This window comes from Harpia harpyja, chromosome 8 (genome assembly GCF_026419915.1).
Source record: "Harpia harpyja isolate bHarHar1 chromosome 8, bHarHar1 primary haplotype, whole genome shotgun sequence".
Lineage (NCBI taxonomy): Eukaryota > Metazoa > Chordata > Aves > Accipitriformes > Accipitridae > Harpia > Harpia harpyja.
Window position 1 is genome coordinate 52,088,390 of NC_068947.1, and position 135,168 is coordinate 52,223,557.

At 52.8% G+C, this 135,168-nt stretch overlaps 10 protein-coding genes across 12 annotated transcripts in view; 9 read left to right on the forward strand and 1 right to left on the reverse strand.

Annotated features, from left to right (window-relative positions):
• LAG3 (lymphocyte activating 3) overlaps nucleotides 1–3,960 on the forward strand; it is a 6,075-nt gene extending 2,115 nt beyond the window's left edge. Inside the window, exons 6-8 of the mRNA XM_052794871.1 lie at nucleotides 248–538; nucleotides 814–929; nucleotides 3,379–3,960. Of these exons, the coding sequence (XP_052650831.1) occupies nucleotides 248–538; nucleotides 814–929; nucleotides 3,379–3,489 (518 nt within the window). The 3' untranslated portion in view covers nucleotides 3,490–3,960. The remainder of the gene's footprint in view (nucleotides 1–247; nucleotides 539–813; nucleotides 930–3,378) is intronic.
• A 9,227-nt stretch (nucleotides 3,961–13,187) lies between these two features.
• Nucleotides 13,188–26,794, forward strand: CD4 (CD4 molecule). The gene is made up of 10 exons (XM_052795110.1): nucleotides 13,188–13,413; nucleotides 20,768–20,899; nucleotides 22,598–22,744; nucleotides 22,830–22,973; nucleotides 23,214–23,489; nucleotides 23,938–24,294; nucleotides 24,414–24,656; nucleotides 24,745–24,863; nucleotides 25,103–25,170; nucleotides 26,453–26,794. The coding sequence occupies exons 2-10, from the start codon at nucleotides 20,839–20,841 to the stop codon at nucleotides 26,466–26,468; spliced, it is 1,431 nt and encodes a 476-aa protein (XP_052651070.1). The 5' UTR covers nucleotides 13,188–13,413; nucleotides 20,768–20,838; the 3' UTR covers nucleotides 26,469–26,794.
• Nucleotides 26,795–34,964: 8,170 nt separating this feature from the next.
• On the forward strand, nucleotides 34,965–41,461 carry GPR162 (G protein-coupled receptor 162). The gene is made up of 5 exons (XM_052794955.1): nucleotides 34,965–35,142; nucleotides 36,880–38,670; nucleotides 39,499–39,688; nucleotides 40,259–40,410; nucleotides 40,577–41,461. Exons 2-5 carry the CDS (start codon nucleotides 37,831–37,833, stop codon nucleotides 41,102–41,104), a joined length of 1,710 nt encoding a protein of 569 aa, XP_052650915.1. The 5' UTR covers nucleotides 34,965–35,142; nucleotides 36,880–37,830; the 3' UTR covers nucleotides 41,105–41,461.
• A 1,114-nt stretch (nucleotides 41,462–42,575) lies between these two features.
• On the forward strand, nucleotides 42,576–53,697 carry P3H3 (prolyl 3-hydroxylase 3). The gene is made up of 15 exons (XM_052794977.1): nucleotides 42,576–43,035; nucleotides 43,291–43,443; nucleotides 44,140–44,332; nucleotides 44,461–44,592; nucleotides 45,506–45,639; nucleotides 45,930–46,019; nucleotides 46,366–46,418; nucleotides 46,632–46,690; nucleotides 47,870–47,994; nucleotides 48,119–48,214; nucleotides 49,202–49,352; nucleotides 49,524–49,641; nucleotides 52,065–52,140; nucleotides 52,562–52,702; nucleotides 52,999–53,697. The coding sequence occupies exons 1-15, from the start codon at nucleotides 42,619–42,621 to the stop codon at nucleotides 53,209–53,211; spliced, it is 2,151 nt and encodes a 716-aa protein (XP_052650937.1). The 5' UTR covers nucleotides 42,576–42,618; the 3' UTR covers nucleotides 53,212–53,697.
• Nucleotides 53,698–55,333: 1,636 nt separating this feature from the next.
• On the forward strand, nucleotides 55,334–66,263 carry GNB3 (G protein subunit beta 3). The gene is made up of 10 exons (XM_052794990.1): nucleotides 55,334–55,513; nucleotides 60,383–60,484; nucleotides 61,050–61,088; nucleotides 61,260–61,366; nucleotides 61,482–61,545; nucleotides 61,662–61,824; nucleotides 61,926–61,992; nucleotides 62,918–63,119; nucleotides 64,276–64,492; nucleotides 65,331–66,263. Exons 2-10 carry the CDS (start codon nucleotides 60,428–60,430, stop codon nucleotides 65,435–65,437), a joined length of 1,023 nt encoding a protein of 340 aa, XP_052650950.1. The 5' UTR covers nucleotides 55,334–55,513; nucleotides 60,383–60,427; the 3' UTR covers nucleotides 65,438–66,263.
• Nucleotides 66,264–67,006: 743 nt separating this feature from the next.
• On the reverse strand, nucleotides 67,007–69,634 carry CDCA3 (cell division cycle associated 3). Its single transcript, XM_052794996.1, has 5 exons — nucleotides 69,473–69,634; nucleotides 69,267–69,396; nucleotides 68,960–69,184; nucleotides 67,789–67,910; nucleotides 67,007–67,415 (listed from the first exon to the last, which is right to left on the reverse strand). The coding sequence occupies exons 1-5, from the start codon at nucleotides 69,575–69,577 to the stop codon at nucleotides 67,275–67,277; spliced, it is 723 nt and encodes a 240-aa protein (XP_052650956.1). The 5' UTR covers nucleotides 69,578–69,634; the 3' UTR covers nucleotides 67,007–67,274.
• A 333-nt stretch (nucleotides 69,635–69,967) lies between these two features.
• On the forward strand, nucleotides 69,968–85,257 carry USP5 (ubiquitin specific peptidase 5). 2 transcript variants are annotated; one of them, XM_052794973.1, is made up of 20 exons: nucleotides 69,968–70,140; nucleotides 71,617–71,742; nucleotides 72,035–72,101; nucleotides 75,017–75,150; nucleotides 75,457–75,602; nucleotides 75,906–76,090; nucleotides 76,669–76,763; nucleotides 77,277–77,470; nucleotides 77,633–77,704; nucleotides 79,024–79,105; nucleotides 79,323–79,448; nucleotides 79,888–80,041; nucleotides 80,458–80,632; nucleotides 81,996–82,084; nucleotides 82,293–82,484; nucleotides 83,037–83,180; nucleotides 83,339–83,484; nucleotides 83,571–83,724; nucleotides 84,366–84,450; nucleotides 84,623–85,257. In XM_052794973.1, exons 1-20 carry the CDS (start codon nucleotides 70,033–70,035, stop codon nucleotides 84,714–84,716), a joined length of 2,568 nt encoding a protein of 855 aa, XP_052650933.1. In that variant the 5' UTR covers nucleotides 69,968–70,032; the 3' UTR covers nucleotides 84,717–85,257. The 2 variants fall into 2 exon arrangements, with proteins under 2 accessions (XP_052650933.1, XP_052650934.1); XM_052794974.1 differs by having other exon boundaries at nucleotides 82,293–82,415.
• Nucleotides 85,258–85,371: 114 nt separating this feature from the next.
• TPI1 (triosephosphate isomerase 1) lies at nucleotides 85,372–88,417 on the forward strand. The gene is made up of 7 exons (XM_052794994.1): nucleotides 85,372–85,595; nucleotides 86,456–86,579; nucleotides 86,667–86,751; nucleotides 86,883–87,015; nucleotides 87,236–87,321; nucleotides 87,485–87,572; nucleotides 87,839–88,417. Exons 1-7 carry the CDS (start codon nucleotides 85,484–85,486, stop codon nucleotides 87,955–87,957), a joined length of 747 nt encoding a protein of 248 aa, XP_052650954.1. The 5' UTR covers nucleotides 85,372–85,483; the 3' UTR covers nucleotides 87,958–88,417.
• A 4,534-nt stretch (nucleotides 88,418–92,951) lies between these two features.
• Nucleotides 92,952–99,643, forward strand: LRRC23 (leucine rich repeat containing 23). The gene is given in 9 exon segments (XM_052794095.1): nucleotides 92,952–93,046; nucleotides 93,387–93,534; nucleotides 93,611–93,723; nucleotides 94,622–94,889; nucleotides 94,891–94,939; nucleotides 94,942–95,099; nucleotides 98,047–98,183; nucleotides 98,775–98,997; nucleotides 99,280–99,643. Coding segments are annotated over 9 exon segments (1,230 nt in total). The 3' UTR covers nucleotides 99,319–99,643.
• Nucleotides 99,644–99,836: 193 nt separating this feature from the next.
• ENO2 (enolase 2) lies at nucleotides 99,837–109,517 on the forward strand. Of its 2 annotated transcripts, none has more exons than XM_052794989.1 (12): nucleotides 99,837–99,985; nucleotides 103,086–103,177; nucleotides 103,909–104,004; nucleotides 104,290–104,348; nucleotides 105,368–105,437; nucleotides 105,596–105,729; nucleotides 106,439–106,661; nucleotides 107,120–107,317; nucleotides 107,446–107,647; nucleotides 107,857–107,965; nucleotides 108,096–108,154; nucleotides 108,560–109,517. In XM_052794989.1, exons 2-12 carry the CDS (start codon nucleotides 103,093–103,095, stop codon nucleotides 108,627–108,629), a joined length of 1,305 nt encoding a protein of 434 aa, XP_052650949.1. In that variant the 5' UTR covers nucleotides 99,837–99,985; nucleotides 103,086–103,092; the 3' UTR covers nucleotides 108,630–109,517. The 2 variants fall into 2 exon arrangements, with proteins under 2 accessions (XP_052650949.1, XP_052650948.1); XM_052794988.1 differs by lacking the exon at nucleotides 99,837–99,985 and adding an exon at nucleotides 101,124–101,254.
• Nucleotides 109,518–135,168: the final 25,651 nt, after the last annotated feature.

Sequence of the window (135,168 nt, forward strand, 5' to 3'; positions counted from 1 at the left end):
TTCTGCTCATAGGTTTCCACCCCAGGGTGGGAAACAAGGTCTCTATTCAGGGCATTACACTGCACTGGACTCTGCTGAAAGCAGGAGTTTTCCTGGGTAACTTGATTATTCTTCTTAAGACTGAGGAAGACAAAATAAACTAGAGGAAGTAGTAAAGGAGGGGTGTAACAGAAGAAGGAGGGATGAGGAAGAGATGTGGACCTGCCTGTAGTCTTTCCTGAAAGTATTTTTTTTTCCTTTGCTGCAGTTACTCCAAGCATCCAAGGACCGGTTTCTGAGGGGTCTCGCTTGCTGCTCATCTGCCGCCTCACACACCCCCGGGGACATGAACGTTTCCAGTGGAAGCACCTCGACTCAGCCCCCACTAACAGCAAGCTGGCTGTGGCCACCTCCCGTAACCTGGAGGGCCACAGACCCCAGACGGGCCCTACCTTGGAAATACCCCAAGTGTCACAAAAGGATACGGGCACGTGGGAATGCAGTGTATATGGCCCAGAAGGCAAACTGGGAGCAGTGGAGTACGGGCTGCAGATCACAGGTACTGTCCCCCATGGATCTGTAACCGATCCCTTCTTCTCTCCCTATTCACTTCCCTGGTGCCCCTTCCTCTCCCAGCCTCACCCTGTCCTTCTTCCCTTTGACCGCTTGGATCCCATCTTGTTGTCATGCTGTCTTAGCTCTCATCAGTTCCTCCTGTTGCTCCTTCCAGTTCCCTGCACCCTTTTCCAGTCTGCCCATCTTTGTGCAGTCCCAGCCTTGCCCCAGTGCAAAATCAGCCTTACCTTCCTTCCTAACTGTGGTTCCTCCTCACAGGTGCCCAGGTCTCCAGCCCTCCCACCATCTTCAGTGGGCAGGTTACTTTTGGGCTCACACTCACCCTCTTCCTCCTGCTTACAGCCTGTGTTCTGGCTCTGGCCCTACAAAAAAGGGTAAGTGTCCATCACCCCATTTCTGTTAGTTTTCCTGTACATCAGCCCTTATTTGACCTTCCCCTGGGTACCCTAGAGACAGCAGTGAAATGTCTTGGGGACACAGCAGCCAGAGGAAGAATGGGGCTTGGGCAGCCTGCTGAGGGTCTCATGGACATGTAGTGAAAGCTGTATCCTGGGCAGCGGCAGGTCTGGCTAACCATGGCACTCGTCTGGCGGCAGGTCAGACACTTCAGAGGAGGGGTAAAACCTCCTAGGAGACAATCACAGACCAGCCTTGAAAAGCTTCTTGTTTATTCTCCCAGAGATCAAGCCATGCTGTAATAGACGAGGGTTAATTTCCAGGCTTTTGTAGGTGCCCTCTCTCTTATTCCTTATCGGGATGGTTTGATGTAACAGAGTCTCCTGTTTCATACAAATGCCTGCTGGTCCCCAGACGCTGATCTCGATGCAGGTCTGTTGTTGCTGGCTCAGCCCTCACACCTCGGCTGTCGGCTTCCAGCAACTTACTGCCTGTCGTTTCCTCAACTTGTTCCAGTATCTCGTCTTCTGAAAATTCTGCCTTGCCTTTATGATCCCAAAGACCAGGCGAGGACTGATCCCTCCCCAGCACGCCACTGGAAAAAACCGTGCAAACAAGTCAGACTGTTTCTCTGCAGTTTTCATACTGTTTCTCTGCAAATTCATTACATGGCAAATTCTTCCTTCAGGGTTTCCCTTTGCTGACAAGGGACACCTTTCGTTAGTAGCTGTGATGTAGTTGCCTTCTACTTAGCTTCTCAGAAAGGGCCCAGAGTGAAAATCCCCTTCCAGTGAAGAAGGGGTCAGTGGCTCAGGGAGACCTCAGATTGGGAGAGCTTGCCCTGGCAAAAGAGCTGAGTGCCTTGAACCTGCCTTGAGCTGAAGACAAGGGATGTGACAGCATTGATGCAAATTCTTAGCAAATCCCGGTGGCTGGAGGCTGAAGACAGGCAGCATCAGAACAGAAGCAAGATGGGCATTTTTAAAAAAAGCACTGCGGGTAGCGCTGGAGCAACTCGTGACTGGTTCTTCATCATCAGTCTGTAATCAGCACTGATGGTAATGGATAATCTGAGGCAGAAATCTACAGTTTCTGGGTGACTTTCTCGACTGTGCAAGTCCAGGACAAGATGATCAGAACCACCCTTTCTGGCCCAAAACCTTGGACAGGAACCCCTTGACAGTGTAACTGTAAAGCCTCAGCTAGCAGGAAATAGGATATGTGGGTGTCCAGCTGTTAGCTTCAGCTCTAATCCAGCCAGGATATTTACCACCTCAAAGCATTTGTATGTGCCCTCATGGCCTTGCTTTGCCAAGTAAGGAAAGCTCCTCTGTTGCAGCACAGGTCCTCCATCCATGGATGGTCCTCATGCCCTTCTCTGCAGAGTCTCCCCGGTGGGCTGAGCCTTTGTGAGAGTGCAGATGAGGTGCCCTGAGCAGAGATATTAGCTCTTCTCTTGTTCTCTCCCTCTCTCTGCTGGCATTCTCTGAGATTACATTTGCTCTTCTTGCATCGGTTGAACACTGGCTGCTCACTGGTATCCCTTGATGGGCTATTGCCCACACGTTAGGAATTCCTGTTCCGATCCCCTGAGCCTTCCAACGTGCGGTTGGTAGTTGCATTTCATTCACGCTGTCATTCAGTTTACTGCTCCATTCTCCTAAAATATCTGGGTCTTGGGTGACATTTTCATCCTCTTTCTTCCAAACGAGGCTCCTCAACTTTACCAGCTACAAAACTTGTTAGCACTTTCACACTCTCTGTGTGGACCAAGCATTAATGATTGTGGGACCAACTGATCTTTGAAAACTTGTGCTTACCATTTCTCTGCAGCCTGACAGAAACCTGCCAGCAAAATCCCAGTCCCTTCCTCTTAGCTGAGATCACACCTACCATGCCATTCTTCTACTAATCTCATCTTTCTTGCTGTATTGATTGTCTGTGTGTCACCATATACTTTACCGTTATCAGGAGTCCTGAGATCTACCTCTTTTCCATTGCCTAGAAAGTCACATGTTAAAGCAAGATGTGAAAGTGGTTCTGTCTTTAATTTGTTCTTATCTCGTTTTGGGTGAACCTTCATGCCTTTAATTAGTCTGTCTGAAAAGGTGTAAAATCTGGCATACCATTGAACCTGACAGTGGCCTGACCATTGCCCAGATCATTCTTTGCTCTCTCTTAAGCATGTCCTGTCTTTGTTATTCCTTATGCCCATGACACCACAGAGGATAGCGTTGAGCCAGCCTTCCCCAGAAGATACTGCATGTCTCGGAGAGTGGGACTGGGGCTCTTCCCTGTCTCTAGGGGGGAATGGGAGCCTCATGGCTGCAAGCAGTAGGACCATGTCTTCCATGGCAGGGAGAAGCCCAGACTTGTGCCATTCAGTCTCCCTCCCATGCCTGACATTGCCCCTTTCTTCCCTTTCAGGCACGGTCTCCTGCCTTCCCAGCGCTGGAAGGGATGGTTGCAGTCACTGTGCCGAGGAAGAAGGAGATGGAGGAAAACCAGAAAGAGAAGATCCAGCAAACTGAGTGCTGATGGGAGCAGGGACACCGGGCTCAGTCTGCATGGGAGGATGAAACTCTGTGTGCCATGCTGCAGAGAGATGGGCACCATGCAGACCTCTCAGGAGGGTCTAGGGATGGCATGAACATAGCAGGAGGCCGTGGGAACTCTGTACTTGAAGAGGGGCTGGAAGCTGCGTACCAGGGCAAGACAGGACTCACCGCTGCAGTAAGGCGGCAGGCAGCGCAGACGCTTTGGAGCTGTTGGGAGTATTTGAGCCAGTAGCTATTCCCTGCTTCAGTGCCACTTCTCTCTCCCACCCTTTGCCCCTCCTTCACAGCCTCTCTCACAACCTTTCACTGGTGGGACACTTAGATGCGGGAGATGGCTGGAACCCAGCTCCCCTGCAGCCTGATGGCGTTTTCTCCTCCCTGCCCGCTTTCTTCTCCCTCTCCCTGCTCTGCCCTTCTCTTAAGCTCATTCAGTGGCAGAGGGTACCCCACAGAGGACTGCACATGTTGCACATTTTGAGCATTTTATTTTATTAGAAACTCATTTTAGAACCTAAAATAAATCTGTCTGACAAAAAACCTGCTGGCTTCTGCGTGTGCTTGTAGAGGATTGCGCCCATTGATGGTGCCGGGTGTACCTCTGCCTGTGCGAAGCAACTTCTAAGGACTTTGCTGCCTTCTCTTTCAGTTCTGTTTTACTGAAGTTGCCAGTTAATTGCTGACATTTTCACAGTGGGGAATGGGAAATTAAATGCCACTAGAGAAGAAAGAATCACAGATTCAGTCTCTCCTTTTTGCTGTGCTTCAGAGCCTTGTTTTTTTTCCTCCTGTCTGGCTGTCCCTGTTCATTCCTTCATTTATTCCTTTAGTCCTCACATTTTCCTGATAGATCTTCAACTGATGTTAGGGCTCTCTGTCACTTTCCTCCTGATAAAGATGTACTTAGTAACGTAAGCGTGAGTCCGCCAGGTCCTGTCTCTCAAGACTTCCAAAGTGTTTAGGTTTCATGTAGTCAGAGAATGCTCTTCACCTCCTCTCCAAAGAGCCATGGAGGACTGCGGTATTGCTTTTGAACAGTCATTGCATGCCACCCCAGAAGAAAGCCTCACTAGTAAAGAGAGTCACACAATTTCTCCCATATGTGTCCCCAGGCTGTAGCTGTTCAAGGAGGTGGCGGTACAAAAATTAAGCTCTCAATGTTTAGGATGGAAGATTCTCTTGACTTGAGTAGAGGGCTTCACTAGCAGGCCAGCTTTTCATTATTTCAGTAGGCACATGAAGAGGCCTTCTTGCTGTGTGGCTCTCACCTTCCCCCCACAAGAGGTTCAGGCACACAGGTAATGAATGTACTCTGGGATCCTCAGACTGCAGGTAGTGGAGGACCACCCAAAAAGTCCCAGCTAGCCCACTCTGGGAAGCATGTATGGACTCCACAGCTCTTTAGCTACTCAGCTAGCCATGTATATTATTGAAAATGATACCCATTTCTCAACTGAGTCCTAGAGAAATGCAGCAGAGGTGCAAGGTACGCTTGTCTGCTTCAACTGTCCCACGCAATTTCAGGAAGACATTGAAACAGAACCAACATAAGGCAGGGCAGTCCAGCCTGGTACCAGTCATCTTCCTAGGCAAATGATAATGCTGCAATTTTTTCAGGTTGGAGTGATCTGTCTAGCTCAGTCTCCTCTCTCTGCCAGATGCTTTGGAGATAGAGAAAAGGTGGATTAGCCCCAATGGGGCTAAGGGGCAGTCCAATATTCAGCAGGACCACATCATATTCTCTTCAGTGCCTGACAGCGATTTGCTCTCTCTTCTCATACACAGTGGGATGCTCTCTCCTCCAGTAGGTAATACTTTTAGCATTGTTTGTTACCAGCCTGGATGTTCTCATTGCTCAGGTATGTGCTTGGTCCATCTTTAAATCTTGCTGTTTTCTTGTACTTTCTGACTTCCTCTGGCAATCAGTCCTTGGGTCTGCTTATTCATTGTGTGAAAACTGTTCCTCTTTATCGGTTTTGAATTTGAAGCTTTCTGCTTTCATCATCTGTTTTCTTTTCTCCAGTCACAAAGGCTGGAAGAAGAGGGACTCCCAATCTACCGTCTCTTGGACGGTCATTATTCTACTGCCTTTTATCACATCCCTTTTTCCTTATTTCCCCATCCCCTCCTGGCTCATTGCTTTTCAGGTACAAACCCCAGATTTTGGGGACCTTCTCCCTGACAGTTTTCAGGCCCATCTCTATGCATGGTCAACTCTTCTTGGATCCTTTGTTCTGGAAGAGGAGGCAGCAGCCTGATGGAGAGCAGTGCTGGCTTACATGGAGGCATGGTGCTTTTCTCCACGTTACTTCCATCCTGCCCTTCACAGCTCCCGACCTCTTGTCTGCTCTTCTGACTGTAGTTCCCCACTGAACAACAATGAGCTTGTACCGAGCTGTTCACTGTGTCCTCAGTGGAATGCCTGTTGTGATGCCTGGGGCTCTTGCCTGACCTGGTACAGTTACAGTAAGCCAAAGCCTAGAAGTATTTATGCAGTTTACATTTTCCCTCCAGCTACATGACTTTGGGAACAGTGATGCTGAATTTCATTTGCCTTCCTGTTGCTGATGAGCACAGCTTTCTTACTTGTCTCCAAAGCTCTTGTCATTCTCTAGCCCTCTGACAATTTTAAATAGCTTTGTGCCATCTACATACTTGGCCTTCTTGCTGCTTACTTCCTTGAACACTAGTAACTCATGTCTTAATGCAGATACTTTTGGGCCCCACGGCTGCCTCTGATGACAACTGGCAGTTTAATTCTCCTCCTCCTCCTCCTCCTCCTCCTCCTCCTCGCTTTCCACCCCAGGGCCAGCCTCAGGCGCACAGAAGAGCTGTCCTACTTGCCCCTGTGCAGGGTCAATCCATTGCCCCGGTCAGCCCTGCAGCTCCAAGGGGACAAGGAGAAGGTGCAAGCTGTTCAAGATGTAAAACACAAGCTGAGCACTGGATTATTTACTGTAATACAGTTACTCTTGCTTCATGAATCTCCACCAAGAACTGATGATACTTGGAGCCAGTTTGACCAAAGGCATTCACGCAATTATGTACGGTTACACTGCAAGACCTGGGTATGCAATAGGCACCTCCACAATCGTTATAATACCTGTAGCAGGTCCTGAAAATACTTTCTTTGTAATAGAGAGGACAACGGTGGCTGAGGTGTATAATTTTTGTAGGTTAGGGTGACACCATCTACAAAGGCTACGAGGCTTCAGACATGGTCGTGTATAAATACAAATGCAAATTCCATCAGCTCTGAAGTGCTGAGAATGATATCTGAAGCTTCACAGATGTTGCAGTCTTGCTTTTGTAACCAGCAGAGCACTTCATGCAGATGAGCATTACTGACAAAATACAGGCACCGCCAAAAGTGACAAGCGTGGCCACTGAGCTGCCTTGTTTGACAGACCTCAAGGAAAAATGCTCGAAAGCCAGCCGCCACTAATGCAGAAATAACTGCCTATGGCCACAGGAAGCTTTACCTCCCAAATGCTGCAGGAGAAAGAATGGAGCAACACTAGGAAGTATGAAAATATTTCTGAATCAAAATGGCATAAGGCAAATCAGTAGAGTTAAAGTGGAAGGACCAAGAGCCTGTACAATAAGGCAAACAAATCTGGAAATCTGTCCCAAGTGGAGTCACTAAGTAGGAACAGCAAATAAAACAAATGTCATACGAAGGAAAGAAACCTGATGCTTTTCCACAAGGATAGAGCTACAGGTGCAAAAATCAGATAAATATTTTCAACATACCAGAAGCAGAAAGCTTGAGAAAAACACAGGAAATCCAGTGGATTCCCTTTTGGCAGAGGAAGGCAAAGAAACTGTCATGCATGTAAATTGCTTTGCATTTGACTCCTCCAAAAGGAATGGGAAGAGGTTCTTTAATTCCAAATTAATCTTTTTTTGATAAGAAAGATCAGCACTATCAGAAAAGAAAATCATAACTAGGTCCAGATGTTCTGCATCCAGGACTTCTGAGGGATTTCAAGTAAGAGGCTAAGTAAGTGCTAGCAAAGAGTGTCATCTGACAAGGAAGCAACTAGAAACAACACATCTACCGTGGTCTTGGTACATTCTGCACTGCCTTTTAAAAATAATAAAAAATTAGAACCAGATCTCGAATTATCTAGGACACTAAGGCACACTGAGTTTTGTATCTGCTTGGCAAATTGGTGGGAACAATATCAGCACCAGTTCTGGAGAAAAACCCCAAAACAACTCATGCCTTCCTACTCTGCTTGGATTCCTTCCACGCTTTGATGCAGCAGTGAATAAACCCAAGATATCTGGGGTCCTTCAGTTTGCCTTCCAAAGGTTCCCTCAAACCCAGCTCCTGACAGGAACGCTGCATCTTGTGCCACCCAGTGAGATCCGAGGCACCTGGGACAGTCGTTACAGAGCTGTTGCCTCCATCATGCTCAAGAGCTTCTGCTCCTAGGTTTCCGTCTTGCTGGCCTGCTAGTTCAATGCAACTCACTCCAAAAGCCGTCATACGGTGTAGTCCGAAATGGATGTCACTCCCGCCCGGAGGGACGGGTTTTGGGGGTTTTGGGGTAAGAGGACATGGGCTGCTCTCTGTGCCTGGGAAGAATGGCGGGAGGTGATGCACAAGGGCTGCTCTTGGCAGGACTTATTAGTTCCGGTTCTTATCGACGTTTCTCACGTTCCTCTTCTTTTACAAACACTGGGTGTCTTCCTCTCTCGTCACCGGGTCAGCATCCCCCTTTTTTCACGGAAAACGACGCAGGTTTTCGGACCGAGGAGGAGGCACCCGCCGACTCCCTCACAAGCTTTGGGGGCCGGCAGGAGCTCAGCCGGCACCCTCCGCTCAGGCCCTTCAAAATCTCACACCCGGGGGGACCGCAGGCACCCAGCCCACCCCCCCGCCCCCCAAAAGTGTGTGTCACGTCCCCCACTGCCCCCAGCTCCACAGCCCCAAAACCCCGGCTGCGTGGTGGCAAAGCCTTGGGCCTCATGGCGGCAGCCCTGTGAGGAGGGCACCTGGGCTGAGGGGGTGATGGCGGGCGGGCGGCCGCGGCGGGAAGGGGGGGGACACCCGGCCGGGGCTGGCCGGCCCTTGCTGCCCCTTCTCCTCTCTCCCCCCTCAGCCTGAGGCGGCTGACTCTCCTCGGGCCGGCTTTCTGCCGCCATCTAGTGTCCACGCGGGACGGGGGTTTCCCGCCCAGCCGCCCTTGCGCTGTCGGTGCCATCCGTGACTGGATCCCTTGGGGCTGCGGACACCCGTCGCTCGGCCCTCCGGTGACCGGTTCGTACGCCCGGGTCCTTCCCTCCCTTCGCTTTCACTAGGGAAGTTAAAAGCAAAAATGCTTGCGATGAGTACTCTGAAGCAAAACCTTACGGCGTGTGCTGTTGGATCGCATCCCGAGCCTCAAGCCGCTTCCAGCGCGATATTCCGGACCCTCTGCACGGATTAAACCCCGCCGGCTGTGCGTCATAACAATTTCTCCCCCTTCCTTTTGCCAAGGCTGGGAATAGGCAGATAGTAAGTAATACCCGTCCCGTACAGGTCCTCAAAAACTCCCCCAGCCACCTCCTCTCCTGCCTGTTGCATTTCTGACACGTCTTTAACATCGGCTTGGTTTTGTTTAGGCTGACTTTAGCCCCTGTCACTTTTGGTGACACACTTTTGCAGTTGGTGGTTCTTGGACCATCCCTCTCTCCAGTGCCCCCGAGCAGTCCCCGACGTCCCGGCTCATCTGGCTCGGCTTCCTCCATCAGACTTCACACCTCCTGCCAAAATACAGGGATCCCCTTGCTTGTGAAGAACATCTCTGGAGATTTCCTGATTTTCCACCGTGATCAGCAAATGAACCTTCATGAGATCTGCTTGGAGAGTCCTCTCTTCCCAATTTAACCTTCTGCAGAAAGGTGTTTCCTCCGCAGTACAACCTAGGAGCCTTCCTCCTTTCCAAGGCACACAGCTGTGCTGGGGCAAGTCACCAGGCCTCCTCGCCAGATGGCTGGTTGTTTCTAGCTCTCCATGCCGAGTCTCAGAAATGCCCCTCAACAAGCTCAACAGGTGTCAGCTAGTCTGTTGCAAAGAGAAAGCTCCTGGCCTTTGAAGCCACTGACATTCAGGTGCCTGAAGATACGGTTTTTCATGCTGTGTTCAACACTTGTCCTTCCTTCTCTCCAGTACCACTGAGCGATTGCTAATTTTTTTACATCAGGGTACCCTTTACCCATCAGAGTTCACAGGCACACTCCTAGCCCTCACTGATGTGCCGGGAACTTGGTTTTAAGGAGACCATCTTTGGAGGTTTCTTGACTTTCCACTGGAGTCAGTAAAAGGTCCTTCTCAACACCTGATTTCTGAGATCCTTTTCTCCCTTTTCCGCACTTCCTCAGAGAGACTTCGTGTCCCTGCAGACTGTGACCTCCACCCAGCATAGCCTGGAAGCCTCCTCTCTCCATGGAGGTCCACGAGAATCTGTTACTCGCCAACCCCGATTTGCGAAAATATTGCTGGTGATGGGATTAGAGCAAAGAGAGACAGCGCGGGGTGGGTGGGGAGGAGAGAAAACAGGGAAACATGACAGCCACAAACCTGGCTGGGGGGGAGCGGTGTGTAGTGCTCGGGCTCTTCTTCTCACTCTGCCACAGGGTCAGTGTGTGATGCTGGATAAGCCCCACTTCCCCCACGGGTGCAGTACAGCAACTGTCCCAGCGAGGTGAGAACCAGACTGGCGTGGAATTTAAAAACCGGTTGAATATTTATGAGAAATATTACATTCAGAAGAGAGACTGGCTTGCTAATATTATTCATCCCTTTTGGATTCTGATGTTTAATTAATGCTTGCAAAGTGCTTTGAGATGCTTGGATGAAAGTGATACAAACACGTCACTGCATGCTGTGACCCTCAGTCCCAGAGGTACCTGTTCACCACACAGCTGTAGCAGCTCTGAGAGATGAGGCTCCCTCCTGAATCTCTTCCCTAGGGTCAGAATAGGTCGGGATGGGGGGGAAGCCTGCAGCTTTGTCACCTCAGACCCACAGCCCTGCTTCTCCTTGCAACTCTGCAGCAAGTTCAAGTGCGTTTTGGAAGCTTTACCCCTTCAGGGAATGCTATTTCTGGTAGATATTTGCAATGACATAAACCAACTGTTTAAAAACAAGCCAGTGTTTCTGCATTACAGAATGCTGGGGAGACAAAATGCAAGCTGGAATCCATGCCAACTGAAGCATCAGCTCAATGCCCCGGAGCCCCAAGCCCCGAGACACCAGGGTCTTACAACCCCAATCTGACTTTTCTTAGCTCTGTTTTTCCCAGGATAGCCCCTCTCTGGCAGCTAGGGACCAGAAGGGACATTTCTATTTGCAGGCATGTGAGAGTGTTTTGAAGATACCGATGTGATGCGGCAGGCTCTTGCAGGAGAGCCATGTCTCGGAACAGGGCTTTCACAGGCTCTGGACACTGGCAAAGCAGATGCCCGTCCCATCCCATCCCATCCCATTCCGTCCCGTCCCGTAGCCTGTGTCCCACACTGGGAAGTTCCTGTCTCACACAGGTGGCTCTTTCCTCGTGATGGGACAGCTTCATCTTTCTCCAAAAAGACAACCAATGGACCAGTTGTTGCGCCTGAGGCCTGATCAGTGCTGTTCCTTTCACACCTGGTAGCACATTATGAACCTCGGTGCTGTCTGTCCCTGCTCCTCCATGAGTCTGTCTGTCCCTGCTCCTCCAAAGCCTGGTTGATCTTGCACCCCTGTCCTCCAGACAAAGGGGCAAGTCACTGCCAGGAGGAGAAGAGTGGGTGGCACAGAGATGAAATCTCAGACACGTCTGGGGCTCAGTGGGTTTCCGCCGTCTTGGCTGAGGCTGGGATTCGGAGAGAGAGACACCAAATGTGGGTGGAAAACCACAAAAGCCCCCTCCTCCACCCTACAGAGAAGGGAAACAGCTGAGATTCAGTAGCAGTACAGGTTACCTGAGAGTAACCTTGTATTGGGTTTGCATGGCAAGGTTTTGGTAGTGGAGGGGCTTCTGTGAGATGTGAGCAGGAGCTGACCTCCTGTTAGTCAGAGCTATATTCAGCCAGCCCCAAAACAGACCCACCGCAGGCCAAAGCTGAGCCAATCAGGGATGCCTGTGGTGCCTTTGTGATAACATATTTAAGAAAGGGTAAAAAACACGGCACAGCAGCTGTGAGAGAGGATTGAGAAGACATGAGAGAAACAGCCCTGCAGACACCAAGATCAGTGAAGAAGGAGGGGGAGGAGGTGATCCATCCAGGCACTGGAGCAGAGTGGCCCTCTCCTGCCACCCCTGGAGAAGACCACGGTGATGCAGGTTGTCCCCTGCAGCCCATGGAGGTCCACGTTGGAGCAGATATCCACACCACAGCCCCTGGAGAGTCTGCGCTGGAACAGGGTCCTGGCAGGAGCTGTGGCTCGTGGAGAGAAGCCCACGCTGGAACAGGTTTTCTGGCAGGAGCTGTGGCCCGTGGAGGACCCACACTGGAGCAGTTAGAATTGTCAAATCATAGAACAGCCCAGGTTGGACAGGACCTCGAAAGACCATCTGGTCCAGCCTTTCATGGGAAAATGGCCCTAGATGAGTTTATCTAGCACCCTGTCCAATCACATCTTGAAAGCCTCCAGCAATGGGGATTCTACCACGTCCCTGGGGAGGTTGTTCCAGTGACTGATTGTTCTCACTGTAAAAAATGTCTTTCTTATGTCAAGATGAACATGAAGAACTGCAGCCCATGGGAAGGACCCGCATTGGAGCCCTTTATGAAGAACCCCATGGTGCAGCAGGGGAACAGCATGAGCAGGAAGGAATGGCAGACACCAAGTGCTATGAACTGACCACAGCTCCCACCACCTCTTCCCCTGAAACGCTGAGGGGGGGGAAGGAGGTTCAGAAGAGTCAGGTGTGAAGTTGAGCTTGGGAAGAAAAGGCGGGTGGGGAAAGGTGTTTTTAGTTTTGTTTTTAGTTTTGTTTTTATTTCTCACTATCCTACTCTGTTTTTAATTGGCCATAAATTAAATTAATCTTCCCCAAGTCAAGTCTGTTTTGCCCATGATGGTAACTGGTGAGCCATCTACCTGTCCTTGCCTTGACCCATGAGGTTTTTTTCATCTTATCTTCTTTCTCTGCCTTGCTGAGGAGGGGGAGTGAGAGAGCGGTTGTGTGGGCAGCTGGCGACCAGCCAAGGTCAACCCACCACTGCTATAAAGAAAATATTCTCTCATCTCACCCCAAATCTCAGCCATACTCCAGAGACAGGTGCCCCTAACATATCATCAGGGATCCCCTCTCCCTCCGTTATTATCCCTGTGAAACCCCTGGGGTCAGGTCCGTGGCCCACTCCTCAGAGGTGTCTCCTCTTAGCGGTGATGCAGGAGACAGGCTGGGAAATGGAGGTCGGCTTGCTCTTACAGAGTATCAGAGGCACAGGCTGGGTCCAGATCTGCTCAGCTAACACGATAATTTGCGAGCTTTCTTTGTCAGTAGAGCAGAACCAGTTTCCAACAGTTCGCTTTTAAGTTTCAACCCTGTTACGGCCTCCCATCAGCTGCCATATGGCCAATAGGCTCTCTCTGTTTTACACACTCATTCTCCCCAGGCGCTGCAATATATCACCTTCCGTTATGGTCTCCATTTCTGTTCACACCCAGAGTCGAAATCACGTGCATTTGGAAAATCACCCTCTACCTAGAGAAGTTGGCGGATATCAGCAGAACCTGGACTGGCAGCAAGACCTTGCTGACGCTCCAGCTGGAGAGGAGGAGACATCAAGACCGACGTCTGTTGAGCTGCTTTCTGAACATCAACTTCGTTCTTCTTTTGTTTCAGCTGTAGCTGGGTGAGATCAATTACGGCAGGTGACAAACACAAGGAGACAGAAACACAGAGACAGAGAGGAAGGAAAAGAGGTAAGGAAACTTTCTTTCTTTCTTTGAGAAAAGAGGCCAATCTGTTTTCATTTTTTTTAATGTTACGAACTTTACTATTCCACACAAGTTGCTGTTTCGGCATGGGCGGATTGGTTTTGCCCCACTTAAAGGTCTGATGTAAAACCATCTTGAGCCTTTGACTCAATAATACTTCTGGCTGTGCAATTCACCAAGGCCTTTTAGTTTTAACTAAGAAGTGCTTGTCTCCCCAGATTTTTCCCTGAAATGGGCAAAAAAAAAGGGATCTATGAAAAGCTTAACCCGCCTCAGAGCCTGGGGATCTCACAGATCTTTTAAACCCACATATAGGGAAAAATGTCCGATATGAGGGCCTGTCACTGGTGACCATATATCTCCAAGGGCTGGAAATGCACTGGGGAACAGCCCTCCACCAGCTGCCACTTGCTATTACCTTCTCCACGTGCCCTCTAGGAAGGGGAACTTTATTCTAAAAAAAGCCTGAAAAATAAGAAGATGCCGGTCTCTAGCAAACTAGGGACGTCTGCTTACATCTGTACGTGCTGAGACCAGAGGGGTCTATTCTGCTAATCCAGGCTGACTGGCTCACTGCCTGACACCAGCTGCTGATGCAGCCTGATCCACTAGCTCAGGGCTGAGCGAGCAGGATTTCTTGGCGAAAGAAGGATCTTTTCAATTTAAGGACATCAGAAAAGAGACTTGCCTTCCCCTTCCACAGGCTGCCACACTGTTGAAAAGAGGAGTTTCATTTCTGGTTGAATTTTTCAACTTTCAGGTGGCGTATCCTACTCAACCTTTGTCAGCCACCTCAGATATTCCGCTACATGGTGCATTAAGGTTGAGCACAGGTTACTACTTAATGTTCTCCACTATAAACTGAGCAGTCCTCTTAAAGCCCTGGTGCACATTAGCCTCAAATCGATTTGCAGACTTTCCTTTTATCCTCCCCAGTGTTTCACAAATATGGCTGCCAAAGCTGCCTGCAGTACGACAGGGCTTGCCTCATCTAAATTGAGCATCTGTCCCGCTCCCGCTCATGGTTCTTGGGTGCCCAGGGACGGTGCCCACCCGATCTGCCACAGCCTCGTGTGGCAACCCTGTATTCACCAGGGACAAAATTAAGGAGGGATGCATTTTTGCTCTGAATGGGCAGATATACGCCATTTTGCTGTGCTGACCTCATCAATATGTACATAGACCCTTTTCCAGTCTGGGCTGTGCATCAAGTAAACTGCATGGTAAGATCTCACTGTTCCTATTTTGGCAGTTATGTTAATGATACCTGAACATCATCCCAAGCATGCACATGGCTTGGGAGGGCGATGGAGGGCCTGCCTTCAGCGGTCATCTCAGTGCCTTTGCTAGTCACAGCCTCCAGTGATGAAAGATGGTTTGCGGAGCCAAAAAGAGGAGGGTTAGGAGGAAAGGAATGGGGCTAGGCAGAGGAAGAAAAGCTCCGAAAGCAAGTGCTGAAATGTCTGTGAGGCAAAGGCCAGTCTTGGCTTCCCCTTAGGCTGCCGGAGGGGTTAGAAGCCGTAGGGAGCAGCCCGGGCTGTGGAGACGGAGCTGTTTCTCATGGCCTCCACATGGGTCCAGGCACACGGCTAGGCCAGGGGGACTTTATGGCTGAAGAGAGCTCGGCTGGCGCTGAGACGGTGGCCTCGCTGCCCTGCCTCGTCCTGACGGTGGGACCTGTCTCCGGGGGGATCGGCAGCTTTCACCCGGTGGACCCTGCTCCGGCACATCCCTCTTGCAGCAGCTCCGAAGGGTGGCAGCTGCTCTCAGACGAACGGCCAGATGCGCTCAAGGGGAAACGAAAGCAGTGTTGGCCAGTCTGGAGGGGACAGTGGAGCCCGTGAAATGACCTTCACTGCTATCGTCTCTTTGCTCTCTGCTGGCCGTTTTTGTTGCATTTGGTCTCTAACCCTGCCTGCTGCTCACATATGTTTGCTTTAATGTTAATAAGTAATTTCAGAGAAACCGCTACTCAGTAAAAGAGCTGGATCAGCTTTGCTTTAGATGTTTAAACTGAGAGAGAGGTGATCCTCTGTAACCCAGAGCCCCCAAACCAAGCCCAACTGCTTGATGTGCAGGGACAAGAGGCGGCTGTGTCCCGCAGCTGCCGCCTGGCAGGCACCGCAAGGGGAAATGCAGTGCAGCAGCAGCGGCTGAGGTGTGGAGACCTTGTGGGGCTGGATGGCTGGGAGGGCCCCCCCGACCCAGCAGAGCGAGCTGCTGCCAGATCAAAAGCACAGCCACAAGCAAGAGCGAGAGAAGAAAACAAGAAAACCACACTGCATGAAAGAGGCAGAGGAACGCATTGAGAGAGGGAGATGGCCTACTCTGCATCGGTAGCGGTTGCTGAGTTTTTTTGTTTTGTTTTTTTTTTAATTTCGGTTTCCTCCTGTGTCATGCCAGTGCCAGCCTGGGGGAGAGCTCTCTGCAGCCATTGCCTGCTGGGGCTCGGTACTGGAAGGAGCGAGGGCCTGCCAGCCCCTCTCCCAAGCAGATGTTCTCCAGGCCAGACTTGGTCCTGTGGGCATTATTCCCCGGAGCAAGACCACTCACTACCTCAGCTCTCCTTTTCCTATCCCTCAGGCAGGCAGGGATTATTAAAATAAGTCAAGAAGGAAATTAAACCAGTTTAATAAGAGAGGGGAGTTAAAATGAAATGGAAATCAATGTTCACTTGTGTTTTGGGTTTGTGTGGTGGGGTTTTGGTAGCAGGGGAGGGGCTGTAGGGCCGGCTCCTGTGAGAAGCTGCTAGAAGCTTCCCCGGCTCCAAGTCGGACCCGCCTCCGGCCAACGCCGAGCTCATCAGCAGTGGTGGCAGCGCCTCTGGGAGAACAGATTTGAGAAGGGGAACCTGCAGCCGGGTTTGGGAATTGGGATGTGAGAGAAACCCCTCTGCAGATACCGAGGTCAGTGAAGGAGGAGGGGGAGGAGGTGTGCCGGAGGAGGCTGATGCCCCGGCAGCCCGTGGTGAGACGGCAGGCTGTCCCCCCCAGCCCATGGAGGTTAACAGTGGGGTAGATGCCCACCTGCAGCCCGGGGAGGAGCCCACGCTGGAGCAGGGGGATGCCCCCGAAGATGGCTGTGACTCCATGGGAAAGCCCATGCTGGAGCAGTTTGTGCCTGAAGGACTGCAGCCCACAGAAAGAACCCATGCTGGAGCAGTTCATGAAGAACTGCAGCCTGTGGGAAGGACCCATGCCGGAGAAGATTGTGGAGGGCTGTCTTCCGTGGGAGGGACCCCACGCTGCAGCAGGGGGAGAGTATGAGGAAGAAAGAGCGACGGAGAGAATGTGTGACAGACTGACCGCAACCCCCATTGCCCATCCCTCTGCACTGCTGGTGGGGAGGAGGTAGAGAATTCGGGGGTAAAGTTGAGCCTGGGAAGAAAGGAGGCATGGGGGGAAGTTGTTTTAAGATTTGGTTTTACTTCTCATTATCCTGTTTTGATTTGATTGGTAATGAATTAAATTGATTTGAGAAGTAAAACCAAACCTTAGAACACCTTCCCCCCACCCCTCCCTCCTTCCCGGCTCAGCTCCACTCCCGGTTCTCTCTACCTCCTCCCTCCAGTGGCACAGGGGGACAGGGAACGGGGATTGGGGTCAGTTCATTACACCTTGTCTCTGCTGCTCCTTCCTCCTCAGGGGGAGGACTCCTCACTTGTCCCCTGCTCCTGCGTGGGGTCCCTCCCATGGGAGACAGCCCTTCATGAACTTCTCCAACGTGGGTCCTTTCCGCGGGCTGCAGTCCTTCAGGCACAAACTGCTCCAGCACAGGCTTTCCCACGGAGTTCCGGCCATCTTCGGGGGCATCCCCCTGCTCCAGCGTGGGCTCCTCCCCGGGCTGCAGGTGGGCATCTACCCCACTGTTAACCTCCATGGGCTGGGGGGGACAGCCTGCCGTCTCACCACGGGCTGCCGGGGCATCAGCCTCCTCCGGCACACCTCCTCCCCCTCCTCCTTCACTGACCTCGGTATCTGCAGAGGGGTTTCTCTCACATCCCACTTCCCAAACCCAGCTGCAGGTTCCCCTTCTCAAATCTGTTCTCCCAGAGGCGCTGCCACCACTGCCTCTCCCAGAGGCTTGGCGTTGGCCGGAGGCGGGTCTGACTTGGAGCTGAGGAAGTTTCTAGCAGCTTCTCCCAGGACCCATCCCTGCAGCCCCTCCCTCGCTACCAAAAAAACCCCGCCACACAAACCCAAAACAACTTGGGAGGGAGCCCTGCTCCTCCATTGCTAGACATGCTAATAAATCAAGTATGCCTGGACTGTTTCTGGCACAGAGGCCAACTGGCATGAGATGGTCTGGGTTATTAAACTCACTTAACCTCCAGAATGAACTGGCTACATGCCAGCTGCCTAATGGGAGCGGTCCCTGGCCCATGCTAACACCTAAATGCATCCCAGGAGTTGCTCAGGAGAGTGAGAGTTGTCCTGGGCCAAAAATGTGTCAGGAAATGTTCTAGCAATTTAACAGGACTGATGAGTGTGTTCCAGTGCCTGGGAACATTCCCTGACACCACTTAATTTATGAGTACCGCCATAAGATACAGCTGGGCCGGCTGTAAGGAGGCTGTGGGTCTGCTGCAGGCATGTGCTAATGAGAGCAGCTTGCTCAGTTAACATAGCAGAGCCTTGCTTACCAAGATCCGTAAACTCCAGAGTAGCATTGCCTGTGATCTGGCCTGGAGGGATACAGAAGGAGATAGAAAGACAGGGGAAAAATAGGAAGTGGCATGCACGAGAAGTAGAGATAAACAGGGAGAGAGAGAATGAGCGTGAAAGAAATGCTAGCTGAAGGCAACCCATTTTCCCCACTGACTTGTAACATGTAGGTGGTAAACATCATATTGTAGAGATCTGCCACAGAAATACAAAGATTAGTGTGAATGAAGTAGGAATGCAGAACGTGTGAAACCATGAGAAGAAACAGAAAAACAAAGATGCATCAATCTGCATCTACCAAGCTGCGCAAGGTCAGCAGTTCATGAGTCCCACAGTGCTCTGGTTGTGTGGTTTTGCTCAATAACCAGATAGCAAGAAGGTGAAGAACAAACTGAAGCTGTAAGATGACAGGAAAATAGAGATTCCCAGCCAAAACAAAATGATGGTGTGTGACTCAGCGATTTCATTAATTTTTACCTGTTCATTACCTTCAGGTTTTATATGAAGTTTAATGACTTAAATTATTTGAAACCCAGCGCTGACCCTGTTAATTCATAGATATCACTTTAGATTGGGGGCTAACTTTTCCTGCTGGTCCCACTGGGACAGGTGACACGAGTGTTCACAGTGGGGACGAGGTTTCTTCTGTCACCTCAGGAATGGATCTTACTCAGGGCCCTATGCCAGTTCTCGGTTATGGATGTTTCTTCTGAGTGAGACATACAGAGACGCCTTGTTGTTGCCCCTTTCTTTATTCTGTAGCGTAGCCCAGCAAACTGCTTGCTCACTGCTGCTGCATCTTGTTAGGAGTGATCTCCAATGACACGCACTGGCTCCTTTGTTTTACTGTTTTCGCACAAACCAGCTCATGCAAATATTCCCTGGGGCTCGGATGGGTTTTTTGCTTTGCACGAGGCAAGCCACAAATCTTCTCTGACTGCGCCTTTGCCATCTATTTCTCTTCTGATGGTGCACATGGCTGCTGCCTTGCTCTTGCACCTGTATTTTTCATATGTGCATGTGTGTACACCTGTCTAGCTGCCGGATTGTAGGTCATGCTGACCTGATCTCCCTGTAAATGTAGTGTGGATGTTTTCATCTACTCTTTGATAGTTTTGTATGCTCTGATCATTTACATTAATTTCAATATTAAATTATACTCTAATAGAATATATTATACTAAATATTGCACATAATACATATAAATATTGTATAAAATTATTCTTGCATCTCTTTTTAGTTCAATCCCATTATGACCCCAGCCTTCAGTCTGTCACGCTCTTGGCACAGGGAGTGCCTGCTTTTAGAGAAGGGAGGTCGTCTCACTGTTTTTACTCGCTCCCCAAACCAGTTAACCTGCTTGGCTTCCTTTTTGTGATATATGCCTTGGTTTAGGGATAGAGAGGTTGGTAGTCTCCTCGCACCAGCAGCCATGGTCCCCTTCACCTTGCCAGCCCACCCAGCTGCAGCTGATACCAGCACTTCGTCACTGCTACAGTCAGATACTTCATCTAATTTGATAACTCACCTTAACACGATAGTTAGCGCCCAGTTCCCACTTATGGTGTTGTTACCATCAACGCAACTTGTTCTTTTGGACCTCATTCCTCCCTTCTCCCCAGACTTTTTGTTGAATAGTCCTAAGAATTCAAGCAAGTCTTTCCAACAATGTCAGACTTGGTGGTTATTGAGATTTTCAAGGTAAGAAATAAGTAGGCAAAAAACAAACTAAAGAAAAATATTAATAACAGCATAAAGATGGCCTTAATCATAGAATCACAAAATCACACAGAAATATTTAGATGGCAAGGGACCTCCAGAGGTCTCCAGTCCAACCTCCTGCTCACAGCTGGGTTGACTGTAAAACTACAACACATTGCTCAGGGCCTTGTCCAGGGAACATCTAAACATCTCCAAGGGCGGGGACTGCTTGGCATCTCTTGGCATCTATTCCAATGCTGAACCACCTTCAGCGGCAAGAAATTTTTCCTTCTACCTAGTCAACGGTTCCTTGCTGCAACCTATGTCTGCTCCTCTCCTGTGCACATCTGAGAAGAATGTGGCTCCTTCTTCTAGGTAACATCCTTTAGATAATGGGAGACTGAAATTAGATCCCACCTTGGCTCTCCTCTCCCTAACAAACCCATCTTTCTGTCTCTCCCTGTATATGCTCCAACCTCCTCACCATCCCAGTAGCCCTCCATTGGACTCTGCCCAGTTTGTTGGCATCCGTCTTGTGTTGGGGGCCCAAAACTCAATCCTGTATCCTAGATGAGACCTCAGGTGTGCCAAATAGAGGGAAATAATCACTTCCCTCAGTCTGCTGGCTGTGCTCTTGCTAACGCAGCCCTGTATGTGTTCAGCCTTAATCGCTGCAAGAGTGATGATAACCCACCATAGAGAAGTAAAAAGGCACAGCAATCTTGGCAATATAAACACCTGCAGTCCAATGAATGCCAGAAACCTAGGGATGAGTAAAATGAAATGTTTAATACCAAACTCTAGAGGGAACACTGCAGCTGGATTCTTTGCTGAAACACAGGGCTCTGGTGAGCTTACCAATGAGTTTCCACTTCGCTGCACTGAAGGATGGTGGGTGCTCACTGGGAACATGGGGCCCCATCCACCGAGGTCTGAAAATCAACCAGTATTAACAGAGCATTTGCATCTTCCAGGATAGCATCCCTTGGCAGCGACGGCATTTCCAGCCCTGCAGTCTGCCGCAGGGAGGAGCGTTCCCGCAGCGATGGAGTCATGCGGCACAGTGGTGAGCACCACACTTGCCGTCTTCTCGGTTCTGCATCTGGGTGAGTCCTCGGCTCAGCGAACCCTCCCGGTTCTTACAGCCTTTCCACAAGCCTCAAAACATTTGGGGTGTTTTTAGGGTCCTCCTGATTTGCCATACAACATACCTCACACGGTTTAGAGCGGGCTCATTCCAGCCATGAAGCTGTGACAGCTGCCTTCTTACCTTGTCTGGCCTACCCCTGCACTGCCCAACAGCTCTCTGTGGGGCCATGCAGTGGAGATTAGACCAGGGGCTAGAAGCTGAGAGGCTCCCTACATCCATGTCCTGTTATTTCAGAGGCAGCATGGACAGCTCAAGCTTTGGGACTCAGGTTGTTCCCAGTCTGCCTGCTGAGCCTACTGGCCGAAACCAGAGGGTGTGGAGCATCACCAGGTTTGGGGAGCCATCCTGTAGAGATGCAGGAGTGGGGTTCCTCTAGAGCCAGGGTGCACACCAAGCACAAAGTGGAAAATAGCACCTTCCACACTGCCTCCATCTGCCTGGGCAAAACCATGTGTTTCTCATCACAGATTTGCCCTTACAAATGTGATGCTACCAGCTTGCTTAGTTTGATTGCTAATGTTGTAAGGTTTGGTGGACTTTTTAGCGCTCATTTTCCAAGAAAGGAGGGCAACTGAATAAGGCCAAGCCTGCATTTCTCAGATACTCAGCTTTGATTCCTCTGGTTGCAGAAGAAAGATTGGAAATCTTTTAGGCACCCTAGAACCAAAAGCAAAGCAAAAGATTTATAATTTCACAGTTTAAGACAAAATCATCATTTTCTGTGGTCCAATGTGTGATTATTGAAAATCTGTGTTGGCAATGTTGCAGACTACCTATGCTCTTGGGGGAATACGTAACTTGTGGAAAACCCTCCATTAAATTCATGTAAACTTTTTATTTTGCACTTCTGTGGCGCTCTAGTACTAGGGTCACCTGGGGGATCTGCAGGTTAGGCAGCTCTGAGAAGTTACCAAGAGTGTGGTAGGAGACCACAACCCCCTTATTCCCAATTGTACCTCTGGCAACTCCATCTCCTTCTTATGGTCTCCTGCAGAAATCCTCTTTATAGTGAAGGAAAGGAAGTGGTTCTTCCAAGAAACCACTCCTAATGTTTCTTCAACATTATACATCCTACTTGTTTTACTGTCACATAGCCCTCATCCCAAGAACAGGAACCTGACATTAGGCCAGCCTTCTTTCTTTCTTTTTTACTTTACCCTTTCATTTTCCTGGGCTTTCAGTCATGCTCCATGCAAAAATTGGAAGAAGGGGTGAGCAAATTTTCCTCAAATCTTGCTGGGAAGTGAAGGAGGGCTGGCATATGCTGTCCTGCCTTTGCTACCAGTACGACAACTAAATCTTGTCCAGTGGAAAAAGGTTGTTTCAGTAAAACTGTTGACATCTCAAAATTATGAATGATGTTGAATCCACCACAACCACTGGTATTTTCCCTATTTCTGAATGTATGTGAAACAGAATAGCCATTAGCCAGGCAAAGAGCCTAAAGTGGAGGGGAGGGAAGCTGTGGAGCTGAAAAGGCATTGATTGATTGATGAGACAAAGGAGTGAAAAATTCAGAAATTGAGGATAATCTTCCCAGTATCCAGGGAAGGGAGGAGAAATATCTGTGTCTTTCTGGAGGGATGGGGAATATTCACTGAGCTACCCTTCAGAAAGTGAATCTATGCCTTTTTTGGTGGGTATTGACTTTCAGGTCTGATGGCTCAGCAAAACAAACCAGAGATTGGGATCGCAGGACAGGAGGTGATCCTGAAATGCAGAGGCATACCTCATGACAAACGTGTGACCTGGAAGTACGATAAGGCTGTTATAAGGTCGTTTGAAGATAAACATTTGAGAGGTAAGGCTTCCAATTCATCACCCCTTCTCCCCAGTATATGGCTGAGAAACCTCTTCCCTCCTAACCAAGCTTATTTTTTCAAAAGGCAAAGCTGCCATGACCGATCGATCTGAAATCAACTCCAACAGTAAACACCTGAGGGTGTTGGACTTAAGGCTCTCCGATGCCGGCACCTACATCTGTGAATCTGGCTCTCACAGAGTCAGTATCTCACTGCATGTCTTTAAATGTGAGTGATTAGAGGGCTTTTATCCATGAGAAGCGGAGGGGTGAGTGGAGCGTAGAGCTCGGAGAGACATCTCTGCTGGGATTCTTTATCCAGCTGCCATTTCTTCTGGCCTGGGCTATCATAGTTCATTTCTCCTCCATCTCCAGGGCATAAAGTCTCCGTATTCTCTTTGCTGTGACACATGTCGCTCTCTCGCAGGAAAAGGAGTTGACTTCCTGGCTGCACTTTTTCTTTTTACAGTGACGATCTCTTCAGATGGGCACTTCCTGTCAAATGAAGTCCCTGAGCTGACTTTAATGCAAAATTCATCCCATACTCTACCAGATCTCAACATCACATTGTTTAACAATAACAATAACATAGTAAGACCAACAATCTCAGAAAAGAAGACCCATCAAAAATACACACTGAAGTTAAAGCAACTGGAGGCTACGGACAGCGGGACCTGGATGTGTCATGTCCAATCAGCCTCTCCATTGATTAATCAGAACATCTCCTTTGATGTGAAGGTATTAGGTATGTGACAACAAAAATGCAACTCACACACTGCCTCGGGAACCATTGCTCCCTCCAGCTCATGAGCTGAGTTTTTACTTTGCAGCATCCCAAGCGATGGTGCTCCAGGGTCGATTTCCCAGGGCTTCCAACACTGCAGCTTGGGCATTGCTCTGCTGCCTGAGCTCTATTCCACACTTGCTCCCACTTTCCTCTCCCGGCTTGGTGAGGAGAGGATCCTCCTCTCCTTGGGGTCTGTTCTTCTCAGCTCTGGTGAGCTTGGGAGCTTTGGCTCTTTAAACCTATTCTCAGACCCTAACTGTTTATCCTTCCTGGGGTATCTCATGGCTTTTCTCCAAGTCCTCTTTCAACTGAGCACAGCGTGCATCTCTCCAGATCAAGGGTGGACACAGGGAAGTGTAGCCATGGATCTCCCTGCCTCTGTATTCCTTGTCTCTTCTGAATTCAGGTTTTCAGAATACAGATTTGGAAAGAAAGTATGCAACTGCTGATAGCACTGTCATCTTGTCATGGCATCTGAACTTCCGGAAAATAAAATGGAAAGAAGGTTTCACAGGACAACTGAATTGGAAACAACAGGAAAGTGCAACCGCTCATGAGCTACTTGATTTCAACGTCACAGCACGAGGAGAGCAGCATGAGACCAAAAAAAGCAGCCGCTTTCAGTTTGAGATAAGAAAACCTGAAAGTACCATAGAACTGAAACTCCCCAAAGTCCATTTCAACCACTCTGGGCAGTACCAGTGCCAGCTGGCATACAATAGAAGATATGTGCAGAGCAAGATAGAGCTGATGGTGATGAAAGGTGAGAGAAGGAGAAGTGGGTCAAAAGATGAGGAGCTGCAGAAACCGGGAAGCCACAAGAGTGTGGGTGGACCCATCTTCCCATCCCCTCACTCACATGTCCTTTTCTTACCTTTACAGTCTCAGCTAACCCTGCTGGGCCACTCCCCAGAGGGGCCGAGATGACCCTGACCTGCCAGGTCTCTAGTCCACTCCCATCCAATGCCCACTTGCGCTGGGAACGTGTGAATGGGACTCAGATGGACATCAAGAAGTCAAAGCAGAATGCAGTAAAAGTGGAGGTGAACGTCAGTGCTGCAGGGCTGTGGAACTGTCACCTCATAGAAGAAAATGACAAGAAGATCAGCCTTAATTACCACGTGGGTATGGAAATTAGCATCACATCCCTGCCTCCATCCAAAAGCCTTAAAATTCTCTTTGTTTCTGTGTCTGAATACTTTTCTCCTTCCAGAGGAAGCTCCTGTTTGGATTAGCTATGTGGTAATTGGCGCAAGTATTGGAGGCAGTGTATTGGTGTTTGGCCTTGCATGTCTGTGTGTCATCAGTGGTATAAGCTGGCAGCGGAGAAGGGTGAGTGCCCTGGTCCCTGTGAAAGGTGAAGAGATGACAGTCTCCCCAAACCATAGGAGGAGTTTGATTTTCTGTTTGGGTGTGGGGCAGAACAGATAAAGGGTCAATCCTTAGACTCAAAGCAAATGGTTAGAGATGGACAGTCTGCAAATGTCAGACAGTACTTTACTACCACTTCAGAGAAAAGCATTTGAAGCATAAAAATATCTAATCGTTACTTATTCCTTCTCTCCTGGCAGCAACGGGCAAAAAGGATGGCACGAGCAAGACAATACTTGCTGGAAAACAAGACATGTCAGTGTCAACAGTAAGTGGCAATGAGAGCACCCACAGTGGGCAAAGACTCTGGTTTCAAGACCGGGGAGATGGGTGGTCGAGTGGGGAGAAATGGAGCTTGAGCCTGCTTGGTGCTACAGTACAGCTGCATTTCAGCATTTTCAGCTCTTACTCATATTAAGTCATGCTTAAGAGTTATGAGCCATGTTTAATGAATTTCCTGTTATGCCCCAAACCCATGGTAGCACTGTGCTGGGAAACTTCTGAGCAGAGAGGTTTCACTTGAATTACCTTGACTTTGAGAGATGTTAGCCAAACCCAAGCAGGAGCTCCAGAGTCCTTTGGTAGGTTCCACACTGGATCTGGGACCTGGGTATCAAGGTTGTGAAGGTGGAAGGCACACAACCAAGCTCAAGGATGAAACCCGAATTTTAAAAATCCATGATGTTCATAATGTAATTCCAGCTCTACTAGCACAGTGCTGGACTGCAATCTGTGAAAATTGCCAATAACTTCCTTGGAGCAAGGAAAGAAAAGAGAAAATCACAGAACACTGTGAACCATGCCGTCTCCCAAAGGCCTTCGGTGATATGAAATACACCATCATGTCCTGGCCCTTTTCATGGGAGCACGGATTTCTCAGCAGAGAAGCTGCCCTTTTCCAGGTCTTTAAGCTTATATGGTATCAGGCATCAGAAGCAGCTGTGGAGAAACGCTGATGGCTATTCTGTCACTGCAATTGGAGAGCTAAGGACAGTATAAATGATTGCACGAACAAGTTCAATGAATGTATAGGTGCAGAACTGGCCTTCTGCTTAATTTTCACTGGTGACAGTGGCAAACTGTGATAGTTTCACCAATTTTTTTTCACTGTCACTGAGAATTCAGTGAGATGTTTATTGGCAAATACTGCTTCATAGCTGGGATGTATATGTGGTGAAGAGTTGGTTAGCATAACAAGTGTCAAAGAATTCACCTCGTTTTCACCTACTTTTTATCAAGGTTAAAAAATAATCCCCATAAGGATAGGACAAAGCCCACACAGCTACATCAAAAACTAGATAAATCTGTGCAATGCAAGTGCTGATACAGTTGTTCTTTAACTCTCTTTGCCCAGGAAGCAGCTCAGCGTAACTGAAACCTAAACCGCAGCCATGTGGATGCACAAGTAACCGTTTGCATCCTCAGCTACAGAGGCAGGCAGGCATTCTCTACACTACGCAAAAATTGGGAGGTTGGCTGGCTTCGAGGTATCTGAGTGAAGCCTTTCACCTCTACAATACTGGTACTCACATAATACTTTTCTCTTGCAGCCGGTTGAATAAGTAGTATTGCAGCACTGGAGTCAGAAGGACTGATGAAGTCTCTTCCTGTACCTACACACCTGCCAGCCCGTAGTGCTCTGTGAATCCATCTCCCTTTCTCCTGTTTTGATACAATTCTTTATTCCTTCATCATTCCCCCAGTCTAATGCCATGGAGGGATGTTGTCTGGCTAGTTGATGGACAAGGCAAGAAACCCTAAAGGATTATGACTGATCCCCAGTTCTACAATGAGAGACACTGAACAGAAGATATATATACATATACATATATATGCTTGTATTTTGCTCATGCACTTAAATCGACCTGCTTGTGAAACCAGCTTTATGCGCTTATTTTATCTGCCTGAGCTACAATAAATTACTTCAGGGTTGGGGGTTTTTTTTGCAAGCTGGACAAAATTTTTTCTGAGGCACTCCTGTCTGGTTCAGATTCACATTTCTCCCTTTCCTGCTAGGATGTGGAATCCTGATTCTTACTATCTCCCACCTCCCTGGCTGCCACAAGCCTTCCTTAACGCACCAGCCCTCTGCTCTCTGTGAAACCTGTCCGTCCTCGTTCGCCTTTCCTGGGCAGTCAAGCCCTCCAGTACCCCCCAGACCCATTCCTCAGCCTGTGGTCTTCACCTCTCCCACAACAAACCCATGCACAAGTGAAAACACTACAAGCAGTGGGATAATTCAGGACTAATTTTGTCGGGAAGGCAGTTCAGGAGAGCTTCTGGAAATCAGAGCCTGAAGAAGTTGTGAATGTTGATCTAAAAGGGAAGTTTGGGAAGGGGGTGACAAAGTCATTTCCTAGGAGAACAAACCAGCCTTGGGCTGAACAAGCCCACAGAGTGCGGAGAAGAGATGCTTCTGAGAAAGCCACCGAAAACGGTTCTCACCAAAACGATTCTTTGTTGGCTCAAGGAGGTGGGAAGAGGGAGTGAAAAGCCCAGGAAACTTAGGATGGAAGTAAAAGCGTGTTGCAGAGATGCCAGAATGTCCTGAAAGAAAAATACTGTTAAAATATGTACACAGAAGCCTTGTATATAGAGAAGTTATTCTACCATCTGCTAGCGGCGGGTCAAAAAGGCCTTGAGTTCCTACAGCTGTCACTGGCTGCAGTCCAGGTTTGTTCGCCTGTGCTGGGCTTGCTGGGGAAAGGCAGAGAGGGGCAGAGACCCCCCCCAGGGCACCCAGTTACTGGAGGAGGGGGCTTCTCTGTAGCAGTCACGCCAGCATCACGCCGTTACTGACAGAGAAAAGACAGGTAGCAACAACGGCAGAGACAACACCTGCGAGCCGGGGGAAATCGTCCTCCCCACAACCCCATCTCTCCCCTGGAGCGGGGACGCAGCCCCAGGCAGCTGTGGCAGCAGGTGTGGGCCACCACCGGTGTCACGCCTGCTCCTTCACCATCATCCTCACACAAACAGGAGTGACGAAGGCCCGCGCTAGCGCCGTTTTCCTTCCCGCAGCTTGGGCTTGCGCGCACAAAACTACATTAACTTCGGAAAAGCCTTGGTCCATATCCCGCTGCATGGAGTTGCTCCTGTCCTGTCCCTGAACTGCCAGCGTACCTTGGGAGCCGGTTGAGGCCCAACTGTCTGCTAAACAACAGATCATCAGGGCTTAAGGAAAAGTCAGTTTTGGGAGCTGTACGAGGGAAAATGAGTGCAGGGTCAGTGGTGATCGATGTAATGATCATGACAAAGTGCTTGGCATAGTCCCCTCAACCAAAACCAACCCCTGCTCCTGCAGTCCAGACCCTTCTCCTTAAATAACTGCTTGAGTACCCAAGTCTGCTCCTCTTCCCACTCACATGGGTGTCCAGAGCAGAGGGATTATCCTGCACCACCTGATCCCCAGGTGGGACAAAGCAGCATGCTGGTGAGAGTCCATCATGAGCTCCTCTGACGCTGCAGCCATCTCCAGCAGTTCAGATGCTCACCTGAGGCTCTGGCAGCTGAACCAACCCCCTCTGTACCTAAAAATGCAAGCCTTGACTTTTTCAACGAGACGATCAGCCTGATAAAAAAAGACTAAGCTAATAGGGCCCACCTGGCCTCCAGCACAGGGTCCATCAAACCTGGCCTGTTGGGGATGAAATGCATGGGTAGCAAAGAATGCCCGCACCGGTGGCTCGGAGAGCACGGAGGTGTCTGTGCTGCCTGACAGCGTTGCCCGCAGCTCTCGAAGCCAGGAGGCAGCAGGCCAGCCCCAGCACAGCCCTGATCTCACGCTAGCAGGCAGCAGTGCAGTCTCCAAGCCAGGATGGTCCTCTCGCTGGGCGAGGAGTGGTACCGCGTGGACGCGTGACCCTCAGCTCAGCAACCCCGGTTCTGCTCTCTTCCAAGGGCTGGAAGAGGCGCACTGAGTCCCCACAGGCGACCGAAGGCTGTGTCCCCATTCGCAGCTGGGACCAACCTGCAAAGCGCGGTCAGGCTCACACCCTCGCCATCGATGCAGAAGGTCCCTCCACCCGTTTCCAGGTGGCCCGGCTGGCGTTACAGCGGACATGATGGTGCCACTGGGATGCCTCTAAGTGCATGGCTGCATCCACAGATGCACAGCTTCCAGTTCTCCCATCTGGATGGGCGTAACAAAAATGCTAAGTGTTGTTCCTCAACACTGCACATTTCCTCAGTAAGTCTCATGATTTCAGCAGTCGTGACCCTGCCCTACTCTACTTGAAACTCACCTGCAGGCACAAACCACTCTAGGCTCCGATCTCATAAATCTCTTTTTTTGGCAGCTCTCCTGTCTGTAACTTTTCACATGGCGACCTTCTTTGTTCCCTAGATGCGCAGACTGCCCTGACTGAGAGAGAAGTCATCCACAGAGCGAGTCCTAGATGGGCTTTGCTTTCCATCTGAGTGTAATACTGAAAGCTTCAGTGTGGGCTTCAAGGCAGTACGAAGGTGGAGGTTCAGCCCAGATAAGAACAAGCTTGCACAAAACGTAAGCGTGGATGTAGATGTACCTGATGAGTCCCCAGCTGGAATGGACTGCAGTAACATCTTGCCCAGGCCTGGGCTGCGGTAATACAACAGCACACTCCCTTTCTGAGACAACACACTGTCTTCACAGCCCATGCAGCAGGTAACGCTGTGGCAACAGCGCTCCTACGAGGCACTGAAGACAGAGATGAAAAGCCGGGTGTCCCTATCAGATCACTTTTGTGTGGTCCCTTCCTTGTAGCACACCAGGGCTGTACAGGCTGTGTTGCACGTATCCTGGTTTTCCTTCTCAGGAGGCATTGAGGACTTCTCCCTTTGCTAGGTGTCACGAGGGCGTAGCTACACTATGCGAGGGCATAATTCCTCTGCACGACGCAAACCACAGCGATGTACAACTCTACAAAGCAGCAAACAGAATGACAGACATATTTTATCGTGTGGTGACAGCTCGTCAGAGTAACCCTAAAATGACGGCAGGACTCAGAAGGGCATACATGGCAATACTTACAAAATGACAACGGCAGCAAGAGCTCCGTGCAGTGATGTGGAAACATCACAGAAAGCAAGAGTTTAGAAAAAAACTGAGAAGTGCTGGTTTTCCCTAACATGTTGGTTTTTCTGGTACTACTGTTCCCTATGTTTCTGGTCTGCAGAAGGGAAAAAGCACATGCTTCAGTCCTTTGGACCCACCTCCAATGCACGGTCCCCTGTCAGGACCCACAGACCTGCTTGCTCCCGCGGAGGAAGGGACTTGGACACAGCTGAGAATATACTGCCCTGTCCGGTTCTGCTGAACTAGAAACACATGGGCTGAAATAATCCCGGCCCACAGCCCTACTTCCCCCAGCCCCTCCTGCTTCCCAGTTTATTTCTGCTCTTTGAATGCAACGCGCGGCGGTGATTCGGTGGATGCTGTCAGCCCGGATCTGCCGAGGCAGTCCATGTGACTCATGCTCCCCGCAGGCTCTGCAGCGGAGCACTCACACCCCTCAGCCTTCAGAGCCAAATGACCCCGTGTGTTTCTCTGCGTGTTCCCAAGGTCTAGAAGGGAGGAAGCTGTGCACTTCAGCCTCTTCTAATTTCCTTTTGTCTCAGGGGAAGTAAAAAGAACAGTTTTCGGCATCCATTTGAGGGGCTCATCAGCCTAATGCAGCTGCAGAGAGCGAGTAGCTTCCATCCACCCTTCTCGGAGGTGAGGGTAGAGCAGGAATGCCAGACCCCTGCAGATGCTCAGCTCTGGACTGGTTCCTTTCTGAGAGTATTCCCAAGTGTGTGTTTACTAGGAGGGACCCCGGGGTTCGTTAGTGCACCCACATCCAAGCGACACCTCCAAACCACAGCGGGCTGCCTTTGCCTCATGCCTGCCAGCATTCTTCCCCAGCACGCCCCTTGAAGGAGTCTTTGGCTCTCCTCCTGTTCATTTTCCAGCCAGCTTGGCCAAGCCTTAGAGGTGCTTCCAGATTTGGAGAATTAGAGAATAGCAGAACAAGAGGTGGTGGCAGAGACTGCCTCGTGGGCAAGGAATCAAAAGGGAAGAGAGGAGAAGCCCCAGCTCCGCAATGCTTTCGGCAGGAGCTGGCTGGCGTTACAGTGGCTGTTTCAGGCTCTGGTGCCGACAAGTCCCTCTTCTGAGCTTCTCTGTGTGCTGTGTGGAGGTGAGGGCCTGGAGATGAACAGCACTAACAGTGACACCGGCTCTGTGAGGACCACGGCTCCGGAGGGGCCACCACACCAGCTGGAATGACGAGGGGAGCCAGAGAGCTTCTGCAGCACGGGCCTGCTGCATCCAGCATGTCAGCGGCGCTCCTGAAATCCCAGCCTATTTTTTAATTAAGAAAAGATTGTTCTGGTTTGAGAAACCTCAGGCCTACCTAGACAAGCTAGGGGAACAGGTGGTAAAATGAAAATTGCAATTCTGTGATACAAATCCAAAGAAAAGAAATCATTTCAGCTCCTTCCAGATATCGTAGGTTCCCAGATTAATGATTCAAGAGCTCATAATTATCCTTTCTGTGTATGAGAACAAACAAGTAAGTGTTCGGTAATTTTGGAAAGTGGCGTAATTAAATTCTGAAATGACATTTTTACATCCTTCACAGACTGGCACTCGCTGCGCTGGGATATCAGTGAGGCCGCCAGGGCAGGAGGGATGAAAAAAGTGTCAGTAACATAGAGAAGAGAAGAACACGCAAAGCATTACATCGGGCGGGTAGGGGGAAGCAGGAGGATACATACCCCTCTGCCAAATAGCATGCAGCGTCATAACAACCATGTATTTGACAAGCCTACCCTGGTACTTCCTTTTCTCAAGGAAAATATCATATACAAATATTTATGTATGTGACAGAGGAAAAAAGTAGTTTAAAAGGTGCCCAGCTGTGTAAGGAAAAACATTCAGCTGTAAACAAGCATCCACAAGTTCAAATCCTAGTATTTACATTGCAAGCCCTTAATATTTCTGCGTAGCTCATGATGAGCATTAGTTGTCTGTCCCCTGATGTGAGCTATTATCGCTTGCCCATTTTGCAGACGAATTATCCGAGAAACCTCACTAAATCTTTCCGTACAGTGCTAGAAATAGAATCTAAGGTTTGGATATGACAAATCTACATTGCAGTCACTGTCTTTTCTGAAGGAATATGCTAACGTATCTGCTTGGCTGGATTCTTATTAGCCATTAAACACACCCTGCTCAGAGAGCCAGGAAAGATGCCAGGAAACCTGCTTGCAAGCACACCAGCGTAGCCTCACAAGAGGTTGTGTAAGCCATGTTGGGGCTCTGAGGATGGGTTTAATTGCATCCATGATCTGCGAGAAACACGTGTGAAACCGCTCATGGTCACTAGCAAAGTCCTGAGTAAGAGCTGCAAACCATCAAAGCCCTGTGAAGTGAATTTGGCTATTCTGTTAACGCTTTCCTTTTAGGATTCTGGTGTTTATTTCTTGGTTAATGAGCTCTGCTCCTTTAAGAATCCAGGGCACCTCTGGGAAGAGCATTTCCCTGGACCTGCAGAGCCGCTGTCCAGAAATAACTGATCTTCACGCAACAAACTTTTCCAGAAAACATTTCTTACCCTGACATTGTAACAGTGGTGTTTCTTTGCGCCTGGATGCCCTAGGATATTTTAGTGAGCCACTGAGCCTTTAGACAGCAAGATCACTGGTGAGAGTCCAGCCTGGCTCTGTAGGAATTAAAAACTGCTCCCAGCTCTGTGAGCCCTTCTAAGGGATGAGTCTGGGGGGGGAGTCTCACTTCTAGCCTGGGCTTCTTAGATCCACAGGGAACGCTGTACCGTGGGGCTTCAGGATCTCCAGATCCAAGCATTGGCACTCCTTGGCATGTGCATTGTCAGTGTGCAGCACATATACAGTTGCGACCCACCTCCTACCAAAACCACGTGTCTGGAAATCCTAGGCAAATAAAGAGAGTCTTTGAAATCCATTTAGATGAGATGGATGGACGGACGAGCATCTACTTAGAAGCATGACAGCCCTAGGGTGAAAGCTCTTCTTCCTCCCCCAGAGCTCGTTCTGCCTCGCAGTAAATCTTCAATTTTGTGCTTTCACTCAAACTAAGAACCCAGCCACATCTGCAAACGCAAGAAGCCTCCTCGCGATAGGAGGACCTGTCCCCATCCAGCTCTGCTCACCAGTCTCTGTCAGGTGTAGCCCAAGCCATGAAGAGATGCTGGGCTGCAGGACGTCCCTACCTGAGCGGAGCTGAGGCAGGCAGGCAGCGTGGAAATTGCCGGAAGCTTCTTTTGCTGTTTCCCTGAGATAACAAGAGGATTTATTCACCCACGCAGGCAGGCTAACAACTCACACTAAGGAGACTCAACTTCTGAATCAGAAGAGGATGGTAACGTGGAAGTTATCACATTAAGTAATTCATACAAATGACACAATTGGAGCTGCACAAATGTTTACATTTGTGGATATAGACCTTCTCACTTCAAGGCGTAAACCTCCCGCAAATGATAGAAGTTGTAAAGAAATGACGGGGGGGGGGGGGCCGTAACCGTGCCTTCTCACATCTCTGGCTCCTGCTGTTGCTGGACTGGCCACTGAGATGAACCTCGGGGCTGTTCCACCGCGGCAGTTCCTGCATGCCAAAGAATAGCCAGAGCACGGCAGCATCGCTGCCACCCACCATCCTCAAAAATCTCTCTTATCACCTACCTGACACAAAGCTGGATCTATTCTAGTGGTTCCTGATTCTACTCACTGTCTCTAAAACAATGGCTAGCGCAATGCAAACAGGTCTTGTCTCAGAGATGATCTCTTTTATACCTCTGGAACTGCCTTCGCTGCTGCCCCTGGGCCTGAGAACCAGCAGTACCTCCAGCTTTCTTACTCAGGAATCACTCCTCCTGCTGACCATACAAACCTCAGATGAAATTCCTTGGTATCCAAGGCACTTGGGATCACCTCAACCAGTATTTAGAATGGTGTATGAAATCTGCCCTGGCAGAGGGGGTGATAAAGCTGAGCAGACCCTGGCTCCGTAGGGTCAGGTCCACTTTAGCAAACAGGGTGATGCAGCAGGAGCAGGTCTACAGAGGAAAACAGCCGATGCTGAGGACTTAGTGGCCATGCTGTAACTGTCTGGGGGCTTACTTCAGACTAACCCTAGCCCAAAGCAAAGCTGAATTCTCACTGTCCTCAGAGCACATCTGCTGCACATCTCGCAGGTCCTTTCACCTAAATTGTTCATGTTCGCCTGATCCAAACTGAGGTGCTAATGCAGCTGCACCCTAACCGTCCAGAAACGCGGACTCCCATCCCGCCCCCGTTCTGATGGAGGAAAGGAGCGTAGAGACATCTGTTCCTAAAAGGAACAGAGACAGGGATGGTGTTGGTGCCTTCACTTCAGCAGCAAGACAGTAACAGGCAAATGAGACGTCTGTCGTCTTGTGAAGACCTTCTAGCCAGGCTTGCCCTCACTGAGGTGACACAGCTGGAGGGGGAGCTTTACCCCTCTGACACAACCAACCCATTCCTCCGAGCGCTACTCCCGCTCCCTCTCCTTCCTTCTCTTCCCCTTTCCCTGCCTGCAGGACCACGCTGCTGGCTGCGCGATGGAAGAGGCCACCCCAGCAGCCGAGCGAACCGCATCGGCTCTGCTCCCACGGCTCACCCCGGGCAGCAGACGCCCCGGGCAGCCCGCTCTCCCAGCACCCCCGCAGGCCCCTCTGTCAGCCCTAGCTCTTCGCCTTTCGCCCGTCCTCCCGACATCTCACACGGCCTGGCTGCCTCCTCATAACCCTCCTTCTTCGGGAAGGGGAGCCCGCCACCTTCTCATCCCTCCACTCCTCTTCCTGGGGGCGGCCACGCTCGCCCCGTGGGGCAGCGGGGACTGCTACGAGGGGGAACCGCCCGGGCCCCGCCAGCACCTCCTCCCCTTCGGCTGGGCCCTGGCCAAGGACCGGCACCGGGGCCGGGGCCGGGGCCGGGGCGGCGGCTCCCTCGCCCGCCCGCCCGTCCGTCCGTCCCGCCCCCTGGCTGCCCGGCCCGGCGGTGCTCCCGCCGCCGCCGTCCCCCGCCGGCGCTCCCCGCCCCTCTCCCCTCGCCGTCGCCCCGCCTGGCGGATGGCCGGAGCGCGGGGGCCGGGGCGGCTGCTCTTAACGGCGTCCGCCGCGGCGGGCCGGCACCCGGCCACCGGTCACAACCGGGCACAGGCGAGCGCACGGCCGCGCGGGGCGCCCGTCGCCATGGCAGCGCTTAGCTCCGGCGAGAGGTAAGATGGGTCCCTACGGCCCCCGCCGCCGCCGCCGCCGCCATCGGCCCCCGCCGCCGCCGCCGCCGCCGCCGGCCCCCGCTCCGCTCCGCTCCGCTGCGCGCAGGGCGGCGCCGCCGCCGCCGGGCACGGCCGCGCCCCGGGGCGCCCCGCGGCCCCCGCCGGCCGCAGCGCTTCGTGCCGCCGCCGCCGCCGGACCCCCCTCTCCCTCCCGGCCCCGGCGGGAGCCGCGGCCGTGGCCCGGGCGGCAGCACCGCATCTCGGCCCCGGGCCGGCCGGCCGCATCCCCCGGCCCCCCGGGTTTCTCCGCTCTTCCTTGCAATTATTCTGGGTCATCTTCCCCTCAGACACCCCCCCCCACACACACCCCACGCCCTTGCCTTCCCCTGAGTCACCAGCCCCGGGAATCTCTCCTCTTCGGTGGGATGAAGCGGGGAGCGGGGTGGGGGGCTCCGGCCGGGGAGCGGGGCCGGGTGAGGATGGGTTTTCCCCGACCTGGCCATCCTGCATCAGCTCCGGGGCTCTCCGGGCGTCTCCGGGAGCGGGAGAGCCGCAGCTCGGAGCAGAATTGGGCCCCGAAGGCAGCAGAGGCGGGAGGGTTCCTGCCTCATCCAGGGAACAGCGTGGGCCACCAGAACGAGCCGGGTGGGAAGGGCGGCAGAAGGAGATGCTGCAAGGAAATTCGTTCCCCTGGGATTATCAGGGCCGGCTAGCTCCGTAACCGTCTCCAGAGGCCACAGGCCTAGCTGCAAGAGCGATGGCACTGGGGGGAAAAAAAGATGAACCGGGGCAGAACGGGGGCATCGCCAATCCAGTCGTGGCAAACTGCTCCAAGCAGGGAGCAAAGGTGGAAAAGCCTCAGGTGGTTACAGGGAGGGTGAGAAAACACAGAGAAGCAGAAGGAAGGCGAGGGGTGGGAACTGAGCCGCTAGCTCAGGCTGGGGGGGCACGGAGCTATCCACAGAAAGATTAAGTTTGCATCTGCTCCGGTCAAGGCACGGAGCGGGCCTATACCTTCCTGGAATATACTGGGCGTCCCCTATAGACGAACAGAGGAGAGGGGGTCTGAGCTGGTAGCACCAGGGGTCACTGGCAAAGGCGAGTAGGCTCAGGACTAGGTCAGCAGTCTGGTTCGCTGGGTTTGTAACCGTGGGGTGTCTGGACACCAGAGCTGCTCGAGCCGAAACGTGCTAGGTGGGCGAGGCGCGTGGCCGAAAGACTTGTGCTTCAAGGCTGCGGGATGGCAGGGTATTGCTGGAGCGGTGGCACGCACCCGTGGATGGGACGGGACGAGACGAGAGCGGCAGGTTAAAATCCAGAGCACTGGCGGAGAAAAGCTGAGGTCCAAAGACCGGCGGAGCTGTGGGAGCTGTACGGCAGGAACGAGGGGTGTCGGAGCGGGCGCGTGGGGACGGCATGACCCGAATGGCAGGGAGCGATGCGGATCAGGCCTTCCATCACAGAAACGGCGTTAGTAATGCTTTGGGTGGGGAGCGTCAGACTGGAAGGGCAGGGAGCACAGGGTGTCTCGGCAGCACTCGAAGGAGTTGCTGCGGGCCAGAGTCCGGCCTGAGGTGTGCAGGGACTGGTGCAAATCTGGCTCTTCTCTTCCCTGAAAGAGGCAGGGAGTGCTCGGCACAGCCTAAATCATGGCAAGGTGTTTGTGTGGGCAAGGAGAGAGAGAGATCTGGGGGGATAGAATGATCTTAAATTACTTCTCTTTTCTCTCTTCTACAGTGAACCTCATGCCCTGAGTCTCCAAGGGAACCTTTGAAAAGGATCTTCCCCTCCTCGCCGTCTCCTTATTGTTTGCCAGCTCTGCCCTGCGCTGCGCAGGGAAGCCTGAAAGAGCAGGCTGAGCCCTGGAGGACAGCAAAAAGGACAATGTACTGAGGGTGCCGTGAGGTCTTGGATAGGGAACCCTCTGAATCTTGTTCCTCACCCTTCACACTCCGCTGATGGCTCTCTGACAGCCTTGGCAGGAACCTCGACCTTGCCACAAGCGTGGCGTTTGGTGAGAGGGGGATTACACATGGTGTATGTGCCGCCCTCACCGTTTCCGCGGGACCTTTGTCCTGCCTTCCATCATCTCTGAAACTCTTGGCTAGCTCCTCATTCACTAGGACGCTGGGCAGCAGGCTTTTGCTACTACCAAACTGTTTGGAGTGCCCAGCAGTCCCTGTTTGCATGCAGCCTTCGCCAGTCCCCAGCAGAAGGGGGTCCCTGAGACAGAAGGTGCCTGGTGGGCACATGAAGTAAGGAGAGCTTTTTCTTTGGGGGAAGAGTGGAGGAGGGGGATGAAATAGATGGGGAGGAAAAAAAAAAGTGAGCCCAAGCGAGTGAGGGAAGAAGCACTGGCAAGTGTTCATGAGAAAGAGAGAGAAAGAAGGTGGAAGAAAGAAAAAGAAGGAGAACAAGGGAAAAAACAGGTGAACAAGTTAGAACAAGGGAAAGAAATATAAGCAAACAGAAGGGAGAGGGAGGACTGGAAGTGAGACAGAGCTGACGGCTGTTCCGCCTGGCACCTGGTGGCAATGCCTTGAGGAACCCCTCCAGCGTGCGCACACCTCGCTTCGCAGCAGCAGCGGCAGATGAGGAGGGACGTGGGCCCCCCAGTGCGGAGTCCCACCCACCCTCTTACCGAATCCCAGCGGCAGGGACAGGGTGCAGCCTAGCAGGGGTGGCAGCATGGGGGACTCTGATGCAGAGTCCACCTTGCACAACAACTCACTGTGGTGGCTGGCATGTGGGATGTTAGCCCTGTTGGCCAACTCTTGGATCATACTCAGCATCACGGCCAAGCAACAGAAACACAAGCCCCTGGAGCTGCTGCTGTGCTTCCTCGCCGGGACCCACATCCTTATGGCAGCAGTACCCCTCACCACCTACGCCGTGGTGCAGCTGCGGCGTGAGTCCTCCGACTACGACTGGAACGAAAGCATCTGCAAGGTCTTTGTCTCCACATACTACACCCTGGCGCTGGCCACCTGCTTCACGGTGGCCTCCCTTTCCTACCACCGCATGTGGATGGTGAGATGGCCGGTCAACTACCGGCTGAGCAACGCCAAGAAGCAGGCTCTGCACGCGGTCATGGGTATCTGGATGGTGTCATTCATCCTCTCCACCCTGCCCTCCATCGGCTGGCACAACAACGGCGAGCGCTACTATGCCCGCGGCTGCCAGTTCATTGTCAGCAAGATAGGGCTGGGCTTCGGTGTCTGCTTTAGCCTCCTGCTGCTCGGAGGAATCGTCATGGGCTTGGTGTGCGTGGGTATCACTTTCTACCAGACCCTGTGGGCACACAGAAGACGCCGGCGGTGCCGCCATCAGAGGGCGGAGGAAGCGTCATCCTGCTCTTCATCAGCACACACCACTTTCAACGTGCCGGCCATCGTCGTGGAGGATGTACGAGGCAAAAGGAGGTCTTCACTGGATGGCTCTGAGTCAGCCAAGACCTCCTTGCAGATGACCAACCTCATCAGCGCTATTGTCTTCCTGTATGACACGCTCACCGGGGTGCCTATCTTGGTAAGCAGCGAGCCCTCCCTTTCCCTTCAGAGTCTGCAGTTAAACTAGATTTCCGTTTCTCTCGAGTTTTAGAGAAGAAACTCTGTCTTCCGTCCACCAGCCACGGAGTTGCCGCATCTGAATCTGCGTTATTCCGAGGGCCAGTTTTAAAAAGATTGCAGTAATTCTCCCATCCTTCCGCAGCAGCATTTTAAGACAAGTCTAAGCCTGGGGAATACACACCACACAGCTAAAACCACTGTGAAGTTCTAAAAGTGGCTAAGAGGAGAGGAAATTATTCTGCAAACTTACTGGGGGATCCACCTCTGTAAAAACAAGGAGATTCCTGTTTCTCCAGTTTGCTTCTGGAGAACAGATACACCAGCTTTAAAAGCTGTTGCAGACAGTTTTATTTTTCCTTCTGCTTGTATGGTCGTAGTCAGCATTCAGGTCTTGGCTGGCTGGTTGATTCTCTGCAAAACTGGAGAGCTGGGGAAGTTCTCAAAGGGAGCCATTAAGAGAGCAGAAGCTTACTCGCAGCTTTTTTTTTTTTTTTCCAGTGGCCGCGTCCTTTGTTAGCACCTATTTAGCTCCAGCTCATAATGAGCACGGGGAAGAAGGGGTACTAACACCAGGTCTCACGTTAGAGATATGACAGCTCAATATATGGTTCAGCAAGCCTGGGGTAACACCCCAGGAACAGTTTTTCAGCGGGGCACGGTGTAATTACTTGACGAACCCTTTACAGACAGATTACGTTCTACTACAGACCTGACTCCCGTTACCTCTCTCCCTTGGTCCCCACTTCTGTCTTCTTTCTCGGCATTGTTTCTCTCTCTTACCTCAAAGGTTGTGAGCTTTTTTAGCCTGCGCTATGATACGGCCCCCACCTGGATGGTCCTGGCTGTGCTCTGGTGCTCCATGGTGCAGACCCTGCTGCTCCCCTCCTTCATCTGGTCCTGCGAGCGCTACCGAGCAGATCTCCGCACCGTGTGGGAGCAGTGTGTGGCTATCATGTCTGAGGAAGACGGAGATGATGGTAAGCTCCTCACCACCCCACAGTCACCTTTCTTCACTAATGCCCTCCCCAAGAGACTACAGAGGAAGGAGGGGTCTGTCTTGGGGAAAGGACCCGACGGCACTAGGAGCAGTGTTGTGGGTGGCTAGGTGGGATTCACGTTGTAGCTTGGAGTTAGCACCCATGAGAAAATTTATTCCGGAGAAGGCTCTGCCGCTCACTTGCTGCCTTAGGACTCACTAGCATCCCGCAAAAATTAGTGCAACACCCCTCACAGTAGATGCAAGAGCAGCGATGACGTGTACAGCTGCCAAACCACAGCGAAAGTGGCACGCCGGGCCTCAGCCCGACTCGCTGATCCAAAGGTCCAAGTTCTGGCAGCGAGCGATTCAAAAGCGAGACAGAAGAAACAGGGCGGTCTCTGGGTGCTTCAGTGCTGCCGCAAGCAGAAAGATGAGGTCCCTGTTCAGGGGTGATCCCCGAGGGCAGCAAGTAGGGCAGCAGAAGTCAGACAAGCGTTAGGATGGTGCCCTGTTAACGCTCCTCTTCTGGCTGAAAAGCGTTGACTGCCGTTCTCCTCTCTGCCAACAGATGGTGTGTGTGATGATTATGGCGATGGCAGGATCTGCAAAGTGAGATTTGACGCGAACGGCGCTGCAGCTGTGAAGCGGGACTCCCGGGACATCAAGCTGCTACCCATGCACCACATGTTGTTGCCCCAGGACAAGGTGCACTACCTGCAGGTGAGCCGAGAGCTAGCAGGGGCAGCCCCACAACCCACTTCTTTCTCTGTCAGTCTCCCACGCCTTTGTGTCGTCTCGACTCTCTTCTCCGAGAAAGTCTCAGCGACTCCCCTCCCGTTCTGTCTCTTCAAGTCTTCCATCACCTGCCTCCTTCTCTGTTTTCCAGGTCCCTATCTCCCGGAGAATGTCACATGATGAGACTAACATCTTCTCCGCCCACCGCTCCGCTCCATCCTTCCTACACAAGTGGTCTTCATCTGACGACATCCGCATTTCCACCCCCCGCAAGGCTGGAGGCCCTGGCTTCTTGCCTCCTCAGCTGCACGACTACCAGCACCGCCGGCGGCCCCCAGAAGATGAGCTGACGACCCTACGGCAGTTTTTGGAAGGGGGGCTGATGCCCCGGGGCTCCAGCTCCAGCGCCTGCTTCTTCCGAGATGAGATCACCACGTTCATCGACGAGACGCCACAACCCACCCCAGCCTGCAGCCCACGGCACTCCCGTCTCCCGCTCGCATCACGCCGCGACCGCCGCCTCTCCCTCGGCAGCAGAGAGGAGGAGAACGCCGACCGGCCGCGGCGCTGCTCCTTGGCTGGCAACGAAGCCTGGCACCTGCAGGACGGCGAGCAGGCGCCGGGTGAAAGGACCCTTGAGGCCTGCGAGGCACAGACCTTCCAGGATCCCAAACTATGAGAGACAGCGTCAAAAACATGCAGTGCCATCACAATTTTTAAATAAAACTTCAAGTGTTCCCTTTATCCCGGGACCCGATCACTAATTTGCATTCTCATCTTTCTCGCCAGCAGGCAGGAAACACGGCACCCCACGCTGGTGGGGGAAAAAGAAGTGGGACAGACCTGCAGAAGGGAGCGGACAGCCAGACGGACAGCCTGTGCCTGCTCTCAGGATACAAACACACCCACCGCTGCCACCGCCACTTGGCACCCTCGCCCATCCCGTCCCTTTGTGAACTCCACCCTCCCATCCGCTCTGCCCTAAGAGACGAGGCAGGTGCAGAATGGTATTAAAATTCTATATTTGGAGTGTCAATCGTGTGTCTGTTTTTTAAATAATATATTAGTAATAATTTTGTTTCCATAGAAACAAAATGACTGGCCCAATGTTTAATGAAGCTTCACAGGCTTCTGGAAGGGAAACGCGGAACGCGCGAGGCTCCTTTCCTCCCTCTCCATCCCTTTCTTGTCAGCGCATCTGGAAGGCAGCAGATGCTTAGCAGCCCAGGGAAGGGAACGAAGCCCGTAGAGGAGTTGTCATGGGAGACTGGGTGAAAAGTTTTCCTGTCCATTTCAGGGGAGACTTGGGCTGCCTACAGCTAAGCAGGAGCGGCCTCTGTGCTTTCTAATACTGCTCGGCAAAAGGTATTGCTTTGGGGCAACCCCAGGCTCGAAAACCATTAAATTCTCTCCAAAAAGACCCTGACCCGTAACATCTCATTTTGTGGGTGCAGACTGTTGATTCCAGCGCAGACTTCACGTGAAACACGGCGGCCCAAACTTCTCACCCGAGCAGGAAAGCCGACAGAGCCTGCCGGGGGAAGGTCCCCGTCTGCCCACGCCGCCAGAGCTGTGAGCGGTGAGGTCTGGAGCCGGCTCTTGCCCCGCACGAAACTCTCGGAAGAGCGGCGCGGAGGTGGCGTGTGGGAGATGGACCTTCTCCTGCCCGGTGCCGGCTGCGGTCCCAGCCGTGGGCGAGGGTTCGGCTGCACCGGAGGGGCCGTGGGAGACGGGCAGCCCCTGCCCTCCAAAGCGCTTCTCCCCGCGACGGGGCTCGGTCTGCGAAGCGTCGAAAGCGTGCCTCGTCCCCGGCGCGGATTCCGAGAGATTAAACCATAACCTCTGACGACCCGTCCCGTCGGAGGGGTCCGGGTGACCCGTACCAGAGGCAGCGTTCGTGCCGGACCCCCGGACGGAGGAAAGACCACCGCACCCAACGAGGCGCCGGGGCTCTGCCCACCGGCCCGGCCCGGAACCTTGCTCCCGGGGAGGGAACGGGGCCGGGGCCGGCACCGACCGATCCGCCCCTCTCCCCCGGCCGCCCACCGCGGCCCCGGCCCGGCACCGCCCGCCGGCCCGCCCCCCGGGTGGGCCGAGCCCGGGGCCCTCCAGGGCGCCTACCCGCCCCCGACCCCCTTCCTCCTCCTCCTCCTCCTCCTCCTCCTCCTCCTTCTTCTCCCCGGCGGCTCGACCATGGCCTCCCTCCTCCTCCTCCTCCTCCTCCTCGCCGCCGCCGCCACGTCGCCGGGCCGCCTGGTTCCCTACGACCTGCTGTACGCCGACGGAGTGCGGGCTTACTTCTCCCGGGACTGGGGGCGAGCGGCCGAGCTGCTGCAACGCGCCCTCCACAGCTACGCGGGGCTGCGGGCCGCCCGCCGCGCCTGCCGGGCCGCCTGCCGCCGGGAAGCGGCTTTCCTCGGCGGGCCGGGGGGGGCCGGGCCCTGGGAAGCCGCCCTCTTCGGGCGGGTGCTGCAACGGGCCGACTGCCTGCAGCATTGCCTGGGGCTGCGGCTGGGCGTCGCGCCTTCGGCTCACCGCGCCAGCCACGCCATCCGCCGGGACTTCGAGCAGAGGGAGCCCTACAACTACCTGCAAGTGGCCTTCTTCCAGGTGGGCGGCGGCGAGGGGGTCCCCGGGAGGGAGGGAGGGCTGACACACACACACACCCCCCCCCCGGGCAGGCTCCGAGGGGCTTCGGTCTTTCCTCTCCTTGGAGGACCACCGGCCGGCCGGGGACACGGGCCGTCGGGGCGCGGGCGCCGTGTGGGTGAATGCTGGGGTGAGGGGTGGGCCTGAAAAAGAATGGGGGGGGGGGGGGGCCCCGCAGGAGAGTGTGACGGGGGTGTGCCGGCTTTTACTCCGCAGCTGAAGAAGCTGGATCGGGCCGTGTCCGCCGCTCACACCTTCTTCGTCGCTAATCCCCAGCACCTCCAAATGCGGGAGGACATAGAGAAGTACCGGCGTATGTCCGGGGTGAAGTCGGACAACTTCAGGGACCTGGAGGCCACGCCGCACTGGGTGAGGGTTCGACGCGGAGCCGGGCGTCCGCAGCTCTTATCCCCTCCTGGGGACCGGGCTGGGACCCTCATCTGTTCCCACGCAAGGGCTTGAGGCAGGGCTCCCGTACATAGAATGGTTCGGGCTGGAGGGGACCTCGAAAGATCATCCAGCCCCTCTACCGTGGGCAGGGACCTCTTTCGCTACATCAGGCTGCTCAAAGCCCCGTCCAGCCTGGCTTTGAACACTTCCAGTGATGGGGCATCCCCAGCTTCTCCGGGCAACCTGCTCCAGTGTCTCACCGCTCTCATTGTAACAAATGTCTTCCTTATCTTCAATCTAAATCTACCCTCTTTCAGTTTAAAACCCTTACTCCTTGTCCTGTCACCACAGGCCTCGGTCAAAAGTCTCGCTCAGCCTTTCTTATAAGCCCCCTTTCTGTTTGAAAGGCTGCAAGAAAGTCTCCCCGAAGCCTCCTCTCCGGGGTGAAGACAAACCACTGCAAGTGTGACACAGAGACTTTCCGGTGGCAATTACGGCAGGCTGCAGGGCCTTGGAGAAGAATATTTGGCTGAAGTCCATAAGATTTGCTGTCGCCGCGTGGTGGGCTGTGCGTGATCAGGCAGGCCCCTAGATGTCAGCACTACCCTGCGAGCGACTCGGGGCGTCCCTCGGTGACACCCACACTGATGAGGGACCTGGCTCTGTCCCTTGCAGGAAGCATATGAGGCTGGGGTGCAGCACTACGACGCAGATGAGTACCTGCAGGCTGCGGCCAGGCTGGAGGAGTCACTCACAGAGGCTCTGGCGGCACTGGAAGAGTGTCGTGCCCTGTGTGAAGGGCCTTGGGAGGACGAGGACGAGGAGGAGGAGGAGGAAATGCAACCTGGCCTGTACGAAGCCATTGCAGGTAGCGTTAGAGGCACAGGGGGTTGGGTAGGAAGGCCCTGCTGCCCACACTGGACGTGCCCCATTTCCCAGCGCTCCTCTCTGGAAGAGGTGTGAGCTACTGCCTTTCTTGCTCCCCTTCTCTTGCAGCCCATTATATTCAGGTTTTGAAGTGCAGACAGCAGTGCGTCCTTGAAATTGCCACAAAGCCGGGGCGGATTTCTGCCACGGAAGATTTCATACCCTCTCATCTTGATTTGCTGCAGTTTGCCTACGATCAAGGTGAGCAGAGCCACAACCCAGCGGGTTATGCTGTGGCACCCCTAAACTTGCCCTTTGCCTCTGGGCCTGGAGGGCGGCATGTCATGGGGAGAAGCGGCACGCTGACCTGAGCTCTACCTCTCTGTACCCCGTCTGCCCCCCGACTCTTCCCAGAACCTCTTTCCTCTTGCTCAAGCCTGTGGCCGCCTTGGGAGAGGTCCCTCGTGGTCCACTTCAGTCTGCTTGCGCAGCTTCGGTAATGTGTGGCTGTTCCTGCTTCTTTTCCCCAGCGCTCTCCGTTTCAAGTCCTTGCTCCAACGATCTGCTGTGTATTTTATACTCTCCTTTTCAGTACGTGGCTCCAGACCAGGCCCCCGCTTCCTATCTAGAGCATGCGCCTGCATCTCATCTCAACAGTGATGTTCCTTCTGAGTCAGCCCTGCCTGCCCTCGCTGAACTGGTGGCCTGTCGTGACATTGGTCATCCTGTCACCCTGTCACTTTCACACGTCCCTCAGCTCTTCTCTTGGGTACCTCTGCTCCTTCCCACGCTGACCCAACCGTCTCTCTTCTCCTCTGTCAGACCATTGGTAAAACTTGTATCTCGGAGAAGCCTCCAGACCCCTCATCATGTCTGTTGGGTGAGGGAGGTGGGACCGTCTTTCTTCCAAACATACGCTTATTTTTTTCTCCATCTCCTCTGAACAAGCTCCCAATAAGTATTGGAAGTGGCCCATTCTTCACAGGGCTCATTCCCTGTGTTCTCTGCCTATCGTTGGGTAGAGACCCAACTAGGCAGGGATTGAGGTGTACTGGGTGTAAGGCCCTCCTACTGCTGGATCCCAGCCGGGCCGTTGGGTGCTGCTGGCCTATTTGCTGCTAACGGCAAGTCTTTCAGAGACAAACCTGTTTGTTCTGTTCTGTCCTTGCCCAAGTTGGGAACCAGGCACTGGCTGCTGAATGCGCTGCTTCCTACTTGCTCTTCTATCCCACGGATGAGCCAATGTTGGAGAAAATGAAAGAGTATCGCACAGAACTGGGAGAGGACACAGCTTTCACAGCCAGAGAGGTAGTTACAACCCCAGGTCTGTCATTTTTTGGCCCTCCCCTGTCCCATACGACAGGATCATAGTCCGGGAGACAAAAAGGGAAACGTGTTTCACTGCAGATGTGTGCCAAGCCCAGGACTGAAGAAGCTGGAGCCTGAGTTTACCTATAGTCTGTACCAGGCAGGGTCCCTGCAGGACAGAACCGGGCTTTCAAAGTGCACAGCAGTGTGTTGGGGCAGGTTTCTGCCCAGGACAGGGATGGGGTTGTCTTTTGTGGGACGGTCGTTTGACAGCCTTTTTGCTTCCTTAGAGCATTCAACATTATGTGCAGAGATCTTTGATGGAGAAGAAGCTGATTTATTATGCAGTGGAGCACCTAGGAGGAACTTTTAACGACCCTGTAAGTAACAGCATCATCTTAATTTTCCTGCCCTGATTTCACCGAGACAGTTGCCAGAATTCACCTCGGTAGCACGTGATCCAGAAAGGATCAGATGCTGATGAGAAGGACACCCAGGTCCTTATGAGGTGGATCTTTAAGGCCTTTCTGCTGCTCCAGGACTGCAGTTAGTTTGAAATTGCTGCTGTAACCGTAGGCATTAGCCCAGTCTGGCTGCCGTCAGAAGGAGGCCGGAACCATTGGTCTGATATTCACTGGAGAAGCGGGACAAGGAACCGGCTGTTTGACATGATCCGATGTGGGAGAAGTTTGTTGTGTACTGAACCGTCTGCATCTGTTCCTACAGGATCTTTGGACTCCAGATGAGCTGATTCCTGAAAACCTAAAGGAGAAACACAGGTAAGGTTGGCCAAGTTGACGAGGACTGAAATATAAGGGTTGGAAGCAGGGGATGGGGTTGGACTGGCAGAGGTGGTGCGAGGAACAGTAATACCTGCTGAGGAATGGGCAGAACAGGAACGGGAAGGGTGCGAAATGCTACCACAGAGGAGGGTTAGGCGTAGCTCTGTGTACTGACAGCCCTGGTCTCTGTTTTTTCCCCTCGCTCCCGAGAGAGGATCAGGAGAAGCAAAAGCAGGAAACTCTGGATGTGGAAGAGAGGGAGAAGAGGGGTGAGTAAAAGAGCTTGAAGAAGGACTTGGGTGCAGTCAGCCAGGCTTAGCCAGGCTAAGTGCTGTCTTTTCTTCCATCCTCAGACATTTGAATGCTAGCATAGATGCAGACTGACTCGAATGGCTCAGCAAGTCTTCTCACTGTTTCTTTTCTCCCTCTTTGATGCATGTGTAATCTTGCAAAATCTCACTGCGTACATCTCTGGGATGGGAACTCAAAGAGCACTGTGGCTGGAGAAGCTGAGAGCAGTGGTGCCTGAATACGCGACAAGCCTGTGGACATGCAGATCCCTGTTCAGTGTGGCAGGAGTGTCTACACCGAACCTGGTTCAACTCCACCAGCCCAACTTCAAACAACATTTTTCTGAAGGGGACAAGGAGAGAGGGGGGGAAAATGGAAACTGGAAACAGACTATTCGGCTTGGGCAAGTCTTTCCCTGAAAAACACAAGTCCAAGTGGTTTGTGGCTGAACGCTAGAGACTGCAGTGCAGAGTCCCGTGTTCTCGCTGGTCCTCTCTTCTTATGTGTGGACACACAGCCTCTTGCAGGGCTCTGTCCTGGAGTCTTTGCTCGAAGTGACCCCAGGTGGTTCTCTGCTGTGACACACGGGAGAGCAGATCATTCTGAGGCCCTGAGTGCTTTGGCATTGCTGACCACCCAGCGGTCAGAGCCGGCGGGTTAAAAAGGCCAAAGATCAAAAGATGAAATCACCAACTAACACCCATTGCGTCTCTTTGGGGCTGAAGAACGTAGAAGGATTCTCTGGAGATGATTCTGGGATAAGACGTGTGATCGAAAGGGGGGTTGACGGAGGTGTTTACCTGCTTCTTTTCTCCAGAGCCTCGCCCCAGTAGGCTGGACCTGTTCTGCTGCTGCGATCCACAGTGCACTCAACTTTCCCCAGCTCCCTGCTGCTCTCCCAGCAAGCCCCAAGTTTCTGCTGGCTCCTGAAGCACTCGCTGTAGGCCAGCTTCCCCAGCTGATGCTCTGGTTCCCCTGAAGCATGCGAGGGGTGCAGGTGGCCCAGGTCTGCGAGGAATGGGCACTTCTGGGGAACTGTCCTGTCTTCTCGGAGAATGTATAGTGTCTCTCCACTTCCTTACCCAGGCTGGGGGTTGGTGTCCGAGGGCTTCTTCTGCAAAGCTTGCTCATGCCTATCCGTGCTTGCTTCTCGACAGGTCCTTTGCCTTTTGAGGGTATCGCTGTCACGATGGATTCCCGCCGGATGAACGGAACCCAGAGGGTTGTGTTCGACAGGGTGCTGACGGAGTCTGAGTGTAAGGACCTTCTCCGGCTGACGAAGGTGAGGCCTGGGTCTTGTAGGAGCTCCTGTACGCGTACTTTCCTCCTCAGCAGGCAGGGTTTTAGAGTTTCCGTGGAGGAGAGATGGCAGCCTAATGCGTGTCATCTGTATCCCTCTATTCCAGGCAGCAGGAGAAGCAGGAGATGGCTACCGGGCAAGGCGGTCGCCTCACACCCCACACGAAAGATTTGAAGGGTTGACCGTTTTGAGGGCCGTGCAGGTAAGTGGCTCTGCGAGTCTGCCGCCGTCTCGAGTGTCCAGGAGGAGTGTTTGCCACCCGAGCGTTTTTCTCTGTGAAGTGCGCTCTGGATGGGGTCGTGGGTGTGTTATCTTCTTCACAAGCACACGTGCGGTCTCCCCTGACCCTCTTCCTCCACGATGATGTTTAGGTACGTTGTACATGGAGAGCTTGACAAGTGCTTTCCTTCATGTGAGACAGGGTTTCAGGACTGCTGCTTGTCCCTCTGCGGTAGTCTTACAGACATGCTCAGCTTAGAATTGGAGAATAAATGAAGGTGGAAGGAGCCTCTGGAGATCTCTAGTCCGACCCCCTGCTCACAGCATGGCTAATCCCAAAGCTAGATGAGATCCCTCGAGGCTTTGCACAGGCCAGTCCTGAACATCTCCGAGGGTGGAGATTCCCCAGCCCCTCTGGGCACCTGTTTCAGTGGTGTACCGCTCTCAGGAGGATTAAATTTTTCTCTGTACCTAGCCAAAATTTCCCTTGCTGCAGCTTTTGCCTGTTGCTTCTTGACTTTTCGGTGTGTCCCTCTGAGAAGAAACTGTCCCCATCTTCTCTATAACCCCCTTGTAAGTGACAGGAGACTAGTTAGATCCTCCTTTGACCTTCTCTCTCTAGGCTGAAGAAACCCAGCTCTTTCAGCCTCTTTCTAAGTCATGTGCTCCAACACCCCTGCCATCTTAAGACCCTTCGCTGAAGACTCACTCCAGTGTGCTAGTGTCCCTTGTGTACTGGGGCACCCCGAAATGATGCTGCATTCCAGATGTGGCTTCATGTGCTGAGTAGAAGGAAAGCATTGCTGTGCTGTACAGGTGTACTTATAATTACATGAGAAGACATGTTATTTTCTTACATGTGTGACCACAGGACTTTACACGGGTGTCTTCTTCTGTACTGTGTATGTGGATCATTTCTTAGAGTGTCTTTGTATGTAAGTATTCTAACGGGCTTGTTTTTCACTTGTAGCTGGCCCAGAATGGGGACGTGGACTGGAGAGACGCCAAATTGCTTCTGCAGGCCAGTGAGAAATCACGGAAAATCATAGAGTCCTATTTCACTCCTGGAAAGAAACTCCATTTCTCGTTCACACACCTTGTGTGCCGCACGGCCGTAGACGGTAAAGAATCTTTCGCCCCGTTAGGCTCTGTCTTCTGGGGTCTCCTCAGTCCCAGCCATGCGCTCTAAGGACGCTCTCTTCCCTTTGCTCTCGCTGTGCCCCTTTCTCTCTGCCGTATTCTTTCTTGCAACTGAAGATGCCCATATTCTTTTTTGTAACTTCCCTTTTCAGAGGAACAGAAAGGTCGCATGGATCTTAGTCATCCCGTCCATGCTGATAATTGTCTCTTGGATCCGGAGGGGCAAGAGTGCTGGAGAGAACCACCTGCCTACGTGTACAGGGACTACAGGTAAGAGGAGAAGAAGGGGACCTGCCGTAGACCATGTGGAGATGAGAATATCTCCCTGGCCCCAAGAGAGGATGAGCTCAGCTCGTAGAAACAAGGTGATGGATTGTTGGCTCAAAGCCAGCCAGGAGTATAGCGTCAGGCAGGAGGCTGGTCGGTGGCTTCACAACGAGGTGTGAAACACCTTCCTTGGGCTGGGAAGAAGATCTGCCCTTTCTCCCTCCTCCCAGCCAGCATTAACGGAGAGCAGAACAAGGCTGGGAGGCTGCACGGACTAGAACCGTGAAATCAAATTGTTGTCTTGTGGGTCTACCACAGTACTACTGTCCACTGCCAGCCTTTACGACAGTCTGTTTCTTCTAATCAAGTTCTGTCTTTCACAGTCTTCCGTGCATTACAGGAGAGGGAGAACCAGGCTCCTTGGATTTCCTTTGTTTGAGCAGTCAGTAGACTTTGTTGACTATTCTCTCCGTTCACCTCTCTCAAGATCCACTGCCAATACTTTGTGTTGGGTTTTTCCATTTCATGTGAGAGTTTTTTTTCCAGCCCGTGGCAGGTTTTGTTACTCTTCTGTGAAAGAACCTGAAATATATTTTAAAGATGGTGACAACTGTTGCACTCTGCAGCCAGATGAGGTCAGTTCACTACAGTTGATTCCTCCTATTTACCATCCCATCCCTGGGCATCCAGAAATCGAATCTGCCTTTTCTTTGAGTAGTAGCTGTACCCAGAGCAGAAATCCTCTCTGAGCAGCCTGTTGTAAGGATGTGGGGCTTGGACTCAATGATACTGGAATTCCCTCTGTTTCCCTTCCAATCCAGGTGTTGAGTTGGTATAGTCAGATTGTAAAGTTACCAGGGTCTGTCATGTAACTGGTTAGATCTCTGTCCCTCCTGTGGGAAAGCTGTCCTGTCACCTCACTCCTCCCTGGGTAGTGGGCTTCTCTGACTTCTACTTGAATCTATGTTAAAATATCTTCCTGGGATCTGTGCCGCTGAGCTATTTCCAGGAGTATTCCTGTCCTCTTGCAGAGGGAATTGTGATGGACCAACCAACTTGCAGTGTCCTTTTGAAAGAGGCCCCTGTGCTCCAAACTTCCTGGATCTCTTCTGTGTATTTGTGCCGCGTTCATTAATGATACTATTGAACAGGATTGCGCCCAGGGGTCCCAGAGACCCTCCTCCAGGCGAACAGTACTCCTTTCGGTGCCAGTGCTGCGCTAGTCAGTGTGTGCTGTTCACGTGCGCTTCTTCTCCTTCTCCGCGTTCACTGGTAATTTCTCTAGTGGCACCGTTCTGAGTACTTCTACCAGAGTCCAAACTGCTGAGATTGAGCGTGTTGTCTTTCCCTGAGAAATCAACTGTTTTGTCAAAGATTGCGTGGCTAGCCCAATCTGCTTTTAGTACCCCCATGCTACATTTTAAGACCATTTTCCATTTACCTCTTGTCCTTCAATTACCCTTCTCCTCAGAAACGGAGTCTAAAGCCCTGCAGACTGCTGAGGTCAGGCTAACAGGCCTGTTTATGCTTCAGCCATTATCCCTGCCCTCCTGCTCCTTTGTGCGTGTGACAGCTATCCTTGCTTTTTTCCGGTCACGTTACCACCCTGACTTCACAGGTTATTAAAACCCTATGGGAGAAGAGCTGTAACCTCCCAGGTTTCAGGGTTGGTAATCCTCTCACGACAGTCCTTATGTCCTTAATGTTTTGCTTCAGCAGCCACAGTGTTGATTTCTGTTTCATTCTCCCAGTCCCGTTAATGAGCCTTTCTTGTTCCTCTGACATTTTCTATCCATCAGCTTAATTGAATACCAAGAAGAACTCAAGTAGTTTGTGGTCCATTCTTTCACCTAGTTGACTGTGGTCTCACTTGCATTGAACAGTGGCCTCACTACTTCTCCTTTTGTCTAACGTTAGTAAAGAAAATTCTCGTTTTAATTTTTCTTTTCTGCATGCACCAAGCCTCTTTTTGACCATTCTTATGTTACCCTGAAATTCCTTGACTCTTAAGACATGGCTTTCTTTGCTGATCAGTCTCCTCTTGCAGGCTTTGGATTACTCCCGATCTTAAAACATAAACAGCATCATGCCAGGTCAGAACCAAGGTCTGTCTAGCCCAGGGCGTTGTCACAACGGTGCCACAGATGCATGCTGCAGAGGATTAAAAATAAACCAAAACAAAACAGGACAAGCGCGTAGAGCTAACTCCCTGGCATGCTCTCCTAGCCTCCGGTGGCTTGCAGCTCGGGGACTCCCCTGAGCTGGGCCCTGCTGTATTTAACACCCCCAAATGGATTCTCCTGTTAACTGGTCTACTCGCTTTTTGAGCCTGTGGTATGCACAGCCTCCTGTGACAAGGAGCGTGGGGAAGCACCTGGGAGGAATGAGCTTCACCATCCATACGTCTTCTTTCTTTTTGTCCACAGTGGCATTCTCTACCTCAATGATGACTTCCAAGGTGGGGGCCTTTTCTTCACTGAAATGGACACTGTGACTGTCACAGTAAGTCTGGGACTGGCCAAAAGATGGAGAGAGGGCTGAGGGTGAGACTTAGTCTGGGCGGGTGGAAACTAGTTGGTTATTGGATCCCACCACCCCAAAACCAATCTAGTGCTGTGGCAGATTCAAATAGGGGCAGCTAAAGGCAAATTGAGGCAAATCTCGGACAGAGGAGAGGTTAACTCCTTCCTAGCTGAGATGTTCCAGGCTCTTCCAGTCTGTGGGTGTCCGTGACCTGTGTTGTCCCTTTGATTCTCTCTCTCCGTCCCTCTCCAAGGTCTGCCTTGCTCACAGACTGGCAGCGGATGCCTCGCAGCTCTCCGCTGTGCCACGTTCCCAGCGGCAGCGTGACCTCTGTAGGAGGACCGTGTACCCCAGAGCAGGGGGCTCTTGGCTTCACTGTCTCTTCTCTCTCTCCTGGCAGGCCGAAGTGCATCCTAAGTGTGGAAGGCTAGTAGCCTTCAGCTCTGGCAAGGAGAACCCCCATGGCGTGTGGGCAGTGAGCCGCGGAAGGCGCTGCGCCGTTGCTCTCTGGTACACGCACTCCCAGGAACATGCTGAGCAGGTAAAGGACGATGCTGGAGAAACGGATACAAGTCCCTCCGAGGTAGATCAAATCCCACCGAGGAACGGCGTGTGGGCTGTCGCGTGGGGCAGGGTGCGGTGCAGCAGCTGGGGGCTGTCCTCTGACGAGGTACCTGGTGGAGGGGCCAGCCTGCGGTGGGTCCTGCAAGAGAGAATGGGCTCTGGGAGGGGTGGGATGGATGTGGCAAAGACGAGATGTGTCTTGTCAGCCCCTGCAAGCAGAGCCGGGACCGTAGCAGTGAGGGGCTCGCGTCATCTCTGTCTCCATGGCTGCAGGAACGGGTGAAGGCAGAGGAGCTGATGGAGCAGAGGGCTGTGGAGCAGGACCGGCCTGATGGAGAAGAACGTCGGGGGACCGATCGCAGCGGCAGATCTTCCTCAGAGCCTCCCCTTCCCAACGGCGGAGCCAGGCCCACGAGCCGGAGGCAAAAGCCTGGCTCGGACAGGACACAGCACCCCAAGGAGCCGCGGGTCAGGGACGAGTTCTGAGTACGCGGGGCCCCGGGGGCAGGACTGGCACACACCATGGCCGGGCAGGTCGCGGTAGCACCGGGACCACGGAGTCCCGGAGCAGTGTATTAGCATGCTAGAGCCGTAGCGATGGGGAGGGATGCAGCTTTCTTCTCTGTGACGTCCCAGCAGCTGAAAAATGGGAGCAGGGACAGAGTATTGAAGTCAGTGACACCAGGACCTTTCTTCACTGCCAACGCGTTTGTGTCGCTCAGAAGTAAGAAGGTAGGGTCTCCTCACCCCAGTCCCCTCAGTGCCAGCTTCTCGGTCAGCCAGGGCCAAATCTGAGAGGGGGAAGAGGAGCCTGGGGTCTTTCGGCGAGGGCTGTCTCACGTTCAGGAACTCAAAACAGAAGCCTCTGAATTTCCTAGGCACCTGCAAACTCCAGAACCTCGCAACTGGTCTGAGAGAGGGAAGGTGAGGGACTGTGAATATATGGAATAAAAGCAAAATGCTGGACACAGATGTTGGTGGGAGCTTGAGTCTGTACATCAGGAGGGAGACATGCACGCTCACTGCTGATGGAAATTTAATTAACAAATGATGGAAGGAGATTGAGCCCTCAGTGAAAGAAAACAAACAAAATATTTGCCCAGATGCCAGCTACTTCCAAGAAGGGAGAGCAAGAGAGGAAGTCAGCTCTGCCATAACTAACCCCTGGAGAGGGTGGGGAGTGCCTTTAAGAAAAACCACCGTATGCTCATGTTTCCCTGCAGCAACACCTCTCTTCTCTCTTTTATTTTGTTGGGTTTTTGTTTGTTTTTTTTTTTTTCCCTGTCCATGCACCAAAATGCCCCCAAAAGCAGAAGAAATATTTTGTTTATCATTTTCCACCCTGACGCAAAGACAATCTGCTGTCACTGCCCAGGGGATTAGTGTCCCAAGATGGGATTATATTGTAGCCCAACAGGAATTGAATGGGGTGGATAGGGAGTATCAAAAAGAGCAGTGACCCTTTTCCTGGGAAGCATTAGAGCCAGAGACCAATCTGTGGTCATGACGTACTCAGCCCTTGATGGGAGTTGTGCGTGGAGACCCCAACTACAGTTCAGGTGGAAGAAATCTGTAGGGCCAGGGCCAGCGGTGTAACGGGTTGGTGGGTGATCCCCTCGCCGCTGGTGGCACAGGGCCCCGCTCCATGGAAAGGGCAGACTTTCCTCGGTCTGAATCCCAGCACTTCCTTAACACGCAAGCTTAGGAAACCTGCATCGGCAACCCTTTTCGCCTCCTGTCTTCCCCAGGGTCGCAGGAAAAAGACAATTTGGTGCACGCATGTCAGGTTCCCTGGCAGGAGGTCCATCACATCCTAGCACTCGCGCCTCTGTCCGGATGATTTATGTGGGGGTGCTGGATGGCTTCTGCTCGACGAGGACATGTTGGGGGGCGAGGGGCCAGTGTCCACATCTCTGGCTTGCTTTGCCCAAAGGTGGCTTGGGTGATTAGACTGATGGCCTCCTGACGTCAGATGAGATCCGTTAAAAGGTATTTATCTCGGGCTTGGGCCAAAGCCGCGGGAGAGATTAAAAGAGATTGAGGCCAAGATAATCCCCTCGCAGCATCCCACTAAAGTGGCTGCCAAAAGGCACGCCACCAAATCTTTTGCCGCCCCTGTGCCCAGTTCTCTTTTCCCCATGCGGAGCCCAGTTTGCTGCCCGGGGGGGTGGTGACCCCAGCCCTGCCATGGGTTTTCCCTTGGCAGGGCCACCGTGGGTGGCACCATCCCTCTTCCCGCCCTGCCCAGGGCACGAGTGGCACGCTGTCCCCGGGAAAACGGCAATTCCCGTGGACTGTGAGGTGCAGCAAGCCCTGCCCCGGTGGCTGATAATCCTAGCCTGTTCTGGCTAATCTTCGCTTTATTGGTTTGTTGCTGATATAAACAGAGGGAGTCAAATCTGCCTGTGATGGTTTCTTTCCCTTCAGGAGCAGTGTGCTACTCTCTCTTTTCACCCCTCCCCATCCACCTGCTTTGCATTACGTCCCAATCCGATTTCCCCAAGTCTCTGGTGTCTGATTTAATTTGCCTGACGCTGCTCCTGGAATCAGCCCACCCCCAACCCCTCCCATCCACAGCCCTCCAGCTCCCCATGGGGAGATCAGTCCTGGGAGAGGCTGAGGAGCAGAGAAGGAGCAAGGGACTCGCCGGGCTGACGGGCAGGACTGACTGGAGACCGCACAGGGACGAGGGGCTTCTGGCCAGCGGGGAGCCGTTCGCAGCAGGGGAGGCAGGCTGTGAGGGTCCCGTCCAGGGGAGACCGCAACCCGCCTCGCTCTACAGACCCCGGTAAGGATGCTGCCTTGTTGTGATGCTTGAGGTCACCTTGGTGAGCCTGGTATTTGGGAACCTGAGTTTCTTGGCGTGATTCTGTGGGGAAGTCTTTGCACGAGGGCCGATCCCATCAGAGGATGTGGGAGGGAAAATCATGGCGGGGGAGGAATTGGGGTTAGCGACGAGATGTCCGTACGACGACGAGGGGCTTTGCGCTGGGATGGGGTTGCTTGTTCTCCCCTTGGCAGGTAAATCTCACCAGTTTCCAGACTGGAACGGGAGGGTTACACCTCCCTTGAGGGACCTGGCACTCGCTACCCGTACACAGTCCGGCACTCCCGGTGCACCCATGTGCGCACCACTTTGCAGCTGGCTGCTTTTCTGGATGGAGAAGGAGCCCTCAGAAATCGAGGAGCAGAGCAGGGTAATTTTACCCTGGCCTTTGATCTCCATCGCGGGAGAGGGGGATCATCTCTGTATCCGGCTCTGCAAGGAGCCCAGGGTCACCAGGGCGAGCATGCGAGGCCAGCCAGGGATTACGCAGAGACCCAGGGATGCTGCCTGTTAATGCTCAGTCCTCCTTCCTGCACCTTTCCCTTTTCTATTTCCAGCATCCCACGGAGGGACCACTCCCTCCCTCCCCAGTGCGGGGGAAGCTACCCGGAGGATAGGAAATAAGGGGGTTCACCTCCCCTTTCTTCCCACCCATCACTTGCACCCCGATCCCCACAAGGGAGTGATGCAGGTGGCTCGGTAGGACAGCCCCTGGGGTGCAGGCTGGGCCCCCGCCACGGCACGGTGCAAGGGACGTAGCCGCTGCCCTGAAAAGTCATGGTGCTGCAGCAAAAAGCAGAAGGCGGATGATGCCAGGGCCCCCCCCAGCCTCACGCCACAGTGGAGGCATTTGGTCTGCTGCGAGCAGACAGCCGAGGGCGCAGCGTGGGTCTGGTTGCCCACAGACAGGAGTGCTATAGGAGGTGCCTCCAGTGGGTTTGTCAGAAAAAGCAGGAAGGGAAAGAACTGTCACGTTGGAGAGCGGAAGAAACGGAAGAAAAGCCAAGAACTGTGAAGTGGATGAGCATAGCCGAGGCAGAGCTCAGAAGAGGGCTGGCGTGAACCGGCTAAGCCCAGGCTCTCTCTGGCTGTGCCGTGCTCCTCAGTGATGCTTGTAGGAGGCACAGATCTGGACCGGTGCTGGTGCCAAGGTCCTCCGTCAGTAGCAATTTGCAGTGCTGGGCTGGTCACGATTAATTGCTTTTTCCAAGGTACCTAAAGTCTTGGTTTCCTCTACTGCTTAGCATCCACCTGAAAGAGCCCTTACTTCTAAATCGTGCACACTCAGTGCTTTCTGGAAGCCTTTCCCATTAAAACCAAGCTGGGCAGGTACCATGAGCCGATCTGTGGATCCACAAGAAATGTGCGTCCACGGCAGGAAAGTGCCCTGGCCAGACTCCAAGCTCCATTCCCCTTTCCTCTGTTCTTCTCCCATTTTGGTTCCCCTATTTCCCGTCCTAAATTTACGCGACCACGACGAGCTGCTCTTTTGCACACACGCCGCAGCCCTCCTGGGAGGCAGCTGCGCTTCGCTGGGGACCAGGTAACTCACTCTCCACAAATTGCACTGGGACACGACGGGTGGAGGTGACAGGCAAAGCTGGAGCTATTATTATCGCTCATCTGTGGCTTCTTGTCCTTCTGAGGCTGAGAACAATTCCCAACTTCATTTAGAGTGTTCCCTCCAAGGGATTTAAAGGTTCGGACAGAATCCTGAACCTGAGCTGCACCTTCTCTATATTTAGCCCTTTTTATCCATCCTCGACATCGTGCCCCTGCCCTTTGATCTGCCTACTGGCTCCGAAAGCCCCTCATCTGGTTGTGCAACTTCACAGAGCAGGTGCCTGTGAACTGGCACTCCCGTGCTTGTGCCAGAGTTGAGAAAGAAACACCCGGGGAAGGGAAAAGAACGGTAAAAAAGCAGGAGAGATGCAAGGAAGACTGGGGATCCGATGGGTAATGAGGAGGACGTGCAGCCAGCTTCACCTGGGGCAGAAATTGGAAGGAAGAGAGAACAAGGCTCCCATCTCTGTGCAGGTCTGGGTGGGCAAAACCAGAAGTCCACAAAGACAGATTAGGGCAGGTGGATGGACGATGGTCTCAGATGGCCAAAGGTGCGTGAAACAACAGCCTGGAGAGTTTGGGGACCAAGCAGAGGAGACTGGAAGGAGAATGTCAGAGGGAAGAGGTGGCCCAGCAGGAAAAGGCGATCCAGCGCTTAGGGCTGATGGACGGGAGGTAGGATCAGTCCCAGGGATCACTGAGAAAGGGGAATTTGTGGACCACAAAGGTAGGGCTGGTCTCCGCAGGGTGGCTGGAAGTTCAGACTTGCCACTTGGTGTGCTGGTAGGCAGCGACCAGGGTTGGGCGCAGCCTCCGCAGCTTGACTGTACATGGAAGCTGAGGGCTAAATGCCACAAGATAAGGGGGATGTGCAGCCTCCTACCGAAAGCTGCAAGGCCTTCCCCAGCATCTCTCCAGTCTGTCAGTTAGCCGAGAGATGGTGTGGGGTGCCCAGCCCCTTCCCAACGGAGAAGCGCATGCTTTCATGGCCAGCGGCACTCCACCAGCTGCAGCTATGCATCCTTGGTGGGAAGAACCCCCTCATCGCTCTTCTGTCAAAACAAGAGAAGAAAAAAAAAAAAACGGTGGAAAGGGTCCAGCTCAGGTGTTGGTCTGTCCCCATCCTTCAGCGTAGCTGAGGCTGGCAGCCCCAGGCCACCTCTGTGGCACGTGCCCCGGGCTCCGCTCCTGCTCCATCACCGTTTGCTGGGGCCAGCAGCCGCGTCCAGCGCAGGGGCAGGGAGAAGGGAAGAGGCAGCAGGGCTGCGGCTCCGTTCAGGCTCGCAGACAGCACGTACAAGTCTTGCTCTGCAAAGTATAGCCTCCGTCTGGGTAAGCTCATGCCTCCTGGGAGCTGGGGGAAACCTGTATCTCCCTGGTTTTCCTGCACTTACGCCATGCATCAGGAGTCACTGACCAAGCAGAAACTCACCCTGCCTGGAAGATCGAAGGAAAGCCACAGAGATGTTCAGGGGAAGGGATTCTGGAGGGAAACTCGAAGAGCTCTACGAAGCAGCGAGTAAAGGTGAGCTCGGGAGCTATCTGCATGTGCTCGCCCGCAGCAGGAGAGCAGCCTGGCATGGAAGGACCCAAAGCCCTGTTGGCTGGAAGAAATGAGGCTTCGGGCAACAGGCCAGAGGGGGATGGAGGTGATGTGACCCACAGGAACTAGAAGGAGAAATTCTGCAGATGCTGCTGGAGCATTTCTTGGCCTTCGGACAAAGTGCTGGTTCTAATGATGAAGAACACCTGGAGCGTTTCTGGACGCTCACATCTACTCAGGAGAAAGATCGAAGCGATAAAGACCAGATTTGTCTACAAGACTGGGAAATGCTAGAATCACTGGTGAAGTTTTAAGTGCATGTAACGAGAAAGAGAGAACAAAAGAGAGATGCTGTATAATCATATGGCACACCTGTATCTTGAATATGGATTACCGTTCTGGTTCATTGCTCTCTCTGCAAAAACATATCATCTATACTCCGTAAACAACTGAAAAGGGCTTAGAGAACAACAGAGGTAATAGGATGTAATGGCTTACATGGGAGGAATGACTAAGTGTTCTCTGCAGTCCGGAAAAGGGATGGCTATGACAAAGATCTATAAAATATCGAGTGATGCTGAGGTGAATAGAAACCAGTTATTTGCTGATTCTTCCAACTCAAAAGCTAGGGACCACCGAGTGGAACTAGTGCCATTGGGGAGTAACAGAACCAGGAACTTCTTTGCAGAGCCTGCCACTAAGCTGTGCAAGTCATCACCATGGGATACTGAGGATGCAAAACTTTGACATGGGCACAAAAATCGTGTGGACAAATGCATAGAAGAAAAGTTCATCAAGGACCTGCATACAGTAATGCTGCCTCTAGGTTTGGACGTCAGTGAAAAGCTGGGGCTAGGAAAGTTGGAGAAATACCACTATCTGCTTTTGTTATTCTTAGATCCTTCCCTAGGCATCGGCCTTTTTTTTTTTTGATGGGAAACTGGAAGGCAAGCCTGGCAGAGCACCTCAACAGCCCTCAGATTTCTTTGGTGGTCAAAGAGCTGGTGGGCACTGCCTGGTGATCCTTTGCCTAGGACAAATGATGGGAAATAGCCACTGGGCTCCCCCTATGAAGTTTCCTCCTCCTGGAGCTGAGATGGACAGCTTGGCCATGGACAGGGAGAAGCTGATGAAGAGGGCTTAGGACTTGTAGGGCTTGGAATGGAGAGGTTAAAAATAAAGAGGTGAGGGGACAAGTGTGGCCAGATGTGCTGGCTTTGGCTGGGATAGAGTTAATTTTCTTCCTAGTAGCTGGTATGGGTCTATGTTTTGGATTTGTGCTGAAAACAGTGTTGATAACCCAGGGATGTTTTCATTACTGCTGAGCGGTGCTTACACAGAGCCAAGGGCTTTTCTGCTTCTTACACCACCCCACCAGCGAGGAGGCTGGGGGGGGGGCACAAGAAGTTGGGAGGGGACACAGCTGGGACAGCTGACCCAAGGGATATTCCAGACCATATGCCATGAAACCTCAGCAAGAGGCTCTGGAGGTCTTCAGCTTCCCAGTGTACATGTAAGCAGGCTACAGGACCAAATGAACTTTTGATGAGGCCGGGTACAATCTTCCCAAACGCTAAGGGCTTTGACCAGATACAGCACGACATTGCCAAGCACTGAGCCAAGAAATGGTTGCTAAGCCTTTATCAGAGATGCTTACATTTGCATAACTGAGCAGTCAGTGCCCTTTCTACCTCACACCTCTCGCCTTTGATTTGTCTCCCCAGAACCGAGGCTGCCCCGCGTGGAGGAGCCACCCCTAGGTCAGAAAGATGGGGGAAATTGAGCAGATGAAGCAGGAGGCTGAGCAGCTGAAGAAGCAGATTGCGGTAATGCTGGCAACAGTCACGAAACTGCTGAGAGAGTGCCTACCCTTCCCCCCGTGTCCAAGTTCTCCTCCTGAGCTACAACTCGGGGCTGAGCTTTTTCCATCTACACCCTTGGAGCCCACTGCAGTTCTGCACAGCCCTTGAAGTGCTAATGGGGATCTTCATAGCATGGTGGTGGGGGGAGAGAAGATGGGACACTACACCAGTGAGAAGCAAGTGGCCACCAGCATTGTGTCTGCAGGGGGCCAAAGAGAAGTAGCGTGTCCCCAGGACCTCCTCTGTCTGGGGGGCAGGTGGTGTTCTGCCAGGCGGGAGGATCCACGGAGAAGGTGTAGCGTGGGGAACCAGACGCTGAGCAGCTTTTGGCTCACCTTCCTGATGTTTGACTGGTGCCCAGGTGCCCCAGTCACAGACCAGGATCCCCCTGTGTTGGCCAAAATCCAAACACAGCAAAGCCCCCGTTCCTACTTCTAGCAGCCCCCAGGCTATGCCCCTGAATTTCACTTGCCATTGCCTTCAAGACACGGCTTTTTTTCTGTCTCATCTGCTCTTGTCTCTTCTCCAGGATGCCCGGAAAGCCTGTGCAGACACAACGCTTGCTCAGGTAAGGGACAAGGCTGGCTGGGCCGGTGCGGGGGGGTGTCAGCTAGCACCCCTCCAAGGAGGACTCTCTTTGGTTGGGAAGCAAAGTTAGGAGGCAGAGATGAAGAGAGCAGTAAAGCTCCCGCCAGCCCAAGGTTAATTCTTTCTCTCCTCCCCACGGCTCTTTCCTCAGATTGTGTCTGGAGTGGAGGTTGTTGGCCGCATCCAGATGCGGACCCGAAGGACCCTGCGTGGGCACCTGGCCAAGATCTACGCCATGCACTGGTCCACAGACTCCAAGTGAGAGAGAGAGATGCCGCTGACCTGCTGGGTGCAGGGCAGCACATGGGTGTGAAGGGCAAGAAGGCTCCGATGGGAAGAGAGCTACTAACATGATCTTGTTCCTCTCTCACAGACTTCTGGTCAGTGCCTCACAAGATGGGAAACTGATTGTGTGGGACACATACACAACTAACAAGGTAGGAGCCAGATGGCTGCAGCAAACCGGGATGCTGGAGTGGGTCCCCTCGGAGCTAGTGCCCTTGCCCTGCTCTCTCTGCTGCCAAAGTCCCGACAAGGTTTCTTGTCTTCCCAGGTTCACGCCATCCCTTTGCGTTCCTCCTGGGTCATGACCTGTGCCTATGCCCCCTCAGGCAATTTTGTGGCCTGTGGGGGCCTTGACAACATGTGCTCCATCTACAACCTCAAGACTCGTGAAGGCAACGTCAAAGTGAGCAGGGAGCTCTCAGCCCATACAGGTGTGTGTGCTGCCCGCCTGCAGCCTGGGTGCCCTCTGCTTCCAAACCTCACTCTTCCAGCCCTGCCCCGTTTCTCATATTTGCTTGTTCCCACTTCCCAGGTTACCTCTCCTGCTGCCGATTTCTTGACGACAACAATATTGTGACTAGCTCTGGAGATACCACATGGTGAGTGTTACCTCCTGCATCCTAGTGATGTGAACTCCGGCTCTTTGAGGCACAGTGCACAGCAGCAAGTGCAGTCCTTTTGCTCTGCAGCAGTCCACTACCTAAGGACAAATTGCTCCTCCATGGGCAGGCCATACAGAGCACCTTAGGAAGCCAGATCTGTTCTTCCTCCCTTGGCAGAACAGGTTCTTCTTTTCCCCGTTGAAGTCAGGTCAAGATGCAGGTCTGTTGGTGAAGCACTAGAGACCATGTCGTCGGCTCTCACAAAGCACGGTGTCATTTACGCCAGGACAGAAAACATTGTAAATATATGTGGAGCCCGCATACGTGCTCCACTTCTCAAGTCTTGCCCACCGTGCAAGGGACACCTGCAAAGCCAGTGCCTGGATCCTCCGGTTCCTGGCTCTCAGGTCTCGCTGTGCTGCGACCCTAAGCAGAGCCAAGTCTTTATTCACCCCCACCCCATCCCAACACCTGCTTTGGAAGAACCTCTTGACTGAGGATGAGTCTGAATGAGGCATTTCTATAAGAGATCAATCAAGGTTACACAGGGGCTTGTTTGCCTGGCTGTAATGTGGGATCCCAGTGACCATGGCCCGTGCATCCTACAAGCGTGGATACAGCAGACCTTTTCCAGCTGTTTGCCTGTGAGTCCCTCTTACCTCCTCTCAGTATTCCCTTCGACTGTTGCAGTTACGGGAATACGGTCAAACCTCACACGTCCCCAGCCTCTGCTTTGGCAAAGGTATGACCAGCAATAGCTGTGAAGGTATCTACTGTTGTATCCAGCGACACTCTCAGCCATTTTCTCACGCTGTAGCCAGGCCCGTGGCTTCCCTCGTTTGTTTGCGAGTGCGACAGCTCTTCAGCCCAGCTATAGATCTGTTCTGCCTGGGCTGGCTCTGAGAAGTTCTCTCTATTGCAGCGCGCTCTGGGACATTGAGACGGGGCAGCAGAAGACCGTGTTCCTGGGTCACACCGGAGACTGTATGAGCTTGGCCGTCTCCCCAGACTTCAAACTCTTCATCTCCGGGGCTTGCGATGCTACTGCCAAACTGTGGGACGTGCGGGAGGGCACCTGCCGTCAGACCTTCTCAGGGCACGAGTCCGATATCAACGCCATCTGCGTATGTATGCTGTCTGCGCAGCGGTGGGGAGGCAAGGGAAACGGAGGGTGGACCAGCTCCGAAACGGGGTCTGGGGCAAGGCTGAAAGAAGCTGTCACAGTCCTGTGGGGAACATGGGTCTCAGGAGACCTTGGCCCCATGATCCAGCCTGGTGCAGGAAAGGCCTGAGTTCACCGAAGTTTGGGGGCTGACTCTTCCCGGGCACCGGTGCACCAAAGCATCTAGGTCTGACTCAAAGCACTGCTTGGACTCGGCCAGCACACCGTGGTCTGTAGAGCTCAGCACCCTAGCGCAGGTGCTGGTGCAGGTTTGCTCATATAGGAGCTGTTGGGAACCGTGGTTCGGGCATGCTCCAGGAGCCCTGGCGCAAGGCACAAGTGGGGCAGCAGGAATACCTAACTCAGCTGGGGGTCTTAGCTCCAGACAGCAGAGGTGGGAACTTGGGATCAGAGGGAGGTCTTCTGAAGATGAAGTCTTCACAGGAGGCAGCACAGTCATTCTGGGGCAAGTATCCCCCTCAGAGGCAAGGGTTCAAACCAGAGACCTAGAGGTAGCAGGGCAAGAAATATATCAGTTTAATCCCGTGCGGCTAACCAAATGAGTCTGGCAGCTCCCTGCAATGTCTGCGGCTTGAACCACCCTTCACTGACCTCAATTAGTGCAGCTTTTCTCACCTGTCCCATGGTTACCCTGCCAGCCGTATGGTTTTCTGCCATACCTGCTCCTGAGGAGCCTTTTTTCGCTCCTCAGAGCAAGGACGCAGAAAAGCAGTGTGCATGAGAAGGTTGGGGCATGAGGGTCAGACAGAGGAAGGCTCTCGTAGCTCTGAATCGTGCCAGACCCCATCTGGGGGATAACGGGTGGACACTTGTCGAGCCCCGAACTAACAGCTGGAGTTAAAGAGACAATAATCCTTCCTCAAGCACTGGGACGTCTTGCAATAGCTCTGGCCCCTAGGTCACTGGCTTTCTTGAGGTGGGAAGGGGTTTACTAGGTCTTAGGAGAAGCATCAGTCTCCCCCTCCAGCAGACTGAACTTGTATGATCCAGTGTCTTGTCCCACCGTGTTTTCCAACCTCCGTGGCTTCCTGGTGGTTAGCAGGGAGGCGAGGAGTTGAGGCACAGCCTGGTTAAAATCTGGTGTGTGCCTTCCTCAGTTCTTCCCTAACGGTGAAGCCATCTGCACCGGCTCAGATGATGCCACCTGCCGTCTCTTTGACCTCCGGGCAGACCAGGAGCTCATAGTGTACTCTCATGAGAGCATCATCTGCGGAATCACATCGGTCGCCTTCTCCCGCAGTGGGCGCCTCTTGCTTGCTGGATATGATGACTTCAACTGCAACATCTGGGACTCCCTGAAAGCAGAGCGTGTGGGTGAGTGGCTCCTGGAGGTCCCTCTTTCATTCCCTGCAAGGTCTTCTGACCCTACCAAGGCAAGGAAAAGGCCTTTGTTTTTTCTAAAAGGGAGACATGCTATACTGACTGAAACCCAACCAAGCTTCCTTGCACTTAAGGAGCACACCATAACTAGTACAACTCTTTTGTGTAGAGCTATTGTTTTTAATGTTAAGGAAGTCAAGCCTTTAAACAACATTGTTTCAAGGGGGAAAAGAGCATTAAGGTTCCTATTAGCTAAAACCGCTCACAAGCACCAGTAGTATTTCCTACTTTCTCCTAGCCTCTGCCATTTGCCAGTCCCAGCTACTCAGTGTCACTTGGTGGCCAGGCACCAAGCTGAACGTGGACCTGGGCTTCCATCCATCATTTTTGGATACTCTGTGATGCTCATACACAGAATACACCCAGGTGCCATTTTTTTCTTTCTGATGAGGCCCCTAGCCTCTCAAAACATATAACGCAGCCCACCAACCGCATTACTATTTCTGTTTTATCAAGGACGCCATCCTTTCTTAGTCCTACCATCGCTCCAGGGTGAAAGCAGTTGTATGAGGGTTCAGCTAGCCAGACCTTCCCAAGACCATTGTTCTTGGGCCAGTCCCGTGGGTGCTGGTCATATGCCACGCACAAACGTCCTCCTGCATGTTTGTTCTTATTAGCCACGTACCGATTGTAACACGTCATGCGGGAACAGACAGCGCGATACACAGGGGTGTAGGTACGCAGCCTACGATGCGTGTCCTCAGTGTGGTCAACCCCTTCGTCTCTCCCAGACCCCGCTGCTTTTCCTGACCTCTCTTCTTTCCCCCCCTAGGAATCCTTTCTGGCCATGACAACAGAGTGAGCTGCCTGGGGGTGACGGCAGACGGCATGGCCGTTGCCACCGGCTCCTGGGACAGCTTCCTCAAGGTTTGGAACTGAGGACGGCAGCAGAGAGGGAAAGAGCAGTGGAAGCACGGCCCACAGCCCGAGCCCACGCAAACAGCATCGTCAGCTGAGCACAACAGAAACGCCTACCTACCACCGCTTGTCTCTAGACACAGGTCACTTGTAGGGGTCTCCCAGAGTGAAAGGGAAAGGAGAGGTCGGGGAAGGGGAGCAGGGGGAGCTGGGGAGCAGGAGCTGGGGAGCAGGAGGAGCTGGGGAGCAGGAGCACACACACTGGCCCTTCTCTCCATCTCTAAACAGGCCCGGCAGCTTCCAGCCTCGTGCGGGCTTGAAGACCTGCAAAACACCGTTCACTATGTCTCAGGACTTTACAGTACAGTGCAGACAACCTGCGTCTTCCTTCAAACGCCTCTACCCGTGTTGACACCCATCCTTCAGAGGACCCCTTATCCAACACCTCTGTTCCAGACTAAGCTCTGTCCCCGATTTAACTCTACCTAGCTTCCCTGTGCAGCTGTCCTATATCCCTGCAGACAGCCTCAGAGGTGTACTGGATTTGAGATTTCTATCATGCAACCTCAAACAAAAAGCTAGTGGAAATTGGGCTCATTTTCCATTGGGGAAGACATAGCTCAAGTCTTATCTATGCATAAATGGGGGAAAGGTAGCCCTCAGACCTGCCAGAATACCAGGGAATATTATATTTATTCTTATTTATTGTCTGCTGCTTGCTGTTCCTTCTCTTTTTGCCTCACTCCTGCATCGTGTGGTGACCCTGTCTAACCAGTAGCCACCAACCCCTGTTTTCAAGTCTGTTATAGATCTTCATAGCCCAGGCAAATAAAGAAAGCTCACATAAGCACTGCAGGCTGTGTTCTTTCCAGCATTGCAATGAGCTACTGCAAACTCTCCTCCCCTGAATACTGCCAGCTGATCCCATCCAGAGAACTTCTCATCTGCAGGCCTTGCTCTACCTCAGGGTCCCCAGGGCAGGGTGTTCCTACCCATGTCATAGTTGAGAAGAGGCTGTTAGTCCAGAGGCTTGCTGCCCTAAAGTGGGGATAGCGAGCTGAAAATGCATCCTTGCAAACTTTGGCAATTTGAGCTCAATTACAGGACACAGCCATTATATTCAGCCCCTATTCCACTCATTGGCTCCTAGCGACGTGCTGGGGTCCCAAGGCTCTGCTAGGGAGAGTTGAAGGTCAACAAGGTGTAGTGACTTATCAACAGAAGGTCAAGATGTTAATGCACAATGCCATCTCATCCTATTTTGGTTCTCACCCTCACACCAGACCCTTGCAACAGGCTACTGTCCTTTGTATACATTAGCTTCAGGTCAGTGTAGGCACAGCAGAACTCCAGAAGTGACACTAAATACTCTCCTGCACAGAGCTGCAGCTTCCCAGCCCATTCTATAGTAAGTGGGTTCAAGGTCAGAGCCTTCTCAGCACAGCTCTGTGGTGGCATGTTACAGGCAGCGGACAGAGCTGAGTTTTAGGCCTAATGGAAGGCTGAACTATTTGTTCCTGGATCCTTGTCCCCAAAGAAAACATTGCACTGGGCAAGCAGGGACTTGTCCTATCAGGACATAAAGTCAGCAAAAATTTAATGCAAATTTATTTGCTACAGATAAAAACTCTACAGTAAGTCAACACAGCTAATATACAACAGAAGAGCTAGAGTCTGTACTGTACATAAGACATGCAAAGCTAGGAGAGAGAGTGTGTGCTCTTTCCCTTTTCCTCAACATGGATAGGTGAGAAGAGTGACCACAAGTCAAGTTTCAGTCTATTGTGGGGTTTCTCACTCCTAGAAGACTCTTAAAACATAGAAGTAAATTACAGCAAGATTCTGGAAAAGGAAATCTCTAGTTCTCCACAAAAGGACACCGTTGGTTCTCTTTGTTCAAGTCTCTCCAAGCACAGTTCCCAGATTTGAGGCTCCTGCTCAGATCCACCGTCACTTCCTTCTTCTCCCCAAGGTTCTCTCCCAACACATGCCTCTTACCCTAGAGAAACAAAAAAATACCAAGCATACAGCGTAAAACACAATTTAATTGAGGGTTAGTTAATTCTCAGTGGAACACATAGCCCATTTTCAGACCCTTCAGCTTTAGTTCTCTTGTGACAATGCCCAAGAGCGATGGAATTCTTTCTATGGCCTAAAGAGAAAGGATGCACCGAAGTGGGCAATATCACAGTAAGGCCAAAGATACAGACATTGAACAAGACTTGGAGGCCTCTAGGGACAAGAGTGACCCACAGAAAAACACTTACGAAATCACCAGTTCCAAACTGGGGCCCTACAAAATGCAGAAATTGAAGGATTTGGTGTTTTTACAGCCCATTCTCCCTCCCACAGTATGGCTCATTAAGGTTTACCTGGCGAGGGGCAGGAGCACTGGGGGAGTTATCATCTTGTAGGATGCTGAGGGGAGAGCGGCCACTTCCACCAGATGTTGTCATGATTTTGTTATTGGTCTTGCGTCTTACGGGCTTGCTCCCTAGTGACAGAAGGAAACACGTCAGTGTGTCACAACAAGGCTAAAGGGTCCTGGATTTTAAATGCCACCTGGCCTTTATCATCTAGCTTGCTTGACTGAACAGCAAAGACTATTACCCAAGGACTTCCAGGTAAAGGGATCACAGAAAGGTTGAGGTTGGAAGGGAGCTCTGGGCCCCCTGCTCCAGTATGGCCACCTACAGCCAGTTGCCCAGGACCGTGTCCAGATGGCTTTTGAATATCTCCAAGAATAGAGACTCTGTAACCTCCCTGGGCAACCTGCTCCAGTGCTTGGTCATCCTCACAGTGAAAAAAGTGTTTCCTCATGGTCAGATGGAGCTTCCTACAGTCCAGTTTGTGTCCATCGCCTCTGGTGCCATCACTGGGCACCACTGAGAAGAGCCTGGTTCTCCCTTATACCCTCCCTTCAGGTATTTATGCTTATTAGTAAGATCCCCCTGAGCCTTCTCTCCTCCAGGCTGAACAGTCCCAGCTCCCAGCCTCTCCTCATCAGAGAGATGCTCAGCAGAGTTTTCTGAAGCACAGTCTATATTAAATTAAACCCTCTCAGCACCGCTCAGCCATAGCACTTAGATGTGCTTCCCACCCTCGCTCCCCAGCTCTTCCCAAGGAGAAACTCCAAGGTCCTGCCGAACAGGCCTCCACGATTACAAGCCCGTCTCAGAGAGTGGAAGAGATGACATTCACCTCTTAGAGAAGCATATTTATCTCTCGATTTTGACTACTGATTGAAAACGTGATTTTTCAACTCCTGACAAGAAATCAGTCCGATAAAAGAACAGTTCCCAAAGGGCCCCCCCCCCCCCGGGTCTGCCAGCTGCAGACCCCCAAGGCCAGGCTGTCCGAGGTGACGGGGGACAGCCAAACCGGGGAGGGGGGGAACGGACAAGGTCTCCACGAGGAGGCGAGCCAGAAGAAGGCCCACACACCGGAGGGTGTTGACCTGCTCGTACCACGGACCGTGACGCTCCCCAGGCACACGGAGCTTTACCCGTGGGACCCCCCCACACCCCCCCACCGACCACTTACCCGAGGAGAAGCCAGGCCCGGCAAGGCGGGCTGGCCGAGCCGGGGCTGCGCTGGGAGAGGGCGGCCTCTCCGCTTCTTCCCCCGGGGCGGCGGCGGCTGGGGAGCTCCGCCGGGCCGGTTCTTCCACTACCGGCTCCTCGTCGGGACAGGCCGGTCCCGGCTCCTGGGCCGCAGTCTCGGCCCCGAAGGCCTCGTTGAGCTGCCTCACCAGGCGGTCCAGGCTCTCTGCCGGGGAGGGACGGAGGGAGGACGGGGTGAGCCACCGGGCAGCCCACCCAACCCACCCACCCGGGGCGGCCTCACTCACCACTCGACACGGCTCTCCTGGGCGTGTGGGAGACACCGGGCGCGGGCGACCGCGGGTCCTGGGCCTGCCTGCTCCCCGCCACCGGTTCGGCGGCACCGGGCTGAGGGCTGCCCGCCGGGGAACTCACCACCTGCGGAGAGAGCTAGGCGTGTAGGGGCGGCGGGCCGGGGTCTGCCGCGGGGGAAGGCGGGTGGGAGGACGCCTACCTCGATGGGGGTGCGGAAGATGCCGGCGCTGGGGGAGCGGGGGTCGCTGACGTGCGCCAGGTGCTTGTTGTGGGGGGCGACCGGGGCGCTACCGGAGACCCCCATGGCGGCGGGCACCGCGCTGCTGCCCTGCCCCGCCCCACCCGCCGCCGCGATTCAAATTTCCCGCGCCTCGGGAGGCGCCGTCCCATTGGTCCTCTGCACGGAGGAGGGACCCGCCTCGCCCCGCCACGCCACGCCCCTCATCTCCCGCTGGGGCCGCCCGGCGGCTCCGCAGTCTCCGCCCGGCAACGTCCCGCCTCGCCCGCCGCCGGCCCGCTGTCAATCTTCGGGGAGCTCCCCGCCCCTATTGGCCGAGGAGCCCGGTACCTCCCCCCCCCCCCGCCGCACCCGCGACGGCAGAAGGATGGCTGCGATTGGGCCAACCGGCCGGGCGGTGCCGCCCGTCCCGTCCCTCAGCCTCGCCCGTGAGGCGCGGGATTGGCCAGAGCCCGCCTGACCACGCTGGGCTCTGATTGGTCAGGGTGGGGCCGTGGGCGGCGCAGCAGTGAGCCGCTGTCATGGCGGAGCTGAGCGAGGCGCTGCTCTCGGTGTTGCCGTCCATCCGGGTGCCCAAGGCCGGCGACCGGGTCCACAAGGACGAGTGCGCCTTTTCCTTTGACACGCCGGTAAGCGCTCCCCGCCGCCGGCCCGTCCGCTTCACCGGGCTGCCCCCGGCTCCGGCCCGCTCCCAGCCCACCCTCCCGGCGGGGCGGGGGGCCGGGCGGCCGCCGCTTTCGCGGGGCGCGATGGGATTTGTGGTTCCCCGGTAACGGGGAGCGGCCGGCGCCCGGGCGGAACGCCGGGTCCTCCGGGACTACAGAGACCGGCGTGCCCCGCGACGCGCTCCTGCCGGCCGCGGGGCGATGGGGGCTGTAGTTCTGGGGCCGGAGCGGGCGTGGGCAGGTCGCTCGCCCCGTTCGGTTGCCGGCCCGGCCCGCCCGGAGAGCCGGTGCCCCCCCGACGCCCCACCGGCTCTGCTGTAGGGGGGCTTGCCGGGACGGGGAGGGGGGGGGGGGGGACGCCCCGGGCCCGGCGCTTGGCGGCGGCGGGGAGCGGGTCGGGGGTCCCGCCCTGCCCGGGTCTGAGCCTCCGGCCTCACCGGGTGGCGTGGCCCGGCAGGCGGGGGGGGGGGGAGAGTCGGTGCTGTGTCATTAAGATGGCAGTGGTCCCTTCTCCAGCCGTCTCCACCCCGCCGGCATCCCTGCTCCTCCCTCCCTACCCCCGCCTGGCCTAGGCGGACCTGGGGAGGCCCCGGAGGGCGAGGGTCCCCCCCTTCGGCTCCTTGGCTTCACCCGTCGGGGCTGTGCCCCGGCCCACCAGAAGGAATGGGCTGCGGCTGGAAGATACGGGTCCTTCGAGGAAGCAGCACACGGCAGCCTGGCCCTCTTTCCCTCCCAGAGCCCCGCCGGGATGCCTGTCCACGCGCTCCCCGCTCTGACTCTGTCCCGGCTGCTTCGTGTTGGGAAGCAGGCTGAGAGCTTCTTGGTGGTTTCCTCCTTCTCCAGCCTCTGCGTTTGGGTCCCGAGCCCCTTTGATTTAAAAAGGGTATCTCTGCTGAATGAGCGTGGCGTTTTCCAGGTGCTTCTGGGATGAGGAGGGCTCACTCTGTATCCGCAAGCTTTCGAACGCAGCAGCAAAAATAAACAGTGGTCTGTTAACCTTCCTCGCACTGTAGTTTGGCAGCATTCCCTGTGGCACCGGGAATTACGCTTTCAGACAGGGTGCCACAGTTTGGTTGGTGATGGTTGTACCGTGCTCCGCACTCGTGAACTGTGCGTGCTAAGGGCCTTTTGCGAGATGAGCTTCTGAGGAATCTCGCTCAGGCTTTCCTGAATCGGTAGCATCCTGACATAAAGGAACAGGCAAATAGCTTATTAAATACATCATCTTGACAGAAGTACCTGTTCTTCTAGGACAGCCAGGCTGGGGCTTGCCATCTTATTTCCGACTAGCTACTCAGTGGCTGGTACGTAGGAATAAGCTGTAGCCATGATTTAGTGAATAATGAGTAGTGTTCCTAGAAGGAAGTCTGTGCCTATCCTAGCAGTTGGAATGGCATTCTTTACCACCTCCCTTGAGTTTTTATCTCTCCTTCCTCCCAGGAGTCGGATGGCGGCTTGTATATCTGCATGAACACGTTCCTGGGCTTTGGGAAGCAGTATGTGGAAAAGCACTATCAGAAAACAGGCCAGCGGGTCTACCTGCACCTCAAAAGAACACGTAAACCGGTAAAAAATAAAAATACCATCAAACTTGTTCTGAAATTGAGAGCTGGGCTACGTCTCTGTATTCAGTCAGATACGGAGTTCTCTCTCCTCAAATATAACTGATGTTTTTCTTGGTGAATTGAGGTACACCAGTTCTTCAGCTCCGCTTATGGTGAATTGTTGTACAAATTGCCCACGCTATTTCTGCCTGGCCTCTTTCCGTTTTCAGAGTAGCTTAATTTCAATCCTTAAGGCTTGCCACAGCTTGCCTGCCCCCCTAACTCTATTTCCCCATTTCTTCTCAACGAAACAGAAGGAAGAAGACACCAACTCCAGTGCTGGGGACCCCCCAAGGAAGAAACCAACTCGCTTGGCTATTGGTAAGAAAGCACTTGCGTACCGTATCGTCCTTGTTGTTTCGAACCCGTCGTCTGGAGCTGCCTGGCTCTGTGGCACGTCTTTTTTGCCTGTCCTCTTCTGGGGTAGTTGAAGCGAGTATTCTACAACCGAATTCAAACTTTATGTTTTCTAGTCTGTCTTAGGTGGGCAGTTTTTGCAAAACAGTTGCTGAGGTGGTAGTTTTGTTCTGTGTTCAAAGTTGTGTTTTCTGTAGGTAAATGTTTTGCATCCTCTCTTAACTCCGTATGCCTGACTCAGCTTGGTGTGGGTATAACCAGTGTGGGGCTGTTGCTTTATATGGATGCCTCCAGTGTGGGGCTGAAGTAAGTTTGAGAAAATGTCTAAGTCTGAGAAAAGTTTGAAATTTCTGATAGAAAACCTGTTTTTTAAACTTGTCAGGTATCAAACTAGTGTTATTTATGTAGATGGGAAAGAAATTACCGGTAAATGCTGTATTAACGTTTTGGGCTCGATAGTTCTTTGAAATACAAGGCTGATACTGGAGGAAATACACATGAGCATTAAAATATAAAAAACAAGCCCTTTTTTGGAAGAACAGAGCTGGTGTTCCATTACTCTCTTGCACTGACTGAAAAGGCTCTCATGGCAATCAGCAAAGATGCTGCTTATTTGGAGGAGTCTCTCTCGGCTAGTAATTTCTGAACCATTATGGAGATCTGTAAAGCAGAGCATAGGAACATTTTTTAGCAGTAACAGGTTCTTAGCTTGCTGGAAGCTGACCACTAGAGGGAAATCCAGAACCTGGCTGTACACGTCTTGGTTTTTGCTCACTTTTTCCTTGGCTGTGCCATTGTGTAGCAGATGCCCAGTGACTCCACTGCTACCATAGCGCAAACACCAACATTAAGACTTTCAGCTGCTCCCGGTTTTTATGGTGGGGTGAATGGAGTCCCAATGGTCACTTCTAGCAAAATTGAGACTAGAATCTACGTTTCTTCAGATAGCCAGCGCTTTTATGTATATGATTATGCTGCTTTTGGAGAGATGAGGCCCGGTCTGCATTATGAGTTATTTCTGCATCCTCAATTCTACAAAGGTCTTGAGACAAGCGTTGTCACTGGGTCAGCAAATAGCTGCCTGTGATAACAGCTTAGTGGTGTGAATGGAGCAGGAGAGAATAAAAGAAAGTATTAGCCCTGTGAGGCAGTGATCTCAAATGTAGGAGAGGGGGTTTTTTCCTCTTTTTTAGCTAAACGGTGGTGGTTTAGCTAATCCTGACATGGGAGATTTTTTTAAGTATTAGAAAGATGTAGGAGCAAAATGTCATTGGCTGCAAAATGTAGCCTTTGATCTCTCTGTACCTCAGCTTCCCTCTCCATGGGGAAAAAAAAAAAAAAAAACCAAACTATAGTGCTTGCCTCCCTGGCTGCATGTTGGTTGGATGACTCTCAGAGTTTGTGGTGCCTGGATATAACCGTGGAAAGGGAGGCAGTGTACCTCGTGGCAAGCTGTTGGCTATACACGGGGGAAAAAGGGCTAGGAGGCAGTCTGCTGGCTGAAGACCCTTTTCCTCATCTGGAGCCTCAGAAGGTTCACATAACCACCCGAGGGGACCTCACTGGTCTTTTTTAGTTTGTTTAGAGTTCAGGAATTGTATAATACCCTGAGGGATTGCTTTACTCTATGAAGTGATGGCAGGAGATCCTCTCTGGGATGTGCTAAAGAGGCACAGAGGAGGATTATCTGGGTATGTTGTTGCACAATGCTGGTGACTGTTTTCAGGTATTTCTAAAATCACTCAGGCTTGCAGCACCTGCATTCATACGTGGCAGTTTGTGCATAGTCTAAAAAATGTAGGTATTTGAGGGGAGAGTTGCAGGAGATATTGTGGGAACTGGGTATTTTTTTCAACATTTTAACTAAATGCAGTAATGGTTATCAGAAACGTGTCACACACAGGGTTCTTGAGGCTGAGGCTCAACTCGGATTCCCTTCAGAGATTTGTTGCAGCGACAGATCTTCGGAGATCTATTGCAGAGATCTATTGCAGTCACAGCATGCCATTTTTAAAGAAATAAAGGAAATTCAGTTTAAAAAAAACATAGGGTGTTAAGGCCGCTAGTAAGCCACGCGTCTTCTGCCCATTTCCTTCTGGGATGTAAGGTGGCAATGCTTGGAAAACAAGGCAGGCCAAGGTTTTTTCCTGAGTACCTACGTAAATCAGAAACTGTTCCCTTCACTGCAAATGTTACTTTTTGGTGAGCATCCATCATGACTCTTGACAACTGGCAAATAACCTGCTGTGTATGGAACTCCCATTTCTGTTACAACCTCTGGAAAGCATGGCTAGGTGGGCATGAGAAACTACTAGCACTAGATCTTTCCTAAGACTTTTTCTGTACTTCTGGATGTTCCGGTTCCAGAAGAACTCCTGGTTTTCCTTGCTTAAGTTCAGAACTCTGAACTGTCCTTCCTGGAAGAGGCAAGAAGCAGAGCCAGGATCCTTAAAGATGCTGGTAGAGTAGACCTTTGCACCGGGTTAGAATATGATCTCTTCATGCACATCTCCATTCATTGTCTTGGATGTACTGTGAAGGATGAACCAGCAGTGCTTTATCATGGCTCTGTCCTGGCCAATGTCTCTCTAGAGCACGTCGTCTTTTTTCTGGTTGTAGTCAGGGTCGGGAGATTCCTTCTAAGCATCTGTAAAAAGAGCTGGGAAAAACAAACCTATTGTCGTTAGGCTTTTATTTGCTCCTGTGAAGTCCACACCGCCAGCAGAAACTTTGGGATCCAGAAATGGAAGAAAGATTGTGTATCATTGATCTAGGGCTTTGCCTTAGTCGTGCCGCCTTATTTCATGTAAGCTATGGGCAAAGAAGCTTTGCAAGCTATTTGGTTTTACCTGTTTCCACAATATTTTTTCTTCCTGTAGGTGTAGAAGGTGGATTTGACATCACAGAGGAAAAGTTTGAATATGACGAAGATGTAAAAATAGTAATTTTCCCAGAGCATTTGGATATTCCTCGTGATGGGCTGGAGGGACTACCAGACATGGTCAAAGACAGGGTATGTTTGCATGGAGAGCTGTGTTTTCTATTGGCAGGGAGGAAATGCACCATTACAGAGAACGAACTGCTGTCCTGTAAAAGGGATCCTGCAGAGCTGCTGTGAAGTCTCAGCTTGCAGTAAGCAGGGTTGTTCTGCACTTATACCGTGCTTTATATTACGGAGTCCTGGCTTGTGACTGAGGCTCCTGAACGCTGCCCTAGCACGACTGACTTGCTGATCTGAGCCTAAATGTGGAGTGCTGTGGCACTGGAAGCTTCTTTCCTTGTGCCCTTCATTTTTTTTTTCCTGCTGCCCTAATTCCAGATTGCCAGTGCAGTCGAGGCCATCCTGACAGCAGATTCAGCGTCACGGAAGCAGGAAGTGCAGGCTTGGGATGGGGAGGTTCGACGTGTTTCCAAACATGCCTTTTCCCTGCATCAACTTCAGAATGATGTCCGCATCCCACCGTGGTGAGCATAGTACTGAAACTAGCTGAATCGCTCTGTATCCCAGACCCAACCCTATCACCTTCTTCTCCTGTCCTGGACTGCAGCAGCAGCAGAGACATTTTTTGTGAGTCTCTGAGTGTGCCTTGTCATAGTAAATTCAGGGGAAATGGCAAACTAAAGGTATTTCAGGATGTTCAATGTTCTGAAGTAAGAGAGGAATGAGATTGCTTATACTACAGTCAGTGGGTAGTAATGGAGAGGGCTTGAGAGGTAGAACCCAAGGGTTTTCACCCTAATCTCTTTTTCTCTGTTCCTTGTCAATAGTGGCTGGAAGTGCAGCAAGTGTGACATGAGGGAGAACCTGTGGCTGAATATGACCGATGGAGCCATCCTCTGTGGTCGGCGCTATTTTGATGGCAGTGGTGGCAACAATCATGCAGTCGAGCATTACCGGGAAACTGGCTACCCACTGGCTGTGAAACTGGGAACAATTACTCCTGATGGGGCTGGTGAGAAGGGGGAACCTCTGAAGGTTATAGATGCCAGGCACCACTCAGGCTGACTGTGGTCTCTGACAGGGGAAGTCAGGGAGGATTTCCAGGCTGTTGTTGCCCATCTTATGACCTGGAACATTCGGCGTCATCCTACTGTGAACCTTCCCACTCTGACCTGCTTCTTGTGGCAGGCAAAGAACCAGCTGACAAAACCTTGCCTTCCTCCTCCCCTCTCTTGTAATTTGAAGGGTTTTAGAATAGTTATCCAGGTTGCTGTTGTTTTCTGTGGTGGGACATTTATCAAATAATTTTGTGTCCAAAGCCTGAGCAGAGTATATGGCACAGTAACCCACTTCCCTCACTCCAGACATATATATACCTTGATCAGCGACAAAGCTGTTTGTCTTGTCACGTGTTTTGGAGGAACCGCAATATTCTGTCTGTTGTGTTACTCTCCTGAGAAGGGAGAGAAACCCCAGCTGCTCAGTTTGTCAAAACTCCCAGTTCTGAGCACTCTGTTCTCTTCATCCAGCAGTGAATGTTAGATCACAGGCCATGATAAGTCTCTCCTTTTTCCCTCTGTTCCTGCATAGACGTGTACTCCTATGACGAGGACGATATGGTGTTGGATCCCAACCTGGCAGAACACCTTGCTCACTTTGGGATCGACATGCTCAAGATGCAGAAGGTGAGAGGAGGTTCTTCCATAGGCCCAGAGGAAGAGAGAAGGAATTCTGACGTTTCTTAGCTGGATCCCAGCTTTCCATGGCTATGCAGAACCATTGCTGGTCAAGAAACCCAGTTTTTTATCAGGCAGAGAATTGCCTCGTCTGCCTTTCTTCTTCCATTGCCTTTTTTGCCTTCTCTTTCCCTCAGGTTTCCCATGGGGCTCTGTGTCAGTACTGTAGGCAGGGAGGTGCCCAGGCTCCGAGCTTCACTCCCTGGATTCAGTGTTAGTGTATATGATTTCCATGCCCCTTTAAAGGGGATGGTTCAGATTTCTTCCATGTTTCTTACCATTCCTCTTTCTGTCCCAGGTATTCAGGTATTTGAAAACAAGTCTTGTATTTGGCTTCTCTTCTCATTTAATAAAATAGAATGGATTTGACCCCTTATGTTTCTCTACAGCATTGCCCTTTTCACACCACTGGTGTTCCCTTGAGTCTTCTTTGAGGGTTTTTCCCGTTCTTTCCCTCCACAGACAGACAAGACAATGACAGAACTGGAAATAGACATGAACCAGCGCATTGGGGAGTGGGAGCTCATCCAGGAGTCTGGCGTGCAGCTCAAGCCTCTCTACGGGCCTGGGTACACTGGTATCCGTAACCTGGGCAACAGTTGCTACCTCAATTCTGTGATGCAGGTGCTGTTCAGTATCCCAGACTTCCAGAGAAAGTAAGTGAGCTTAATCACTCCTTTCCATTAGCCTGGGATCCCCTGGGATCAGTACAAAGGTCTCCTAGAGCTGGGAGCTTCTGTTACAGTAATGCGGCTCAGAACTGTGTTTTTACTAGCTGAATCCATATGTCCCTTAGATTGCTCCATTTTGCTTTGCAGGTATGTGGACAAGCTGGAGAAGATATTCCAAAGTGCACCTTCGGATCCCACACAGGACTTCAGCACACAAGTGTACGTAGAGTTTTGGTGAGAGAAGGAAAGCTGAGGCTGCCTGGGTGCGTCCCCTCTGCGCTGCTACAGTGTGCTTTGCTGCAGGTTTCTCCCTCAAGCCTCGCCTCTCTGTTTCCGTGTCCATCACCAGAAACACTGATCCTCAGTGATCAATAAGGATCTAAGCCAAGAAAGTTCAGCTGAATGCCCTAGATGGAGAGGACAGAGTGCACCTCAGTGTTCATGAGAGGCTCTTAAATGTATTATGTGGGGAACGCAGTACCATCTGTTACCACGGGGGGATTTCTGGTAGGCATACTCTATCTGCGTAACAGCAAAAAGGTACTTGCCCTCTGCAATGGAGGGAGATGGCTAAGAGCAAAGAAATACAAAGATTTAGGCAACTTTATTCACAGTGGATAACTTATGTACGCTTAAAGAGGCTTCCTGCAAGAGGTGTTGTGCGAGCAATAGCAGGAGAATATACAGAAGGAGGAACACAAGATTTGGGAGGGTGTTGCATTTTAAATACATGAATTCTCTGCTACATCTTCTCTAAAACAGCAAAGCAGTATATGGAGGTTTGGGGTGAAGGAGTGGAAGGTGGAATTTGTGGAAGGGAGTTCTGCGGTAAGGGAGGATTCTAAATTTGGACAGCCTGGAGTAAGTGAGGTGTTCACTGAGGAGGGGGCTAAGTTGGGGCAGCCATATAGATTTTTGCCTTGGCAAAGGGAGGACTTGGCAGGGTTTGGTTCCAGAAAAATGGCAACAGCAATGGGGAAGGACTGGAGTGATGTGGGACAGTAGGAGAGTCTGAGCATAGGAGGAAATAGCTGAACGTTACTGTTGTCCATTAAGTGCTTCATGCAGACAATCTTTCCCCTGGGAAAATGTGATCAGTCTGCTCACAGCAATGCTATTTCTGGCTCAGACAATTTCACTCTGCCCTGTTGTCTCCTGCACAGTCATTTAGACACACTGCTACTTTACCCATGTCAGGCGGCAGCTTAGTTTGGCTGTTACGCAGCTGCTGTAAGGCTCAGCACCAGCTGCCCTTGTGCTGGGAAAAGGAGGCTGTTCCTTTATGTTCTGCTCAATGTGAAAGCAATGGTTGAGATTGGTGCCCAGAAGTCCTAGTAACTTTCAAATCAATGATGTCTCGTGGGACCCGAGAGCAGACCAAGATAAGATAATCTTCGCTGGTGCAGCAGAGAAAGCTGATCTCTCCGAGATTGACAGTCCACGGCAGTGTTAAAGCTGGATGGGTTGATGTGGGTCCTGGAGTGTGTAGGATTGAAGAAACCATTTTGATGCTAACAGTGACTTCTTCATCATTCCAGAGCCAAACTGGGCCATGGACTGCTTTCTGGGGAGTATTCAAAGCCAGCTTCTGCAGATGGGGAACAGCAGCCTGATCAGAAGGTGAGACTTCAATACGGCATCCTCATGATGTGTGTGTTGCACGAGGTGTGTATGTTACATGGGAAAGGAGGGAGAACCCTTTCTGAAGACATGTCCTGGCGCTCGTTCCAGGGCCCTGTCACCTGAAGAAAAGCATGGCTAAGAGTAGAGTGCTACATGCCAGGACATATGCTTGGCAAATTATGACCACCTTCCTCTTCCACCTTGTTATTTGCAGGGTATGCAAAATGGCATTGCTCCACGCATGTTTAAGTCCCTCATTGGAAAGGGACACCCAGAATTTTCCACTAACCGACAGCAGGATGCCCAGGAATTCTTTCTGCACTTCATCAACATGGTGGAGGTAATGGTTGAGTCTATCTGTCAAATCATGGGAAAGCCCAGCTTTGTTTTCTCCTTGAAGCAGGGGGTGAGGAGCGGTGGTGAGAAGCTGGCAGTCGCAGCAGAGAGAGGGAAAGAACACAGGGAAATGGGCTGCCTAGCACCTGCAGGAGCAGAGAAGGAGAGATGCTTGGCCATGTTTTCAGGGCTAATTCCTTGGAGAAATCTCTTTTGGGAATGGCACAGCTGGAGATGTAAATTGTCTTCTTTAGGAGCAGAATGGTGTGGGTTCCTGGGGTAGAGAAGTTAGCTCTAGTTTAATCTTTGCTGTCTGTTCAGTGGACTGGGTACGGAAGTGAACACTCTTTAGCCATGTCCTGTGTAGAACTGCTGCTGCTGCAGATACTTACTTCTGGCATTCTGATGTTACATCTATCCTTCTAATCTCTCTCCTTCTTCAGAGGAACTGCCGCAGCTCGGAGAACCCTAATGAGGTCTTCCGTTTTCTGGTGGAGGAGAAGCTGAAGTGCCTGGCCACAGAAAAGGTGAAATATACCCAGCGTGTGGACTATATTATGCAGCTGCCTGTGCCCATGGATGCTGCCCTCAACAAAGGTCAGTAATGTGCCAAGGCCAGAAGAGTAGCAAACATTAGGTTTGGATACTGTACTTTTATTACAGACCTCCTGCAATGAGAAAGGGACTTCCTCAAGGACTGGCTTTGCCACGTCTGAAGCCAGATCGATCCTTCACCTGCTTTTGTGGGATCGGGCTGATTTCTTCAGAGGTGGTGTGGCATGGTGATGTCCCTCTAGAACCTTTCCCTCCAACACCACAAGCTGGGCTGTGATTCAACAGCAAAACAGGACTGCAGTAGCAGAACAGTGCTCTGGAAGACGCTGTCTACTTTGTGCTCCGTTCGTGATGGCGTGTATCTATCTATGGGCCTATTCTGCCTCTGGGTGTAGCTTACGCCAGTTGCTTTGGAGGTACCTAGAGGTGGTCCTTGACTCCTCTGCTTTATTCTCTAGATGAACTTCTGGAATATGAGGAGAAGAAGCGGCAGGCAGAGGAGGAGAAGCAGCCACTGCCTGAGCTGGTGCGAGCCAAGGTGCCTTTCAGCTCCTGCCTAGAGGCCTATGGAGCTCCAGAGCAGGTGGATGATTTCTGGAGCACAGCCTTGCAGGCCAAGTCTGTGGCTCTCAAGTAAGTGTGTGTGAGTTACCAGCTAGGCTATGACGGACCGGCAATAGCTGCGTCTTTGGGGACTTCTTTTAGTTGCTTGGGGGAGAAGTGTTACCAAAGCTTTGTAGTCCTCCACACCCTGGGCCCATGGAACGCTGAAGCAGAGGGGGAACCAGTCTGCCAGTGCTGAAGTGATTGCCCCCAAGGGATTACAGTGGGCAGAACAGCAGTGCTAGTGAAATCCTTATCGTCAGATTTCAGTTGCTGAGGGGCTATGAAAATACAGTGATATTCCAGAAAACCAGCAGCTTTTACTCTAAATTCAAAATACAGCTTTAAAGTCAGTACTGACAGTATGGCAACACTGGTCTTGCATGGTCTCTAAAATTTCTTTAAAGGAAGTTTTTAGCTGTTAAAGTTTGAGCAGAACACTGAGTGTAACAGACGCGCGAGTTATTTTGAAGAATACTAACTTAAATGCTAATAGCAAGGTTTAAAAAACAGCTTTAATTTGTCTCACTGCCTGCAGCACATGCAACAGTGCAAAGGTGTAGTGAGAAGATTACAGACTTAAGCAGCTTCCTGCTGTGATGCTGCTGACTGTTCTTCTGCAATGAAAGAGGAGTCCTCAAAGAACTGGAAGTGTTTTTCTAACGAATATTCTGTTATTGAGCAACAGCTACTATAAATGAACAGTCAATAATGCCATCACATTGAAAAGTAACATTTTGTTTTGCTTTGAAGTCGTGAGTTGTGTTCAAACTCTTCGTAAGAATTAGCATTGAACATATAAATTAATTTTATGGGATGTTACAATTATCACCCGATAATAAGTATCTGTCTCTTATTACTGTTTCTCCCTTCACAAACGTTCCCCTCTGTTTCATAGATTCCAGACACCCTCTCTTTCAAACTGTCTAACTAAATAATGTTCAATCAAATTCAGTTAGCTTAAAATTCACTGCTTCTGCTTCGTAGCCAAAGAAGTGCTCTTGTGCTTGAAAGCTTGTCAGTTCCTGCAGCTGTATCTGTCGGTCTAATGAAAGATGTTATTTCCTCCACGTTCCTTAAGGGTTAGACTTTTAATTAAATACTAAAATCTGAGGAGGCTTGTAAAATACAGGATTGGTAAGTAGAGAACATACTATTTTTCCTCATCCCCCAAGATTTTGTAAATGTTGCGTTCTGTCTCATCTTGTCAGAGCATCTGCTTTAGAAATGGTTCTGTGTTTGAGGAGCTTTAAGCTCAGCATAGGAGAGCTGCACAGGTGTGTGTATCCCCCCTTTGGACATGCCTCCACCCTACTCACTGATTTCTTGAATCAACTAGGTGCCCTCAATCGTTGCTGCCGAAGTATTTAGAAGTATTATTTATCTCTTTCAGAACAACACGGTTCGCCTCTTTCCCAGATTATCTGGTGATCCAGATCAAGAAATTCACTTTCGGTCTGGACTGGGTGCCCAAAAAGCTTGGTAAGAAGGATGAGAAGGACAGAGCGTATAGGTATTGGGAGTCATATACGGGTATCGTGGTCATTACTGCAAAGAGGAAAGTAACCACCCCAAAAGGAGCTGCAGACTGTAGCATATTGCATCCCCAGGGACTTACCCTTCTAGATATCCCAAGCGAGTCCTTTGTTTCTGCCCCTATGGGGAGGCTGAGCAAGACTGTATCTTGCAGATGTCTCCATTGAAATGCCAGAGGAGCTGGATATCTCTGCACTGCAGGGAACAGGGCTGCAAGATGGAGAAGAAGAAATGCCAGACATCGCACCCCCACTGGTGACACCAGACGAGCCCAAAGGTAGCCTGGGGTTCTATGGCAACGAGGACGACGACTCCTTCTGCTCCCCTCACTTCTCCTCTCCGACATGTTAGTGATTCTCCTCCTCTCTTCCTGATGCCTGACTCATTTCCTTGCTCTCCTTGTCTTGTCTCCCATGCTAGCGGTTTCCACCTGCTCAGACTTTCCCTGTCCCTCTGTCAGCAAATGCCGGCTGCCTCCCTTGCATGCCTGTTGTGCAAGGGTGTTACGCAGGGGAGTTTGTTGATTCCTGTTCTGTGGAAGATGGGGAGGTGGCATGTCTAGAGCATTTAGAGGGGGCAGAGCTGGGGTTTATACAGGATTTAACTGGTAGAGGTATTTTGTTTTCACAAAACACAGTGGGAGGTAGGGGTTTGGAGGGTAGGGAAGAGCCAGGGCTCCCGAGTTCATGAGTTGAATCCTTCTGTTCCCTGGGGTGCCTGTGTGCGAGACTGCACTTCTGAAGAAGAAAGGTAGCAAAGGATGAGAAGAGCAGAGAGACAGAACTTGAGTGAAACGAAGCCAGGAAATGGTGGCATGGGGGGGCTGTGTGTCACTGCACAAAATGGAGCAGGCAGGGCTGGGTGGGAGCGGGTGGCTCTAATCTCTGTCCTCCCACAGCACCCATGTTGGATGAGTCAGTGATTATCCAGCTAGTGGAGATGGGCTTTCCCATGGATGCCTGCCGCAAAGCCGTGTATTACACAGGGAACAGCGGGGTTGAGGCTGCCATGAACTGGGTCATGTCACACATGGATGATCCAGGTACGAGACCACATGGCCATCGTGAAGCTTATTGCATCTGGGCCATTGTACTTCCCATCCCGCTACCGCAGCAGAAAACTGAAGTAGTTGGAACCTCAGGCTGTATCCCTTTTGGAGAGATCTAAGTGCTCTGACCTGTGTTCCGTTTTCTGCTGCAGACTTTGCTAACCCATTAGTTCTCCCTGGATCCAGTGGACCAGGGTCAACTATTGCCTGCCCAGACCCTCCTTCAGAAGACAGTGTGGCCACCATTGTCTCCATGGGCTTCTCCCGGGACCAGGCTATGAAAGCGCTTAGAGCCACGGTGAGAGGCATGGGTGATGTCAGAGTGAAAGGATGTTCTCGGGAACAGGCGTTCCCGAGTTCACAGTCTTCTCTTCTTCCTTCCAGAACAACAGTCTGGAGCGTGCTGTGGATTGGATCTTTAGTCACATTGATGACCTTGATGCAGAAGCTGCTATGGATATCTCGGAGGGACGCTCGGCAGCTGAGTCCATCTCCGAATCTATCCCTGTGGGTCCTAAAGTGCGCGATGGGCCTGGAAGTGAGTTCCAAGCAGTAGGAATGGGGATTTTGGGATGTAGACTCAACACCACTTCATCCTCCTAATCCTTGTAGTACCGCAGGTTTTGGCAGCAGCAGCTGCCACAGAGCTGGTCTGGTTGTTGAGGTAGAAGCAGGGAGAAAAAGGAGAGGGATGGCAAAGTAGGGTCTAGACCCTTCAGGCTGGGGATTACCTGGAAGCCAGTAAGAGAGAGGCAGAGGAAGAGCCATCAAGTGAAAGACAACGGGAAGGGCTGTGCTGCTTTTTCCCAGTCATCCCAGGAGGCTTTTCTTCAGGCTCCCATTGAAAAACCAGGTCCCAGTCTCTGTGCAGAATCAGTGCCAATGCTGCTGGGTGCCACAGGGAGGGGGAATCTCTGCCGTTACCCGCCTGGGACCCATGGGCCAAATAAACAGTTGGAAGAGAGAAGGCTAAGTGGCAGTTACCATCTGTTTCCCTGCACATTTGGCCTGCAGACCAAATCCTCACGATCACGCTTGACGGGAGACCCAGTTCTAAAGTACTACCCCGCAGAGCTTCCTTCAGGGATGCTTTTCTAGAGAGGGTCCTGCACACAGGGTGTTTTGGGGTAGAATGCCTGCCTTTCTCTGATCACTCCTCTCTTCCCTCCTCCTCTCAAGAATATCAGCTGTTTGCCTTCATCAGCCACATGGGCACTTCAACTATGTGTGGGCACTACGTTTGTCACATCAAGAAAGATGGCAGGTAAGAGGGATTTTCACAGCGTAAGGGGGACTCGGAGGTACAGCTTTAAATCGCCGTCCTCCCCTGTTTCTTCAGAGGTCTTGGGGGGTCGGGGATGAGAGCGGGTGAGGGGAGTCAGGTTGCGTCTTAGCCGCAGAATGGTGTCCCTGAGCTCCCCTTCTGCCCATTGCAGGTGGGTGATCTACAACGACCAGAAAGTCTGTGCTTCTGAGAAGCCCCCCAAGGACCTGGGCTACATCTACTTCTACCAGCGGATTCCCAGCTAGAACATCCTCTTGCTGTGTGTGGTGGGGGGAGCGTGGGCTGAAGGCGTGGGGCGCAAAGGGGTGGGGGCAGTGAGGATGAGAGCAGGGTCCTTCTCTCCCCTGCTCCTCTTTCCCCACTCGTCCCTTCATGGCGACACACGGGGAGACAAGAATTCCCTGACTAATAGACTGGGGGCTGGAGCCCCCCGTGGACATGAGTGAAGGGGGTCCGGGATTGGGGGTGGGGGGGGTGGGAATATCTGATTCTATAGGAAATGTCCTCACTGTCCCCACCCCCGTGTGACACACAGCCCTAGTGCTTTGCTGCTTGGTGGGATGATGCCACCTCCTTGCTGTCCAGAAAGGGAGGAGGGGGCTTGTGTGTATGTGTGGCTTGTGTATGGGGGGGGGGGGGGGGATTCCTCCTGCCTGCCCCGCCTGGGAGGGCGTGGGGCTGGCAGCAAGGTGGGCCACGAGCGGTGTCCCCCCCCCCCTCCCCCCCCTCCTTGTGTGCCCTTTACATGCCAAAATACACGAGGGACAAAATAAAAGTCAAAATACCCCCCTGGTTTCTGTCTGTCTGCTCCCCCCCCCCCCCCCCCCCCCCGGCACACCGAGGACCCGCGGCGGCAGCCGGGACACGGCGGGGGGGCGGGGCCAGCGGGGAAGGGGCGGGGTCTGCCGGGGCGGGGCCAGCGGAGGAGGCGGGGCTTCGGGCGATAAAAGCGGGCGCCGGCGCTGACCTTCGCGTCGTTTCGTCCGGTACCGGCTCCCGGCCCGCTCCCGCCATGGCGCCCAGGAAGTTCTTCGTGGGGGGTAACTGGAAGATGAACGGCGATAAGAAGAGCCTGGGCGAGCTCATCCACACGCTGAACGGCGCCAAGCTTTCCGCCGACACCGGTGAGGGCGCGGCGGCACGTAGCGCACGTCCCGCGCGGCGCCTGACGGCCTGGCGGCACCGGGGACCGGGCACCGGGCGGGGGAGCGGCAAATGTCAGAGGGCGGCGGGGGCCTAAATATAACCCGGCCGCGGGGCTAAATATACCCGCGAAACCGGATCCGGGGGCCGCCGGCCCGGCGGACACGTGCGGCCGGCCCCCCGGGAGGAGGCCGAGCCTCCCCCCCCCCCCGCCCCCGTGGCAGGCCCCGGTGGGAGCGGGTAGCCCCGGTGTCGCCGCTGCCGAGCCCCCTCCCCGGCCACGCGTCTCCCTGGGCCCCGCGCCTCTCCCTCGGCTTCCCCCCCCCGCTACCGCCTCCGCCCCGTGTGCTCCCGGTCCCGCCTCACGGCCGGTACCGGGGGGGGGGGGGGGGGGGGGGTGCGGAGCTCCGCGTTTCAGCCGAGCCGCGCTGCCAGGGCGGGCGGTGAGACCGTGCCCCTGCCTCCCCGCCGTGCCCGGTTACAGCCCCGGGTGTAACCCGGTGCTGCCCGGTCCCCCCCCACCCCGGGCAGCGGGTCGGGATTCTCGGCCGGTCTCTCAGCTGGTCCCGTTCCAAGGGACCCGTGTGAACCGGCCGAGGGACCTGGTGTCACCTGTCTGCCCGCTGGAAAGGGCTTCCTCCCTCCCTCCCGTCGAGTCATCGGATAGCGGGGATATTCCTGCTGCCGAGGGTCCCCCAAATGTCAGGGAGGGCACCTTCCCGGGAGCGGGGGAGGGGAGAGAGAGGGATGAGCTCTCCGGGCTGGGATTTGGGGTCGGTGGCCGGGTACGGTTTCTGCCCTTCGCCTGTCTCGAGGGTAACCCGCCTTCTCTGCCTTCCAGAGGTGGTTTGTGGAGCCCCCTCCATCTACCTTGACTTTGCCCGGCAGAAGCTCGATGCGAAGATCGGAGTTGCGGCGCAGAACTGTTACAAGGTACCGAAGGGTGCTTTCACAGGAGAGATCAGGTGAGCCCGCAGAGGAGAGGAAAGCCGGGGGTGCTTCTGGGATGTGAATTTCCTCCAGAGGTTGCGAGTCATCTCCTTTCTCCCCAGCCCAGCAATGATCAAAGATATTGGAGCCGCGTGGGTGATCCTGGGCCACTCGGAGCGAAGGCATGTTTTTGGAGAGTCTGATGAGGTGAGTGACCCTGGAATGGCGAGATGGTCCAGCTCAGATGTGCCTGCAAAGGCTGGAGGGATGAGCAGTTAAAATATGACTACAGGAGTAGGTCTGACTTACTGGTTGCCTTGTTTCTTTTCCATTCCCAGTTGATTGGGCAGAAGGTGGCTCATGCTCTAGCTGAGGGCCTTGGAGTCATTGCCTGCATTGGAGAGAAGCTGGATGAGAGAGAAGCTGGCATAACGGAGAAGGTGGTTTTTGAACAGACCAAGGCCATTGCTGGTAAGGGAAGAAAACGGGTGCTTTTTTCTGCTTTGGACGTTTGGGAAATGGCAGTCCTGGCCTTCCTTGTAAGGCTTGCAGATACATTGCTGCAAAAGTTCATGCACAATATTAACGTGGTCGTGTTAATAAAAGCCCTGCATGTTCCGGAAAGTTCTCCAGCTCTACCCTTCCCAACATGGGGTACTGTGCTTACCTATACCTTCTCCCTCCTCCCCAGATAACGTGAAGGACTGGAGTAAAGTGGTTCTTGCCTATGAGCCAGTTTGGGCTATTGGAACTGGTAAAACTGCAACTCCCCAACAGGTATGAGCAGGTGAAAGGTGGCTGACTAAATGGCCAACTGACCCTTCCCACTCAAGAGATCTTCTGGAAGATTCTCTCTAAAGGCTAAAGATTCTCTCAAAGAGATTCTCCCTTCTCTTTGGAATGCTCAGGCCTCAGTGGGATTCTTTCTGTTCCATTGCAGGCTCAGGAAGTTCATGAGAAGCTGAGGGGGTGGCTGAAAAGCCACGTGTCTGATGCTGTTGCTCAATCAACGAGGATCATCTATGGAGGTAAACGAGTCTGAAGCCCCTTTCCAGTGCAGGAAGCGCTTAGTTTCTCTGTTTGTTGCTGCAGTTGTACAGCATGCTCTGCTGGTGAGGAAACTTGGGACTGTCAGAGCATGAAGAGCCACCTACTAGCTTGTTTGGGTAAATGGGAGACAGTCTTACTGTCTGCATAGTAAGAGGTGGCTAGTACCTTGCAGGTCTTATCTTTGCCCTGGCTGCATTTTCTAGAGCTGGCCACATCTGACCTTAAAATACTGCTCCCTCCTTAGGTTCGGTCACTGGCAGCAACTGTAAGGAACTGGCCTCTCAACATGATGTGGATGGCTTCCTTGTTGGTGGAGCTTCTCTCAAGCCAGAGTTTGTGGATATTATCAATGCCAAACACTGAAGCAGCCTGTGAGGAGCAGTCCCTTGTGGTTCAGAGCGAGAAACGGAAGCAAGAAGGGACCTTTCATTGCACATGTCTCAGTACAGAGGCCTCCTCTGAGGCTTTCCCCCTCCACGGTCATTGTTCTAGCTGTGCTGCTAACCCCCACCACCATGTTGGAGTCCTGTTAGTGGGAGCCTGCCTTGGCAGAGCCTTGACAGCCTCCTCTCTGAATTGGCAAAATCCTTGGTCTCCTCTTGACCTGTAAGAGCCCACAGTCAACCTGGCCAGTGCCTCCCCCTTTCTCTGCAGTGCTGCAGGGAGAGGGGGCCACTGGTGCTGGGGGAAGGAAAAAGGAACTACACCCTCTTGCATCCCTCAGCTCCGTCAGCAAGGAGCCTGTCAGCTTAGACCCTTGTGAGATGTCTTACCTCACCTGTTTCCCATACTGAACAATAAATGAAAAAAAGAAAAAAGCAAAGGTGTGTCCTGGATCTTATTCAGAAGCAGCTGGGGAAAAGCAGAGTACAGAATTTGCTACTTCTGGAGGTAGCTGGTTGCAGAGAGGATAGCGTGGGTTTTGTGGGGTGGTTTGGTTTGGTTTTGTTGGTTGGTTGGTTGGTTTTTTTGAGGGCCCACTGTTGCCCTGGTAGGCATTGCACAGGTTCAACCTGTATCTTGCTGTCATAGGTTTCACCTGCAGCATGCCCTGAGCATCTTGCTCCTCTCCTGTCACAGCTCCTCTTTGGGCCCCACCATGATTTGTGTGCATCTCTTCCAGTAGCTGCTGGAGCACCTGGCCATTCCACTAGTGAGCTGATCTTTGCAGGCAGGCTTGGTAATGTGCTCATCCCTAGTCTTTGCCTGTGAGGACTGGTAATTGACTTTGCTGCTCATTAAATACGGAGCAGAGCAGCTCCCTCTATGCAGGGAAGGTTTTTAGGCCATGTGCTGAGGCTGTGCTTGCTGGCTGCTTCCAGCCATGTGCTGATGGGTGAGAAAGCAAGACTGGATGTTATTTCCCAGCCGCTGCACCAGCTGGCAGATTTTTAGGGTAGTGAAAAAGGAAGTGCCTCGTAAGGAGGAGCTTGGCTGTGAGGCAGTATATCCTTGGGAGCCTATAGGCAATGCTCTGGTATGGAGCAGACATGCAAAGGGGCACTCGGTCTGTTAATGCAGAGCTGAGAGATCCTCTCCCATTTCATGTTTCTGGTCTGCAGTAGTTTTTGCAGTTGCGGCATATTCCTCCCCTGGTGCTCCAGCTGTTGGTGTATCGCCCTGCCGGCATTGCCTGAGGGGTGAAAGGCAGGAGGTGAGGGACCAAGGAGGAGAAAATCTCAGGAAACGTGCTAATGCTGCGTGTCCTACTCTGTTACAGTGCTGCTGGAGGAAGGGACAGGGAGAGGAGAGTCCCCAGCCCTTCAGGCGGTATCTCCTTCCCAGCTGGGAACAGAAGTCTGGCCCCCACCCTGCCCATTCCTCAGCAGGAACCTTTTGGGAAGGAGCTGCCGCCAGACCTGGGGCAAGCTGCCAGTGCGGCGGGCCAGCCCGCCCTAAAATAGCGGTGAAAGCAGCCATGGGTCACGGTGGGGGAACTGCTGTTAAGAAGCCCAAGGTGGTGGGTGCCTGGCGTAGGAGCAGGATGGTGGGGAATCTCTTGTGATGGAAGCAAGCCTGTCAAACAGGGAAGGACGCGAGATGGCCTGAGAAGGAAGAGCCTGGCTGCGGCACAGAGATGACAGCTACTGGCTCTGGGTGTGTGGAGAGGAGGATGCTTCAGAGGCAAAAAAAAAAAAAAAAAAATCCTGAAGATTCTGTGGTTTGTATAACCAGAGTAAGTGTTTCTGAGAGGTTGCTGGGGCATGACCGTAGCGTGGTGCCTCAAGGCATTGGGGTGGGCATGACCAGAGCAGTGGTGACTCGATAGGGACATGGACTGTGCCTAAGGCTGCCGGCAGTGGGTAGACAGGATCACTCACAGGGATCAGCTGCGGGCTGCAGCTCCACTGTTGGTTCCAGCTCCTGCCCAGCCCTGCCCACAGAGCTAGGCAAGAGCCCAGGAGAGTGACCTACATAGAAAAAAAAAAAACAGATGGGAACTGAGCATTGATCTTGCTGCTTTGAGGAGAATAGAGAGGCATGAAAGCATTCGTTTAATGAGGAATAAACTCATGGAAAACAATTTCTGCATCAGCAGGAATGCCAGATCTTGTTTTTCTTCTTTTTCTCTGCTTTCTGGCAGCACCACAGCTCCGTGGAGTGGAACTGCTGCCAGATCCTCACTGCGAATTGTAGTGGTTAGATCTTAAACAGGTTGCTGTTGGGAAAAATGCATTGTGCCAGATGCGACAGCCTGAGAGAGGCTGCTGCGGCTCCATGTCCTCAGCCCCAACCCGTAGCTAGGCTGAGCTTGTATTCCCAGTAGGCACCCACACACAAATATGCATATACACCACATATATACACGGACGGCCACACAGATAACATGGCCAGCCACACAGAGCGCTCGCATGAACACAGCACCAGTGGCCTCATCCCACCGCCTCCTCTGGCTAGTGAGCATGCATATATATATATATATATGTCTATTTTTATAAATATCTACACACACATGTACAGCGTGGGTCCCTCCAGCAGCTGCCCCTCGATCCCAGTCTCACCAGTCCCCCTGGTCCCCAGTAGCCAGCTCCCCTGTGGTGGTCTCACCCCCAGGGACCCCCAGGTCCCCCAGCCTCTTCGGCAGCTGGTGGGACCCCCCCGGCAGCCATCTCCTCTCCCCCAGGCCCCTGCGCCGGCTGGCCCAGCTGCACCCTCGCTGCCGCTCACACACTCGCCCGCGTGCCTGCGCCCACGCCAGGGGCTGCCCCGTGGGCACCAGTCCCAGCCGCGGGCACCCAGACCCCCCCAGACCCCCTGCACGGGGTAACGAGAGCCCCTCGCCCAGGGCAAAGTGCGAAAGGAGTTTAATGAGAAGTCGGGACGCGCTGCGCCGATCAGGCGCAGGGCACGGCCAAACCATCACAAACCGTTGACACGCAACCGGCCCTTTTTATTCCCGTATCCCTCCGTTCTCCCACACTTGATCCCCCCCAAATCACCTAAACCCTGCCCCTGGTTCTTCCCCTAAAGAGTCCCGCGCAACGCCCAAACGCTCTTCCCCTGCGTCCCATCGTGTGTCCCCTGAACGCAGTGACCCCCCCCAGCCCTAAAGGTGCTCTGGGGCTGGGACAGCCCTGGCAGGGGCCCGGGCAGGGTGTCCCTTTCTTATTTCGGGTTCCCGCCCGCCGTCACGATTCGGTGTTGTTAAGTGGATCATGGGAAGGAATGCAAAGTAATATCAAAATCCTCGAGGCCTTCTGCGATCTAACTGGCCTCAGGACTCAGGGGGAGAAATGTCATGGTTTTTATATACAACCTACTAAGGACTCGTATACGATCAATGACTGTCCTCCATGGCAAATTAACGGTACCCCCACTTAATATGATTGAACCCGGTAGTTCGGAAAAATACCTGGGACTGAGAATAGACCCATGGACTGGAATATCTAAACCCGAACTACTAATGAAAATAAGAGTTTGGTTACAACGGATTGGAGAAGCACCACTGAAACCATTTCAGAAAGTTGACATCTTGAAGGGATACACGATCCCGCGACTGATTTACAAGTCGTGCCCCTGTGCTCCTGCAGACGGGCCGCTGGTGGGCCGACGGCTCCGGGGGTGGGCCTGGGAGCAGCCCGGCAGGGTGCTGTTTGTTTGGGGCGTCCCCCCGCTGCCGTCTCCCTGTGCCCCTTTGCGGGTGCGCGGATGAGCTTTCAGAACATAACCTCCTTAACGATCAGTGTAGTTAGGTTTGGGGTCTTTTATTTTTTAATATATAACCTACATAAAACTTCTTTCTTTTAAAGATTCAGGTTTCCTCATATAATGTTTCTTCTAAGTTCTTTGGTCATCTAGAAACAAGGCAATTGAGCTGTATGTTCCTGTTGTAAGACCATATAAAACACGTGCCTAGAGGCACACGCGACTTCTACCAGTCCGCTCTTCAGCATAAAGGGACAAGGGATGGGACAAAAAGCATGTCATTGCTTTTCCTCCAGCACCGATTTGCTGAAGGGCTTCTTAAAGCCTTGGAAAGCAAAAGCAAGAGGAGCTAGAGTGCTTTATGTGTAGAGGGGTTTTTTTTTTTTGCAGGGGCTGTAGTGGAAAACCACATCATGGCTCAGCTTGGACCAGCTTATCTAACATTTGATGTTCCCCAGGGGCTGCGAAGGAGCAAAGTGCGCCGTCGGGAAAGGCAGTAAGGCCTTGGACTTCGGCACTAACCGCAAAACACTGGCGGCCGCCAGCTCCGAGCAGCATTCCCGGCCAGTAAACACCCGGCTCTGCTCGGCAGCCGACGGGGGCACAGCCACCCACCGGCCCACGGGTCCCAAAGCCGGGCAGGCACTGATGGCGTCTGCCTGGAGGAGCGGGCTGAAGCAGCGTCACCCGCAGCAGATATGGGCACCGTACCCCAAAACCTGCTTCTGGAAACCCGGGAAATCATGTTGTGGGAGGTTTCATGCAGAGCCCGAGCCTAATTCTGCTCAACATGTTAATTAAACGTTTACCAGAGGGAATATCCTCAGAGATATTCACCACCTGAGGGACCAGCACCCCGTGCAGCCCAGCCTGACTTTGAAGCCGGCTGCGTTTTTGAGCTTTGGGGTGGACAGGACGACCTCCAGTGGTCCCTTCCCACCGAAACGATCCTTCATTTTTCCGGATACGCTCCTAGTAACTGCAGATGTCACCCAGCTAGGAAGGGCCGGCAGCACTTGGGAAGGTAGAGTGGGCTCACAAAGCGCTTCCGATGAAGGCGAGACACGCTCTGAGCTTTCCACGTGGAATTTAATACCAAAAACGACAAGCCGTTGCGGTCGGAGCAGCAAGCTAACACCAGCGGTCCGCTGGGAGGAGTACAACCGGCGGGATGATGCAAAAAAGAAACCACGGGGAGCTCGGACGGGCCGATGAACGGCAAACCAGTGTTGCTGTGGGAAGCCGAGCGTTGGCGGCAGGACGTGCTCACCGGAACACTGCCTGTGAAATACCAGAAGTCATCGGGGTTGGTTTTTTCGGGTTTTTTTTTTGGGGGGGGGTGGTTTACTCAGATCTGACGAGACTTTGGCTCTCATATTTGCCCCGTATGAGGGCGCAGAAAGGCCCAGAGCCGGGGGACAAGGACAGCTCTGGTGAGGGAAGGGCTCTCTCAGAGAAAGCCCAGAGGACGAGGCCCGCGCGCCTGAGCCTGAAGCGGCGACGCCGGCTGCCCAGCGCGGGAAGCAACAACGCCCCGCCCCGCCCCGCCCCGGCGCTGTCGCTCAGCGCGGTTGCTATGGCAGCGGCGCCGGGCCCCGCCTCCTCCTCCTCCTCCTCCTCCCCCCGCCCCTCGGTTTCCACGGCAGCGGGGCGCCGCGGCCCGCGCAGCCCAAGGTGGCGGCGGCCGCCGGGCCTGAGGGAGCTCCCTCGGCGGGGCCTGTGGGGATGGAGGGCGAGGAGCCGGCGGGGGACGAGTACAGCCTTCAGGAGGAGGAGGAGGAGGAGGAGGAACAGGTGAGGGAGGCGGCCTCCGCACCCTCTGGCTGTGGTTAGGCCAGCGCTGGCGTTGTGCTCTCTCCTTCTCTCCCAGGTGCTGGCCCCGTGTCCCCTGACGGAGGAGGTCCTGAGGGAAGGCCTCTCTCTCCTCTGTAGGACCGGCAACGGCCTGGCCCACGCCTATGTGAAATTGGAAGCCAAATACAAGTGAGTGTGCAACACCCGCCCCAGGAGAAGGCCTCCTCCTCCCCAGGGGCATCTGTGCAGCCAAGGAGCAGCTGTGTGGTAAGGCCACTGGTGACCGGCTGTGTGGGGCCGGAGCGTTTCCAGAGAGCCACGTTCTCCGGCTCTCTGGCTTCCAGTCTGTGCCTCCGCATAGCTTGCCCATCCTCAGCCCTGAGCTGGGGACTGCCTCCGCCGTAGCCAGACATGCCGGTGGGAGCATCAGTGTTCCCCTAGACTGAGAGGAGCCTGCCCATCGCTCTGGACTGGGGTCTCCTAGGGGGACCTGAACAGGGTGACCTCCCCACAGTCGCTTTTTGAGAAATATCCATTAAGCATCTCTCCTGTTAACTGCTAACCTTTAAGGCATGCACTTGGAAGTACAGTGCCACAGTGGCCTGGGGACGGCTTTGGAGCCTCAGCCCCATCAGTACACTCACATAACCCTAGACCTAACTAACAGGCCTCAGGAAGACTGTGTCTTTCATCAGCCTCACGGGTATCTCAACCAGCTTTTTCCCACTAGGAAAGTCCTTCCACACAGTCCTTGGTGTTGCTACTACTGTCTAACAGACCCACCCCCTCAAACTTATCCTCTTTTCTGCTCTGGTTCTGCCCTCTCCTGACAGATACGGTTCAATGGGAATCAGTACTCCCTGTGCCAGGAAAGCAGTTCCAATCTTACCGTTCAGCCTTGTTTACAGACTGTTTTGCCTCTCCCTAACGCCTGCCTTTTTCTTCCTTCTCTCCAGCAAGGCTTCCTAGGACAGCAGGGAAGTGGGAGAGGAGGATGCCCTCCCTCTAGTAGTGGCAAGGAGCAAACTGAAAGCTGGTAGCAGGGGGAAATATGAGAGATGTTTTATTCACATCCTCTCTCCCACAGGGGCTTGACAGATATCAGCCTCCTCGAATGCTTCATTCACCTGCGGTACGTGGATTTGTCAGAGAACAAGCTGCAAGATTTGTCTCCGCTGAGTGGCCTAACCCACCTGCTTTGGCTGAAGGTGGATGGGAACCTGCTTACCAGTGCCTGCATGCAGGAGCTGCCCTACCTCCAGGTCATCAGCTTTGCTCACAACCGCATCAAGGATATGGAGGGCATTACTCACCCCCGCTTAGCCAACCTCAGCCTGAAAGGTGATGCAGACCACCTCTCTTCAGTCTTGTGCCCATAGGACACTCTCTTTGGGTGGGAATAACTCTCTCATTTCTTCCTCCTCTGGCACTCAGGAAATAAAATCCAGACAGCGCTGGGCCTGAGTCACGGCCAATTGTTCAGCCTGCAAATCCTGGAGCTGCGAGGAAACATGCTAGAGAGCACAGCAGGGCTCAATCTTCCCAAGCTCAAGAACCTCTATCTGGTAAGGGATCAGCCAGCTAGGGGAGTGGTACAGAGCTGCTGCAGAGCCTGGCACCTCCAGTCAGTGGGAGGAAGAGAGATGCTGTCCCCTTCAAAGCAGCATAATTTTCATGCTAGCCCGTTCAGTTCAATCATCTCAGGCCGAGAGAGGAACAGATTTCAGAGCGCTAAAAAGCCAAAATCACTTCTTTGGGGTAGCTCCTTCTATGCTGTCTGCCCCGATAGTGTGAAATAGCCGCTGACCAGTAATTCCTCTGCAGAGAGCAGAGGAGTTGGCAATGTTCAGTGCGTCTGGTTCTACCCTCCCGGCATCCTACAGGACAGCGGTATTCTCTTCTGGCAGTGTTAGGCCAGCCTGTATTCGGTGTGTCCCTGGACTCCCGGAGGTCGGTGGGGAAAGCAACCGGTTTGCTCTGGGTGACAGGGGGAGGTGATGCCTCTTTCTCCTCCCTGATGAGCCTAATCAAATACTGGTTTAAAACCAGCACAATTATATGATTCACACCTTCAGCTGCCAAAAAAGCAACTGATTGAATATCGCAGTGAAACTAAGATAGGAGAAGCAATTTCCTAATACCATCAACAATTGCTTCAGGAAACATTTACTCCTAGAGAGGCAAGCGAAGAAAGCATGTATGGCTTAGTCCTATGCATCACACAGTGCTACAGCTTGCGAAGACTGCATAGGTGTCCTGAGTCACTGCCTCTTAAAAAGCAATTAAAGATGATAAAGGCTTTGAAAAGCTATATGGTTTCTTTTCATCAAGACTCCCTGGCAGAAAACACAGAGGAGATTGCTTGCTGAGATTGCCTGCAATTTTCTGGTAGAAAACAGATTTTAGGACTAGAGGTGCTGGAAGAAGGGATGAAGTGGATAAGTCACTAGATACAATACAGAATTTCAAAGTAAAACCAGTCACTTTAGTGAATGATTGGAGGGAAGCAAACAGAGCACCTATATTTAGAGTAGGTTCCTGGCATGACTGAGGAATTTCTGAGCTGCACATATGAAGCGGGCAAATTGCAAGACGTGATTATTAAAACTAGAACAACTCACTCATTTCTCAGGAATCTTTGGGGCTTGAACTTGTCTCTCATGTCCACCTGCTCACTAAATCATTTTGGAGGGGGACCTCTCCCTGTAGTGCTTTGCTTTCTCTATAAAGATGTTAGTATTACTTGATGGGTAAGATGTAGCTGATGCCTCAAGGACAGGGTTCGAGACAAAGGGTTAAATTTAAAGGAACTGAACCAAATTTGTATGACATAGTTGCAGATGAAATTTAGCATTAAAAAAGTTACACCTACTAGCAGGAAGACTACGAGCTGGCTGCGTACCATGTGGCGCTTGTATCGGCTTGAGGATCGCTGCTGTCAGTAGGGCTGTGTTAGTTCCTGGTCATTGTGCAGCAGTGGTGACAAAGGCTAGCTAGAGCAAGGCCAGGCGTGCAGGAAGGGGAGAGGGAACCGTGGGGAACATATTATAGTAGCTTTCCATAAGAAATGGTGGCATTGCTTCTATGTGAAGAACTGGTATCTAAGATAAGGTGACGATGTGATCATTTCATTAAAGGTGGCATACAGAATGTTATTTGACTGGGGGGGGAGAAACAAGCCTGAAAAGAATCCATTCTGCGTTGCCCTGTTAGTGCTTGCAGGGCCAGAGCCATTAAAACTATTCACGCTGAAGTAATGAAGAAAGTGAGAGTGGTGGGAGGTTACTATTCATTTTACAGAGCAGCGGTCTGTAAGCTCCCCACCCTATTTCTCACACCAGCTCCTGATTTCCTCTGAGGTACAATTTACTAGTCCTTCCTGGTTGTTAAATCTGTTTACACGACCTTCACTACATCTCTGACTTTCCTCTTTTTGTCCTTGTGTTACCCTCTTTACTTGGCCCAGCTGGTCCAGGCTTTTCCTTGTCCAGTTTCCATTAGAGTCCTCCTTTTCTACAAAATGTCCTTTTCCTGAGTGACTCAGTCCTCAACTGTTCTCCTATCCCACCAGTTCAGCCTGTGCCCCTTTTATTAGTCTCAGGCATTGGCCACGTCACTGCCTGGGTACCAACAAGGAACAGAGAGCACATCAACATCTCTCTCCCTGTTTCCCGTTCAGGTATCTGCATCCTTAGAGACTGCAGCCCTGAGCCACAACCGCAAGCGAAGCCCTGCTCAACTCCAGGCTGCAGAACGTGGCGGGGAGGTTGTAGTTACCAGGGATGTTCCAAACCTGGCTGCACAAGGCGGTGAGCAGCCGGACCTAGCACTGCAGTGAGCCCAGGCTTGGGCTGCAGACCTCTAATGGTCTTTTCCAGCCCAAATCCTGCTGTGAAACTACTGCTGAAATTCAGCACTTCGTATTTCCCAGTCTTATAACTCACATCACAGTGAAATGAATGAAATTCAATGGTGGGGAATTTTGAACCGATAGGACACGTTCTTCCTGCCGTACGATTGTTGTCAGATTTGTTGCAAGAAGGTACACCTGCGGGTGGATAACAACAATTATATCTGGAAAAGCTTAAAATTAAACCAACCAACAACCCCCATCCCCCTGCAACCTCTCTTAGGAATTACACACAGCCTGCTTCTGCTCCTAGAGGAGTAGAAGAGAGACTTCTTGGTAGCAGATTTCCCCCACAAGAGAAGCGGCTGACACTGGAAGATCCCTGGACTACACGGACTACGTGACTGAGAGGGGCTGGTGGGTTTTTTTTAAATACGCCTGCTTCGGGCTCAGGTCCGTGCTTCTTTTGGTCCTTGAATCTGAACGCTTAGAACCTATTTAGCCAAGACCATGAGCATCTTGATCTAGCTTCAGAGAAGGCTGTGTTGTGAGTGGTAGGGAGTCTGAAGGTTAGAAAGAGCTTTAAAGGCCAGAAATAACTGCTGTTTCCTCTCCTGTGTGTCCCCTTTTTCCTTCTCTCTTCCTGCCCCCCTGGTGCTCAGGCCCAGAACGCCATTCGGAGCCTTGAAGGCCTTGAGGGACTAGGGCAGCTGGCGGCTCTGCACCTGCGTGACAACCAGCTTGAGACCCTGGATGGATTCTGTAGTAGCATGAAGTGCCTGCAGTACCTCAATCTACGGTGGGTCCTCCCTGCTCTGTGTTGGGACCAGAGGCCCCTTTATCAGGCTGTACTCCCATTTAGATCTTTAGGATTTTCTGGTTTCTTTGGAAGTTGAAGACCTCATGGGGATGGGTTGATTTTTACTGTCCTTAACTGGTGTTCAGCACTCAGCTGCCTAGGAGTGTAACAGCCAGGGCCTTTCCTGGGCTTCTCAGAAAAAAATCTGCCTCTCCAGTCATTCTCACACCCCACCTCACGCTTTTTATTCCCTGCCATAACTCCTTTGGATGCCTCTAAGTGTGTTCTCTGTGTCCTGGACATGACAGCAAGTGCCCTTTACTTCTCAGCATTTGCCATACAGGGCAATGGCGATATCACACAGTTCAATGGACTGTTTGAGCACAGAGAAATCCATCTAGAGGAGATGTCCTTTTTGTCCCTCAGTCTGGGGAGCTGCAGACAGAGCTGGATCTTAGATCACAGGTCTGTGGTCTAAGGTCTATCATGCTGCTAAGTTTAGCTTTGTCTGTCTTGTCAGCTTACTGTTCCGAAGGGATCTCACTACTTACACGTGTCTCTCCCCTGCTCTCTGTGCTGCTTCTTCTTCAGGAACAATGAGATCAGTAACCTTCAGGAGGTGGCGAAATTGCAGGTCCTCCCCATGCTGCAGGCACTGGTGTTGTTGGACAATCCGTGCTCTGATGAACCCAATTACCGGCTGGAGGTCCTGGTCCTGCTGCCACACCTGCAACGCCTCGACAAGGAATTATTTGAGCAAGATGAGCGGGCGGAGGCAAATAAAATCCGTCAGAAAAGGCAGGAAGAAGAAAAGGTGAGAACAGCATGGTGGGGGAAGGAGAAGGAAGTGAAGGGAAAGAGGATCAAACATGCTGATCAAGCCTCTCCTCCTCTAGATTACGTGAGGAGAAGGCTGAGGGAGGTCAGTCCCAAGGGCAGGGGAGCCTGCAACAGAGGCCGAGCTTCGCAGCCTGGGTGTGATGGCCAGCATCACAACCCTACTGCCATTCCCGACCCCACTAGCGGAACTGAGCGGTAAGAGGGGAAAAGAAGTCGGGCATGGAGTCATTTAACTTCTCCCTCTTTCCTCCTTCAGGAAATGGAAGGATCTCTCCAGGGTGATGTGACTGAGTGACCCCTGTTTTTAACACCGGTTCCCAGCGCCAGTCAAGATTCGGAGATGCCTTCCCCCGCATGTGCAGCTGGGAAAGAGAGCTGTGGGTACCAGAGCTGCCTTCACCTCATTTTGCCCCTGGAGAAAAGAGGAGGGCTACGCGCCCTGGTCCTGGAAGCTGCCCTGATGTGCTGCAGTGTTTTTGCAGTCGCTGCACTCATATGCTCTATTCTCAGTAGGCCCGAGGGGGAAAAGGGGAAAAGGAAGAGTTACAGGTTCTGTGGTTCGATTTACGGCTCCCCAAACCCCTACAAGATTTTCTGATTTGAATGAAAATAATTAATGAGCCTGGAGTGACTGGAATTGTTTATCCTGCACACCCACTCCTATTCCCTGGCGCTCTCGCCCTCGTCTGCCTGTGTCTGTCCCCTCTCCGTCTCTCTCCCTTTCTCTCTCCATCCTCTACGTGCTGTTTGCAAAGCTTTGCTAAATCCTGACTCATCGCAGCTCTGGGTCACATGCTGCTGTCCCGGCCCTATCGGGGGCGTCTCCATCCCTGCTGCCGCCGCCGCCGTTGGCTTAGAGGACACATCATCTCCCCTTGAGGTCCTGCATCCCTCCTCAGCTTCGTCCTCTCTCCTTTCCACCAGCACTTTCTCAGTCTCTCGTTCACCCCCGCCCTAGGAAGGTAAGTGGCTCCCCACGGCCAGCACCCCCCCTCACCGCATATTTCTGCTCCCCCACCCCGTGCCCTCCAAACCCCACACGCACTTCGGGGTCCCTGCGGAGAAGGACGGCGGTGAGCGGCATTAAGAACTAAACTCCCCTCACTTCCTCCCCCTGCTCCTCCCACCTCTTTCTCCTCACACCCCCCCCCTTCTCACTTTTCTTTCATATTTTAATTTCAGGTACTCCCTCCTTCCCTACCCCCGGCAAGCATCACTGCAGATGTGAACCTAGGGAATTGCAGGAGGTGGGGGGGGGGCAACCGAGAAGGATAGGTGGTGCTCCCAAGGGCATTGCGGGATGGAGCTTTACCTGGGGGAGGAGGGTGGCGGTGGGGAGGAGGCACAGCTCAGTTTGGGCACTGCTGGGGAGAGGACCCAGCCTCAGAGCAGACCAGCCCCCCCCCCCAAGTCTCCCGAGGTGTTGACATAAACACAGACGCTCAGCCGGGTCCCAGGGAGAGGGAGGGAGGAGAGGGGATGTTTTCTTATCTGCACAGCCCCACACCACACAGGGGAAGGGGGGGGGGGCAGCAGGGAAGAGGAGGTGACAGTCGAGCAAGCAATAGCTGCATCAGCCACGACGCTGCAGCAGTGCGGGCTTCTCGGGAGCAGTGCCCAGCTCGGGGGAATCGCAGCAGCACACGGGGACTGGTGGCTGTGGCTTGGGGGGAAAAGGTCTTCGCCACGCTGGCCTGTCCGGCGGGGAGGGGGAATTGCTGCAGCGCGAACTCCAGCGAGACGGTGCCCTGGTGACAGGCGGTGCCACGGAGCGGTGCCCACAGAAGCGGTGCCCACAGGACGGCACTGCAGCAGTGCCAGTCTCCTGGGGTGCCCTGACCAGCCCCTCTTCAAGGCAGGCTGCCCAGCCTCCAGCCTGGCTCCTCTCTCCTCCTCGCTGTGGTCAACGGGCTCCCGGCTATGGCTCCGTCCCAATCCCTTATCCCGGCTTATCCGCCTCTGACCTCCTTTCAGGACAGTGCAGCTGATGCCAGGGATTTCAGGGTGGCTCTTTGCGCTGCTCAAAGGAGGGCAAACGCAGGGGGACGCGGGGCCAGCAACGCAAGTGGAGAAAGGGGTTTAAAGGACTCGAGGGGAGAAGAGACCAAGTGAGCGATGGGGTGGGGCAGGCGAGGCTGGATTTGGGCTTGTCATTTGGCTTCCTCGGAGCTGGCCCCACCAGGGGCAGGTGGATGTGGGCAGAGAGACGTGACCGCGGGCAACACGACCACGTAAGCAGAGCGGCGCTGCACCTGGCACGGGTCTTGCGGTCGCTGCCCCGTGTGGACTCCCTAGGGAGCCAGCTTCACTTTAATGGGGGTCCTGTTCCTCTCCCCCCCCCCATGGAGGCTGCTGGGGCATGGCCAGGGCACTGCTGCAAAGGAAGCTCGCAGCTGCGAGGGCACGGCTCCGGAGGAAGTTCCCGCGGCGCGTGCCAGATGGCGTGAGGAGCCCCGCCAAGGCGGCTGATGGGGGATCCCAGCCCAGATGGACATGGCGGAGGGCCCTGCGCAGGCTCCAGGGAGCCCCGGTGTCGCTGACTGAATCTCCCCAGCACGGGAAGCTCTTGCTGAAACTTCAGCGCCGCGCAATTTCCTCACGCTCGTGGGATTTCCACCCACCCCAGGCAACGGGGTAGAGAGCCGACTCCGGCTTCCCCCAGCCTGCTTCTTCGCTCCCCTCAGTGCTGTGAGCTGCTGTTTGCCTCGTCCCCCCCCGCTACCGCGCACCCCCCCACGCCGTGCTGAGCCCCTGCCAGACGCTCACACGCACCACGGCGTGGTTCTGGCTGGGGCCCCCTCGTCACCCCGGGGTCCGGCCTCGGCGCTGAGCTTTGCGTGGGTCCGACCCTGCTCTGGGTTGAGTGAATCATCCGTGGGAGCCGGGGGAGGAAAACCTGGCGGGGCTGGGAGCGTGGGGTGACACGCACCTCGCTGCTGCTGCCGCCTCTCGGGGGGGGGATGCAGCTCCCCGGCGTCGCATGGCCCCATGGCCGGGGGAATAGGAAGGTGGGATTGGGGGGGGTGAGTTATTTTGGACCCCCTAGGGAGCAAACTTCAGCAAGAGAAGCTCTTTCAAATGGCCGTCCATCACCCACGAGCCTGCTTTCCGCTTCAGGTTTAACCAGGCGCCCCAAAATGCCGGGTTTCCTCATCCGACAGAGACACCTCCCGCTCTCATCCGCTCCCCCGGCTCCGGAGCAAAGCGAAGGATCGGGAGCTGTGCCCAGCCCCCGTGTTGGGGCAGGGCTCGGTTCCCCCCTTCCCTTCAGAGCCCTTTCTCCCACGTCTGAGGCACCGAAGCCTTCAGCAAGATGGCTCCTCGGGCTGCTGGCCTCCTCCGCGCTCCCGTCGCCTCGGCACAAGCCTGACCCGGCGCCTCATGGCGGGGGGGGGTGACGGGAAGGCTGAACCGGGCGTTCGGCTGAGGGTCTGCGGGAGCTGGGCTGAGGCAGCTCCCCTCACCGTGGGCTGAGGGTCCCCGCCGGCCCGTCGTACCCCCTGCCCTCCCCAGCTCTTCCCCAGGCAGCCGCCGCTCGGCTGGCTCCCTGCCCGCTGCGTGTGGACACGGCGGCCGCTCGCTGCCTGGTCCTGGCAGGGACCGTCCTCTCCGCCGGCAAGGGGAAGGGAGACGCTGGGAGCTGGTGCCCCGTCCTTGGCGCCGGGGCCGATCCTCCCTCTCCGCCGCCCGTGGATGCTGTGGCACCATTCCCGTCTCCGCCATCCAGACTCGTATCAGGAGCCACGAGAAGGGGCAGCGCTCAGCCGTGGCGCGGGGAGGGGGGAGAGCGAGCTCGCAGGTTGTTATCTGCAGCAAAGGGACAGAAGAAATTCAAATAGATAAGCAGTTCCTGGACAAAATGTGGCTAGATTCCCACAATCTGGGTTTTAATAGCAGTTTGTAAATTTCCTTGAGCCGGTAGTTTTAGCTCCTAAGGTCGCTCTTCCTTGAGCTCCCTTCTGTCTTGTCTAGACGTTAGATGGGTGAGCAGCACATCCTGGGGCTTCTCAGAACTGAATGTGTCCTGGTCCTCTCTCCTCTCCTCTCCTCTCCTCTCCACAGACTCACCATGGCAGTCGAGAGGATCCACGCCCGTGAGATCCTGGACTCTCGTGGGAACCCCACGGTTGAGGTGGACCTGTACACACACAAAGGTACGAGGACGAGAGATGGAGGGGAGGTCCTGCCCGCCCCGGCGGAGCTGGCACTGCACGCTCTGCCGAGAGCACGGAGGGTCTTCTCCAGGGAACCCCTGGCAGACAGCACACCAGGGGAAGAGGCAGAGACCCAAACTCTGCTTGTGCGTGTGCTCGGCAACTTCGCACACGTGCCAGGCAAATCACGACGAGACAGCTCGCTGCCGTGTATCTGACTTGAGCCGTGCGCCTGCTAGTAGCAAGGACAGAAAACTTAGTTAACGTATTTACCTTCTTGTCCTATCCCCGCGATGCCCTCCTGCAGCTGTGCTTTTCCTCCTGGGACACATTACAAGTTTGGAAGCACATCCATGGCCGTGCTCATGCGGTGGGGGAAGGTTTGTCCCCAAGATCTCTGTGCAGGCACGGACGTGCATGTGTGTCTCAACTGGAAGAGCTGCATCTCCGCTGGGCCCAAAACTAGTTGGGCTGTGCGGTGAGGGGCCAGAGAAGGCATCCGACCAGACTCTTCTTCACCGAGGCAAAAACCCAGCCCCAGTCTGAGCGTGAGGAAGCCGCTGGAGGCTGGGGGTCAGGCTGCCTCTGAATCAGGAGAAGGGCTGAGGAGCCAGACTTCCACCCGTCATCCGTAGTTCTGGGAATGGTGTGGACCTCTGGGTGCCTGGGATGCAGGTTTCCCTCCTTTTCACCCTCTGCTCGTCTCACACCCGTGTTTTGCTGTTCCCCAGGCATGTTTCGAGCAGCGGTCCCCAGCGGTGCGTCCACTGGTATCTACGAAGCGCTGGAGCTGCGAGACAACGACAAGTCGCGTTTCCTTGGAAAAGGTGGGGAGATGCCTGCTCCGCACCCCGTCCCCGGGGCTGCCTGTGTGTGGGGCTCTGCCGGAGGGTACCGCTCATCCACTGGTGGGATGTGGATGTGTCCCACTGCCCTCAGGGAGACCACAGAGGCACAGACCTAGCGTAAAGTGAAAGATCAGGCCTCGATCTTCCCTTGCTGTCTCCCTCTCTCAGTCTCTCTACCGGTCCTCTCCCTCCCTCTTTCCACTCTCCTCTTTGCCTCACCCTTTCTCTCTCTCTCTCTCTTTCTCTGTCTCTTCCCTTCTTTAGGGGTCCTGCAGGCCGTGGATCATATCAACAGCACTGTCGCCCCGGCTCTCGTGGGCTCTGTAAGGATTTCTCTTTGTTCTCCCTTGTCCAACGCTTAACTCTGGTCCGTCTCTGTCCCCTGATCTCTGTCTCTGCCTCTCTTCATCTCGCTGGGTTAACAGACATAGTGATGCTCTCTGTGAACCTGGGCACACCCCTCCTGCCCCCCATGCCTGTATGTGTCCACAGCGATCTTTTCTCTGGCCAGAAAGGATTTAACGCTACCTGGTCCACCGCAGCATCTGTACCACCTAACGAGCCCCCTCGATGCTCCCTGCAGAGCTCTCTCTTTCAGACGTGCTCCTCCTCAAGCACTGAACCTCATCCACATGTCAGTGGCCTCACACCCAGCATTCGGGGTGTGATGAGCAGTGACCGTACCGTGCGAGGTCTGGCAGCCCCCCCCCCAGCACAGCCTTGCAGAGCAGGGGGGGGGCACATCTGCAACCTGTTTACACCTGAAGACCTGGAGCCTGCTCTGAGGAGAGCTGAGCTGAAGCCACACGTTACACCCCGTGCAGCCCGTGGTGGGGTCTGGCTGAGAGCCCAGCTCTCCCACCCCTGAAAAATACCCGGTGTGGCGGGGGGCTGCCTGTGTTAAGCCTAAACCTGGCTCTCCACCTCGCTCCCGGGGACGGCTCCATTCAGTCTACATTCGCTTGCTTGAGGTTGAGCATGCACTGTTGTTCTGCCTAGCTTCTGTGTGGCCACAGCACCACAAAGCTCCCTGGAAGCTGCCAAAAGGCTGGATAAATCCCCAAGGGAGTCCTGTGTCCCCAGCAACGCGTGGCCTTGCCTGGGCTGCAGCTGATCCCTTCTCCAGCGTGGGTACATCTACACTGCACTGCAGCAACCTCATCGTGGTTACCTAACTTGACTATATACCAAGGCACTAATTCCAGAGCTTTGTGTGTACATGTTCCCCCACGAGCTAATAAGGTCCCTGTACCCCCAGCTTCTCCATCAACACCTTTCCCGCACACCGGAGCCAACAGCTCTTCTCAGCCTCCCCTTCTCAGGAGCTGTTTCTTTCTTGCAGGGCCTCTCTGTTGTGGATCAAGAGAAGATAGACAATCTGATGCTCGAGATGGACGGCACGGAGAACAAATGTAATTCATTCCTCTTTTCTGGCCTGGGAAGTAAAGAGGGCTGGAGCGGGGGGGCACCGTCAGAGCTGTGGTGAGCCCAGGGCTGGGCTGGCAAGGGCACCCGCTGGGCAGGAGGTTGCTGCCTGAGAAGCCTAACTCCTCCTTGGTTTTGCCCGCAGCCAAGTTTGGTGCCAATGCTATCCTGGGAGTTTCGCTGGCCGTGTGCAAGGCGGGAGCTGCAGAGAAGGATGTCCCCCTGTACCGGCACATTGCTGACCTGGCCGGCAACTCCGATCTCATCCTTCCTGTGCCAGTAAGACTCCTCCGTCCTTGATATCCACCTTCAGAAACTCCAAAAGAAATTTCAAAGGGTGTGTTGGGAGGTAGAGAAGGAAGGGATACAGGACTGAAACATCAGCCGAGTGCACTGCACTCGTCAAGGAAGCAAACCAAGGCCTGAGATTTGTCAGGTTTCAATACGGAAAAGAGGGGCCTGAGGAGGATACGGCAGAGATCGTGGCAGGGCTTGACTGAGGATCTCCCTCTCAGCACAAGAACCAGAGGGCATCGTGTGAACCCTCTGGGGCACAGTTCAGAACGAGGGCATATCGGTCTTCACACCAGGGGTAGCTGCCCTGTGAAACTCCTGCGAAACTCCTGTGAAACAAAGGGTGTTGTGGATGCTAAAATTTTCTCAGAGTCAAGGAGAAAGGTCCTGGAAGAGAGATTGACATAGCATTGCTGATAAACACATACAGATAAACACAGCCCAGATAAACATATATAGCTCAGGAGATCTCTGAGATCGAGGGAAAGTCGATCAGGTGGGAAAGTCCTCTCCAACTATTTGCTTTGAGCCACTATTGGAAGGAAGACCCCCCGGGCTTATGTGCCTTTGGTCTGATGCGTTGTAGCTGATGTGTCACGTTACCCTGTGGGACGTGGCCATGGATCTGAGAGCCTCCCCTAGGTAGCGCCAAGATCGGTTCCTTCAGCTCTGATTCTCTTACGGACTCTTGCAGGCTTTCAACGTGATCAATGGAGGTTCCCACGCAGGCAACAAACTGGCCATGCAGGAGTTCATGATCCTGCCTGTGGGAGCTGAAAGCTTCCGCGATGCCATGCGCATCGGGGCTGAAGTCTACCACAACCTCAAGAGCGTCATCAAGGAGAAGTATGGCAAAGATGCTACCAATGTGGGTGATGAGGGAGGCTTTGCCCCCAACATCCTGGAGAATAGTGAAGGTGAGAGCCCTGCAGAGATGGGGTGCCCTTGCCTGCAATGCTGTGGCTTCCTATACCTGGCTCACAGCATTCCCCAAAGATTGGTTCAAAATATGAGGCCTCGGGGTCATTGACCTCCTGTGTTAGGGAATGGTTTCTAAGCTCCTTCTCCTTGAGGTGGCCTTGATCTGTCACAGCCTCTCCCTACAAACCTTTCATGCGTGCGCACGCTTTTCCAAGGCCTTCCCCCAACTTGTCTCTGAGCTGTGGAATTGTACTTTAATTCCTCCTCGTCCCTTTGGACATGGCCTCCACAGCATCTCGGCACGTTTCTGTTGCGCTCTGGGCTCCCTTCTACCTCTCCCATCACCCCGTCAGACTCTCGGTGGCTCTCAGGACCCTCCCAGGGGAGGTTCCCACCGAAAGGCAGAGCTCTCTGCATGGGCTGACTCTCCTGACTGCAACTCTCCTCCTCCCAGCTCTGGAGCTCCTCAAGGAAGCTATCGACAAGGCGGGCTACACGGACAAGATTGTCATCGGTATGGATGTGGCAGCCTCCGAGTTCTACCGTGATGGCAAATACGACCTGGACTTCAAGTCCCCAGATGACCCAAGCCGCTACATTTCTGCAGATGAGCTGGGCGACCTCTACCAAAGCTTTGTACGTGATTATCCAGGTGAGCTGCTGTGCTTGGCAGTAGGGAATCGGCACTGGTGTTGCATACTTAATGGGTGCATCCCCTCTGTGGTTTTGGGGTGGAAAGGGAGGTGGCTTTGACTCATGTCTCTTCTGTTGTCCCTTCAGTGGTCTCCATTGAGGATCCCTTTGACCAAGATGACTGGGAGGCCTGGTCCAAGTTCACGGCCAATGTGGGGATTCAGATAGTGGGCGACGACCTGACGGTGACAAACCCCAAGCGCATCGAGCGAGCTGTTGAAGAGAAGGCCTGCAACTGCCTCCTGCTCAAAGTCAACCAGATTGGATCCGTCACGGAGGCCATCCAAGCGTAAGTCCAGCCCGCCGCCCTTGTTGTCCTGCGAAAGGGCTGGCGGTGAACCACAGCAGGGTGTCACGCTATCCACTGGATGAATAGACTTCTCTCTCTTCCAGAGGGTAGGATGCTGAGGGTGGGAGGAGAGGGTGCCTGGATCTCACGCTGTGCAGATGGTGGTTAGAGGAGTGGGAGCTACTGACTGCATTTCTCGCTCCTTGCAGCTGCAAGTTGGCCCAGGAGAACGGCTGGGGTGTGATGGTGAGCCACCGATCTGGGGAGACCGAAGACACCTTCATTGCTGATCTGGTCGTAGGACTGTGCACCGGGCAGGTAGGTGAGACCCAGGCCACGCACAGGCCTGGAGGAAAGCGAAGGGGTCTGAAGACAGAATCCCCTGTCCCGCCACGGGAAACTGGTGCAAGTCATAACTACAGTGTTTGTTTTGGGAAATGCTTTACAGATAAAGACGGGTGCTCCCTGCAGGTCTGAACGCCTGGCTAAATACAACCAGCTCATGAGGTAAGGGGCTCCAGGGACGGGAATGCAGAAGAGAGGACGGGGGAGTGACTAATTGGGGTGGGAGAAGTTGAAAGCCCAAGGGTAGATGGGGTTTGTAGGGGAAACGTTACGAAGAAAAGGCGCAGAGATGACAGTAGGATCCTGGGGAGATCTCTGGATGGGCTTTGTGGGGGAAACGTTATGAAGAAAAGGTGCAGAGATGACAGTAGGATCCCGGGGAGATCTCTGGAGCAGACTCCTTCCCTCCTCCTGGGCGCGAGGGTGCAGCCCCCCAGGCGCGGGAGCTGAGCTCCTCCGGCCCACGTCAGCTTGCTGCTGACGCACTGCGCCTCCGGTTCCCGGGTGCCTCCGACGCTCCCTCGCAGCAAGGGCCTGACGTGTGCCGTCTCTCTTTCTCTCCTGCAGGATTGAGGAAGAGCTTGGCGATGAAGCACGCTTTGCCGGACACAACTTTCGCAACCCAAGTGTTCTTTGAATGTTGTCCCCAGGGCGCAGCCACCCTGCTGCTCGTTCCCACCTGACAGACTCTGAAGCCCCCTTCCCTCCACTGCTCCCTTTTTTGCTCTTTCTCCCCCCCTCCGCCACCCGGTTCCCTCTCACCTCACCCCCCCTCGAGTTCAGGTGTCCCCGGCTAGATGTACCCAGGTGAAGGATGAGAGAGAGGCCTCCACCCTGTCCCTTGCTTTGGGGTCATAAGCATTTCTGGATCTAGGCATTGTGCGTCTCTTGTTTTTTTGTGCAGGGCCGTGTCTGAGCCACTCCGTTCACATGTTAGACTACGGGAGCGTGCTGCCTGGTGCGTTTCCCTTGTACGCCGAAGCATGCGCGGCGAACGTATGCGCGTCGGCTGGCGTGTTTGGACAAGTGTCGCACCCGTAGCTGCGTTTGGACGAGTGTCGCCAGTGGCTCGCTTTCATTGTGCATGTGTGTAGGTGTATGTGTACTGGCCTACGGCGTCCTTGTGCCCCAGGCGTGTGTTTGCGCTGAGCCGTCCGTGGTGGGACCCGAGCGTCCCCTCCTTCCACCCCGAGTGCTGTGCCGTGTTGGGCTGTGCTTGCCACCAGCTTAGCGTCGAAGAAGTGCACTGCTGTTCCTCACTGGGTGTGCGTGCGCGCGTGTGTGCTGTCAGTCTCCGGGTCAGCACGTAGTACTGTGGGGCGATATATTAAAACACATCCGTAAACGAACCCATGCTCTCATTTGCTTCTCGTGACCTTTTTCTCTCTGTTCCCTCCCCTCTTGCATTCCTTCACCCTCTCCTCCGCCCATAATGTCTGCTTCACCTTCTGGACAGCCCATGCTCAGCTGAGCAACAGACAAACTACAGATCCCTAAACTCAATTAAAATGTATTTCACACCTGAGTTGCCTGGCTTGGCCTGATGTTTCTCTCTACACGCCACCGTTTGGGAAATGGGGACATTTTGCCATCAAAGCAGGAGAGGCTCACGCAGAAAGGTAACCGAAACAAGCAGAGGGGACTGGCAAGAGAAAGAAAAGTCCCGGGTACCTCCGCCTCCTTTCACAGCCTTGTCCCACAGCCGGACAGCTCTGTCGGCCACCCAGCCGGAGAACACGGAGGGGAAGGCGGGTGGGAGGGTGGGAGTTGCCCCCACCCTCTCCACCAAACCACGTCACGTGAAGATCTGCTGTGCAGGGGTTTTAATGGTGCCCTCCACGGATGCCAAGACCTCGGGGTGGGCCACAGGCCAGCTGCCCACTGGACTCATGTGACGGTAAACTGGATCTGCACGTCTTTGGGAGAGAAAAAGCTGATCCTCCTCCCCCAAAAGGGGCTTGCAGAGCAGCGAACGGAGGGGTAGGTGGGACGTCAGTCTCTCTCAGCTCCATCTTGTTTCACAGGGGCAACGCAGCAGTGTTTGGGGATAGTAGCCCGTGCTCCAGCCGGTGCCCCAGCAGGCTGAGTGCCAGCAAACCCCAGCGCCTGCTCAACAGCGTTATTCTGGACAGACTCCAACAAAGGCGGGAGGCTGGGGGGTGCTACGGTGAGAAATCCAGGCCACGCTCTGATGCAGAATAAAGGCTAAAATCACCTTGCCCACCGTTACCGGTTCGTGTCAGTAGCCCCTCTATGTACTCGGGCACACTCAGGTCCCGCGAACCTCCTGCCCCACTTCACTACAGAAAGTTTCCAGACCCTCGCTTAAGCCACGCCGCCTTGTCTTGCGCGATGAGCAAGGACAAGGGTAAAGACCCAGGTTGCTCCAGCAAGTCCCAAGCCCCCCCAAGCCCTGACGCGGGCTTTAAAATTTTAAAACGTTGGCGTTTCGCTGCCGGTTCTTTACCAAATAGCATAGGAAAGGGAGTAAGTTCAAGAAGGGAAGACAAAGGCTAGGGCACACATGCCCAGAACAGAAAAAAGAGTGGGAGGGAGGATGTAAGGGCAGAGGCAGGATTGGTTTCTGGGGGATCACTGGTGAATACAGAGCAAATCTCGGCGGTGATGAATAGCTCGCGTCCCAGCTGCCGGCCCTCTCTCGTCAAGTCTCCCCCTCAGCCCCTCCGAGCAGCAGCGGGGCAAAACCCACCCCAGACTCCAACCCACGGGTGAACAAACCCACGCAAACCCCGCAGGACGCTCCCGGACGTGCCCGAGGATCGGCAGCAAAGGCAGACGTTCCTGGGGGCGGGCGGGGGGATGTGCCGGGCCCCCCCACACCCCGTGGGGAGGCAGCGGACCCCCCCCCACACCCCGTGGGGAGGCAGCGGGGGATCGGCGCCACCGGCCCGGGGGCTGGCAGCCCGGAGGAGGGGACGAGGAGGTGGAGGGGGGGGCCGGGGGGGGCCGCAGCTGCCTTCTGGGAGCTGTAGTCCGGCCGCCGCTCGGGGAAGGCTCCATTTTCCTCAGCCACTGGGGCGGGGAGGGGGGGTGTGTGTGCGTGGTGTCCCCCCCGTGGTGTGGTGACCCCCCCCCCCGTGGTGTGGTGACCCCCCCCTCGTGTTTGACCCCCCCTCCGTGGTGTGGTGTGACCACCCCCCCCCGGTGTCCCCCCCGCAGCCACACGTCTGCCCCGCGAAAGCGCGTGGGCGCGACGGCGGGGTTTTGGGGCAGGAAAAGTGCGGTTTTGGGTGCGAGCGCGAGGCACGGGGAGCCGGCCGGTTTTTTTCCCAGGCATGCACCGAAACGGCTGGTTTCCTTTGTTTTACATGCTGGGATTTTGCAAAGGGTCTGGCTATTGCTGAGCGAGCAGGGCAGTTTTGGGGGAAATAAAGTTCCTTCGCTTTTCTGTTCCCAAGAGCATCTCCCCCCCGCCACGTTTGTCTTTTTTTGCGCAAGGAAGGAAATTTAAGTCCCCAAGGTAGTGCGTGTTGCCCATTTAAACGCAGCAACGCTGTAACAGCAGGGAACCCGTGTATCTCTACGTTGTGGTAAGAATTCGTTAGTGAAGAGTTACCGCCAGGGAGGTATTGCCACGTCCCTGTGGCAGGGAAGACGCGTGAAAGCACCGGGGTGGTGAGAATGCCTCGCGCCGTGGCGGTGCCTCACCTTGGTGCCTTTTCTGAATCAAAAGAGTTTGTCATCGATGGCACGGTGTATATAAGGAATATACGACTCCGCTATGTTTGCTTGGGTCACTGCAAATATTTATCCTTAGCCAACGCATCGTAAGGTACACGCTGCTTTCTCCTTGCCTCAGTGGCAGAGGTTTGCTTATAGTTTCTTTGTGATGGAAATGTCCAAACACTTTGCTATTCCCGCACCTGAGGACTCCTGGTGTATAAACTGATGTCTCCATCAGATTGCTGGCCACTACGCACGTTCCATCAGAGTATGAGGAACAGCAACAGCGCAGAGATGGGCCGGAGATGTGACAATGTCTGTGAAGGGAAACATTTGTTGGATTGGTTTTCTTTTAACTCTCAAATCATACCCTTCTTTAGATGACATTTGCAGAGCAATGTTGAGCTGTTAAAGGGATAATTTAACACCAGCCCCCCCCCCCAAGCCTGCAGAATTGTTCTTTTGTTTCTAAATAGGTGTGTGTGCCCATAAAGGAGCTGGAAGGGGAGATGGCACCGAATTAGGCTTGTTGTAGAGTGCCCAGGGAAGCCTTAATGCTGAAGAGCTACTGAATTTCTCCGGTATCTTTTCGTCTCTCTCAAGAACGACGGGGTTCTATTCAACCTTGGGAAACCAACACCTTGAACGCAGGAGGCTGTCAGAGACACGCTTCTGCTGAACATCTGACAAGAGGCCCAAAAATGTGGGTGCTGGATAACTCCTATAAGGTGCTGGGCACCTTACTCAAATGAAAAGCATTTGGCTCTGCTGCTGGAAGACTAAATACGGACAGCTTGGACAGGTTGTCAGGAGGAAGCTCGTTGTTATGAAGCTCGCTGCCTGGGCAAAGATCAGCTTACCGGAGCATTGCATGTCTCGATGTGGAAGCAGCTTAACTCTGTGCTACGCCATGGGTGGAGGGGCGGGGATAAAACACCTCTGTAAATGGTGCAGGTCCTACAGTTTTGGATAAACTGTGTGCATCTGCTGGCACAGCGCACATCCTGCTGCGCCTCAGAAATCAGCCGTGCAGCTATGACGTACCAGCACATCTAGTGGGCAACTCAACTGGGGTGATGGGTACGGTTACCACCCCTGCCCCTCACTTCTAGAGGCTGCCAGAGTGGCACATGAATGAGCCTCCGCAATTAACAGCTCCCTGAGCTGCAGCCCAGGCCCAATTTGCTTGATTAAATGGTAAACTGAGGCAGCTCATTGTTTCATTACCAGTCACCGAGCCATCTCGGCCATGGGGACAGCCATTGCTGGGAGACTGGTGTGACTGGGCAAGGAGTGATTCATCTACCAACAAACACCAGTTTGCAGGTACTACTTGTCTGAGGTTGAGAGCGCAAGCCAGGAGAAGCCATCGTGGGTGGCCCTGGCGGGGTTCTGGCTTGGAGAAAGACTTTCCCTAGCCCTAGCGCAGGCTAGAGCGCTTGCTTGCTTCTTGTTTTCATCAAGGAGACTACTATGTGCCGTGTGTCTGTCGTGGTTTAACCCCAGCCAGCAACTAAGCACCATGCAGCCGCTTGCTCACTTCCCCCCCACCCAGTGGGATGGGGAGGAGAATCGAGAAAAAAAAGTAAAACTCATGGGTTGAGATAAAGACAGTTTAATAGGGCAGAAAGGAAGAAAATAATAATGATAATATAATAATAAAAAAATGACAATAATAACAATAATAATAAAAGAATTGGAATATACAAAACAAGTGATGCACAATGCAATGGCTCACCACTCGCTGACCGATGCCCAGCCAGTTCCCGAGCTGTGATCTGCCCCGTGCCCCCCCCCCCCCCCACTAGCTCCCCCCAGTTTATATACTGGGCATGATGTCACATGGTGTGGAATACCCCTTTGGCCAGTTTGGGTCAGCTGCCCTGGCTGTGTCCCCTCCCAACTCCTTGTGCCCCTCCAGCCTTCTTGCTGGCTGAGCATGAGAAACTGAAAAATCCTTGACTTGGTATAAACACTGCTTAGCAACAACTGAAAACATCAGTGTGTTATCAACATCCTTCTGGTATTAAATCCAAAACATAACACTATAGCAGCTACTAGAAAGAAAATTAACTCTATCCCAGCTGAAACCAGGACAGTGTCAAAAAGGGAAACGGGGGTCTGTGTATTTTCAGAATCAGAGTTTCATAGGAAGATTGAGGTGGGGAGGGATGTCTGGAGGTCTCCGCTCCAAACTCCTGCTCACAGCAGGGCTAGCCCCAGACCCTGCTCAGGCTGCTCGGGGCCTCGGCCAGGCGGTTCCCGAACATCTCCAAGGGGAACATTCCCCAGCCCCTACGGGGACCCGTGCCGGTGCTGAACTACCCTCAGGGAGGTTTTCCCTTTATCTAGTCAGAATTTCCCTTGTTGCGAATTTTGTAACCATTTCACTGTGCATCCATCAGAAGAGCTTGGCTCTGACTTCTCTGTGCCCCCCCAAATAGCTGAAGAGAATAATTAGTTCCCCCCCTAACCTTTCTCTACTCCAGGCTGAAAGAATCGGCTCCTTCAGCCTCCCCTTGCATGCCATGGGCTCCAGCACCTTAATTATCGCATTGCTGCCCCCCCGCAGGACTCTCTCCGGTTTATCAGCACCCCTCCTGGGCTGTATTTCTGTAAGAAGGCTACATCCCAGCCAAGGCCTCTTGTTTCACAGGCTGCTGTTTGTGCCCTGGCAGAACTGGAAAGCAGTGGGATGACGCAGCTGGAGAGACCTCAGGAGGCGGCGTGTCCCATCTCCCTGCTCCGAGGGAGGACCAGTTGCACCCCAGCAAGCTCGGTCTCTGCTTGCCGAGCCTCCTAGCTGGCTCACAGACTCCCCGAGTCATTTATGCATCCTGAAAAGATACAGCTAATAACGCTCTTGATTTGCCCAAGGTCTTCAATCTGTTGATTTCAAAGGTGGGAGAATTTTTTTTTTCCCATGTTCTGCAGCCAGCTCACCTTGGTCCCTCTGCACAACCGCTTGTGTTTCTCTTGTCTATTTTCCACTTAATGCTGGCCGTCCTGAATCAGAGCAGGGTGCGGTTTTACCTAGCAGCAATTTGGCTATGAGGATTTCTGAGCAGGGAAGGGGAAATGGTTTGTTGCCTTTGCTGACAGCACCCGTGTCGATCCTCCTCACAGCCCTCTGGAAGCCTGCTCCTGGTCACATCGTCCACAGCTTGTCCTCAGCCAGCCAGAGACCCAGAAAAGGTCTTGACCAGCTGCACTTGTCTTCTATCACTCCTCGTTTTTCATCCCTCTGGCCAAAAACCTTGGCCATCAGCGGAGATGCTGCTCCTTGTCCACAAGTAAGGCAGGATTATACAAATGCAAATTGTTACCCTGCCCCCCTGGTCCTGCTTCTCTCGTGAATCACCTCTGATGACTTTTCATAAACTAAGAGCGTGGGCTTTACAGGAGACAGGCCACCTTCGGCTGCCTTCTTGAAATAACGCTAAACCTAGTAAGATTTCATAAGGCATTGGCGTGTCTGCCTCTTTTCTTATGGAAATGGTAAATGACACTAAAATCTTGATAATAAATTTAACATTGGTTTAAGTCAAATTTTTGAACTCAGGCAACCGACCTGGTTTATGGGAGATGACGACGTGAAAACCATGCGGGGCTTGACTTTGTGCTTACATAAACTCGGTGTCACACGTTACTGATCCAGAAGACCCTGGGACTGCAGCAAAACCAACCGCTGTAGCTTTCACTGAGGCTTTTCCCCAAATCACAAACCTTAGGGATCTGCGTATTTTGTTCAGCATCCGGAGAACAGGGATTTTGACAAGATCTTCCTCCTTCCATGAATCATCACTTTGGCCTCTAAGGGTCACACTCATGAGCTCGGGACGTGAGGCTGTCAGCTCCCGAGGTAACAGTTTGAAGCAGCCGTGAGTGACGGCTACAAACACTACTACCTCAGCAGCAGTAATAATAATAATAATAATAATAATAATAATAATAGTAATATTTGTTCTTGTTTTCTGGGGCTCAGCGTGGTGAGCCCCTTTGTGAAGCAGGCAACGCTTCCCTCTGTGCTGGGGATCAACAGGGTGTTCTCTTCAACGTAGCACCTCATCAAAATAATATCCTGAAATGTTTCGGACCGACCACCCAACATCGGTGGGTGTTTTTGCAAATGTTTGCCATGGCTTTTCCAATCCCTCAACTCCACGTGTGGAAACCAGAAAGTCTTAGGGAACAATAGCACCCCGGGATTACCGCTGGCAGGGCGGAGGCTCTCGGCAAGGGTCAAGACAAAGAGCTAGGTTGGGGAGAAGGGCGGATGAAAGAACGAACGAAGGCTGGAGACACGAGGCGTGCTTGTGTTGTGCAACGGGGCGCTGCGTGCCAACGGGGCCGGCTCGGGAGCGAGAGGCACCGAGGGCAACGCCGCGTCCAGAATAAACAGGGACGCCCCAAAACGGCACCGTACCCCGGGGAAGAGGGTGTGGAACAAACGCGTCGGGAGCCGTTGGCTTACGAGGGTGTTGCAGGGACATTGTTATTGATGTTTTCAAAGTGTTGGGGCGATTAGCGCTACAGAAAAACCCACGAGGAGATGAATCCATCTGTAGTCAGTGCCGAGTTTGGATGCCATACAGCGAACAGCGCTTGGAGCCATGTAACGGACAATAAGAATTACTGAATAAAAACCCGTTGAGAGAGCACCATCCAGCCCGCTCACTGAAAAGGTCCTGCCGAGGAAATGTTTTGCGATTATACTTAAAGGCTACCGGAGCGCAATACAAGGACTTGCCCATACGCATCCAAAGCCTCTCTTATTTAAACGTGCAGACAGACATGCCCGCCTCGGTGCGACGCAGCCGGGGGGTTTGCTCGTACGACCGGCCTCATTTTCCGAGTCTCCAGCGGTCAGTGCCGGGGGGTCACCCCCAGCTTCTTCCCCGGCCCACGCTCCCCAGCTCCAGCCGGCCGTGCTCCCAGAGCTCTCCGGGGCAGCGGCTGTCGTTGGATCAGAGCCTTCACGGATTTACCGGGTAACAAAACCAACGGCCCCCCCTGCTCCGCTCCCGCTTCCCAAAAGTCTTCCTTCCACGGCAACTTTTCCAAAATGGCCATGTAGGCCCCCGGTGGGGCTGAACTCCCCGACGCGGGGGGGGGGTGGTGGTGGCAGGGGGGGGTGCAGCCGCTTTTCTAAGCACACGGGGGAGGATGTTTCACATTTTTAACATCTGGGTGAACCGGAGCTCCTCGCTTCGAGTGGGAGGGCCCGGGGCGGGGGGGGGGGGGGGGGGAGCGATGTGGCGCCGCTCGAGGCCCGCCGCCGGGGCGAGGCCCCCCCCAGCCGGTTCTCCGCAGCCCTACCGCTTTGCTGGGGGGGGGGGGAACCAGGACACTCCCCCCCCCTCCCGCCCCAAGCCCCCCCCCCCACCGCGGGGGCGGCCCCGTCGCGCTGCGGGCGGGGCGGCCAGCCCCCCCGGCCCGTCCCCCCCCCCCCCGGCCGGCGGTTCTCCCTTTGTGCCGTTGCCACGGTAACCGGGCGGGGGATGGGAGGCGAGCGCGGGGGGGGGGGGGAGAGCGGGAACGCGCGCGGCGCGTTCCCGCGCTGCATGCTAATGAGCGCCAGGCAGGCGGCCCCCGCCCCCGCCAACCCCCCCCCCGGGGGGAGGCCTCTCCGCAGGCCCCGGCCCCGCACCCGGCGGTTCTTTCCTCCCCCCCCCCCCCCCAAAAAAAAAGGCTCCTCTGGGGTCTCCCCGGTCTTTGTGCCGGCGCCGGGGTGGGTCGGGGTTTGGGGGGGGGGGGGGATTTGTGTGTGTTTCGCGGGGAGGGGCGGCGGCGAAGCGCGGCTGGGGGGGGGCGATGGGGCGGAGGAGCGGGGGGGGGGCTTGTTCTCGGCTCTTCGGAAATGGGAGGTGGCTAAGGCGGGCAGCGGTCGGAGCGATGGGAGGGCGGCGGGGCAGAGGCGGCGGCGGCGACGCCTGAACGCGGGGTACGGGGGCGGGAGAGCCGCGGGGCGGGGGGGGACCCGCTCCCCGCCGCACCCCCCCCTCCCTCCGTCCCCTCCTTCCCTCCCTCCCGCCGGAGCCGCTGCCCCCGCCACCGACCGGTTATTCCGGAGACGCGAGAGGAAACGAGGGAGCGCGGAAAAGGAGGAGGGAGGAAAGGAGAGAGGAGGAAAAAAAAAAAAAAAGGGGGGGGGGCAGCGTTTAAATCCCTTCCCCCCGCTCCTCGCCGCCTCCATTCCTCCCTTCATTCGACCTCCCCTCCGGAGCCGCCGGTGAGTCCCTCGCCCGCTCACAGCCGCTCCCGCCCCGCTTGTCATTTTCGCCCACTCGCTGCATTCTTCCGCGGGTGGGTTTGGTTTTTTAATTTTTTTTTAATATATATTTTTTTTTCTCCTCCGGTCCGTCTGTCGGGGAGGGGGGGGGTGAGGCGGCTGCGGGGAGGGGGGGGGGACGGACGGACACACCACACAGTAAAGTTGGGGGGGATGGCGGTTAACCCCCGCGGCGCCGGGGAAGGAAGGGCCCCCGGCGGTGCCTGCCCCGGCGTGGATGCGGCGAGGGGCCGGGGGGGGTACCGGGACGCCGCGGGTCACGGAGGTTCGGCTCGGCGGGGCGGGGGGGGGGGGAGCCCCCATCGGCCCCATCCCGCTCCCGGCGGCGGCTGGGAGCGCTCGTAAATCACCGGGGGGGGGCACCGGAGGGATTTGGGGGGGGGGGGCCTCTGCCCGCCCGGGGCTTGTTTGCCTTGGACGGCGGCGGAGCGCCTTCCCTCCGGAAAAGGGGGGGAGCGGGGCGGGGGGGGGGGGGGTGTCTCCGCACCCGCCGCGGGGGTCCCGGGGCGGGGACACCCCCCGCCGCGCGCCCGGCGTGACGTCACCGCCCGCGGAGCCCCCCTTCCCTGCAGCAGAAAGTTCGGCGGGGGCGGGGGGGGGGCTGGGGGGGATTGGCGGGGGCGGGGGGGGGGGGGCCGGGGCGAGGCGGGAGTTGTGAGTTTGCAGCCCGGCGGCGTGCGGGGGGAACGGACAACAATGCTGGGGGGGGGGCTGGGGTTGGGGCTGGGGCTGGGGGGGGGGGATCGGCCGACACGCTGCCTGCCGGGCCAGCTCCCGCGCTGCCGGCCCCCAGACCCCCCCCCCCCCCCCGAGCGACCCCCTCCTCCCGGAGAGGCTCGTATTGTCCCCGCTCTCCCCGGTGCGGCCGGGGAGAGGGGCAGGAATATTTGGAAATAATGCTTCCATGGGGACCTGACCCGGGGGAATCACGGGGGGGGGGGGGGCGAGAAGTGCGTTTGCCCCCCCCTCCGTTTCTGTGGCAGGCACGGGTGGGATTTGTCCCCTTCCCGCTGCCACCCCCGACCCCGGGGACCCGCTGCCTTCTCCCTCCGAAAGACCAGGTTGATACTTGGGGAGCAGACGAGACCCGTAGGGTTGGGCGGCATCAGGATGGCGTTTGCTGAGATCCCTCGGTGCGTGGGGCTGGTTGTCCATTTGCTATTTAGGTTTTTTTTTTTGGGGGGGGGGGGGAGAGGTGGCATCTGGATTTCCCACGCTGTCCTTCTGCCTGTGCCATCGAACCGGTGGCGGTTCCTCGGCTGTTGTTGCCCAGCGAACTGCCGGTTGTATTTTGCCGAGTGGCCGCTGTGCTGTTGGAAGTGGCAGCCATTTGGTCACCGTGGCATTACTTTACGCGCTGCCTTCGCTCACCGTTGAGTTCTGTCTTCGCAGCTATTGTACGTTCCTGAAGTTGCTTTCGAGACGGGCAGTGGCTTTCTTCGCATTGGGCTCTGTGCTGTGGCCGCCCCGAGTTACACCGTGAGTTACTTAGTTGCCAGGATGGCTACTGTAAGAATTTCTATGGCTTTTGTCTGCAGGGTCTGTTTTGCAGGGCTGTGGTTCTTGAGGAGCAGCATGTCCTTACCGAGCTAGCCACTCAAATCTCTTTTCATTATGTCTGATTGTATCGGGTGGATTGCGTGGGTGGGCACCGCTACGCTTTCCAGCATTGAAAAAGTGAGGAGAAAGTAGTGGGCCATTATCCTAAGGTGTGTGTAGCAGGAGAGCAGAGGAGGAGTTGAAAATGCCATTCTGTGTCCACCTGAATGCTGGAGCACGCTTACACACCCTGCAGGTATGCGTATGCCTAAAGCTTCAGAGCTCAGCCCTGACTTCCCACCAGAATCAGTGCGTTGTCGGTGTCACATCAGCCAAATCCTGTCACATCAGCCAAATCCATGCAATCCCACAGTTGCTCGAGTTGAAAGCTGGACCCTCCTTTCTTCTAAGCCCGAGGGTGTTGTGCATCACTGCTACGCTGCACATACGTCCCTGAGGGGCTGGAGCTCCAAGATCTTTACCCATGGATGCGACGCTTGTAAATGTGCATGGTCAAATTGTTCATTGGGATGAATTTCACCCTTTTTTTCCCTGTTTCTTGGCCAAGTTGTTCTTTTGTTTTATTTTTATTATGTTTGTTATGGGTGACTGCACAATCAGTCGTTCGTATATTTCCCCAACTTCTTGGGAATGATCTGGTCTTCCAACCCAGACTTTTCCAATTGTGACCCATGATGGAGCTTTTCAGGTATGGCCAAGGAGTGAACGCACGGCACCAGGGTTCTTGCTGGAAATGACAAAAACCCTCCAAACGTGAAAATTAAATGTGCAGTGAATCCTAATGAAGAAGATTAACAGGTTTAACCTGCTGCAGTGGCCTGCCTTTACCTCTCTCCGTATGCATTTACCTCCTCCCCCAGATTTTGTACCCCTTGGATACCTCTGAAAGGTTCTGGCATTCTCACCTTTAGGTTTGTCTGCACAAGGAATTATAATAAGGTTTCTTGTGGGTGTACTTGTATTCCAAAGTAATAATGGGCGTGCAAGGAACTGTGATTCTGTGGCATCGTGGGATCGCTATACTAAAAGCAACCCGATCTGTGTTTTTCTTCAAGAGGGGGAGCGTCTAGTCCAGTTGGACTGGATGATCGTTGTAGGTCCCTTCCAACTGAAGCGCTCCATTCTATTTTTATTTGTAGCTGAAGTGAATCAGGCGGGTTTTCCTCTTCCCAAAGTTCAGCCTCTGTCACTCCTTGTGTACCTTCCTGATTCCTCCTGGAGCTCCCTCATGTTCATCAGCATTTTTCTGGGGGGTGGAGGTGGAGTCGAGGGGAGCAGTCGCTGTGGAATACAGAGCTGGGTAGGGAAGGATTATTTATTTACCAGATCTGGGGTGTAATAGCTTTGCAAACGCGGTCTCTGGAGTTGGTCTGAGCGTTTATTCAGCTGTGCCCCTCCTTAAATATCTCCCTGAATGTTTACCCAATCTTGTATTTTTCTTCTTTGGGCGTCCGCCTTTTATTCTGATAACCTGCTTTCCTCCTGTATCTTCCCCAGTCCTGTTTTTTCCTTCTCCCATTCTCTTTTGGACAAATAAACTACTTTCCTGCCTCCAGTGGATTTTCTGGTCTCTTTCTTCCTCCATTAGGAGATGCTAAGGCAGTAGGAAGTATATTTCCTGCGTTTATCACTTCGTCTCTTCCATCTGTACTTCTTGAGGACTGTTCCTAGTGAAGTAGAGAATAGTAATGCTTTACAAATTTGTTGAAGGCCAAATGAGAAGGCAACACAAGCTCTGAGTGTGTTTGAAAGTAGAGGCACCTCTGCAAAAGTCATGCTCTTGACCAAGTGAGCTACACCTAGGGTATGTGCTCTCTGCAGAATTAATTCGTGTGATCACTGCCTGAGTCTGGTCACAGCGGATGGTTTAACGTGGACATGAGGCGCGCCATCTCAGTGCCTTGCCTGCGTTACTGAAGCTGCAGCCGTGCCCAAGACGTGTCTGTTGCTAGGTTGCCCGGGTCCCATTGCTCTTTGCGTCACACTGAGCCGAACACTGGAGAATCTTTCTGTCCTTCCAGTCGCGCGGTGGGCAATCGTGGGCCCACGGCCCATGTGCTCAGTGAGATGTATATGGAGAATGATAAGACAGAAGGGGATGTTTCCAGCTCAGCTGGTTCGAGCTTCACCTCTCTACCTTAGTCTGCTTGGCTGATGTGGGCTGCGAGCGCTTGGGGGTGAGGATTCGGCATACGTTGAAAGTTTAACACAAGTCAACTTTGTGAGGAAGCGATCCCTTCAGAAGCATTGCCTTGCTGCCAGTTCTGATAATGCTCCTGCAGAAATCTCCGGCAGTCTGTTTTCTGTGTTTGTTGTGGCAGCAAACACTGATTTGTTATTGCCTCCTGTAAAAATATTAGTGTTTGATTGATTGTTGTGGCAGTATTTTTTACCTACAAACCAAAGGGTAACTGCGATATCTTCTCCAAGCAATTTCAGCCAATGATGGTCTGTCTGGGCTTTGCTGAAGAAGGGTAGCTGGTTGCTTTCAATCTTCCTTCATGTTTCTTGCCCTGGTGACATTGTTCATCATAGATCAGTTTAGCTGGAAAATTTGAGTCTTGTACTTCCCAGCCTTACAAGGCACTTGGTGATACCTTGTTTCTTCCACAAGGTCTCTCTGTGTTATAGATCACTTAAGTGAAGGTTGCATTTGAGCAACCTTCCTCTCTTTGGACAGTGCATTGGATATACTGCGTATATATATATTTATGTGTGTGTGTGTATATATCACAATATATATAATAGTCTGGGTAATATATCTTATATAATACATAATGTTATATCTTACATTACATTTTATATTGATATATATAGCATAGTGTATTGGATATAAAGTGTATCTATAGCATAGTATTTTGGATATACTACTGTTTTTCTTTCAGGCAGGGCAATAGATGAAGTGATTTTCCTCAGTATTATTCAGAGTTTGCCAGGCACATGAAGAGGGTCCACCCTCTATGAGGAGTGATTTATCCAGTCGTGATTACCCATCAAGCTTTCCTCATGCGTTGCTCGACCATTGCTTTCAAAGTACGTCTTTACCCAGAGCTAGACCCCATCACCTCTTGGCCAACCTCTCTGTGACTGCTAACGACTTTAGTATTGAAAAACCTGTTCTGGTCAACTGGCTGGTCCTCTCCCCTGCACAGCACATGGCAGGGGATGTCACCGGGTGGTCTTTGCAGAAAATATTAAGAGTATTTATTTTGGAATAAAATAATAAAAAAAACCCTTAGGGATTTCCAGTGGCACGCTAGATCCCTCTGCAAGTTTTTCAAGTGATTGATTTCTCCCACTTTTCAGATTTTGCACTATTTCTGTGTAGAATTTGTCTAGCTTCAGCTAGATCCATTGGATCTGGGGTCTTTGTCTTATAGGTTAAAGAGCCCTCTGCTGTCAGAAATCTTCTCCCTTTGTAGTACAGTTGCCTTTTAACCTTTTCTCTGATAAGCTAAATATATTGAGCTTCTTAAGGCCCTTACTGTAAGGGGAGGAGTTACCAGACTTCCTTCTTGTTCTTTTGGGAAGTTTTCAATTTGTCAGCGTCCTTTTTGGAGTACGCAGGTAAAAACTGCACACACTACTCCCAGAATGGCCCCACCAATCCTGTATATAGTCAGGTAAAAATCATCTCTCTCTGCCTCCTCCTGAAGAGTATTCCTCTCTTTATGCACCAGTGGGTTTCATTCATTCAGGAATAGCCCCCTTGGAAGTCTCGTGCTGGGAACTCATGTTCCATTTGCTATCAGCCGTTAATTACAAGGCTGTTTTCGAGCTTCTTGTGTATCCTTGGATCTTCATCCTTGAAAGCATTCTACATTCTTCTCTTCTTGATGTAAAAATTTTCCATAATTAAAACGCTTGTCTTTCTGTGCAACCCCGTTGCAGCAGTAACCCCAGCTGGTCTCTGCCAGAGTTTGTTTCATCATTTACCATCCCACCTGCCTCAGCACCACCTGCAAACTTTACTCATGTTTCTGCAAACGTTGTTCAGTTGGTGCCTTCACCAGCTACCAGTGATATTCCACGATAGGCCACCGTTGCCTCTCAACGGCGAGCTTTGGGGAACCTGCTTTTTGACAGTGGATCCATGCGTGAGGTCTTTTTGATGGGACAGGTCATGCTTGTGCCATAGCTGTGCACCAAGCTTCAGCCCACAGGTTGTCACGTGCTGCTTTACAGAGATTTCCCAGGGCATTAAAAATATCTCAGGCAGTGGTTTCACTTGCCATCGTGCCTTTTCTCCTGGCAGTCCAGCCTGAGCCTAATTTGGGCTCGGTCTGTGGGCTCAGGTGCCCACTTGAGAGGTGGAGGCCTGTGTCTGTGGTCAGTAAGGCAGGTTATGTATCTCTAGGTGGTTGCACTTTGGCATGAATTGCTTGCTTTGAATTCTCTTGGGACCAGGGAGAATTTTGAATACTTGTGGCTTTTAATCCTTCATTGTATCGTGACCAGGAAGACCTTGATTTAGCCATAAGCATCATGTTTTCTGATTTCATAAAATCGTGAGAACTAAAATCATACTTCACCGTGAACTTGGTGAAGTATGTAAGACAAAACCTCTCCTTCCTCCCAAGGGTGGTTCAGCACTGGCACAGGTTCCCAGGGAGGCTGGGGACACTGTTCTCTGAGGTGTTCCTGACAACCCCATCTAGCTTCGCAGTTTACTATGAACAGGCGGTTTGAGTGGAGACCTCCAGCCATCTCTTCCCCTTGTAAATCTTCCTGGACACACTGCTGGGTTTCCCTTCCCTCAGCCCCAGAGGTGAAGGCAGGATCATCCCACTTGGCCAGTTCTGTAGACCAAGGAAAAGCTGTGGGATCCCAAGCAAGGGAGTGACTCAAAGCTTATCAGTGTCTCAGGTCTGCTGTATGATTGTTCCTGTGCCCATCTCTGCCCCCAGTTCAATCCTTTCCTTCTGGATCTCTCTGTCCATCTTCATCCTGCTCAGATGCTTGCCCTTTGCACACATGGCTCTCGCATTGGCTTCGCCATTACATCGTGAATCCCTAGAAACAGAGAATCAAGAGGGTGTCCCTTGGATCACTGGCCACAAAGTCATAGAATCATTTAGGTTGGAAAAGACCTTTAACATGATCAGGCCTGCCCATTAACCTAGCATTGCCAAGTCCACCAGTAAACCATGTCCCTGTGCACCACATCTACACGTCTTTTAAATACCTCCAGGGATGGTGATACCCTTATGTTCCTCATAAGACTTGTGCTCTAGACCCTTCACCAGCATCGTTGCCCTTCTCTGTCTTTCCCATAGCGAGGGCCCCCAAACTGAACACAGGACTCAAGGTGGCCTCACTGGTGCCCAGTACAGGGGGACAACCACCTCCCTGCTCCTGCTGGCCACACTATTTCTGGTACAGGCCAGGATGCCGTTGGCCTTCTTGGCCACCTGGGCACACTGCTGGCTCACATTCAGCCGGCTGTCCGCCAACACCCCCAGGTCTTTTTCTGCCGGGCAGCTTTCCAGCCGCTCTTCCCCAAGCCCGTCGCGCTGCCTGGGGTTGTTGTGACCCAAGTGCAGGACCCGGCACTCAGCCTTGTTGAACCTCAAACAATTGGCCTTGGTCCATCGATCCAGCCTGTCCAGATCCCTCTGTAGAGCCTGCCTACCCTCAAGCAGGTCAAAACTCCCACCAAACTTGGTGTTGTCTGCAAACTTACTGAGGGTGCACTCGATCCCCTCGTCCAGATCATTGATAAAGATACTAAATAAAACTGGCTGCAATACTGAGCCCTGGGGAAGACCACTTGTGACTGGCTGCCAACTGGATTTAACTCCTTTCACCACAACTCTCTGGGCTTGGCCATCCAGCCAGATTTTTATCCAGCAAAGAGTACACCCGTCCAAACCATGAGCAGCCAGTTTCTTCAGGAGAATACTGTGGGAAATGGTGTCAAAGGCTTTGCTAAAGTCTAGGTAGACAACATCCACAGTCTTCCCCTCGTCCACTAAGCTGGTCACCTTGTCGTAGAAGATCAGGTGAGTCAAGCAGGACCTGCCTTTCACAAACCCATGCTGACTGGGCCTGATTACCTGGTTGTCCTGTACGTGCCGTGTGATGGCACTCAAGATGATCTGCTCCATAACCTTCCCCGGCACCAAGATCAGGCTGACAGGCCTGTAGTTCCCTGGATCCTCCTTCCAGCCCATCTTGTAGATGGGTGTCACATTTGCTAACCTCCAGTCAGCTGGGACCTCGCCGGCTGGCCAGGACTGCTGATAAATGATGGAAAGTGGCTTGGTGAGCACTTCTGCCAGCTCCCTCAGTACTCTTGGGTGGATCCCATCCAGCCCATGGACTTGTGTGTGTCCCAGTGGTGTAGCAGGTCGCTAACCATTTCCCCTTGGATTATGGGAGCTTCATTCTGCTCCCCATCCCTGTCTTCCAGCTCAGGGGGCTGGGTACCCAGAGCACAACTGGTCTTACTATTAAAAGACTGAAGCAAAGAAGGTATTAAGTACCTCAGCCTTTTCCTCATCCTTTGTCACTATGTTTCCCTCTGCATCCAATAAAGGATGGAGATTCTCCTTAGCCCTCCTTTTGTTGCTAATGTAGTTACAGAAGCTTTTAAATTTGTCTTTTATGGCAGTAGCCAGATTAAGTTCTAGCTGGGCTTTGGCCCTTCTAATTTTCTCCCTGCATCGCCTCACGACATCCTGTAGTCCTCCTGAGTGGCCTGCCCCTTCTTCCAAAGGTCATAAACTCTCCTTTTTTTCTGGAGTTCCAGCCAAAGCTCTCTGTTCAGCCAGGCTGGTCTTCTTCCCTGCTGGCTTGTCTTTTGGCAAATGGGGATGGCCTTCTCCTGCGCCTTTAAGATTTCCTTCTTGAAGAATGTCCAGCCTTCCTGGACTCCTTTGCCCTTCAGGACTGCCTCCCAGTCCCTTTGGGCACCATGCCACCTACTTTCTTTTGCAAATGTAGTGAATTCTGTCTTAATAATAATAATAATTTTCTTTTGCCCTTATTAGGCTCCAGGGAGAGCTGTTCAAAGCTTCACCATATGGCCAGGAGTCTTTTCATTTCCATCTTAAAATTGTTGGTGGCCTTTTTATACCTGTTTGTTCTTATACCAACCTTCTCTGTTAGCTTAAATACCCCTTCTGTCTCCTTTGTGTTTAGTTTCTGGTGTTTTACAGACAGTAATCACATCACCTCAGCTTTTATTTTGTGAGGTTAAAAAAAGTAAAGTCTTTATAGGTCTTGTACATAACAGAGAGACTCTTCGTGTCCCTCGGCATTCTGGAAACTGCTTTCTGCACCTCTTCCAATCCACTTGGATCTTTCCTGATGTTGGGTAGCTAAAGAATTACATGGCCTACCAGAGGATGTATGACAAGTGCAACGTCCAGTGGCATTAATACCTTTTCTCGTTGCTTGGTAATACCTTGCCTGATGCCTTTGAAATAACAATGGTGCCCACAGCCATCCTGTGATTAGTAAATGCCTCTCCTCAGCGCTCCCTACTGATGAGCAGAAGTTCCTATGGCAGATGTGCTTGTCACTTCTCTTCAGTGTATCACTCAGCACTTTGTACTATTGAACTTGTTAAAAACATGCCAATGACCCTATTGGGTCCATCGAGTCCAGAGTCCGCTGCTTCCTAGGAAAGAGCATAAGTTAAGGCAAGCTTACTTGCTGTTTTCCTCTGATACTCCTACAGCTTCCAGCTGTTTTCGGTGAAGAGACTGCCATAGCTGGATGTGGTTTCTAGCTATTCAGAAAGCACCAGTTATTCTCTCTTGCATGAAACTCTCCAGTCTCCCATCAAATCCATGCAAACTTCTAGCACATATAGTGTCCTTTGATTGGAAATTCTGCAGCCACCCATTTCAAGAACTATCTCTTTTTGTTGGTTTTAAACTTGTTTCTTTGTAGTGTTATTTGATGGTCCTCAGTTCTTGTACTGGAAAAGACAGTGAAAAATTATTTCCTACCCAACCTCCACTTTTCATATGTGGTTTTACAGTCCTCGATCGCATCCTCACTTAATAACCTTTTCTCTGGACAGAGATGTCTAACCCACTCAGTCATGCCTCTTCATTGCCCTTTCCAGTTCTTGCGAAAGGAGCAGAACTGCACACACATTTCAAGATGTGGGAAAGGCTTGGGTTTGTACAAGGGCATAGTGACATTCTCTGTTCTGTTTTCAGTTCCTTTCTCAGGAATTTCTAGCATGTGGTTCACTTTCTTGATGGCTGCCGAATACCAAGGTGACGTTTTCATGGATCTGCCTCTCGTATCCCAAGGGTATCGCTCTTGAGTGGCACCCGTCAGCTCAGAGGTCCATCATTTTATATGTGGAGATGGAGCTGTTTTTTACTCTGTGTGCATTGCTTTATATTTACCTAGATGGAAGTTCACGTGCCGTTTAATCACCCAGTCACTCCTCTTGGAAAGTCCTTCTGCAGGACTCCTCAGTTAGTTCTCATCCTAATTATTACCCTCATTAATTTACTTTCGTCAGCCACATTGGCTTCCCTTTGCCCTTTTTCTATATCCATCCTCGTTTTGCTTTAGTATTTTATTCTCTTAAGTACTCTCTTAAATTGTGATCATCTGCGATACTGACAGTGTCTCCTAGCTTAATGCTGTTGGGAGGTAGGACATTGATCCTTGTGAGGATCCAGCAGGCTGTCTTCCACCTAGCCTGATACTTTCAGCACTTCATTCATTCAAATCCGTTTGCAGAGTTTGATCCTTCTAGCTCCTGAGCTTCTCTCTGATTCTTCTCTATACTCTGACTAGTTTGCCTGGGACGGAGGGCTCTGAGCAGAGTCGTATCCTTGCCCAGACCTCCCCCTGCCAGCTTCAGAACGATACGGGTCTTGGCAGAAAGGGGTGGCCGTGGTTGCTGTTCGCTGGTCTGTTACTTGAAGGGAGGGATGGATGGTGTGGCCGCCCTGACTCTGGATTCACCTTCTGGTTTCCTGTATTCTTATATATGTCCTGCAGCTGCAAAGTTGCCACCAATCTTCCCCAGTCAAGACTTGCACAAGTCTGGAACCATGATGGGTTGACGGGTGGATAACTTCCATGTACTAATAATGAGGAGCTGTGGTCCACGGAGTCACATTCATGAGTTGCAACAAGGAAATTACGACTGGTAATGGGTGTTTCTGCACTGGAATGGGTGTCCCAGGTCAGCTGGGGAAGCTTCACTCTTCGAGATGTTCAGGACTTACCTGGACAAGGCCCTGAGCAGCCCCATCTAGATTTGGGGTCAGCCCAGCTGTGAGCAGGGTTGTGGAGCAGAGACCTGCAGGTGTCCCTTCCAGCCGACATCTTCCTTTGAGTCTCTGGGCAACTAGCCTGTGATGTCTTTGAGTAATTTACTTTGCACTCCTTAGTAAAGGAACATGTATGTATAAAAAGAGGGGTCTTGAGTATTACAATAGACCCTTAACCCCTAGCAGCTCCACAGGTAAAGTGTGCTCAGGCGCTGCAAATATAGAAGGTGCTGCACTTCTTAAAATAGCGAGTATGGAGAGTGTGATGTGTCCTTCCTCTGCATCACGCATCCGTAGGTTTCCATCCCACTCGCAGAAGGAAGAGCGCAGTGTGTTGCATTTTGTGATCCTCCACTGGGCTCTGCCAACCTGTGTCTCCAAGAGATCCAGAGGCCCTCCTCTGGGGACACTGAATGATTCTTCTGAGATTTTTAAGTAAATCTGTTACATACTTACAGTCATTTTAGTGTGCCCTCAGGAATCGTTTTACGATTAACGTAACCTTCTGTAGTACATCTAACCTTCATTTAGTCAATCAAACTTTATTTTCAGTTGCTTCTGCAAAAATTAATATCTTCTATGCTGTAAATTAAGCTATTGTTAAATGCATAAATGTTTTTATTATTTATTACCTTGCTTTAGCTCTAATTGTTTTTACTTCACTCTGCTCATCAGAAAATATTTTTTTTCTTGGATACGTTTTTCATTGAGTGGAGGTTCCAGAATTACAGCTTTCATACTCAAAATAACATTCTTACTCCTCATGGTTGTGCAGAATTAAGAAAACAAAACATTAATATAGGCTTAAAATTTAAACTGGCTTTATCTCCTAAGACTGCCAGCACTCTGCAAGTTTATTTTTAGTACTCTTATTTGGCACCGTTTCCTGAAATGTGAGCATTTAAATTTTTATTATTTTACTGGGGAGAAGGAGCACCTAGATAGCATCACAAGTGAATTTGTCAACAGGTACTGTTGACAGGTAAGTCGACAAGTACATATAATAAAAGGATTAAAGCTGTTGGCTCAGGTTGAGTCCCTGTTTTGCATGGGAGGTATTATTTTAGGCATTGACTCATAGAATCACAGAATGGTTTGGTTGGAAGGGACCTTTAAAGATCATGCAGCCCCTCTGCCATCAGCAGGGACCTCTTTCACTAGACCAGGTTGCTCAAAGCCCCATCCAGCCTGGCCTTGAACACTTCCAGTGATGGGGCATCCACAACTTCTCTGGGCAGCCTGCTCCAGTGTCTCACTGCCCTCATCATAAAAAATATCTTCCTTATGTGCAATCTAAACCTCTTTCAGTTTAAAACGGTTGCCCCTTGTCCTGTCGCTACAGGCCATGGTAAAAAGTCTTTCTCCTCCTTTCTTATAGCCCCCTTTATATATTGAAAGGCCCCAGTAAGGTCTCCCTGGAGCCTTCTCTTCTCCAGGCTGAACAACCCCAACTCTCTCAGCCTTTCTTCATAGGAGAGGTGTTCCAGCCCTCTTGTTTTTGTGTCCCTCCTCTGGACCCGCTCCAACAGGTCCATGTCTTTCTTGTACTGGGGACCCCAGAGCTGGACACAGTACTGCAGGTGGGGTCTCACCAGCATGGAGTAGAGGGGCAGAATCGCCTCCCCTGACCTGCCGGCCACGCTGCTTTTTATGCAGCCCAGGATACAACTGGCTTTCTGGGCTATAAGTGCACATGGCCAGCTCCTGCCTGATTTTTCACCCACCAGTATCCCCAAGTCCTTCTCCACAGGGCTGCTCTCAGTCCATTCATCCCCCAGCCTGTACTGATCCTGCGGATTGCCCCAACCCAGGTGCAGGACCTTGCCCTTGCCCTTGTTGAACTTCATGGAGTTCGCATGGGGCTCCTCAAGCCCTTCAAGGTCCCTCTGAATGGCATCCCTTCCCTCAAGCGTATCCTCTGCACCACTCAGCTTGGTGTCATCTGCAAACTTGCTGAGGGTGCACTCGATCCCACTGCCTGTGTCATTGATGAAGATACTAAATAGTATTGGTCCCAGTACGGACCGCTGAGGGACACCACTCGTTACTGGTTTCCACTTGGACATTGAGCCATTGACCGTAACACTTTGGACGGGGCCATCCATCCAATTCTTTATCCATCAAACCCGTATCTCTCCAATTCAGTGGCAAGAATGTTGGGGGGGTTCACATCAAAGGCCTTACAGACGTGCGGGTAGGTGCCATCTGTAGCTCTTCCCTTGTCCACTGATGTGGTCACTCCATTGTAGAAGGCCACTAGATCGGTCAGGCACGATTTGCCCTTGGTGAAGCCGTGTTGGCTGTCTCTAATCACCTCTGTGTCTTCCAGGAGGATCTGCTCCATGATCTTACCAGGCACTGAGATGAGGCTGACTGGTCAGTAGTTCACAGGGTCCTCTTTATTACCCTTTTTAGAAATGGGTGCAATATTCCCTTTTCTCCAGTCGCTGGGGACTTCACCTGACTGCCATGACTCTTCAAATATCACGGAGAGTGGTTTGGCAGCTACATCAGCCGATTCCCTCAGGACCCTGGGATGCATCTCGCTGGGTCCCATGGACTTGTGTATGTTCAGGTTCTTCAGGTGGTCTCAAACCTGATCTTCTCCTATGATGGGATTGTGAACCTGCTCTTCTCTTACATGCATAGGTCAATCTAAATCAGGAGAGTTCATTCAGCTTGTATATTAAAGTGTGTGTAGTTCGCCCTGTGGTACAGAATGAAGTTTCTGAAAGCATACATTTACATTTATTGATTAAATTTATTTAAAAACATTTCATAGTGACCCATTTTATGTGATATTTTGAAGATAAAGAATCCAATGAAATTACAGTACCTTGCCAATATAAAATCCATTTATTTATAGAAAATGACAAAAACTGACAACTGTTTTTATACTGAACTATTTTTATACTGAATTTATATTTTGATTTCTGAGCAGGAAGAGCAGTTTTCACTTCCATTGCAGGCATTTCTGTCTTTAAGTTTGCCACGTCACGCCGTGCTGCCAAGCCTCCCTAGCCAGGCAGGTCTCAGCCCTGCCCGGCCGTGTCCGACGGCTGCTGGTGGTCGGATGCTGCTGTCGCAGTGTGGGGGGGCTGCGGAGGACGGGGAGGTGTGTGCTCTGATCGTGGGGTGCGTGTGTGCAGTGGGCAGAAGTGGCCCGCGGGAGCAGGGCGAGCAGGTGGAGAAAGCTTTAGCTAATGCTTACTGCCTTCAGCCTGGGCTCATGGGTATTTCGGTCCCTGAGATCCTCCAGCTTCACGTTAGTATTGCAGGAAGGATGTAGTTAAACTTCATCCACTGGGTAGGCAAGAGTGTTAACTGGAATACGATTATTTGACCAGGTCTACGGTCTTATCCCTTGATTAATCCACTTTCCAGCCTGAGTTCGCAGCCCCCGCATCCACCCAGTGTTGTAATTATTTTGTAGGAGACAGAAAAATGCCTGTTTCAAAACTACCTTTCATTTGGTGTCACATAAATGTATTTCTTCTTAACAAAATTTACTGAGTAAAAAAAAATTTGCAAGTCATGGAAATATTCACACCCAAGATAGTATTAGCTGCAAGTGTTTGCCCACTGCCATCTTGGTATTCAACCATTTTGGCATCCTAATCCCTTTGCTCACACAATCATTTTCCCTTTTACAGTAATGTCACGCTCCATGTACCTATCAAAAGACTGACAATAAGACTGTGACATGCAACCTGAACCCTGACCTGTTCGTTTATGGCTATCTAACGCTGAACGCAGCACCTTCCCCTTCCTTCCCTCCCTTTCTCTGCCTTGCCCTGTAGTAAGATGCCAGGGTACAAGCGTGAAGTCAGATAATTAGCCATTGGGAAATGTCGTATTTCAGGGTGTCTGATTGCAGTATTTTGGATGAAACTTTTTGTTTTCAATATACTGCACAGTTGTTAAACCCGATTGCATTTCTGGGAATTTTCCCTTCATTTTATAAATGAGGGAAATGGAGACAGGAGTTAAAAATGTATTGCCTGGGACCATCATTCACTGGGCAGTGTATATATATACATATATATATGTGCCAACTTCTCACTTCCCACCCAAATTGCATGTCCCCTGGCTGCATTGCTCCAGTGGTCACTCCCTTCTGAGCGATCTTTACCTGTCAAGAGGGATCCATTGGTTATCATCCCATCTTGCAGGACACTTTCCGGCATCTGCAGTGTGTTAGAAAGCAGCTGTGTTTGTTTCGCCACCCTGGTTCCTCCCTCCAGTGCTAACCTTTCCCTTTGCAGAAGGGGGAAGAGAAAAACCAGGATGGGAACACAGAGCTAATAAATTGCAGAGAAGCAGACTCAGTTTAATTCTCACATCTCGGGACGTCCGAGTCCCTGCCTTTGCATGCCAAATGCCTTTGATTTCACGTAGGATTTTGGATGTAGCTCCTACATTTCAAAACGTGACTTAAGGAATAGTCACTGTGTACTTTTAACAGTTCCCAACTGAAGAAGACAAGAGGTTTGAACGTCAGAACATCTGTATTTAGACTAAAGGAGGAACTTCACCGACTCCTTACTCCAAACTTAATTTCCATGGATGAGCATCGATGGGAAGATAACGCTGGCTACGTCTATAGTAACAAACTACACGGGCCCCAGCAGTGGTGCCCAGCACTGTCTGTCCATTAGGATGGTGTTCTTTTGTATGGTCTTCGGTCTGTGCCAACGAGCGCTCTCCCAGATGATGCCCCAGCGTGGTTTAGGAGTTAGCACAGGAACATACCAATTGCCAGTGGCCAGGTTAGATGTGTCCATCCACTTTTGGAGGGTAGGAGAATTTCGCCATCCAGGTGCAAGCTGCGTAATGCCAGTCACCCCCAGGACCGGAGAACAGGCGCTGTCCCATTTTGTTTAAAAGTACAGATGCTGTCAAATTGCCCCCTCTTGCAGCATTTGTGGTCCTGATGGGTGGCAGAGTTTTTAATTCATTTCTTCCTTGAGACTGAATGATCCAGCCGTGCACCTTGACATCTTCGCACTCAGTGCCTCCAACTGGTATGTGGTCTACCAGGCAGTGCCTAGGCAGAGCTTCGGTGGAGAGAGGAGGCTGCATCAGTGCTATTCCCCTCCACTCCCAAATCATCACTGGCTAGCTCAGGGTGGGCTCCTCTGTCACGTACCATGGTCATGTCCTGCCTGCTGCACCTCCCGTCCTGCTTGGACCAGGTCTGAATCTGCCTGAGGTTACTGGGACATTACAGTTGGAGAAGATCAGGAGCAGCAGATAATAAAACCAAGCAGATGTTTGTGGTTTTTTTTTTTTTCCCCAGGAGAGGAGTAATACAAAAGAAGGGGAAGAGACCATGGTAACTATTGACAACTGAGTGCCAGCAGCTAATCTCAGTGGGGACTGGATCAGGCCTTAAATGTCTGCTAGCTGAAGAAACACTGCTGAAGTAATGCTAGCGTTAGCTCTTTTTCTTAAGTGACATGGATACTGGGAGCCTTCAGCTCTCCCTTCTCCTGTCACTGGCCCCAGGGAGGGCTAGCTGGACCTTAGCTGGCTTTTAACCTTCTCAAGCAGACTGGAGCCCCGGACTTGGGCCGCCCATCCTGGAGCTTGCTCTGCCCGTTGAGCACCAGCCGAAGTGACAAAACCCTTCAGCCCTCCGTGGATTTGGAGGCACCTTCCAGACTTCCTTATCTCACTGGAAATTGCCTCTCTGCTGCTGGGACGTCTGCTGGGTGTACCTGTGTGTGCAGCCCCAGCATGTGCAAGCCTCATTTGTCATTTACAGTCCCGGCCAAAGCCCCAGACACCATCCCAGACAACTTGGTCCTGTTCCCCTTTCCTCTGCTTCTGTTGCCATCTAGGAAAGTTTATATTTTCTCAGACCTTCAATCTAATGCGTAAATGCTATCCTGAGCCAAGGACAAACATTCACCCAACTTTCTAAGAGAGACCAAGCGCGTATACTTAAGTAGGTAAAACTGGAGCGCATCTCATTTGAGATGGACTTGATTCCAGTTTGTTACCCATGCAGGGTTGCTCCATGGTACAGCCTGGGAAGGAGAGAGCTTATCTGCATCCTTCAATAGGAGAGGAATTGGAGCCTGTGATCTCCTGGCTGCCTGTGCAGGACAGTCCACCTTTGGCAAGGAGAATTACTTGAAGCTGGGGAGGAGGAGGAGCGGGATCCATTTTGGATCCCACACGGGGATGCCTGTTGTGTGCGCGTCGCTCGCAGGAGACTGCACCAGGGCTTACACGAGAATATGGAGGGGTTTGGGCAGCAAGCCAAACCAAGCTGGGTTGTATGAAACGCAAACAGAAAATAGCAATTCGCAATGCCTCATAACTCAAATCAAACCTGTAAAGGGCTTCACAGGGCCAGGAAAAGGTTATCCCTTCGACAGCAG

Bases quoted from the DNA above. Each gene is read 5' to 3' on its own strand.
- CD4 (XM_052795110.1), top strand. From the start codon at position 20,839: ATGGAGTCATGCGGCACAGTGGTGAGCACCACACTTGCCGTCTTCTCG. The intron at 23,490-23,937 runs GTATGTGACAAC...TTCTGAATTCAG, and splicing joins CTTTGATGTGAAGGTATTAG to GTTTTCAGAATACAGATTTG. The intron at 24,295-24,413 runs GTGAGAGAAGGA...TTACCTTTACAG, and splicing joins AGAGCTGATGGTGATGAAAG to TCTCAGCTAACCCTGCTGGG.
- GPR162 (XM_052794955.1), top strand. From the start codon at position 37,831: ATGGGGGACTCTGATGCAGAGTCCACCTTGCACAACAACTCACTGTGG. The intron at 38,671-39,498 runs GTAAGCAGCGAG...CTTACCTCAAAG, and splicing joins TCACCGGGGTGCCTATCTTG to GTTGTGAGCTTTTTTAGCCT. The intron at 39,689-40,258 runs GTAAGCTCCTCA...CTCTGCCAACAG, and splicing joins TGAGGAAGACGGAGATGATG to ATGGTGTGTGTGATGATTAT.
- P3H3 (XM_052794977.1), top strand. From the start codon at position 42,619: ATGGCCTCCCTCCTCCTCCTCCTCCTCCTCCTCGCCGCCGCCGCCACG. The intron at 43,036-43,290 runs GTGGGCGGCGGC...TTTACTCCGCAG, and splicing joins TGCAAGTGGCCTTCTTCCAG to CTGAAGAAGCTGGATCGGGC. The intron at 49,642-52,064 runs GTAAGAGGAGAA...TTTTGTCCACAG, and splicing joins TACGTGTACAGGGACTACAG to TGGCATTCTCTACCTCAATG.
- GNB3 (XM_052794990.1), top strand. From the start codon at position 60,428: ATGGGGGAAATTGAGCAGATGAAGCAGGAGGCTGAGCAGCTGAAGAAG. The intron at 61,367-61,481 runs GTGAGAGAGAGA...CCTCTCTCACAG, and splicing joins CACTGGTCCACAGACTCCAA to ACTTCTGGTCAGTGCCTCAC. The intron at 63,120-64,275 runs GTATGTATGCTG...TGCCTTCCTCAG, and splicing joins CCGATATCAACGCCATCTGC to TTCTTCCCTAACGGTGAAGC.
- CDCA3 (XM_052794996.1), bottom strand. From the start codon at position 69,577: ATGGGGGTCTCCGGTAGCGCCCCGGTCGCCCCCCACAACAAGCACCTG. The intron at 69,397-69,472 runs GTAGGCGTCCTC...CTCTCTCCGCAG, and splicing joins TCTTCCGCACCCCCATCGAG to GTGGTGAGTTCCCCGGCGGG. The intron at 69,185-69,266 runs GTGAGTGAGGCC...CCTCCCCGGCAG, and splicing joins CAGGAGAGCCGTGTCGAGTG to AGAGCCTGGACCGCCTGGTG.
- USP5 (XM_052794973.1), top strand. From the start codon at position 70,033: ATGGCGGAGCTGAGCGAGGCGCTGCTCTCGGTGTTGCCGTCCATCCGG. The intron at 75,603-75,905 runs GTGAGCATAGTA...CCTTGTCAATAG, and splicing joins GATGTCCGCATCCCACCGTG to TGGCTGGAAGTGCAGCAAGT. The intron at 76,091-76,668 runs GTGAGAAGGGGG...GTTCCTGCATAG, and splicing joins AATTACTCCTGATGGGGCTG to ACGTGTACTCCTATGACGAG.
- TPI1 (XM_052794994.1), top strand. From the start codon at position 85,484: ATGGCGCCCAGGAAGTTCTTCGTGGGGGGTAACTGGAAGATGAACGGC. The intron at 85,596-86,455 runs GTGAGGGCGCGG...TCTGCCTTCCAG, and splicing joins CAAGCTTTCCGCCGACACCG to AGGTGGTTTGTGGAGCCCCC. The intron at 87,573-87,838 runs GTAAACGAGTCT...CTCCCTCCTTAG, and splicing joins AACGAGGATCATCTATGGAG to GTTCGGTCACTGGCAGCAAC.
- ENO2 (XM_052794988.1), top strand. From the start codon at position 101,139: ATGGGGTGGGGCAGGCGAGGCTGGATTTGGGCTTGTCATTTGGCTTCC. The intron at 104,005-104,289 runs GTGGGGAGATGC...TCCCTTCTTTAG, and splicing joins GTCGCGTTTCCTTGGAAAAG to GGGTCCTGCAGGCCGTGGAT. The intron at 108,155-108,559 runs GTAAGGGGCTCC...TCTCTCCTGCAG, and splicing joins AAATACAACCAGCTCATGAG to GATTGAGGAAGAGCTTGGCG.